Source organism: Salmo trutta, chromosome 29 (genome assembly GCF_901001165.1).
Source record: "Salmo trutta chromosome 29, fSalTru1.1, whole genome shotgun sequence".
Classification (NCBI taxonomy): domain Eukaryota; kingdom Metazoa; phylum Chordata; class Actinopteri; order Salmoniformes; family Salmonidae; genus Salmo; species Salmo trutta.
The window spans coordinates 10,835,303-10,979,481 of NC_042985.1; the positions used below are offsets into that span (position 1 = coordinate 10,835,303).

Below are 144,179 nucleotides of genomic sequence, written 5' to 3' on the forward strand. Positions count from 1 at the left end.
GGGTGGTGTAGAGGATGCTAAGTCTAGTCAGGTTATGACAGTGGATGAAGAGAGTACAGTGGGGAAGTGTAAGAGACTAGGGGGGAGGAGGAGGGTGCCAAGAGGAAAAGGAAAAAGGGTGTGGTTAAAGGCACAATGGAAACTTTGCCTGTTGCTGTGGGAGATGCCCTGACCAGAGAGGAAGGGCAGGTGGTCAGGGTGGGAGATAGAGATGAGGAGGAAAGTGAGTCTGAGGAAGAGGATGAGGAGTTATTTTTTTCAGACTCCTCTTCAATAGGCCCGGAGCTGACAGCCAGTCAAGCAGAGGGGTCTAAGTACACGGTGAGGGAACTGACAAGGTTCCTGAATGAGACCAAGGGGAAAAAAGTCAATCTTGAGGCTTTTTTCCCTGATTCAAGAAAGTTTGTACGATCAGTACAACATGCTGTGAGAAATGAGGGGCATGGTGTCCTCTCACCCAGGAAACGGTTTAGGTTGAGGAAGTGGGTCACAACAGTGCGTAAGGGTCTACCTTCGGACACTGTTTAGATGTATACTTTCTTTCTGACACTGGTGTTTTTGAGCTTTGCTATTGGTCTCTTTCTCTGCTGGCTTTTCTCCCACTTCTTATGGAGACTCTACGGGTAGGCTCGCTCAATATAAATGGCTCCAGAGATGCGGGAAAGAGGAGTGTGTTGGGTGAATATGTAAAACAAAAAAAAGTACAGGTGTTGTTTCTGCAGGAGACACATAGTGATGTATTGAATGAAGTCGATTGGGGGCTCTGGTGGAAAGGGGAAGTGTGTTGAGCCATGGGACAAATCTTAGTGCAGGAGTGGCAGTCCTTTTTGCACCGGGTCTGTCTGTAAAAATTTGCTCCTCAAAGGAGGTGTGTAGGGGTAGGCTCCTTGTTGTTAAAGCAGAAATTAACAATATGGGGTTTGTCTTTATAAATGTGTATGCGCCTAACACAGGGAGAGAAAGAGGGGTTCTATTTGGGAGTCTTAGACAGGAACTCTCACAGGTAGTGCCTGAGGAGACACTGGAGGTTGGAGGGGACTGGAACTGCACAATGGATTTTACAAAAGACAGAAATGGGGAAGAGCCTCATTCAGTGTCAGTGGGAGTGTTAAGGGATATTATTAATCAGTTTGACCTAGTGGATGTTTGGAGAACTAAACATCCAAACACAAGACAGTATACATGGGTGAAGGTTTTTGGGGCTAGGGTGAGTGCAGCCCGACTTGATCGGTTTTATATGTCTAGGAATCGGAGCAATAGGCTGTTGGGCGCTACCATTCTCCCGGTGGGGTTTTCCGATCATCATATAACCATGGCTCGGCTGTCTATTTCACCAGGGCCCCGGCAGGCATCCTATTGGAAATTCAATGTAAAGCTCTTACAAGATGCCACTTTTTGCGCAGGTTTCCAGACCTTCTGGGAAAGGTGGAGGCAGCGAATAGAGGATTATGAGTCTCTGAGCCAATGGTGGGATGTGGGAAAAGTCAAAATTCGGCTTTTCTGTCAACAGTACACAGCTCTCTCATCCTCAGAGGCTAGGAGAGTTTTGGGGGAACTAGAGCGGTGTATTAGGGAGATGGAGGTACAGATGGTGGGGCAAGGCAATGTAGGCCTCCAGGCTAATTTAGCTGAATTACGCAGGGACCTGGGCAGTTTTTTCCAGGTTAAAGCAAAGGGAGCACTTGTAAGAGCTAGATTCTCCATGCTCAAGGAGATGGATGCTCCCAGCTCCTTCTTCTTTGGTTTGGAAAGACAGAGCAGTGAAGCCAAGGGTATGCATTGTCTACGGCTGTCTGATGGGCGGGTGACCTCTGTGGTGGGTGAGATGCGGGAGCGGACTGTGGAGTTTTATACTGAATTGTATAGGGCAGAAGAGTGTGATCCTTTGTGTGCTCAGGTCTTGTTCACAGGACTCCCTAAACTCTCTCTGGCACAGAGGGATGATTTGGACGTTCCTCTGTTGTCCCATGAACTGGCAGAGGCCGTAACCCAGATGTCCACCGGTCGTGCACCGGGGGTTGATGGACTCCCAGTGGAGTTTTATAAAAAATTCTGGGGAATAATTGGACAGGATTTCTTTTGCGTGTTGCGTGAATGCGTCGGGGTAGGAGAGTTGCCGATGAGCTGCCGTCGGGCGGCTCTGACTCTCCTGCCCAAAAAAGGGGACTTGTGTGAACTTAAGAACTGGAGGCCTGTGGCATTGCTCTGTGCGGATTACAAGATATTTGCCAAGGTCCTCTCTAACAGACTGAAGTCCCACTTGGACTCGATAGTACATAAGGACCAAACATATTGTGTACCGGGACGCTCAATCACGGACAATTTGTTCTTAATTAGGGACATGTTGGACTTGTCGAGAGGGTCTAATGTGAACTTCGGACTGGTCTCTTTAGATCAAGAGAAGGCTTTTGACAGAGTGGACCATGAGTATCTGTTTAATGTGATGTCTGTGTTTGGGTTTGGGAGGAGTTTTTTGACCTGTGTGAAGCTGTTTGCTGGGGCGTCATGCATGGTCAAGGTGGGAGGGGGGCTCAGTAGGCCAGTCTGGGTGAGACGGGGCATTAGACAAGGATGCCCTCTATCTGGGCAGTTATACACACTAGCCATTGAGCCTTTTTTAGGACTGCTACGCAGGAGACTGCAGGGAGTGTGCTGGACAGGCATGGATGTGTTGACAGGAATAGCAGTGTCAGCATATGCAGATGATGTTTCTGTGATGGTCAGGGATGGCCAAGATATGCAGGCACTGGAGACCAGTCTGAAGGTGTACGAGGGAGCTTCTTCAGCTAAGGTAAACTGGGGCAAGAGCAAAGCTCTGTTACGCGGGGCATGGGGGGATAGGGCTCCTCCTCTGCTTCCAGGGGTTTGCAGTGGGGTTGTGAAGGGCTTAAAGTGTTGGGGGTGTACCTGGGCTCGGAGAGGTGGGTCAGGAAGAACTGGGAGGGGCTGTCACAGGCAGTGGTGTCAAGACTGGCCAGGTGGAGGTGGCTCCTGTCCCAAGTGTCATATAGAGGGAGGGTGCTGATAATTAACAACCTGGTGGCATCTTCCCTGTGGCATAAACTGGCTGTCCTCAACCCCCCCGCCGGTCTGCTCGCAGACCTGCAACGCAAGCTGGTGGACTTCTTCTGGTCGGGCCATCACTGGCTGAGGGCAGCAGTGTTGTATATGACCGTCCATGAAGGAGGACAGGGCCTGGTGGAACTGGAGAGCAGGATGGCTGCTTTCCGGCTAAAGGCGGTGCAGAGACTGCTGTACCATACTGACGTTGGCTGGAGGGAACCAGCATGCGCGCTGCTGAGGAGAGCTGGCGGATTAGGGTTGGACCGGCAGCTGTTCCTCATGAGTCTGGAGAGGCTGAGTACAGCAGGTCTCTCAGACTTTTACTCTGGGGTGCTGAGGGCCTGGCAGCTGCTAAGGCCCACACGAGAAGGGGGTGTGGAGCCTGGGCTGTGGGTGTGGGAGGAGCCTATCTTCCACAACCCAGCCATCCCTTTGAGATCGGTCCCGTCGGCCACCCTGCAGAGACAACTGATGGCAGGGGGTGTAAAAAGGCTGGGTGACTTGAGACTGCTGGGAGAGGAGGGGTGGAAAAGCCCGGAAGTTTTGGCACAGCAAACAGGGATAATGTCTCTTAGGCTGCTGGAGAGATTCCTGGAGGCACTGTCTGAGCCGGTAAGAGGGATGTTTGAGCAGCCAAAGGGAGAGGGGCCACCAAGCTTTCCGCCACTGCAGGTGACGGCAGAGACTGGAGACTGGCAAGGGGGTCTGGAGGACTTGTTAGATTTTAACACTCCGAGCCTGGGGGAGTTTGAAGGGGTGGGAGGTAAAGCCCTCTACAACCTCTGTGTTAAGGTGAGGAACATTAGGAGCCTAACAGGAGTAAAGGCACATCAGTGGCAGGGGGTATGTGGGGCGGAGAGTATGGTGGGTTTTAGATGGAGGGGCTCTACAAACCCCCAGCACCAAAGAGGTCAGGGGACCTCCAGTGGAGGGTTCTACATGGAGCCCTGGCCACTAACAGCTGGCTGGCACGGGTTGAACCGGGAGTTGGGCAGGAGTGTCCTTTCTGTAAAATGAAAGAAACAGTGCACCATGTGTTTTCTGTGTGCACCAGGTTAATTCCATTAATGTCTCTGTTGGAATGTCTGTGTGAGAGGTTGGGGGTGGTCTTTACTGTTGGGGTGTTCATAATGGGATACAGGTATTCAAATAAGGAGAAGGCCAAATGTGTTTTGTTGAATTTTCTGTTTGCTCAGGCGAAGTTGTCTATTTGGCTAACAAGGAGGAACAGGGTCAAAGGTGGGGGGATAACAGACCCTTTACTATTGTTTAATGGGATGGTCTCTGCGCGCCTTAGGGTTGAGTTTGAGTTCTATAAAATGATAAAAAGTGTGGAGATGTTTCAGGAGATATGGTGTGTTGGGGGGGCTGTCTGTATAGCTGGGGAAGATGTTTGGATATACGGTTGTAGGAGTGGGTATTGTTTTGAGTATTGTGATGTTGGTTTGTATCATGTGGTACATGTATGCATCACAGGATGTATTTTTGGTTTTATTTTTAAGGGGGGGTTGGGTGGTGAGTTTTAAATGAAATGAAAATGGTTCAATAAAGAAAGACAAAAAGTCAAAAAGTCTCTCTCTCTCTCTCTCTCTCTCTCTTTCTCTCTCTCTCTCTCTCTCTCTCTCTCTCTCTTTCTCTGTGTCTCTCTCTCTCTCTTTCTCTCTCTCTCTCTCTCTCTCTAGCTACTGTCGATAAGGCCTTCAATGAAGTGTGTGTCTGTGTTTGTGTGTGTTTCTCAGTGAGTTGGTGCTGGCCTACTTGACAGTGTTCTGATGTAATGTCATGTATTGTACATACTTTACCCCTCCACAATAATGACTCTATGGTAGTGGCAGTCGTTTTTCCTGGAACACAGGAAGCTGCTGATCTACAATCTTTTTTCTATGAAAAAGTTTATTTCATATTGCTTTTTACACCACAGGTTCAACACTACAGTATACTCCAGTCCCCAGGCAATAACAGGTATAGTTGGAGTCACTTTAAGGAATGGTTTGGTGTTTGGGAAAAGTTAAGCAGCATCACAAATAAAGGTCGGCCAAGCAGCTAATTGTGTCTCCATGGGGATCTGAGGCAGTGCTTTGGACACCTGCAGGGCAGCTTCAAACAGTGAGCGAGAGTCCTTCGTTCAGCCGACAGAGTCCTACTGACCACTTAGTGATGCGTGACGGAGATCAATATACACTGTGCTACTGCAGGGGAGTCAGGGAAACCAAACAGACATGCCACTTCAGTTCATCATCGCTTTTATGTGAACAAACCTTTTGCGACCCTGATTTTGAAAGGTAAACACAACCCTAAGGCACCTTGGGATTGTTTGTTGAACCATTCGACGGGGCCGACTGGCTGACTGAATGAAAGGAGGCCTTCCTAAGTGTCTCGCTGTCAGTCGCTGTGACAGTTACACGGGTGGACTGATAAAAAGCTGTTTTTCTCCACAAAAACCTTTCTCCCCCCCCCTTCTTCTTCTCTTTCTCCTGAACCCAGGTGACTTGGTCCTTTCTGTCTTTTCTTTCCTTTGGGCTGAATTGATGGCTGTGGGGGAGTTAATTGTTCAGGCATGTATGGGGCTTCCTGGCGGAGAGTGGAAGTGGGCCGCTGGAGATCAGGGGTCGCAGCGACATGTTTTTAAATCTGAGAGACGGAGAAGCAGGAGAGGCCATGGGAGAGTGTCAAACACCCAGTTGAATTGGAGCCTCTGCAAAGGCACTTAAAACCTGGCTTTTACAACACACAACAAAAGACAGCATCATCTTATACCAGAAGATGGTAACTTGTTGGCTAGAGATGTCGCTCTTCAGAACTTTAAAGTGACTGATGCGTTGTTGTATTGAGAAAGAATATGAAAGATCGAAAGATGCAATTTTCTGTATCAATGAAGGAAAAAGACTGGAGAAAGTAGAAGATGATGGAGAGAGTGAACACTACTCATGATATCTACTGTAGTAGTGTTTCAGATAGCCCAGAGCCCTGCTGCAGTGGTAGCACTCCCGGTACACGTCACAAATACAACTCCCCACTGGAGACCACGGTTCATCCCCGTGTCTATTCTTCCAACTGTTTCTCCCTCTTGCCTGACTCCCTCTCCGATTTCCTTACTGTGTGAATAAAGTGTTAAAGCATCTAAAAAAACAACAACAATAAATTGTGTTTCAGAGGTTAGTCGTCTGAGAAGACAACAGTTAAACTACTGTTTGGTTGATGTCAGATGTATTTGTTTTCGACCTCACTCAGCTTGGCATGCTAAAACATGTTTGACTCAATCAATTGTGACACAGAATTGAATAATATAACTACATTGTTTAGCCTCCATTGAGCTCTCAAAAAGGAAATCAGCTCTTCGTTAACATTTTATTTATCATATAAAAAATGTAATCCTAAATTAATTTTTTTCTATTAGCTTTGATTTCCTGAAGGAATATTTAATGTAATCGATATTTAATGTAATCAATATTTAATGTAATCGATGTTTAATGTAATCGATGTTTAATGTAATCGATGTTTAATGTAATCGATGTTTAATGTAATTTATGTTTAATGTTATCGATGTTTAATGTAATCGATGTTTAATGTAATCGATAACATGTAATTGATGAGGATGTAACTCATCCAGAGACTTTGTGTTGATCATGTACCTGTACATCAGCAATAGGTAACTGTTTTAGTATACACATTTTAATATTTAATATCTACTTATCTGATAATAAAAATGTATTTTATTCGTTTTATTTTATTTAAGCTTTATTTAACTAACCTTTATTTAGTTTCACAATGATCTAACTTTCCTATTTCATTTCCTCTTGAGTCTTCTCAGCAGGATAATAATAAAACCAGTCCATGCTTCAAGTCTAGAAAATAGATCATAAAAATACATAACACCGAATTGACAAAGAGAGAAATATTAGAAAAAGTACATTTCACTCATTTTCATAATGACAATATAAATATCCTATTAATTAAAAGACATACACATTGTGTACGTACATATGTGAGTGTTGTGGCATTAGTAATACATTAACCACTGGCATTTTCTGTTTCAATTATGGTACAAAATTAACTGATTCATACATTATTTTAATTGAATTTTTAAAACGTGTGTGTGTGTGTGTCTGTTTGTGTTCATATGTGTGTGCGTGTGTGCGTGTGCGTGCGTGCGCGCGCGTGTGTGTGTGTGTGTGTGTGTGTGTGTGTGTGTGTGTGTCTGAAACGGCGTCAGGCTGGACCTGCCTGGTCCCTGGGCAGAGAGAGAGCGAGGGAACGGACAGGATGAAAGGAAGCATCCTACTGAGTCGGCAGCACAGCTATGTGGTTACTGTGAAGGAACGCACTCAGGCATTATACACATACCCCTAATCAGCCGAATCAACCCCCCGATACACACACACACACACACACACACACACACACACACACACACAGGGGCTCATATAACCCACATAAACAACTTCGACCAACACAAAGCCACAGCATACTGTATGACTTCAGCACATCAACACAAGAAACATCCATATATATATAGTGTTTCTCTTTGAAGGGTCATTGTCTCCCCTCTTCCATTTTGAACTTCTCCTCCTAATAGTCAGTGAGAGAGGGGGCAGGAAATCAGGGAGGCCCATTAACCAGGCCTGGTGTAATTGATTGTGGCAGATCCCTGCCAGTGAACAGCAGGTCTGGGGCCCTTGACTGAGCCCAGCAGAGGGCCCCGCATTGATGTGGATAAGGGAATTATCTACACTCTGGTGGCTCTGACTGGAGGACACTGGAAATTCAATTAATCCAATCTATGTTCTCCTTATACAAGACTGTGTGACTGACTGTAGTGGGCAGATCTGACACAAATTTATCCAGCGCAGGTTAAAGATTGAGACGTGTGGTGTGTCGATTCAAAGACAAGGAGGGGAAGTGGAAATATTTATCGGTATACAGTACAAACTTTTATTGTTGTGAAGTTAATTAAGTAATACATTGCCAAAATGTATTTTTATATTGGGATTTTTCTTAGAATTTTTTCACCTATATTATCTGTTGTTATTATTGTTGTAATATTGAAATGACAATCAATCGACTGATTTTGTGTTTGTTTTTGAGAAATTATTGTGCAATAAACCTGTCTGAAATTTATCATGAGGGATGCCTTCATTGAAATAGCAGTCATTAACACACACACACACACACACATTAACAACTCCTTCCTGGGCAGAGGCACGGTGACCTCAGTGATACTGCAGAGTTGAGACAAGTTAACCACGAGACAATCAGGTGGGGGGGAACCGTTGCTTTGTGCAACACTGGAGAGCACACAGAAGAGCGAGCAGTGGAAACATTCATGACCATCTCTGAATTTCCCAGGGTTGTCGGCTTTGAGAGAGCGGTCAGGCAGAGAACAGCATGAGATGAAGAAAGAAAGACCTGAACTTCATCGCGGAATCTTTGAAATGAACTGAATGATTTTTAATGTGCCACACTTGTTATTTGACAAAAGTAAATTCAAGGAAGTCAAGGAAATTTGAAGGAGAGGAAATAAAAGAGAAAATAAATGATAGGATAAATAAGGTTCAGTCTGAGAAGAGCATCTCCACTGTGGATCCCTTCGACACCTGTCAGAAAACTCCAACATTATTGGAGCCTGTTTGACCTTTAGGAGCTGTGAAGTTATTCTGTCTAGTCAAGCAAGGCTTTATAACGTGTGTGGCTGTGTCAGCCTGTATTTGTTTGTTAATTGTTTTAATCATTTGTTTTACTTGACATGCTGTGTCCTGTCAACAGACCACGGAAGAGTCATATTCCATCTCGTGCTGATGCTTTAAACCTCACACCAATAGTGTCTGCTGCAACACTGACTAGATCTGATTGATTACATGACATCAATACATACATGACTCCACTGCAGGGCGGTGATAATAAGATAGTGTTTGATTGCACTTCTCTCTCTCTCTCCCTCTCTTCCCCTCTCTGTCTCTCTTTCTGCCCACTCTCTCTCCCTCCCTCTCTCTGTTTCTCTTTCTGTCTCTCTCTCTCCCGCTCTCCATTTCTCTGTCTCTCTGTCTCTCTGTCTCTCTCTCTCTCTCTGCATGTGTTGTTTCATTTTGTCTAATACTAATTAGAAATTATTAATTGAACTGTTCCATTTTTCAGATCCAATTATTTCAGAGCACCAACTTCTCACCCGTACTGTATTTTCTGCCAGTAAAAGCTAAGGCATCCACTAAATAAAAAAATAATGACTACAAGAACTTGGTTTAGAATAATGGTTTGGGTTTTTTGAGATGTTGTATTTAAATGAAGGGGCAGGCACCAGATGTCCTACGTAGTTAGAAGGGATATTACAATGTTATTGTTACGGAACATTTAGTGGCAAACAGTGACACCAACAGTGAACAGTGTATCTAGGAATCATCTGCACCACCAAGCTGTCTTCGACATGCATACAGAATGACTGATCAATCTGGGAAACATCAGGGATTCTGCGGAAAAACCCCACACACATGCGCGGACACATGCACACACACAGGCACAGATCACTAACCACCATCCCCCCTCTGTTCACGCGTTTGTGTGGAATGGATTTTTATCAGGGCAAAAGTATCAGGGCTGATTTTGACGAGTCCCTAGGCTGCTCTAGAATTCCTTTTGAAATGCCTTCCTTTAGTAGTCTTGTTGAAGCAGCCCGGGGCTATGGCCCTCCGAGATCACAATGTTATTAATACAAACATGTCAAACCGCATGCTGAAATTCAAAAAAGAGGTGCCAAAATGTCAAGGTGTCAAACTCCTGAAATATAAATTATGCTTTAATATTCCTAAACACTACACAAAATATGCCTCAGTGCATAAAAAAGCAGATGTGGCCGAGTGTTTAATATTTCAGGGTAATGTCACCAGTTGCAACAGCAAAGGGTTTTCTCTGACGCTCAACAGGGTTGTGATGTCCAATGTACCTACAGAATGAATTACTGTAATGACTGGACTAGAAGTCCCCCTTGCTGGAGAGAATCCCTGCTGGCACATTTCAAGGACATTTTGAAGAAAAAAAATTATATTGGGACTGGAATATCAGATATCATTTCTATGTTAAAAGTGTTATGTTGGCAATTGTCATTTTTAATGAATGTACTGAACAAAAATATAACCACAACATCCAATCATTTCAACGATTTTACTGAGTTACATTTCATATAAGGAAATCAGTCAATTAAAATAAATAAATTAGGCCCTAGTCTATGGATTTCACATGACTGGGCAGGGGCGCAGCCATGGTTGGGCCTGGGAGGGCATAGGCCCACCAACTTGGGAGCCAGGCCCATCCACTGGGGAACCAGGCCCAGCCAATCAGAATCAGTTCTTCCCCACAAAAGGGCTTTAATACAAAGAAATACTCCTCAGTTTTATCAGCTATCCGGGTGGTTGGTCTCAGACGATCCCACAGGTGAAGAAGCCGGATGTGGAGGTCCTGGGCTGGCGTGGTACCATGTGGTCTGCGGTTGTGAGGCCAGTTGGACGTCCTGCCATGTTCTCTAAAACAACATTGGAGGCGGCTTATTATTAAATCATCTGGCAACAGCTCTGGTGGACATTCCTGTAGTCAGCATGCAAATTGCACGCTCCCTCAAAACTTGAGACACCTGTGGCATTGTGTTGTGTGACAAAACTGCACATTTTAGAGTGGCCTTTTACTGTCCCCAGCACAAGGTGCACCTGTGTAATGATCATGCTGTTTAATCAGCCTTTGATATGCCACAGCTGTCAGGTGGATGGATTATCTTGGCAAAGGAGAAATGCTCACTAACAGGGATGTAAACAAATTTGCGCACAAAATTTGAGAGAAATAAGCTGTTTGTGCATATGGAAAATGTTTGGGATCTTTTATTTCAGCTCATGAAACATGGGACCAACACTTTACATGTTTCATTTACATTTTTGGTCAGTATATTTGGTTGTGTGTAGTATTGGATAGCAAACATTGTTTGCAATATAGAAAATCAGATTGAAAATGATGTTTTCTAGAAACTCACTCTGTTGAATAACATTTACTGGTTCAGGTTTTCACATCATTTCTATGATCTCTTTAACCCAAAACACTACCCAGAGATTCCTGCACAAATAGTCTGCTTAAAGGATCCAAAGTGCTACTGTCATTCTCTTTCACAAATTACAAGACGGACTCAAATGGTTTCAATTGGAAGACCTCACTTAAAAGTGGACAGCCTAGGTACCCTTGCTATTTTTCTCCTTGACTATTTACACATGGATGTATTTATTTCCCCTGGCATCTGTCTGGTATTCACATGATCAGCTAATTGTCTTAATTACTTTGAAGAAAGAAGAAAAGACAGTATATGGTAAATATTGACGGTGTCCTGGTTCTTTGCGCTGTCTAACCGAGCCGTTGGAGAGGAAAGATACAGCTGTGACATATGTTGGACCAGTTAGCGCCAGCGAGTGCCACCTCGTTACTGCTAAATGTTCTCACCACCGCTCTCTTTTCTCCCCACAGAACCCAGGTGCATGTCACCCCGAATGACCATTAACATGCTGACGTAAACGCATGATACATCTGTGACACTACAACAGGCCTGGGAACCACACCGGAAAGGCAAAGTTACCTGATGTGTTGTGTCACCTCTTCCGGTTGTGTGAGCAGGTATTTGGTGTGTTTGTGTGTTTGACTCCAGGGCCGAGCGTCAGCTTGCATCTGCTCCTGTACTCTTCCGCCCAAGCTCCCCGCCATGACATGTGATACAAGGCAGAGCAACAGTAGTTTGGATTTTAAATGCTGTGGCCACTGAGCCCTGCGAGAGCTAACTGTCAGTCACGACTGCTCCGGGACCTTGAAGCACTGACCTACCTGCACTGCCTCTCTGTTTTCATTTTCTACTTTTACCTCTTTTTCTCCACAATTTTGTGATGTCCAATTGGTAGTTACAGTCTTGTCTTATCGCTGCAACTCCCCTACGGACTCGGGAGAGGTGAAGGTCGAGAGCCATGCGTCCTCTGAAACACTACTCTGCCAAGCCGCACTGCTTCTTGACACACTGCTCACTTTGCACTGCCTCTCTGTTGGAATCAACGGAACACTGCACTGCGATTCTTTACACACTGGGGGTAGTTCTGGTCTTACACACACTGGGGGTAGTTCTGGTCTTACACACACTGGGGGTAGTTCAGGTCTTATACACACTGGGGTAGTTCTGGTCTTACACACACTGGGGGTAGTTCAGGTCTTACACACACTGGAGGTAGTTCAGGTCTTATACACACTGGAGGTAGTTCAGGTCTTATACACACTAGGGGTAGTTCAGGTCTTATACACACTGGGGGTAGTTCAGGTCTTATACACACTGGGGGTAGTTCAGGTCTTATACACACTGGAGGTAGTTCAGGTCTTACACACACTGGGGGTAGTTCAGGTCTTATACACACTGGGGGAGTTCAGGTCTTATACACACTGGGGGTAGTTCAGGTCTTATAAATTGGGGGTAGTTCAGGTCTTACACACACTGGGGGTAGTTCAGGTCTTATACACACTGGGGTAGTTCAGGTCTTATACACACTGGGGGTAGTTCAGGTCTTATACACACTGGTGGTAGTTCAGGTCTTATACACACTGGGGTTGTTCAGGTCTTATACACACTGGGGGAAGTTCAGGTCTTATACACACTGGGGGTAGTTCAGGTCTTATACACACTGGGGGTAGTTCAGGTCTTATACACACTGGGGATAGTTCAGGTCTTACACACACTGGGGGTAGTTCAGGTCGTACACACACTGGGGGTAGTTCAGGTCTTATACACACTGGGGGTAGTTCAGGTCTTATACACACTGGGGGTAGTTCAGGTCTTACACACTGGTGGTAGTTCAGGTCTTATACACACTGGGGGTAGTTCAGGTCTTATACACCTGGTGGGAGTTCAGGTCTTATACACACTGGGGGTAGTTCAGGTCTTATACACACTGGGGGTAGTTCAGGTCTTATACACACTGGGGGTAGTTCAGGTCTTATACACACTGGGGGTAGTTCAGGTCTTATACACACTGGGGTAGTTCAGGTCTTATACACACTGGGGTTGTTCAGGTCTTATACACACTGGGGGAAGTTCAGGTCTTATACACACTGGGGGTAGTTCAGGGTCTTATACACAGCTGGGGGGTAGTTCAGGTCTATACACACTGGGGAGTAGTTCAGGTCTTATACACACTGGTGGGTAGTTCAGGTCTTACACACCTGGGGGTAGTTCAGGTCTTATACACACTGGGGGTAGTTTCAGGTCTTATACACACTGTGGGTAGTTCAGGTCTTATACGACACTGGGGGTAGTTCAGGTCTTATACACACTGGTGGTAGTTCAGGGTCTTATACACACTGGGGGGTAGTTCAGGTCTTATACACACTGGGGTAGTTCAGGTCTTATACACACTGGGGGTAGTTCAGGTCTTATACACATGTGGTAGTTCAGGTCTTGTACACACTGGGGGTAGTTCAGGTCTTTACACACTGGGGGTAGTTCAGGTCTTATACACACTGGGGGTAGTTCAGGTCTTATACCACTGGGGTAGTTCAGGTCTTACACACACGGGGGTAGTTCAGGTCTTACACACACTGGGGGTAGTTCAGGTCTTATACACACTGGGGTTGTTCAGGTCTTATACACACTGGGGTGTTCAGGTCTTATACACACCTGGGGGTAGTTCAGGTCTTATACACACTGGGGGTAGTTCAGGTCTATCCACACTGGGGGTAGTTCAGGTCTATCCACACTGGGGGTAGTTCAGGTCTTATACACACTGGTGGTAGTTCAGGTCTTATACACACTGGGGGTAGTTCAGGTCTTATACACACTGGGGTAGTTCAGGTCTATACACACTGGGGGTAGTTCATCGGTCTTATACAACTGGGGTAGTTCAGGTCTTATACACACTGGGGGTTCAGGTCTTAACACACACTGGGGGTAGGAGGTTCAGGTTATACACACTGGGGGGTAGTTCAGGTCTTATACACACTGGGGGTAGTTCAGGTCTTATACACACTGGGGGTAGTTCAGGTCTTATACACACTGGGGGTAGTTCAGGTCTTATACACACTGGGGGTAGTTCAGGTCTTATACACACTGGGGGGTAGTTCAGGTCTTATACACACTGGGGGTAGTTCAGGTCTTATACACACTGGGGGGTAGTTCAGGTCTTATACACACTGGGGGTAGTTCAGGTCTTATACACACTGGGGTAGTTCAGGTCTTATACACACTGGGGGTAGTCAGGTCTTATACACACTGGGGGTAGTTCAGGTCTTATACACACTGGGGGTAGTTCAGGTCTTATACACACTGGGGGTAGTCAGGTCTTATACACACTGGGGGTAGTTTCAGGTCTTATACACACTGGGGGTAGATAAGGTCTTATACACACTGGGGGTAGTTCAGGTCTTATACACACTGGGGGTAGTTCAGGTCTTATACACACTGGAGGTAGTTCAGGTCTTATACACACTGGGGATAGTTCAGGTCTTATACACACTGGGGGTAGTTCAGGTCTTACACACACTGGGGGTAGTTCAGGTCTTATCCACACTGGGGGTAGTTCAGGTCTTATACACACTGGGGGTAGTTCAGGTCTTACACACACTGGTGGTAGTTCAGGTCTTATACACACTGGGGGTAGTTCAGGTCTTATACACACTGGATGTAGTTCAGGTCTTATACACACTGGGGGTAGTTCAGGTCTTATGCACACTGGGGGTAGTTCAGGTCTTATACACACTGGGGGTAGTTCAGGTCTTATACACACTGGGGGTAGTTCAGGTCTTATACACACTGGGGGTAGTCCAGGTCTTATACACACTGGGGGTAGTTCAGGTCTTATACACACTGGAGGTAGTTCAGGTCTTATACACACTGGGGGTAGTTCAGGTCTTATACACACTGGGGGTAGTTCAGGTCTTATACACACTGGTGGTAGTTCAGGTCTTGTACACACTGGGGGTAGTTCAGGTCTTATACACACTGGGGGTAGTTCAGGTCTTATACACACTGGGGGGTAGTTCAGGTCTTATACACACTGGTGGTAGTTCAGGTCTTACACACACTGGGGGTAGTTCAGGTCTTACACACACTGGGGGTAGTTCAGGTCTTACACACACTGGGGATAGTTCAGGTCTTATACACACTGGGGGTAGTTCAGGTCTTATACACACTGGGGTAGTTCAGGTCTTATACACACTGGGGGTAGTTCAGGTCTTATCCACACTGGGGGTAGTTCAGGTCTTATACACACTGGGGGTAGTTCAGGTCTTATACACACTGGTGGTAGTTCAGGTCTTATACACACTGGGGGTAGTTCAGGTCTTATACACACTGGGGGTAGTTCAGGTCTTATACACACTGGGGGTAGTTCAGGTCTTATACACACTGGGGTAGTTCAGGTCTTACACACACTGGGTGTAGTTCAGGTCTTATACACACTGGGGGTAGTTTCTTATACACACTGGGGGTAGTTCAGGTCTATACACACTGGGGGTAGTTCAGGTCTTATACACACTGGGGGTAGTTCAGGTCTTATACACACTGGGGTAGTTCAGGTCTTATACACACTGGGGGTTAGTTCAGTCATTATACACACTGGGGTAGTTCAGGTCTTATACACACTGGGGGTAGTTCAGGTCTTATACACACTGGAGGTAGTTCAGGTCTTACACACACTGGGGGTAGTTCAGGTCTTATACACACTGGGGGTAGTTCAGGTCTTATACACACTGGGGGTAGTTCAGGTCTTATACACACTGGGGGTAGTTCAGGTCTTATACACACTGGAGGTAGTTCAGGTCTTATACACACTGGGGGTAGTTCAGGTCTTATACACACTGGTGGTAGTTCAGGTCTTATACACACTGGGGGTAGTTCAGGTCTTATCCACACTGGGGGTAGTTCAGGTCTTATACACACTGGAGGTAGTTCAGGTCTTGTACACACTGGGGGTAGTTCAGGTCTTATCCACACTGGGGGTAGTTCAGGTCTTATACACACTGGGGGTAGTTCAGGTCTTATACACACTGGGGGTAGTTCAGGTCTTATACACACTGGGGTAGTTCAGGTCTATACACACTGGGGGTAGTTCAGGTCTTATACACACTGGTGGTAGTTCAGGTCTTACACACACTGGGGGTAGTTCAGGTCTTACACACACTGGGGGTAGTTCAGGTCTTATACACACTGGGGGTAGTTCAGGTCTTATACACACTGGGGGTAGTTCAGGTCTTATACACACTGGGGGTAGTTCAGGTCTTATACACACTGGTGGTAGTTCAGGTCTTATACACACTGGGGGTAGTTCAGGTCTTATACACACTGGGGGTAGTTCAGGTCTTATACACACTGGGGGTAGTTCAGGTCTTATACACACTGGGGGTAGTTCAGGTCTTATACACACTGGAGGTAGTTCAGGTCTTATACACACTGGGGGGTAGTTCAGGTCTTACACACACTGGGGGTAGTTCAGGTCTTATCCACACTGGGGTAGTTCAGGTCTTATACACACTGGGGATAGTTCAGGTCTTACACACACTGGTGGTAGTTCAGGTCTTATACACACTGGGGGTAGTTCAGGTCTTATACACACTGGGGGTAGTTCAGGTATTATACACACTGGTGGTAGTTCAGGTCTTATACACACTGGGGGTAGTTCAGGTCTTATACACACTGGGGGTAGTTCAGGTCTTATACACACTGGGGGTAGTTCAGGTCTTATACACACTGGGGGTAGTTCAGGTCTTATACACACTGGGGGTAGTTCAGGTCTTATACACACTGGTGGTAGTTCAGGTCTTACACACACTGGGGGTAGTTCAGGTCTTACACACACTGGTGGTAGTTCAGGTCTTGTACACACTGGGGGTAGTTCAGGTCTTATACACACTGGGGGTAGTTCAGGTCTTATACACACTGGGGGTAGTTCAGGTCTTATACACACTGGTGGTAGTTCAGGTCTTACACACACTGGGGGTAGTTCAGGTCTTACACACACTGGGGGTAGTTCAGGTCTTATACACACTGGGGATAGTTCAGGTCTTATACACACTGGGGGTAGTTCAGGTCTTATACACACTGGGGGTAGTTCAGGTCTTATACACACTGGGGGTAAGTTCAGGTCTTATCCACACGGGGGTAGTTCAGGGTCTTATACACACTGGGGGTAGTTCAGGTCTTATACACACTGGGTGGTAGTTCAGGTCTTATACACACTGGGGGTAGTTCAGGTCTTATACACACTGGGGGTAGTTCAGGTCTTATACACACTGGGGGTAGTTCAGGTCTTATACAAATTGGGGGTAGTTCAGGTCTTACACACACTGGGGGTAGTTCAGGTCTTATACACATGGGGGTAGTTCAGGTCTTATACACACTGGGGGTAGTTCAGGTCTTATACACACTGGGGGTAGTTCAGGTCTTATACACACTGGGGGTAGTTCAGGTCTTATACACACTGGGGGTAGTTCAGGTCTTATACACACTGGGGGTAGTTCAGGTCTTATACACACTGGAGGTAGTTCAGGTCTTATACACACTGGGGGTAGTTCAGGTCTTATACACACTGGGGGTAGTTCAGGTCTTATACACACTGGGGGTAGTTCAGGTCTTATACACACTGGGGGTAGTTCAGGTCTTATACACACTGGGGGTAGTTCAGGTCTTATACACACTGGGGGTAGTTCAGGTCTTATACAACTGGGGGTAGTTCAGGTCTTATACACACTGGGGGTAGTTTCAGGTCTTATACACACTGGGGGTAGTTCAGGTCTTATACACACTGGGGGTAGTTCAGGTCTTATACACACTGGGGGTAGTTCAGGTCTTATACACACTGGAGGTAGTTCAGGTCTTATACACACTGGGGATAGTTCAGGTCTTATACACACTGGGGGTAGTTCAGGTCTTACACACACTGGGGGTAGTTCAGGTCTTATCCACACTGGGGGTAGTTCAGGTCTTATACACACTGGGGGTAGTTCAGGTCTTACACACACTGGTGGTAGTTCAGGTCTTATACACACTGGGGGTAGTTCAGGTCTTATACACACTGGGGGTAGTTCAGGTCTTATACACACTGGATGTAGTTCAGGTCTTATACACACTGGGGGTAGTTCAGGTCTTATACACACTGGGGGTAGTTCAGGTCTTATACACACTGGGGGTAGTTCAGGTCTTATACACACTGGGGTAGTTCAGGTCTTATACACACTGGGGGTAGTCCAGGTCTTATACACACTGGGGGGTAGTTCAGGTCTTATACACACTGGAGGTAGTTCAGGTCTTATACACACTGGGGGTAGTTCAGGTCTTATACACACTGGGGGTAGTTCAGGTCTTATACACACTGGTGGTAGTTCAGGTCTTGTACACACTGGGGGTAGTTCAGGTCTTATACACACTGGGGGTAGTTCAGGTCTTATACACACTGGGGGTAGTTCAGGTCTTATACACACTGGTGGTAGTTCAGGTCTTACACACACTGGGGGGTAGTTCAGGTCTTACACACACTGGGGGTAGTTCAGGTCTTACACACACTGGGGATAGTTCAGGTCTTATACACACTGGGGTAGTTCAGGTCTTATACACCACTGGGGTAGTTCAGGTCTTATAACACACTGGGGGTAGTTCAGGTCTTATCCACACTGGGGGTAGTTCAGGTCTTATACACACTGGGGGTAGTTCAGGTCTTATACACACTGGTGGTAGTTCAGGTCTTATACCACACTGGGGTAGTTCAGGTCTTATACACATCTGGGGTAGTTCAGGTCTTATACACACTGGGGTAGTTCAGGTCTTAGATACAATGGGGTAGTCAGGTCTTACACACACTGGGGTAGTTCAGGTCTTTACACACATGGGGGTAGTTCAGGTCTTATACACACTGGGGGTAGTTCAGTCTTATACACACTGGGGGTAGTTCAGGTCTTACACACATGGTGGTAGTTCAGGTCTTACAACACTGGGGGTAGTCAGGTCTTATACACACTGGGGGGTAGTTCAGGTCTTATACACACTGGGGGTAGTTCAGGTCTTATCCACACTGGGGGTAGGTAGTTTCATGGTCTTATACACACTGGGGATAGTTCAGGTCTTACACACACTGGTGGTAGTTCAGGTCTTATACACACTGGGGGTAGTTCAGGTCTTATACACACTGGGGGTAGTTCAGGTATTATACACACTGGGGGTAGTTCAGGTCTTATACACACTGGGGTAGTTCAGGTCTTATACACACTGGAGGTAGTTCAGGTCTTATACACACTGGGATAGTTCAGGTCTTATACACACTGGGGGTAGTTCAGGTCTTATCACACACTGGGGGTAGTTTCAGGTCTTATACACACTGGGGGTAGTTCAGGTCTTATACACACTGGGGGATAGTTCAGGTCTTACACACACTGGTGGTAGTTCAGGTCTATACACACGGGGGTAGTTCAGGTCTTACACACACTGGGGGGTAGTTTCAGGTATTCTACACACTGGTGGTAGTTCAGGTCTTATACACACTGGGGGTAGTTCAGGTCTTATACACACTGGGGGTAGTTCAGGTCTTATACACACTGGGGGTAGTTCAGGTCTTATACACACTGGGGGTAGTTCAGGTCTTATACACACTGGTGGTAGTTCAGGTCTTACACACACTGGGGGTAGTTCAGGTCTTACACACACTGGGGGTAGTTCAGGTCTTACACACACTGGGGGTAGTTCAGGTCTTATACACACTGGGGGTTGTTCAGGTCTTACACACACTGGGGGTAGTTCAGGTCTTATACACACTGGGGGTAGTTCAGGTCTTACACACGCTGGGGGTAGTTCAGGTCTTACACACACTGGGGGTAGTTCAGGTCTTGTACACACTGGGGGTAGTTCAGGTCTTATACACACTGGGGGTAGTTCAGGTCTTATACACACTGGGGGTAGTTCAGGTCTTATCCACACTGGGGGTAGTTCAGGTCTTATCCACACTGGGGGTAGTTCAGGTCTTATACACACTGGGGGTAGTACAGGTCTTATACACACTGGGGGTAGTTCAGGTCTTATCCACACTGGGGGTAGTTCAGGTCTTATACACACTGGGGGTAGTTCAGGTCTTATACACACTGGGGGTAGTTCAGGTCTTACACACACTGGGGGTAGTTCAGTCTTACACACACTGGGGGTAGTTCAGGTCTTATACACACTGGGGGGTAGTTCAGGTCTTATTACACACGGGGGTAGTTCAGGTCTTAATACCACACTAGGGGGTAGGTCAGGTCTATACACACTGGGGGTAGTTCAGGTCTTATCCCACACTGGGGGTAGTTCAGGTCTTATACACACTGGGGTAGTTCAGGTCTTATACACACTGGGTGTAGTTCAGGTCTTATACACACTGGGGGTAGTTCAGGTCTTATACCACACTGGGGGTAGTTCAGGTCTTATACACACTGGGGGGTAGTTCAGGTCTTATACACACTGGGGGTAGTTCAGGTCTTACACACACTGGTGGTAGTTCAGGTCTTATACACACTGGGGGTAGTTCAGGTCTTATACACACTGGGGGTAGTTCAGGTCTTATACACACTGGTGGTAGTTCAGGTCTTATACACACTGGGGGTAGTTCAGGTCTTACACACACTGGTGGTAGTTCAGGTCTTATACACACTGGGGGTAGTTCAGGTCTTATACACACTGGGGGTAGTTCAGGTCTTATACACACTGGGGGTAGTTCAGGTCTTACACACACTGGTGGTAGTTCAGGTCTTATCCACACTGGGGGTAGTTCAGGTCTTATACACACTGGGGGTAGTTCAGGTCTTATACACACTGGGGGTAGTTCAGGTCTTATACACACTGGAGGTAGTTCAGGTCTTATACACACTGGGGTAGTTCAGGTCTTATACACACTGGGGGTAGTTCAGGTCTTATACACACTGGGGGTAGTTCAGGTCTTATACACACTGGGGGTAGTTCAGGTCTTATACACACTGGAGGTAGTTCAGGTCTTATACACACTGGGGGTAGTTCAGGTCAACCTTTTTATCTGCCTGTAAACTTCTGTGAATGCTTTACCATATCAGATTTGTCTTGTCATAGATTCTCAGAGAGCATTTATGTTATTCACAAACACAGCCCTGTTGACAAGCAGACTGTTGACAAGCGGAGAACAGTGCTTGTTTGGGTCCTTGCAGCACCTCAGTAGGGACGTTGACAGACTGAAGGAGAGAGACCTGCCTCCTCTGTTGTTCTAGATTGCTGGTCTGGAATCAGGCCTTAGGGAACTGGTTGATAGATGCATAGGCATTAGAGGTAGAGGTTGCCCCTATCCACAGATCTAGGATCAGCTTGCCTTCCACAATGAGGGTCAAAATGGAAATGACCTTAGATCAGTGTATAGGGGCAATATCCTCCTACTCCAGTATAGGCAGAGCTGGTTTACAGGTCAGGCAGACACACAGCCCCAGACAGGCCAGAGCCACCCTAACCACTGAACCACACATTCTCCCATCACACTTCTCTCACAACATACCTCTCTGTCAGGGGTCACAGACTGGTGGGGGAGGGGAGGGGAGGGGGAGAAGAAGGAGGAGAAGAAGAAGGAGAAGAAGGAGGAGAAGAAGGAGGAGAAAAGGAGAAAAACAGAAGGAGAAGAGTAGAAACATGAGAAAGAGAGTGAATTGAGAAAGAGCACTAGGACAAGGTACAGTTTACCCCTAGCACCCCCACACCCATGCCTCACCCCTCACCCCTCACCCTACCTTCAGCCTTCAACACAGGGGAAGAGACAGAGTAAAGGAGAGGTAGAGGGAGAGAGGAGAGAGACCCCCAGAAGGAGAGGGGCTGCTGTTTTAGTGATGAGCACAGACCAGGCCCCCTTGATGACGGTGGGGGACTGGAGCTGTTCTCCTCCTCTCCCCGCTGCAGGAGGGGGGGACAGGAGAGCCTATAATCCAGTTAGAAGGGGTAAAGGGTGAGTGGTTTAGCCCCCAGCCCAACAGCAGACTGCCTTACAGGTCACTGAAACCTCCTCCCCTTCTCCCTAGACCCCTTCCCTCTCCTTCCCCCTGCTAGACCCCTTTGCATACCTCCATCCCCCCTCCTAGACCCCTCTTCATACCCCCTTCCCCCTCCTAGACCCCTCTGCATACCCCCCTTCCCCTCCTAGACCCCTCTGCATACCCCCTCCCCCTCCTAGGCCCCTCTGCATACCCCCCTTCCCCTCCTAGACCCCTCTGCATACCCCCTCCCCCTCCTAGACCCCTCTGCATACCCCCTCCCCCTCCTAGACTCCTCTGCATACCTCACTCCACCCTCCTAGACTCCTCTGCACACCCCCTCCCCCTTCCTAGACTCCTCTGCACACCCCTGTCCCCGACCCCTCTGCACACACCCCTCCTAGACTCCTCTGCATACCCCCCTCCCCCCTCCAAGGACCTCTGCATACCCCCCTCCCCCCTCCTAGACCCATCTTTATACCCCCTCCCCCCTCCTAGACCCCTCTGCATACCCCCCCTCCTAGACCCCTCTGCACAACCCCCTCCCCATCCTAGACCCCTCTGCATACCCTCCTACCCCCTCCTAGACCCCTCTGCATACCACCTTCCCCCATCCTAGACCCCTCTTCACCCCCCTCCCCAGTGAGGCTAGATCACACAGGCAGTATCAGGGGTCAGAAGATAAACAGAGACTAGAGGGGACTACATGATATCTAGTGGGAGTTCAGATCACCATTTCAGTCATTTGTTTATGGTTGTTATTTATCAGTGGGGTAATGTTTGATCCTGACGTGGAGAATAGGCCTTGCGATTGGCGGATGCAGAGAAATGGTTCCAGCTCTGACGATTTCTGATTGGTATCCGTACAGTTCACACAGTGAGTATGGAAAAAATATGAAAATAGGCAGAGATACATACACGATCCCTGGCCCGCAGTCCTCCAAATCTTATTAAAGGCTTTCAAAAACTGTTCATGTGAAGTTTCTTCTGAAATGAACCCCTAATGCATTGATGTACTTCATTGATGTGACATCAAAACTCCTCAGAGCACAAAACATATATTTTTCAATGTTGGGTCATATTTCATGGATTGAGTGCCTTTAAGCATTCATGTAAACAACACAGATGTGACCGAAGTGGTGTGATGCTGCTCTTTGATCCCAGCTCCTTGCCTTTGATCTCGAACCTCGACGAGTGAAACATTTATTTTCCGAGGGGTGTTCTAGGCATGCACGGTGGTGGGAAATGACCCTGGCAGCATTAGCCAAACATCGGCTTAACATCGGATGCAAACCTGCAAGACACAATCTGACAAACGAGGTAAACATACTTACCAGTCCCCCGTGTGAGGAGCAGCGAGAGCAGCAAGCCCCGCGACTCACTGTGAGCCTTGGCAAATCGGGCGCTGCTGCTTTCCCAATAATTCATTTCTACAGAAACCCCACCCACGCCGCATTCCCAGAGTTATGTATGAGACTTGACATGGGTTCTGTGGATATTGCCCTATTTTTTTTAAAAGCATACAATTGAAAGGGCTTATGTTGAAGTGAGCGCCATTGAGCAAATATGTCTGACCTCCGAGATGTTTCCTTGCCCGCCGACCAATCGGCTTTTTACCACTAGTATGGTTGCAAATAATTTGCGCAAATTGACTTTGAAGGCAATTACTGTGGAGGAAGAAAGAGAGGGAGAGAGAGAGGGAGAGAGAGAGGGAGAGAGAGGAATGTTGGAGGGGAGAGCAGTGGGTGCTGGATGAAATGCATATTGATGGTTAGCATCAGAAGCAGGGTCTTTGAAGTGGTGTGCTGTCAGGACAGGACAGGACAAAACAGGTCAGGACAGGTCAGGACAGGTCAGGAGAGGACAGAACAGAACAGAACAGGTCGGGACAGGACAGAACAGAACAGGTCGGGACAGGACAGTAGATAGGGAGCCAGATCCAGATAGAGGAGACAGGTTATTCTCAAACATGACCGTCTGCTGTGGAGTGTAAGTCAACTGTGTGTGTGCTGTGTGTGTGTGTGTGTGTGCTGTGTGCGTGCGTGTTTGTGTGTGAGTGAGTGTGAAATAACTTAAGTTGTCTCAGTGACTCACAAGGAAGTATAATGCATGTGTGTATGAGCGTGTGCTATACGGCAAAGCAACCATTTCAATCATATAGCGTTTTTTAAGACAAATTGCTATACGCAACATGTTGGGTTGCAGAATATAACTGTTCAGATGTTCCAACATGTTGGGTTGCAGAATATAACTGTTCAGATGTTTCAACATGTTGGGTTGCAGAATATAACTGTTCAGATGTTCCAACATGTTGGGTTGCAGAATAAAACTGTTCAGATGTTCCAACATGTTGGGTTGCAGAATATAACTGTTTAGATGTTTCAACATGTTGGGTTGCAGAATATAACTGTTCAGATGTTCCAACATGTTGGGTTGCAGAATATAACTGTTCAGATGTTTCAACATGTTGGGTTGCAGAATATAACTGTTCAGATGTTCCAACATGTTGGGTTGCAGAATAAACTGTTCAGATGTTCCAACATGTTGGGTTGCAGAATATAACTGTTTAGATGTTTCAACATGTTGGGTTGCAGAATATAACTGTTCAGATGTTCCAACATGTTGGGTTGCAGAATATAACTGTTCAGATGTTTCAACATGTTGGGTTGCAGAATATAACTGTTCAGATGTTCCAACATGTTGGGTTGCAGAATAAAACTGTTCAGATGTTCCAACATGTTGGGTTGCAGAATATAACTGTTTAGATGTTTCAACATGTTGGGTTGCAGAATATAACTGTTCAGATGTTCCAACATGTTGGGTTGCAGAATAAAACTGTTCAGATGTTTCAACATGTTGGGTTGCAGAATATAACTGTTCAGATGTTCCAACATGTTGGGTTGCAGAATATAACTGTTCAGATGTTCCAACATGTTGGGTTGCAGAATATAACTGTTCAGATGTTCCAACATGTTGGGTTGCAGAATATAACTGTTCAGATGTTCCAACATGTTGGGTTGCAGAATAAAACTGTTCAGATGTTTCAACATGTTGGGTTGCAGAATATAACTGTTCAGATGTTCCAACATGTTGGGTTGCAGAATATAACTGTTCAGATGTTCCAACATGTTGGGTTGCAGAATATAACTGTTCAGATGTTCCAACATGTTGGGTTGCAGAATATAACTGTTCAGATGTTTCAACATGTTGGGTTGCAGAATATAACTGTTCAGATGTTTCAACATGTTCGGTTGCAGAATATAACTGTTCAGATGTTTCAACATGTTGGGTTGCAGAATATAACTGTTCAGATGTTTCAACATGTTGGGTTGCAGAATATAACTGCTCTGAGGTTCTCTTGCTCAGTTTGCTTACCTTTTGCTGCTCATGAAAATCAGTAAGTGGACAGCTTTTTTTTGCCAGGATATGTTTTTTGTCCAGCTCCTGTATTTTTTGGATGTGTGCACAGTACATTTGTCTAGCTAACAAATAGTTCTCTCTAAACGTTTTTTCTCCTCCCCATGGGATATCTTGAGTCAACTTGGCAGCAATGGCCACTGGGTAGTGGACACAACCATAGTAACATTTGCCGACAGCTTCCCCAAATGCCATCCATGTCTGCCACCCCAACTTAGTGGCTCAACTCTGCTGCAGCCGGAAAATTCCTCCCTGCAGAAACCCTCAGAGTGGAGAGACTGTCCCAGGCTGTTGTTCAATCCAGGACGCCCTGCAGAAAGCCTCAGAGTGGAGAGAATACATTGTGATTGAGAAAGTATACAATCAAATCACATTTTATTAGTCACATGCGCTGAATAAAACAGGTGTAGACCTTACAGTGAAATGCTTACTTACGAGCCCCTAACCAAGAATACAGTTTACATTTTTTTTATAAGAATAAGAAATAAAAGTAACAAGTAATTAAAGAGCAGCAGTAAAATAACAATAGCGAGACTATACACAGGGGGGTACCGGTACAGAGTCAGTGTGCAGGGGCACCGGTTAGTTGAGGTAATATGTACATGTAGAGTTATTAAAGTTGCTATGCATAGATGATAACAACAGAGAGTAGCAGCAGTGTAAAAGGGGGAAGCAATGCAAATAGTCTGTTTAGCCATTTGATTAGATGGTCAAGAGTCTTATGGCTTGGGGGTAGAAGCTGTTAAGAAACCTCTTGGACCTAGACTTGGCGTTGCGGTACTGCGTACCGTACGGTAGCAGAGAGAACAGTCTATGACTTGGGTGGCTGGAGTCTGACAATTTTTGCGATGGAGGGATAATGAGTTTTTTTCTGCAGTGTGATTGAATGCACCACATTTTTACCGCTAATTATCATTTTACAGCGACTAGCCAGTCCAGCTGTTGCTGTGTGTGTACAACTTCCTCAATTAAGATTATTGTCGTTCGCAAGGTTGACTACAATAGCAAAAACATCAGCAGTACAAAACTACTTCATGTCCATGTTTTTTATTATTATGATAAGGTAAAAAGCAGTACTAGGTCATTTTATGCATTTCTAAGCAGTGTCCTTAAGGAAACCATGAAGAAAACGAATGTATGTCTAAATGTTACATGCTGCTCCTTTAAACAATTGTACCAACGCAATGGTTTATCAAATACAAATATAATCTGTTATGAAACTGACTGAAATCAGCAAATCAAAAATCACATTTAAGGTATCAAGCTGAGTGCACAAAGTAACCGTTAGCCACTAAAGGTAATAGCAAATGATAAAAGAAGTGTCAAGATTCTAAGTTTATTTGTGTAACAGGTGTAAAACGGTGTAGTGACAGTCTTGTGAGCTCTTTTCCAACAGTACAGTGACATTCTTGTGAGATTTTTCCCAACAGTACAGTGATAAAAGTAATATTATAGATAATACAGAATTAAGGGTTAGGGGTAGGGTTGGAAAATAGACTCGTTATCCATTTATCTACTTATTATTCTCTCACATATAAAGCCATGATGGTCTCACAGCCGTGTCTTGTACCAGCGCCCCCTAACACATTGTGTCTCTCAGATATTAAAGCTGTGAGTTAACATCAGGAGCTTGTGTTGCTCCTGCCAGTGTTCTCCGGCCCTTGCTATTGATTTCCCCCCTTTTGAAAAATACATTTGAGAAAAGCTTTAAGCTATCTGACACCGCTGGCACCACAGACACAGGCGGGCGCTGCAAAGACCTCTGGGTATTCCAACGGGGACCCAGCGCGGCTCTGGAAAGAGAGGGAGGTCAAGGGTCATTCTCACAGGCGATGTCCTGCAGGTCTGCCCCTCCCTATCCTCCCCTCCACCCGTGTAAATCTCAACATGAAAGGGGGCACAGCCGTTACCGCCGGTTACAAGCGGGGTCGGACGATGTCGACTGGGTTCCAACAATGCTGCTTAGAATTCACTCTAGTCTACTCCTCCATCTCTCCTCCCTTCCTCTAACACTAAGTGTTATCACTCCATCCCCCTCCCCCTCTGTGCCATGCTATCTCTTCTTCCTGAGCTTATAACCACTGGCCTTGAACTAGGAGGGTCTAACGGAGTTCTAAGAAAACAATAAGGTGCATTCTTAGTGGCTAGTCCTAAGGTCTTATCACATTGCTTATCCCAACTCAGGGTTGGTCATGAATTACTATAGATTCTAGCAACATCAACAATTCCTTCTTGCTGCATAATATGTTATTTGTTCCTCGATTGACAAAACAGCCAGGCTAAGGACTTGGTCAAATCCATCAAAAACAAAATTTTCAAGACCAACCAGTGTCAATTAGAGCGGACACTGAAGTTTCTCGTTCAAGTTCCCAGAGACGGCGGTGGTGTTGGAGCTGTATTGAGTGGGCTACCTACAGGTGGTAGATTGATATATCTGACTGGCTTTACATAAGGAGAAACACAGCTTGACTCTCTGTCTAAAGTCATTAAGATGTTTTGTGCATGATAGTGCCAACTTGGAATACTGACATGTTCACAGATGGAGGAGCATGGACGGGACAAGGCCATTCATTGATTGGCTGGATAAAGGACTCCCAAAGTACCTTTATAGTAAGTGAGAGCCAATTCATATCATCTTAAACTTCATCATATCACAAAGAATTGGACATTATTGAACAACATCAACCATCAACTATGGCACAATATCAACCATCAACTATGACACAATATCAACCATGGCACAATATCAACTATCAACAATTGCACAATATCAACTATAAACAATTGCACAATATCAACAATTGCACAATATCAACAATTGCACAATATCAACATCAACAATATCAACTATCAACTATTGCACAATATCAACTATTGCACAATATCAACTATTGCACAACAAAAAAGTATTTGATCCCCTGCTGATTTTGTATGTTTGCCCACTGATAAAGAAAGGATCAGTCTATAATTTTAATGGTAGGTTTATTTGAACAGTGAGAGACAGAATAAGAACAAAAAAATCCAGAAAAACGCATGTCAAAAATGTTATAAATTGATTTGCCTTTTAATGAGGGAAATAAGTATTTGACCCCCTCTGAATCAGAAAGATTTCTGGCTCCCAGGTGTCTTTTATACAGGTAACTAGCTGAGATTAGGAGCATACTCTTAAAGGGAGTGCTCCTAACCCCAGCTTGTTACCTGTAAAAAAGACACCTGTCCACAGAAGCAATCAATCAGATTCCAAACTCTCCACCATGGCCAAGACCAAAGAGCTCTCCAAGGATGTCAGGGACAAGATTGTAGACCTACACAAGGCTGGAATGGGCTACAAGACCATCGCCAAGCAGCTTGGTGAGAAGGTGACAACATTTGGTGTGATTATTCGCAAATGGAAGAAACACAAAAGAACTGTCAATATCCCTCGGCCTGGGGCTCCATGCAAGATCTCACCTCGTGGGGTTGCAATGATCATGAGAACGGTGAGGAATCAGCCCAGAACTACACGGGAGGATCTTGTCAATGATCTCAAGGCAGCTGGGACCATAGTCACCAAGGAAACAATTGGTAACACACTACGCCGTGAAGGACTGAAACCCTGCAGCGCCCACAAGGTCCCCCTGCTCAAGAAAGCACATATACATGCCTGTCTGAAGTTTGCCAATGAACATCTGAATGATTCAGAGGACAACTGTGAAAGTGTTGTGGTCAGATGAGACCAAAATGGAGCTCTTTGGCATCAACTCAACTCACCGTGTTTGGAGGAGGAGGAATGCTGCCTATGACCCCAAGAACACCATCTCCACCGTCAAACATGAAGGTGGAAACATTATGCTTTGGGGGTGTTTTTCTGCTAAGGGGACAGGATAACTTCACCGCATCATTTGACGGGGCCATGTACTGTCAAATCTTGGGTGAGAACCTCCTTCCCTCAGCAAGGGCATTGAAAATGGGTCGTGGATGGGTATTCCAGCATGACAATGACCCAAAACACACGGCCAAGGCAACAAAGGAGTGGCTCAAGAAGAAGCACATTAAGGTCCTGGAGTGGCCTAGCCAGTCTCCAGACCTTAATCCCATAGAAAATCTGTGGAGGGAGCTGAAGGTTTGAGTTGCCAAATGTCAGCCTCGAAACCTTAATGACTTGGAGAAGATCTGCAAAGAGGAGTGGGACAAAATCCCTCCTGAGATGTGTGCAAACCTGGTGGCCAACTACAAGAAACGTCTGACCTCTGTGATTGCCAACAAGGGTTTTGCCACCAAGTACTAAGCCATGTTTTGCAGAGGGGTCAAATACTTATTGCCCTCATTAAAATGCAAATCATTTTAGAACATTTTTGACATTCGTTTTTCATTGTTATTCTGTCTCTCACTGTTCAAATAAACCTACCATTAAAATTATAGACTGATAATTTCTTTGTAAGTGGGCATATGTACAAAATCAGCAGGGGATCAATTACTTTTTTCCCCCACTGTACACTATCAACTATTGCACAATATCAACCATCAACTATTGCACAATATCAACTATTGCACAATATCAACCATCAACCATTGCACAATATCAACTATTGCACAATATCAACTATTGCACAATATCAACTATCAACTCAACTATCGCACAATATCAACTATTGCACAATATCAACTATCAACTCAACTATCGCCCAATATCAACTATCAACTATTGCACAATGTCAGCTATTGCACAAGGTCAACTATCAAATATGTCACAATATCAACAACTGCACAATTTAAACTAACAATTTAAACTATCAACAATTGCACACTATCAACAATTGCACACTATCAACAATTGCACACTATCAACAATTGCACAATATCAACAATTGCACAATATCAACTCTCAACTATTTCACAATATCAATTATCAACTATTGCACAACACCAACTATTGCACAATATCAACTATTGCACAATATCAACTATCAACTATTGCACAATATCAACTATTGCACAATATCAACTATTGCACAATATCAACTATCAACTATTGCACAATATCAACTATCAACTATTGCACAATATCAACTATTGCACAATATCAACTATCAACTATTGCACAATATCAACTATCGCACAATATCAACTATCAACTATTGCACAATATCAACTATTGCACAATATCAACTATTGCACAATATCAACTATCAACTATTGCACAATATCAACTATCAACTATTGCACAATATCAACTATTGCACAATATCAACTATCAACTATTGCACAATATCAACTATCGCACAATATCAACTATCAACTATTGCACAATATCAACTATCAACTATTGCACAATATCAACTATCAACTATTGCACTGTAACGTTCGTCTTGAGGAATGGACCACGGCGCAGCGGGTTGAGTGCTCATAATGAACTTTTAATGTGAACACTGATAAACAACAAAACAACAAAACGATGAACGACGACAAACAGTCTTGAAGGCAAGTGTGACAGTACCCCCCCAAAGGTGCAGACCCCGGATGCACCTCACAAATAACCAACAAATAACCCCCAAAACAAAACAAAATAAACTAAATAAATCCAAAATTACATGGGAGGGAAGGGAGGGTGGCCACCGTCACCGACGGTGCTCCTGCAACACCCCCCCTTTCCCCAATACTCCCCCCTCAGGAGGTGGCTCAGGAGCTGGACGCAGACCCTGCTCCACCCCTAGCTCACTCCACTCACACATCGTCTCTACAGAGATGTCCCTCTCCGTCGACCCCGCACTGTAGGGCGACTCTAGGAGCTCTGGACTGTAGGCAGACTCACTCGGTTCCGGACTGTAGGCAGACTCACTCGGTTCCGGACTGTAGGCAGACTCACTCGGTTCCAAACAGTGGGCCGTCTCACTCGGTTCCGAACAGTGGGCCGTCTCACTCGGTTCCGAACAGTGGGCCGTCTCACTCGGTTCCGGACTGTAGGCTGTTGCCGGATACTCTGGACGGGGTACTGTTGCCGGATACTCTTGACGGAGCACTGTCGTCAGACACTCTGGACGAGGCACTGTTGCCGGAGATTCTGGACGAGGCACTGTTGCCGGAGGTTCTGGACGAGGCACTGTTGCCGGAAGGCCTGGTGCGTGGGGCTGGCTTAGGACGCGCCAGACTAATTATACGCACCACAGGGCTAGTACGAGGAGTAGGGACATGACGAGCTGGACTGGGCTGACGCACTGGAGCCTGGTGCGTGGTGCTGGTACTGGAGGTATCAGACTGGAGACACGCACCTCAGGGCTAGTGCGGGGAGCGGGAACCGGACATACTGGACTGGGCTGATGCACTGGAAGCCTAGTGCGTGGTGCTGGCTTGGGCTGCGCCAGACTAGAGACACGCACTTCACGGCTAGTGCGAGGAGCGGGAACAGGATAGACTGGACCGTGAAGGCACACTGGTGGTCTTGAACGCAGTACTGGCTCCACCCTTCCTGGCTGGTACCCGCTTTCCCCTGGCAAATACGGGGCGCTGGTACCGCGCACACCGGCCTATAAATGCTTGGCCTAGACGCCGTGCGCATCACTCCAACGCATGGGACCTGACCAGTAATAGTCTGGCCCCAATAAGCATGGGGAGTTGGCTTGCGGCCCAATCCAGGCCCTGCCAAACTACCCGTGTGCCCCCCCAAAAAAATTATTGGGGCTGCCTCTCCGGCTTAAATGCCAACCGTGTACCCAAGTAAATGTCCCGGTCTTTATTCCACTTTCTCCTTTCCTCTCTTGCCTTCTCAACCTGTTTCCATGGCAGGGTCTTGTCCCCTGCCATTATCTCCTCCCATGTCCACAATGTCCTCCACTCATTTTTCTCCCTGGTTGAGGATCCTTCCTCCTCCTGGGCCCGCTGCTTGGTCCGGGTTTGGTGGGAGGTTCTGTAACGTTCGTCGTGAGGAATGGACCAAGGCGCAGCGGGTTGAGTGCTCATAATGAACTTTTTATGTGAACACTGATAAAACAACAAAACAAGAAACCGATGAACAACGACAAACAGTCTTTAAGGCAACACACAGCAATACAAGAACAACCTCCCACAAACTACAACCACAAACACATACCTATTTATAGGACTCTCAATCAGAGGCAACTAGAAAACACCTGCCTCCAATTGAGAGTCCACACCCCACAATATCAATGATCAACTATTGCACAATATCAACTATCAACTATTGCACAATATCAACTATCAACAATTGCACAATATCAGCTATCAACTATGGCACAATATCAACTGTTGCACAATATACACTATCGCACAATATCAACTATCGCACAATATCAACTATCAACTATTAAACAATATCAACTATTGCACAATATCAAATATCAACTATTGCACAATATCAACTATCAACTATCCACCGGATGTGTACCAAGCTCACTAAAAGTGGCAGTAATAAAGCCTCTCTTGAAAAAGCCGAATCTTGACCCAGAAATTATAAAAAACTATCGGCCTATATCGAATCTTCCATTCCTCTCAAAAATTTTAGAAAAAGTTGTTGCGCAGCAACTCACTGCCTTCCTGAAGACAAACAATGTATACGAAACGCTTCAGTCTGGTTTTAGACCCCATCATAGCACTGAGACTGCACTTGTGAAGGTGGTAAATGACCTTTTAATGACGTCAGACCGAGGCTCTGCATCTGTCCTCGTGCTCCTAGATCTTAGTGCCGCTTTTGATACCATCGATCACCACATTCTTTTGGAGAGATTGGAAACCCAAATTGGTCTACATGGACAAGTTCTGGCCTGGTTTAGATCTTATCTGTCGGAAAGATATCAGTTTGTCTCTGTGAATGGTTCGTCCTCTGACAAATCAATTGTAAATTTCGGTGTTCCTCAAGGTTCCGTTCTAGGACTACTATTGTTTTCACTATATATTTTACCTTTTGGGGATGTCATTCGAAAACATAATGTTAAATTTCACTGCTATGCGGACGACACACAGCTGTACATTTCAATGAAACATGGTGAAGCCCCAAAATTGCCCTCGCTAGAAGCCTGTGTTTCAGACATAAGGAAGTGGATGGCTGCAAATTTTCTACTTTTAAACTCGGACAAAACAGAGATGCTTGTCCTAGGTCCCAAGAAACAAAGAGATCTTCTGTTGAATCTGACAATTAATCTGGATGGTTGTACAGTCGTCTCAAATAAAACTGTGAAGGACCTCGGCATTACTCTGGACCCTGATCTCTCTTTTGAAGAACATATCAAGACTGCTTCAAGGACAGCTTTTTTCCATCTACGTAACATTGCAAAAATCAGAAACTTTCTGTCCAAAAATGACGCAGAAAAATTAATCCATGCTTTTGTTACTTCTAGGCTCGACTACTGCAATGCTCTACTTTCCGGCTACCCGGATAAAGCACTAAACAAACTTCAGTTAGTGCTAAATACGGCTGCTAGAATCCTGACTAGAACCAAAAAATTTGATCATATTACTCCAGTGCTAGCTTCCCTACACTGGCTTCCTGTTAAGGCAAGGGCTGATTTCAAGGTTTTACTGCTAACCTACAAAGCCTTACATGGGCTTGCTCCTACCTATCTTTCCGATTTGGTCCTGCCGTACATACCTACACGTACGCTACGGTCACAAGACGCAGGCCTCCTAATTGTCCCTAGAATTTCTAAGCAAACGGCTGGAGGTAGGGCTTTCTCCTATAGAGCTCCACTTTTATGGAATGGTCTGCCTACCCATGTGAGAGACGTAGACTCAGTCTCAACCTTTAAGTCTTTACTGAAGACTTATCTCTTCAGTAGGTCCTATGATTAAGTATAGTCTGGCCCAGGAGTGTGAAGGTGAACGGAAAGGCTGGAGCAACGAACCGCCCTTGCTGTCTCTGCCTTGTCGGTTCCCCTCTTCCCACTGGGATTCTCTGCCTCTAACCCTTTTACAGGGGCTGAGTCACTGACTTACTGGTGTTCTTCCATGCCGTCCATGGGAGGGGTGCGTCACTTGAGTAGGTTGAGCCACTGACGTGGTCTTCCTGTCTGGGTTGGCGCCCCCCCCTTGGGTTGTGCCGTGGCGGACATCTTTGTGGGCTATACTCGGCCTTGTCTTCGGACGGTAAGTTGGTGGTTGTAGATATCCCTCTAGTGGTGTGGGGGCTGTGCTTTGGCAAAGTGGGTGGGGTTATATCCTGCCTGTTTGGCCCTGTCCGGGGGTATCATCGGATGGGGCCACAGTGTCTTCTGATCCCTCCTGTCTCAGCCTCCAGTATTTATGCTGCAGTAGTTTATGTGTCGGGGGGCTAGGGTCAGTCTGTTACATCTGGAGTATTCTCTTGTCTTATCCAGTGTCCTGTGTGAATGTAAATATGCTCTCTCTAATTCTCTCTTTCTTTCTTTCTTTCTTTCTCTAGGAGGACCTGAGCCCTAGGACTACCTGGCATGATGACTCCTTGCTGTCCCCAGTCCACCTGGCCATGCTGCTGCTCCAGTTTCAACTGTTCTGCCTGCGGCTACGGAACCCTGACCTGTTCACCGGACGTGCTTGTTGCACCCTCGACAATTACTATGATTATTATTATTTGACCATGCTGGTCATTTACGAACATTTTAACATCTTGACCATGTTCTGTTATAATATCCACCCGGCACAGCCAGAAGAGGACTGGCCACCCCTCATAGCCTGGTTCCTCTCTAGGTTTCTTCCTAGGTTTTTGGCCTTTCTCAGGAGTTTTTCCTAGGGAGTTTTTCCCAGCCACCGTGCTTCTTTCACATGCATTGCTTGCTGTTTGGGGTTTTAGGCTGGGTTTCTGTACAGCACTTTGAGATTTCAGCTGATGTACGAAGGGCTATATAAATACATTTGATTTGATTTGATTTGAACTATTGCACACTATCAACTATCGCACAATATCAACTATCAACTATCGCACAATATCAACTATCAACTATTGCACAATATCACCTATCAACTATTGCACAATATCAACTATTAAACAATATCAACTATCACCTATCGCACAATATCAATTATCATCGATTGCATAATATCAACTATCAACTAATGCACAATATCAACTATCACAATATCAACTTTCGCACAATAGCAACGATCAAGTCAACTATCGCACAATATCAACTATCGCACAATATCATCTATCGCACAATATCAACTATCGCCTAATATCAACTATCGAATCAACAATCAAACAATATCATCTATCAAATCAACTATTGCACAATATCACCTATTGCACACTATCAACTATCGCACAATATCAACTATCAACTATCGCACAATATCAACTATCAACTATTGGACAATATCAACTATCGCACAATATCAACAATCAACTATTGCACAATATCAACTATTGCACAATATCAACTATCAACTATCGCACAATATCAACTATCAACTATAACACAATATCAACTATTGCACAATATCAACTATTGTACAATATCAACAATTGCACAATATCAACTATCAACTAGAGCACAATATCAACTATCAACTATCGCACAATATCAACTATCAACTATAACACAATATCAACTATTGCACAATATCAACTATTGCACAATATCAACAATTGCACAATATCAACTATCAACTATAGCACAATATCAAATATCAACTATCGCACAATATCAATTATTGCACAATATCAAATATTGACTATTGCACTATATCAACTATCAACTATAGCACAATATCAACTATCAACTATCGCACAATATCAACTATCAACTATTGCACAATATCAACTATCGCACAATATCAACAATCAACTATTGCACAATATCAACTATTGCACAATATCAACTATCAACTATCGCACAATATCAACTATCAACTATAACACAATATCAACTATTGCACAATATCAACTATTGCACAATATCAACTATCAACTATCGCACAATATCAACTATCAACTATAGCACAATATCAAATATCAACTATCGCACAATATCAATTATTGCACAATATCAAATATTGACTATTGCACTATATCAACTATCAACTATAGCACAATATCAACTGTCAACTAATACACAATATCAACTATCAACTATCAACAATTGCACAATATCAACTATCAACTATAGCACAATATCGAATATCAACTATCGCACAATATCAATTATTGCACAATATCAAATATTGACTATTGCACTATATCAACTATCAACTATTGCACAATATCAACTATCAACTAATGCACAATATCAACGATCAACTATCAACTATTGCACAATATCAACTATCAACTATTGCACATTATCAACTATCAACTATCGCACAATATCAAAAATGGACTATTGCACAATATCAACTATCAACTATAGCACAATATCAACTATTGCACAATATCAACTATCAACTATTGCACAATATCAACTATTGCACAATTTCAACTATCAAATATTACACAATATCAACTATTGCAAAATATCAACTATTGCACAATATCAACTATCAACTATCGCACAATATCACCTATCAAATCAACTATCGCAAAATGTCAATTATCGCACAATATCAACTATCAAATCAACTATTGAACAATATCAACTATTCCACAATATCAACAATCAACTATCGCACAATATCACCAATCAACTATTGCACAATATCAACTATTGCACAATATCAAATATCAACTATCGCACAATATCACCTATCAAATCAACTATCGCAAAATGTCAATTATCGCACAATATCAACTATCAAATCAACTATTGAACAATATCAACTATTCCACAATATCAACAATCAACTATCGCACAATATCACCAATCAACTATTGCACAATATCAACTATCAACGATCGCACAATATCAACTATCAACTATAACACAATATCAACTATTGCACAATATCAACTATTGCACAATATCAACAATTGCACAATATCAACTATCAACTATAGCACAATATCAAATATCAACTATCGCACAATATCAACTATTGCACAATATCAAATATTGACTATTGCACAATATCAACTATCAACTATAGCACAATATCAACTATTGCACAATATCAACTATCAACTAATGCACAATATCAACTATCAACTATCAACTATTGCACAATATCAACTATCAACTATTGCACAATATCAACTATTGCACAATTTCAACTATCAACTATTACACAATACCAACTATTGCACAATATCAACTATTGCACAATATCAACAACCAACTATTGCACAATATCAACTATCAACTATCGCACAATATCAAAAATTGACAATTGCACAATATCAACTATCAACTATAGCACAATATGAACTATTGCACAATTTCAACTATCAACTATCAACTATTGCACAATATCAACTATCAACTATTGCACAATATCAACTATTGCACAATTTCAACTATCAAATATTACACAATATCAACTATTGCACAATATCAACTATTGCACAATATCAACTATCAACTATCGCACCATATCAACTATCGCACAATATCAACTATCAACTATTGCACAATTTCAACTATCAAATATTACACAATATCAAGTATTGCACAATATCAACTATTGCACAATATCAACTATCAACTATCGCACAATATCAACTATCAAATTAACTATCGCACAATATCAACTATCAAATCAACTATCGCACAATATTAACTATTAACTATCGCACAATGTCAATTATCGCACAATATCAACTATCAAATCAACTATTGAACAATATCAACTATTCCACAATATCAACAATCAACAATTGCACAATATCAACTATCAACTATTGCACAATATCACCTATTGCACAATATCATCTAGTGCACAATATCAACAATCAACTATCGCACAATATCAACTATCAACTATAACACAATATCAACTATTGCACAATATCAACTATTGCATAATATCAACAATTGCACAATATCAACTATCAACTATAGCACAATATCAACTATCAACTATCGCACAATATCAACTATTGCGCAATATCAAATATTGACTATTGCACAATATCAACTATCAACTATAGCACAATATCAACTACTGCACAATATCAACTACTGCACAATATCATCTAGTGCACAATATCAACTATCAACTATCAACTAATGCACAATATCAACTATCAACTATCAACTATTGCACAATATCAACGATCAACTATTGCACAATATCAACTATCAACTATTGCACATGATCAACTATTGCACAATTTCAACTATCAACTATTCCACAATATCAACTATCGCACAATATCAACTATCACACAATATCAACTATCAACAATTACACAATATCAACTATCAACTATTGCACAATATCAACTATTGCACAATATCAACTATAAACTATCGCACAATATCAACTATCAACTATCGCACAATATCAATTTTTGCACAATATCAACTATCGCACAATATCCACTATCAAATCAACTATTGCACAATATCAACTATCAAATCAACTATTGCACAATATCAACTATTAAACAATATCAACTATCACCTATCGCACAATATCAATTATCATCGATTGCATAATATCAACAATCAACTAATGCACAATATCAACTATCAACAATTACACAATATCAACTATCAACTATTGCACAATATCAACTATTGCACAATATCAACTATAAACTATCGCACAATATCAACTATCAACTATCGCACAATATCAACTATTGCACAATATCAACTATCGCACAATATCAACTATCAACTATGACACAATATCAACTATCGCACAATGTCAACTATCGCACAATGTCAACTATTGCACAATATCAACTATCAAATCAACTATCACACAATGTCAACTATCAAATCAATTATCGCACAATATCAATTATCGCACAATATGAACTATCGCACAATATCAACTATTGCACAATATCCACGATCAAATCAACTATTGCACAATATCAACTATCAAATCAACTATTGCATAATATCCACTATCGCATCAACTATCGCACAATGTCAAATATCAAATCAACTATCGCACAATGTCAACAATTGCACAATATCAACTATCAAATCAATTATCGCACAATATCAATTATCGCACAATATGAACTATCGCACAATATCAACTATTGCACAATATCCACTATCAAATCAACTATTGCACAATATCAACTATCAAATTAACTATCGCACAATGTCAACTATCGCACAATATCAACTATCAACTATTGCACAATATCAACTATTAAACAATATCAACTATCACCTATCGCACAATATCAATTATCATCGATTGCATAATATCAACAATCAACTAATGCACAATATCAACTATCAACAATTACACAATATCAACTATCAACTATTGCACAATATCAACTATTGCACAATATCAACTATAAACTTTCGCACAATATCAACTATCAACTATCGCACAATATCAACTATTGCACAATATCAACTATTGCACAATATCAACTATCAACTATGACACAATATCAACTATCGCACAATGTCAACTATCGCACAATGTCAACTATTGCACAATATCAACTATCAAATCAACTATCACACAATGTCAACTATCAAATCAATTATCGCACAATATCAATTATCGCACAATATGAACTATCGCACAATATCAACTATTGCACAATATCCACGATCAAATCAACTATTGCACAATATCAACAATCAAATCAACTATTGCATAATATCCACTATCGCATCAACTATCGCACAATGTCAAATATCAAATCAACTATCGCACAATGTCAACAATTGCACAATATCAACTATCAAATCAATTATCGCACAATATCAATTATCGCACAATATGAACTATCGCACAATATCAACTATTGCACAATATCCACTATCAAATCAACTATTGCACAATATCAACTATCAAATCAACTATCGCACAATGTCAACTATCGCACAATATCAACTATCAACTATTGCACAATATCAACTATTAAACAATATCAACTATCACCTATCGCACAATATCAATTATCATCGATTGCATAATATCAACTATCAACTAATGCACAATATCAACTATCACAATATCAACTTTCGCACAATAGCAACTATCAAGTCAACTATCGCACAATATCAACTATCGCACAATATCATCTATCGCACAATATCAACTATCGCCTAATATCAACTATCGAATCAACAATCGCACAATATCATCTATCCAATCAACTATCGCACAATATCAACTATCAACTATCGCACAATATCAACTATCAACTATTGCACAATATCAACTATCGCACAATATCAACAATCAACTATTGCACAATATCAACTATTGCACAATATCAACTATCAACTATCGCACAATATCAACTATCAACTATAACACAATATCAACTATTGCACAATATCAACTATTGCACAATATCAACAATTCCACAATATCAACTATCAACTATAGCACAATATCAACTATCAACTATCGCACAATATCAACTATCAACTATAACACAATATCAACTATTGCACAATATCAACTATTGCACAATATCAACAATTGCACAATATCAACTATCAACTATAGCACAATATCAAATATCAACTATCGCACAATATCAATTATTGCACAATATCAAATATAGACTATTGCACTATATCAACTATCAACTATAGCACAATATCAACTATCAACTAATGCACAATATCAACTATCAACTATCAACAATTGCACAATATCAACTATCAACTATAGCACAATATTAAATATCAACTATCGCACAATATCAATTATTGCACAATATCAAATATTGACTATTGCACTATATCAACTATCAACTATTGCACAATATCAACTATCAACTAATGCACAATATCAACTATCAACTATCAACTATTGCACAATATCAACTATCAACTATTGCACAATATCAACTATAGCACAATTTCAACGATCAACTATTACACAATATCAACTATTGCACAATATCAACTATCAACTATTGCACATTATCAACTATCAACTATCGCACAATATCAAAAATTGACTATTGCACAATATCAACTATCAACTATAGCACAATATCAACTATTGCACAATATCAACTATCAACTATCAACTATTGCACAATATCAACTATTGCACAATTTCAACTATCAAATATTACACAATATCAACTATTGCAAAATATCAACTATTGCACAATATCAACTATCAACTATCGCACAATATCAACTATCGCACAATATCACCTATCAAATCAACTATCGCAAAATGTCAATTATCACACAATATCAACTATCAAATCAACTATTGAACAATATCAACTATTGCACAATATCAACTATCAACGATCGCACAATATCAACTATCAACTATAACACAATATCAACTATTGCACAATATCAACTATTGCACAATATCAACAATTGCACAATATCAACTATCAACTATTGCACAATATCAAATATCAACTATCGCACAATATCAACTATTGCACAATATCAAATATTGACTATTGCACAATATCAACTATCAACTATAGCACAATATCAACTATTGCACAATATCAACTATCAACTAATGCACAATATCAACTACCAACTATCAACTATTGCACAATATCAACTATCAACTATTGCACAATTTCAACTATCAACTATTACACAATATCAACTATTTCACAATATCAACTATTGCACAATATCAACTACCAACTATTGCACAATATCAACTATAAACTATCGCACAATATCAAAAATTGACTATTGCACAATATCAACTATCAACTATAGCACAATATGAACTATTGCACAATTTCAACTATCAACTATCAATTATTGCACAATATCAACTATCAACTATTGCACAATATCAACTATTGTACAATTTCAACTATCAAATATTACACAATATCAAGTATTGCACAATATCAACTATTGCACAATATCAACTATCAACTATCGCACCATATCAACTATCGCACAATATCAACTATCAACTATTGCACAATTTCAACTATCAAATATTACACAATATCAACTATTGCACAATATCAACTATCAACTATCGCACAATATCAACTATCAAATCAACTATCGCACAATATCAACTATCAAATCAACTATCGCACAATATTAACTATCAACTATCGCACAATGTCAATTATCGCACAATATCAACTATCAAATCAACTATTGAACAATATCAACTATTCCACAATATCAACAATCAACAATTGCACAACATCAACTATCAACTATTGCACAATATCACCTATTGCACAATATCATCTAGTGCACAATATCAACTATCAACTATAACACAATATCAACTATTGCACAGTATCAACTATTGCACAATATCAACAATTGCACAATATCAACTATCAACTATCGCACAATATCAACTATCAACTATTGCACAATATCAACTATCAACTATCGCACAATATCAACTATTGCGCAATATCAAATATTGACTATTGCACAATATCAACTATCAACTATAGCACAATATCAACTACTGCACAATATCAACTACTGCACAATATCATCTAGTGCACAATATCAACTATCAACTATCAACTAATGCACAATATCAACTATCAACTATCAACTATTGCACAATATCAACTATCAACTATTGCACAATATCAACTATCAACTATTGCACATTATCAACTATTGCACAATTTCAACTATCAACTATTGCACAATATCAACTATTGCACAATATCAACTATAAACTATCGCACAATATCAACTATCAACTATCGCACAATATCAACTATTGCACAATATCAACTATCGCACAATATCAACTATCAACTATGACACAATATCAACTATCGCACAATGTCAACTATCGCACAATGTCAACTATTGCACTATATCAACTATCAAATCAACTATCACACAATGTCAACTATCAAATCAATTATCGCACAATATCAATTATCGCACAATATGAACTATCGCGCAATATCCACTATCAAATCAACTATTGCACAATATCAACTATCAAATCAACTATTGCACAATATCAACTATCAAATCAATTATCGCACAATATCAACTATCGCATAATATCCACTATCGCATCAACTATCGCACAACGTCAACTATCAAATCAACTATCGCACAATGTCACCTATTGCACAATATCAACTATCAAATCAATTATTGCACAATATCAATTATCGCACAATATGAACTATCGCACAATATCAACTATTGCACAATATCCACTATCATATCAACTATTGCACAATATCAACTATCAAATCAACTATCGCACAATGTCAACTATCGCACAATATCAACTATCAAATCAACTATCGCACAATTTTCAACTATAATTTCAGTCCTTGTTAAAAGCATGTGCGATGTTCTTTTTTGGGAGCTCGCTTCAAATTCATTTTAAGGGCACTTGCGCATGCAGCTGAATCTTAAAGGACCTGTATGGAAGACAACATAAAACAGACACGTCCTTCCAGTGAGAGAGAACAACCCAATAAAGAAAACCCGTTGGCACCCTCACCCTGAACCCCTCGGACCTCTCAACCTGTGTTTATTTTAGCCGCTAAAACAACACAGCCAAGTGTCGACCTCACAGCGCTACTGCTGCGCCCACCCCCAACCCGACACGAAATGTTAACATTTATGCCTGGCCTATGGGAGGCAGGACTGATGGCTTCAGGAAGGGGGGACATCCTCTGAGAACTGAGGGGGGACCAAAGGGGGGACTAAAGTATCTTTGGGGGGGACGGGGGGACGGTGAGGCAGGAAGCATGGTGTGTGGCGGTGTTGTGAAGAGGAGCCACTCAACACCAGCTCTCTCTGTGTGACATGTGGTCGTTGACTTGTTGCACCGGAGTCCCGGGCCTCTGGGGAGTGCAGGGGAAGGTCCAGTGGTAGGTAGAGACCACAGGAGGCTGCTTAGGGGAGGACGGCTCATAATAATGTCTGGAATGGAGTAAATGTAATTGTATGAACAACATGGAAACCAGCCATTACTATGAGCCCTTCCTCCCCAATTAAGGTGACACCAGCCGCCTGTGGTAAAGACACAGGAGAGAAAGGGGCCTAATTTACAAGTTGGTATGCCCAAAGAGTTACCGCCGTAATGGTCTCTGAGGAGTCATCCTACTCCCCTTATGGTTGGCACATGTTGGCCGGGGAACTGAGAGAAAGAGAGAGAGCGAGAGAGAGGGAGGGATGGAGGGGGTGTTAATGGGCAGTGCAGCTTGTAAACTTGTCAAACAATGAACTGAACAGCTAACTTGGCATTCAGCAAATAGCATGCTATAACCTATCAAAGTCAAAACGCCATACATCTCCAATATAAAACATCTGAGATCAGTAGACCTCATAGGGAAGAGGTATGGTGCTTAATAACAAGCACTAATTGTTTCTAAACGTCAATTGACCCCCTCAGCCCAGTCTCAAAGCCAGAGGTCCAAGTCAAAAGAATGAAGTCTGATGGTCTGAACAGCTTCTCCACCAGTCTAAACAGCCTGATGGTCTGAACAGCTTCTCCACCAGTCTAAACAGCCTGATGGTCTGAACAGCTTCTCCACCAGTCTAAACAGCCTGATGGTCTGAACAGCTTCTCCACCAGTCTAAACAGCCTGATGGTCTGAACAGCTTCTCCACCAGTCTAAACAACCTGATGGTCTGAACAGCTTCTCCACCAGTCTAAACAGCCTGATGGTCTGAACAGCTTCTCCACCAGTCTAAACAACTTACTTGTGTCTTTTAATCTTCTCTCTTTATGTAGCAAACCCAACTTATCTCTATATATATATATATATATATATCTCCCTTCCCCCTCATTCTCACTCCTTCCCTTCCTCTGTCTGGGTTTAAGGACAGTGGGGGGGGGGGTTAGTGGATGAGAGTGTGGTAGATGGGTGAGGGGGGTATTGTGCATGTGCTCGTGTCATCTGACTTTCAGGCTGGCTTGCTGATCTCCTGTGATGTACTGTACATGACAAGCCCCTACACACACACACACACACACACACACGCTCTCATTCTCTCTCACACACACACACACACACACACACACACACACACACACACGTAAGCGCTCACACACATGCACACACACACACCTGCACAACCAGCCCCTAATCATCCAGCCAGGCCGCAGTGTGGCCCCCGCTACCCCAGCCACAGAGCCCAAGGGAAGGCAACAACAGGCAGCTGTGTGTCCCCCACCCTCCCCTCTCCTCCAATCCTTCTCTCTCTCTTCTTCTATCCTCCAGTCAGGTGGAATGAAGGGATTGGAGAGGAGTGGAAGTGGAACAGAAGGGTATCTGAGTAAAGCCGGAGATATTTGCATGACTCCAAACGCTCCAAAGACTCCAATTAGTGTCCAGGGCTCAACTGGGGCCAGCCGGCTGCAAGCCTACGTACGTGGTAGCTGAGTAAGTGTGTGTGTGTGTGTGTGTGTGTGTGTGTGTGTGTGTGTGTGTGTGTGTGTGTGTGTGTGTGTGTGTGTTTGGTGGCTGGGCAGGCTGAGCTGGAGGTGGCATTCCTTGGCTAGGAGAGGATTAGTGCAGCCCTCCTCTGGTGGGACTGCCAGCACTGTGCACTGCTGATGACCTTTTACCCTGCAGCCAAGAGGTCAGATACACACACATAGACACACACACAGATGCACGCATGCACACACACATGCATGCACGTACACACACACAGACATACAGACAGACACACACGCACACACACACACACACATACACACACACATGCAGGTATGCACGCATATACACACACACTAGGTCACTGTTTTTACATAATACTCAATCTCTTACATTGTGTGTAGTCCACAGTCCTTACAAGAGCTACATACTACATACCTATTCATGGAGAGAAGTCCTAATTACAGTACACTATTGTACATGACCAAAGCATAACTTCAGCCTAAGACACTGACCAGCGACCGACAGGAAATAGCAGGGAGCCTGAGGGGCAGAAATCACCACACAGGGAGTCCAATAGATAACTACTGAGAGAAATAACACCGTCTGTCTAATGGCCCTGCAATCAATACTGTCACTGAGGAATGGCACTGCTACAAGACCCAACAGCAACTCAGAAAATAGGTGTGTGTGTGTGCTTGCATGCGCAAGTGTGTGTGTGTGTAAGCATAGAGAGAGTGCTGCAGGAGATAGAAAGTGTGTGTCAAAGAGTCTGCAAACTGTCTTCAGCCACAACAAAGTGTTTTGATTACACACTGAGATATAAAGATGTCCCTGGGGGTCTCAGAATGCTTACAAATGAAGAGGAACAAAAAAGGTGACTTCACCTGGGTAAAATCTGCAGTTATAAGCTAGGCCTACATCTACAGTAGCGGTATTTATATGATTATTAAAGTTTAAAAAGACTGAAAAACAAACGTCACCAATGCACCTAATAGGCCTACTGAAAATCAATAAATATTCCGATGTCAACAGAAGTAAGAATACATACAATCTTCACTGTCAATGACTATTCTGTTTTTACGATAGCCTGTATAATTATGACTAGGAGGTGACAAGGTGAAAACCATCAGTCATGTTTGTCACTTCATCAATAAAGGCGGGAATGTAGCTCACGCGCGCCACTGCCAATACCCTGTCGATATTGATGAGCTCCAGGTGGTCAAGCATCTCGTGACAACCGAATGAGTGGCGCGCAGTTACATCCAACAGATGACACGTATGGTGTCGCATTTCAGGAGTTTTCGATACCCCAACATTTGCTTGTAGAGTGTAACTAAAATACACTGTTTATTATTCTAGAGTCTGATTTTGTAGGATACGTTTTTCTATCAATGTGTCATTCCAGAAACATAGAAAGTCACCTCAACTGCGACGGAAAATAGTAGACGTGTCCTGTCCCTAAAGTTAGATATGGAAGATGGCTTCGGTGAGTACCAGGTTAGCACAATGCAAAACAAATAGACTTTCGTTGCCCAAAAACTAATGAAGAGCTATTGATAGGCCTATTTGTTTTCATTGAACGCCGTAGTCATTATTGAAGTGCATTTTATTGAAAAGATTCGCAGGTTTGTCATAAATTACCTAAATGCGCTTATTTGACAAATGGCTATCTTCATTGTCTTTAGGACAAACGATATAATGAAACTGAACTGCACAAGCAGGGGAAGGTTAATAAATGAGGGAAAATGAATAGTGGTTTTATTAATAACGGTTGAATTTAGAATAGTCCCATCAGATCTAATTCCAGCAGTAAAAAGAACAGAGCCTTTGCGAGTGAACCTTGTGTTTATGGTATAATGAACTGGCTCCAGTGTTTGGTTAGTATAACTTATCCATCAACGCTACAATTATCGAAGTGAGAAAATAATATTTTCAAATCAAATTAATGTCAACGTTTAATTTCACCTTTTAACATTGTATAATAGGCCTACGTCACCTATCTTCATAATGAAGCGCTTTCTTGCAGACCAAAAGTAGCCAATAGTATTTCAACTAAGTAGAACAGGGGACAGAAAGTGAATGTTTCAGCACTACTGGTATCAGTGTGTAGGTGGAGGTGTTGTAGAGAGGAGAGCACATCTGGCTGAGAAAGAGGCGAGGGAGTGTTCAGTGGGTGGGGGGGTGCGGGGCCGTGAGTGTTGCCTATGGCAGCTCCCCTTCCCGTACCAGTCTCTACAAGGGGGCTGTCTGTCCCCCTACTGATTTATACCACTCTAATGTCAAGGGAAACACACACACCCACTAACGTCAAGGGGAAGCAATGTGGAAACTGTGGCATAAACACCAAATACCTTAAGAGCTCAGAGATTATGATTCAGCGTCTGGAAAGGATCGCACTCTGCTGTACAGAGCACAGACACACACTCACATGTGCACACAAAGGTGCAATCTCGACCACTGAGAGGGCTTCTGTTATCTCGCCAGTGACCTGCAGCTTGCATTTTTTTAGGCCAATTTCTCTTTTTTTTTTCTTCCCTCCCTGCTCTCTGTGTTGGCTTTAGGTAATTGTCCCTGGGTCCAGAACTCCCTCTTATCACTTCTTCTTCTGCTCTGGAGTTAACCTGATTTCAGAGAGAGATTTAGTCAAAATGACTCGTTTTATCTAGCCAAGTCCACGTTTAACCCCGCCCACGTTTTTGGGGGGCCATCTGAGGTTTGACAGTCACACACTGAATACAAACACACACGTTTGTGCAAGGCACACGTTGAATACAAACGTATTTCATTTTTGAAGATCGTAAGTAATATTATATAAAGTGGTACCAGCACGTGTTGTAACACTTTTTGCTTCTTGCTATATTTGAGACAAGCTACTGATATTGTTGCAGTGAACAACAGACTTGTTATGTATGTCATGTACTGTTAATATTGTGTTGATAAATGTTAACTTCGTAATGCTATTATTTCATTGAGCAAATATATAGTTACTACCTATCCTGATTTATTTTATTTACTTTCCTCATGAGAATGGAGACAGACTATAACATATAGACATACTGACAAGCTGAATGTGCTTTGTACATTAAGTTATACCAGCTCCAGTAAAGAGATCAGAGACTCTACTGACTTCTACGTCATCTTTACTAAACAACATAACATAACACATAACACAGTCCCTCTGGGGACTGTTTAAGGGCCTCTGGGTGCTCTTCAAATCAAATGTTATTAGTCACATGCGGCAAATACACCGGTTAGTTGAGGTAGTATATACATGTAGGTAGAGTTATTAAAGTGACTGCATAGATGACAACAGAGCATGGCAGTGGAGAGGGGAGGGGGGACAATGCAAATAGTTTGGGTAGCCATTTGACTAGATGTTCAGGAGTCTTATGGCTTGGGGGTAGAAGCTGTTTAGAAACCTCTTGGACCTAGACTTGGCGCTCCGGTACCGCTTGCCGTGCGGTAGCAGAGAGAACAGTCTATGGCTAGGGTGGCTGCAGTATTTGACAATTTTTAGGGCCTTCCTCTGACACCGCCTGGTAGAGAGGTCCTGGATGGCAGGAAGCTTGGCCCCAGTGATGTACTGGGCCGTTCGCACTACCCTCTGTAGTGCCTTGCGATCAGAGGCCGAGCAGTTGCTATACCAGGCAGTGATGCAACCAGTCAGGATGCTCTCAATGGTGCAGCTGTAGAACCTTTTGAGGATCTGAGGACCCATGCCAAATCTTTTCAGTGTCCTGAGGGGGAATAGGTCTTGTCGTGCCTGCTTCACGACTGTCTTGGTGTGCTTGGACCAGGTTAGTTTGTTGGTGATGTGGACACCAAGGAACTTGAAGCTCTCAACCTGCTCCACCGCAGCCCCGTCGATGATAATGGGGGCGTGCTTGGTCCTCTTTTTCCTGTAGTCCACAATCATGTCCTTTGTCTTGATCACGTTGAGGGAGAAGTTGTTATCCTGGCACCACATGGCCAGGTCTCTGACCTCCTCCCTTTAGGCTGTCTCTTAGTTGTCGGTGATCAGGCCTACCACTGTTGAATCATCGGCAAATGTAATGATGGTGTTGGAGTCGTGCCTGGCTGTGCAGTCATGAGTGAACAGGGAGTACAGGAGGGGGTTTAGCACGCACCCGTGAGGGGCCCCTGTGTTGAGGATCAGCGTGGAGGATGTGTTGTTACCTACCCTTACCACCTGGGGGTGGCCCGTCAGGAAGTCCAGGATCCAGTTGCAGTGGGAGGTGTTTAGTCCCAGGGTCCTTAGCTTATTGATGAGCTTTGAGGGCACTATGGTGTTGAACGCTGAGCTGTAGTCAATGAATAGAATTCTCACATAGGTGTTCCTTTTGTCCTGGTGGGAAAGGGCAGTGTGGAATGCAATAGAGATTGCATCATCTGTGGATCTGTTTGGGCGGTATGCAAATTGGAGTGGGTCTAGGGTTTCTGGGATGATGGTGTTGATGTGCGCCATGACCAACCTTTCATAGCACTTCATGACTACAGACGTGAGTGCTACGGGTCGGTAGTCCTTTAGGCAGGTTACCTTACTGTTCTTGGGCACAAGCACTATGGTGGTCTGATTTAAAACATATTGGTATTACAGACTCGTACAGGGAGAGGTTGAAAATGTCAGTGAAGACACTTGCTAGTTGGTCAGCACATGCTCGCAGTACACATCCTGGTAATCCGTCTGGCCCCGCGGGCTTGTGAATGTTGACCTGTCTAAAGGTCTTACTCACATCGGCGGCAGAGAGCGTGATCGCACAGTCTTCCGGTACAGCTGGTGCTCTCATGCATGTTTCAGTGTTGTTTGCCTCGAAGCAAGCATAGAAGTAGTTTAGCTTGTCTGGTAGGCTCGTGTCACTGGGCAGCTCTCAGCGGTGCTTCCCTTTGTAGTCTGTAATGGTTTGCAAGCCCTGCCACATCCAACGAGCGTCAGAGCCAGTGTAGTACGACTCGATCTTAGTCTTGTATTGACGCTTTGCCTGTTTGATGGTTCGTCGGAGGGCATGGCAGGATTTCTTATAAGCTTCCGGGTTAGTGTCCCGCTCTTTGAAAGCGGCAGCTATAGCCTCTAGCTCAGTGCGGAAGCTGCCTGTAATGTAGGTTAGGTTCGATTAAGATTCGCTTTCGTTGACGATACCTTCGACGTGACCCTCTACTTTGGAGACCTTGAAGGAGACGGGAAGGGTTCGGGTTAAACGCATTTGACTCCGCCAACATTGAGCCCGACCCCGAACTGCACGCTGCAGTCAGGGACTTCTCGAGCAAACTGAGAATGAGGGTGTTTATTTACAGTGGTGAAACTGTACACTATGTACAAACTTAAATAAACAAACTTAACAATTACTGGACAGGAACATAAACTGGGAAATAAATGAAAAGCCAGCATGGCAACCTTACCCCTGTCCTGTCTGCCCACAATGAAATGGTAGGGTTTAAGTATATTTCCAATCAGACCTCAGCTTGGACTGTACCATTTTAGAAAAATCACAAATGGTAACAATTTTCTTACATAAAAGCGTGAACAGCACAATAAACATATTTAGGCAATGAATCAAACATTCCTTAATACAAGCACACTTCAATAAATTGTGTAGGTCCCGGTATAAACCTGTTTAGGTTCCAGCTCAAAGACTGACGCAGGCTGCTAATACATATTCAGGAATTCGGGGTGGGAATGTAGGGCACTGACTGACAGCGGTCAGTGTAACTAGCTATCATGCTAACCTTAGCCAGCTAATGAAAGTTATGTGAGCACCATTTCAGTTAAGACAGGCATACTGTAAGTCAGGTGAAAATAGTTTCAGAAAAAGACTACCAGCCTACCTGTCGAGATGCGTTTCAGCTAAACTGTGCCTATATGAGCTGTTGACATGTTGAGGGTTGCCGTTTGTCTGACTCTTGCCGTTTGATAATTCCAGTAAAACCGTGTCAGATTCCAGATGTCATTAATATTTAGACATGCACACAGACATGATCCAATAGCTATATTCTTTGTTCTCTCTGTTATCATTTCAGAAAGCTCGCTAGCTATATTTCAATGCATTATTTAAATTGTGGCTGTGAATCCGCCATAGAAATATAATGAATATAAGTTCCAGTAATATGAATAGCCAAACTATTGAACGGTTTGGATTGTGTATTGATGAAGCAATGGCCGAGTTCGTTTCGCATGGCCCGGTGCCCTGGGTGGGTGGAGATTTCTCTTTAGGATCAATGGAATGGTTGAAAATGAGCAAACCCTGCACGCTGGAGCACCGGGCCATGCAAAACGAATTTGCCTGAAATGTTAGTGGTCAAAACCATTCATCTTGGGGAGACTGGGGGGAGTAGGGTTCTAAAATGCAATCATATCACGTAATTTAACATTTATAAAATTGTCATATATATATATATTTTTATGCAGACTAGCTCAGTAATAAGGGAAATTTGACAAATTATCCAATGGATTATGATAATTTGCTGGTAAAAAGGGGAGGTTCCAAAAGATTCGTTTTCACCCCTCTATTTTAATTTGCTCCATGGAAAGGTGGCCAAGTGTAGGGTCATCACTATTTAACACACCCACAAAATCATAGACACTGTCTACACTACATTTTCTCTTCTTAAAATAGGATTTTAAACCTAACTCTAAGCTCACCTATGAGGAGTACAGTTAGGCTATGTTTGCAAACAATTCTTTTAACTTCTAGAAATTTCATTACCGAAACCTGTGCACTTGAATGACAACATTGATCAGAAAACGCATGATAAGAAACAGTAAATGCGGCACCACAAACAAATGAATTGCCAGCGAACTCTCAACCATTTTTTCTCTCGACAGGTTACATCCGAAGGATGAGGTATCATACACATATTATATGTAATAAAGGAATGTGCATTTCATAAACCCATAAACCATTTCCATGTCTGGTTGTTTTAATATGTAAAGTCAGAAATACATTGTCACGGACTGACACCAGCGCCGTGACAGTAACTAAGTTGAATCAACAAAGATCAACGCTTTTACTCAACTTAGAAATTCACAACCAAAAACTCAAATAAACTGAAACTAAACTGTATCTGCTGTATTGACAAAATATGACAGATGTCAGATGACCTAATTATTTTGGAAGGTTCATTATAATAATACCCAGCAAGCTTTGTAACCGTTCATTTGTACATTTACATTTTGGTCATTTAGCAGACGCTTTTATCCAGAGCGACTTCAGTTAGTGCATTCAACAAAGGTAGATAAACAACCACATGTAAAATGTTTCTGTAACCGCTACTGAGAATGTTGTAGTTAAAGTGGTTTGTTGGTTGGTTAACATTACTGAGTGCACTGCCAGTTTTGAAACTGGTAACAACGTCCACACATGAGCAAGAGACAGATGGGAGCATAATGTTCCCTACTGTAATCTCTATTATATCATTGTTAGGGTTATTTAGTCAATGTGAATATTGTGAACTTCATAGTAGGTTAGATTAATTGAAAATATAAAGTCATTTAAAAATTAAGGCTTGTTATCCTCTATGGGCTAGGTGGCACGTCACCGTCCCACTCTATTCAACAGCCAGTGGAAGAGCGTGGCGACTATTTTACACCATTTTAAAGACAAGACTCTCGTTAATCTAACCACATTGTCTGATTTCAAAAAGGCTTTACAGCAAAAGCAAAACATTAGATTATGTTAGGAGAGTACCCTCCCACAAATAATCACACAGCCATTTTCCAAGCAAGCATATATGTCACATAAACCCCAAACACAGCTAAATGAAGCACTAACCTTTGATCTTCATCAGATGACACTCCTAGGACATTATGTTATACAATACATGCATGTTTTTTTCAATGAAGTTCATATTTATATCCAAAAATCAGCATTTTACATTGGCATGTGATGTTCAGAACATGCATTCCCACCCAAAACTTCCGGTGAATTTACTAAATTACTCACCATAAACGTTGACAAAATACATAACAATTATTTTAAGAATTATAGATACAGAACTCCTTTATGCAATCGCTATGTCCGATTTTAAAATAGCTTTTAGGCGAAAGCACATTTTGCAATATTCTGAGTACATAGCTCAGCCATCACGGCTAGCTATTTTGACACCCGCCAACTTCGGGGCTCACTAAACTCAGAATTACTATTAGAAAAATTGTATTACATTTGCTGATCTTCGTCAGAATGCACTCTCAGGACTTCTACTTCCACAAGAAATGTTGTTTTTGTTCCAAATAATCCATAGTTATGTCCAAATACCTCCGTTTTGTTCGTGCGTTCAGGTCACTATCCAAAGGGTAACGCGCGAGCGCATTTGGAGGCAAAAAAATTTGAAATGTTCCTTTACCGTACTTAGAAGCATGTCAAACGCTGTATAAAATACATTTTTAAGGTATTTTTCTCGTAAAATCCTCATTCAAAGAGGAAAAGAAAAAACAGCATGGTCGCGGGACCGCGAGCTACCATACTCTGCCCAGAGACAGGAGACGCCTCAATCCGCTTTCTGAAGGCTTTAGAGAGCCAATGGAAGCCTTAGAAAGTGCAACGTAACCCCAGAGATACTGTAGTTTCGAAAGGGACTAGAAAGAACTACAAATTGTCAGACAGGCCGCTTCCTGCTTGGAATATTCTCAGGTTTTTGCCTGCCATATGAGTTCTGTTATACTCACAGACACCATTCAAACAGTTTTAGAAACTTCAGAGTATTTTCTATCCAAATCTACTAATAATATGCATATTCTCATTTCTGGGAAAGAGTAGTAACCAGTTTAAATCGGGTATGTTTTTTATCCGGCCGTGAAAATACTGCCCCCTAGCCCAGACAGGTTATCTCCACTAAAATGTAAATTGATTAAACTATAATTAGGTTATACTGTCAAACTAAAGTTGACTTGACTTTCTTATATTAGTCAAAGTACATTTGGTGTTAGTTAGGATAACTCTACATTTTAAATTTGACATTGATTCAACCTGGAATAATACGTTATTCAATTGTAAATGAGAACTTGTTCTCAACTTGCCTACCTGGTTAAATAAAGGTGAAATAAATAAATAAATAAAATTCTGACAAATGGTGAAGTTGACTTAACTATCTTCTATCAGTCAAAGCAAATTTGGTGTAAGTTAGGATAGCTTGAAATTGAAAGTTGGTAGAGCTTGAAAAAGACAATGCAACTACATGACTGGAAATAATACGTTGAAACAATTTTTTTACAGTGTATTTGTTACGCTCGTCTGAAGAAGGAGACCAAGGTGCAGCGTGGTAGGCGAACATTTTTCCTTTAAAAATGAACACCGTCAAAACGACAAAATACAAAAACGAACGTAAAGTTCTGCAGGCTACACAGATACCTAAAGAAAACAAGATCCCACAAAAACCCAGTGGTAAAAGGCTGCCTAAATATGATCCCCAATCATAGACAACGAAAGACAGCTGCCTCTGATTGGGAACCATATCTTGCCAACATAGAAATACAATAATCTAGAATGCCCACCCAAATCACACCCTGACCTAACCCAATAGAGAAATAAAAAGGCTCTCTACGGTCCGGGCGTGACAGTATTAGTATTTTTCTCCAATGGTTTGGTGAATAGCCTTGCCCTCCTGTCTTAGGCAGTGAGTATGTGTAAGCATCCGGTTCACAAAAACTCTACCACGACTTTATTTATTTTGCTGTAAGCAAGTGTGACCGACTGGGTTTGAACCTTGGTAACACGACTACATTAGCCCACTGAGCTAAGCATTAGCCTGGGGAGCTAAAGGTCTTCAGGTCTCGGTCTAAGTTCCTCATCACGAAAGCGAGGTTCACATCGGAACCTCCCGTCCAGTTTCAAATGTCTGCATACTTGAGTATTCTGTTTTGAAAGAAACTAAAGGAGGGGTAGTGGTGGTGACTGTATGTGTAACAGTTTTTACTTTTGCTTTTGTGTGTGTGTGTTTGGGGCCCTCTGTGCTCGCCGCACGCCCCTTGCCAGCTAGGCTTCTCTCCCAGCCTCTGAAACATTAATGCAGAAAGCCGATTACCAATGCCATCACAGAGCCTGGCGCTCCATGCCTATTGATTTTCCTTCCACTCTACCCCCCTTCAAACAGCCAGAAGGAGAGCAGAACCCTCAACCCTCTCCTCAGGGCCAGAGATCCCAGGCCTCCTAGGTCTCTCTCCTAGCCTATCTGCTCTTTACCTCACTACCTACCTACCCATACAGCACCACTGATTTCTACTGAGACCTTAGAGAACCTACACTGACTATAACCCAAGGGCTGCAGAAAGAGAGGAGGTGGTATTGGGGGTGGAGAGGGATGGAGAGAGTGGAAGAGAGTTAGAGTGAGACAGAGAAAAGGAGAAAGAGCTGGATCAGGCTGATCAGTATTCAGGGTTGAAGGAGTTGGGGGGATGAGGGGTGTGTGGAGGTAAGGGGGGGGGGGGTGTAGCACCCCAGAGAGGCCTTGCTAATCAAAGATGAAAGGCGTTTGGGGGTCTGGTCAGACAGCACTCCACTGCTCCCCTCTGGGGGGGACACACATACCAGACATTCCATTGAGATTTCCAATTAGTATATTATTGTTATTGAACACTTGGAGACTACATGGAGGATAGTGTGCCACACTGAATATCGATGACTCTGGCACTGGTGATTTTGTAGGCACATTCTATGGCAGCACTTCTACGCAGTGGCAGTTCTGTGTCAACTAAGAGTACATGTTCACAGCCAGAGTTAGATAATGGCTACAGTGTGAAGAGCTCATCGTTTGGGACTCGAATGTGAAACTCCCTTGTGTCATTGTCTCTCATGAATATACAGCTTGTTGGCGTGGGCGTGTGTAAGTGGATATTATGCTATTGGAACATGATACAGATATAGAGAGCCTCTACATGGATGGTCCAAGTACCCAGCAGTGCAGCAGCAATGACTGTTTTCCATATTGTCACAGCAGAGCACGTTGTGACAGACAGGGGTAGTCTAAGTGGATGTACTTTAGGGCTGGGCGATATATCCAATTCATTTGATTACTTTGAATGTATGTTTTAGCTCTCCTTCGCTCCTTTTGTTCTCTGTGCACCTTCCCATTTACACACACCAAGCCCCTCCCCCTGCCACTCACAACAACAAAGATGAGAGATCACTTCTTCTTCTCTGACAAGCGGTTTCAACTCACTGTTTGAGGTTTGGTCCAACAGAATGGGTCGTATTGACACTGAAACACATTGAGACATTATTTTACTGTAATGGAGGAGATGTTAACCTTTCTAACCATACCCTGTTTGTCTCAACTACTCAGATTGAGAGCAGAACAGACACTACTAAAACGAGAGTATCAATAAACATTGTTTCTGGAAAATGAATGCTCAATTTGTTGCGAGCAGCATTGCGGTACCACGTACCGCTAGCAGCATACTAGCTGTCTAGTTTGTGTTTTATAAATGTGCAATAAGCATAAAACACAATTATATTAGGAATTACAAACTCGTTCTCATTCTGAGAAATAAGGTAGCAGTGTTGTAGACCACACATTGAGTGTCTTGGTCTTGTCTCGGTGTCAGATACATTTTTACTCGGTCTTGACTTGGTCTTAGATAATAATAAATCATAATTTCTTCCTGAGACCAGCTGTGATTATCAGCTCCCATTCAGTCAGTGCATAAAACCGCTTTGCCAGACCAAATATCCACACTTCTTTTATGACACATTAATATCTTATGGCCTATCAAATCCTAGGGTTCCTACTTTACTCGTAACATTACTGTCCTTTACTTTCGTTGAAGAATATCCTCAAACTCTGTTACACTTGTCAGAACTTACTTAATTGGCTGGTAGGGAAGAGTGGGGGGAAATTATTTGAAGTTGCACACTCACTATTAGTAAGGGGAGAGCGCAGGAAGTTCTAACATATTCAGTCTTAAACTATTATAGACCGATTTGGGTTAGTGATCATTTGTACAGTGGCTCTCTAAATAGCCCTCAGCAGGCATTCTTTCACCGTTCAGAATGTCTAAAGCAGCCTTTCTTAAAGTATGGGTTGCAGTTAGCCTAGCGGTTAAGAGCATTGGGCCAGTAACCGAAAGGGCGTTGGTTTGAATCCCCTAGATGAAAAGTCAGTTGATATTCCCTTCAGCAAGGCACCTAACCCTAATTGCTCCTGTAAGTTGGTCTGAAAAAGAGTGTTGGCTAAATGTAAAACATTTAAAAATGTAAACATAACCCAAAGTGGTTTGTGGACAAGTAAAACATTTTTTTGGGGGGTACTCAGTCGGGTCTCAACTTACTGTTGAGAGTTATAATATATAATATATACCATTTAGCAGATGCTTTTATCGAAAGCGACTTAGTTATGCAAGTATACATTTTATGTATGGGTGGTTGCAGGAATCAAACTCACTACCCTGGTATTACGCCATGCTCTACCAACTGAGCTTCAAAGGACCACAAATTTAATGTAGAATAAAAAAATGGGTACAATTTGGAAATTTGGTTGTCCATCAGCAGTTTTTCTCTTATGTCCATCACTGACAGTCACACAATTAGCCATGTCAGCTAAACATTTTTAGATTGGTAAGTTAGTCCAGCCAGCTATCTAAACTTGTAGTAATCATGACCAAATGCCGACCATGCAAGCAGAGCACGTGCCCAGGGGCCCTGACCTGCAGGGACCCCACATTGATTTTGTTAGTCACTCTCACTCCGATATATTGTCATGGCAAAATGTGTAGAATTGTAGGAAATTTGCTTTAAAACTGCAATTTTCTGATCTCTGCCCCATGGCAAAATGTGTAGAATTGCAGGAAATTAACTTTAAAACGTACATTGTTCTCTCTGCTGTGAATACGGAAGCCACTAAATAGTTTTGCCCACAAGGTGGGGGAGCCCCCCAACCAAATCTTGCTTACGACCTCCAAGAGGTGGCATGTTTTCATGAGCTTGGGTCCCAGGAAAACACTGAATTTCTCATTTGGGTCCTAGACTGAAAATGTTTATCAACCTCTGGTCTAAAGAATCCATATATTCTTCTGAAATACTGTATGAACACAGAAATACTAGACATTTTGAACTCTTATCATGGTGGCAATTTGACACAATCAGGGCCTAAAATTAACACCGCCACCTGCAAATTCGGATAGATTTTGGTTTTGACTGGTAAGACTGTCTAATTCACCAGCTACATTGGCGGGTGGTCACACTCGTAGACTCTACAGTGCGAGCATTTAATAAAAATAGTAAAAAGTCAAGTATGGGTATATGTGCAAGTTGTGATTTATAGCTAAATAAATGCTGCAGTAGCTGTTTTCAGAGTATTTCAGCATTTTTGTTTCATATCTGGTAATACACAAAGAAATACGAATCCTAACGTTATGGCTATCCCACCTTGCCCAGCACACTGCCTGTCTGGGGGGCTGTGTGCACTGGGTGAAGTCCTGAAATATTTATTTTTAGAAGCAGGCATAAAAGTTGGTCTATTTCACTCGAAAGTCTAGTGAGACTTTGTCCTCGTGTTTCTTGGCTATTTACATTGTTTTGTTCACAAACAAGCTAGGTTGCTTTTCAATGTTTGAGTTTGCTTCCATTTCTAGCAAAAAGACATCGTTGGCCTTTACTAGTGAGATTCTCACAGGCTCACATTATGACTCGAATGGCCCCGTTACCAAGGTAACCTTAAAGGGGCAGCTGAACATCTTTGTCAGATATTTTGGTTAAAAGACTCACAGAATATTAGATTAAATTGCGCATTATAAACTGGGTGGTTCGAGTCCTGAATGCTGATTGGCTGACAGCCGTGGTATATCAGACCGTATACAACGGGTATGACAAAACATGTATTTTTTTTGCTTAAATATACCATGTTACTTCTTATGAGTAATCCATTTCTTGTTTTAGAAACATTACTAAGCATGTTCATCCTTTTTGGTGGATTTTTAGTGTAATTATGGCAAAAAAAATATTATGGCTGTTTGATTTTTAAAAAAACCTACATGCCACAGTGGCTGGTATACAAAAACATATAGTTTTAGGCCATGAACACAATTTCAATCATGTTCTTGAATCGGACTCACATTTTTCTGGTCTCGTTCTTGACTCGGTCTCAGAACCCTCGCCCCCCTCCCTGTCTTAGTCTTGACTCGGTCTCCCTCCTCCAGTCTTGGTCTTGAATCGGTCTTGCTTTAGGTGGTGTTGAACACAACACTGTAAGTAGGCCACTTGATTTCAACACCTGAAAAGTTGACAGGCTAGCATGCTGTTTCAAACAGTTGGAGACAGACAGAAGGGTGTGTTCATAACAATTCAACTGTTCTACCTTGTTAGCTGGCAAATACTGTAGATCCAAGTTGGCTGAACTTCAATTTTAAAGATTAGCTGGTTACTCACTAGCACGTGGGCTTGTGCTTGAGAGATTGTTTATGTGTGTTAATTTGCCTGCTACCAGAAGTCATTATTACAAGCATTTTGCTACACCCGCAATAACATTTGCTAAATAAATGTATGTGACAAATACATTTGATTTGATTAGTTGATGTGCATTATGCATGGTTCTGGTTAAATGTTTAACAAAAATACATTTTCATAGACAGACTTGAAAGCCAGATCAGTGATTGTTGCAAAAAAACAAGCTTATTTAGAGAACATATAATTTTTTATATACAATATATCGTTAATCGCCCATAAGTTCGAAAACAAAATCATGATATGATTTTTAGGCCATATCGCCCAGCCCTAACCTACTGTGTGTGTCCGTGTGTCTGTTTACAATTGTTTACATGTACGTGTGTGTGCATGTGTCTGATTGTGAGTGTGTGATCGTGTTTGTCCATGTGCGCGTGTGGACACAGTGCTTAAACCATGTGCTAAAAGACATTGCTCAAGGCATAATCACCTCTTAATAGCTTGTTGACATTCATCATTGTCTGTGATGCAAGCATCTAATTATGCCAATTATCTCTATCACCACGGTGACAAAGTCTAGACATTGAGGTGTAGGTAAGGGTATTGTCTGTGTTAGAGGGTGTTTTACCCTGCTATACACTGTTTAGGTAAGTTAACTACCATATGTGTTGCAATAGAAGTAGGGAGAGCGTGTATGTAGTTTGGGGGCCTATATATCAGGGTGTATGTAGTTTGGGGGCCTATATACCCAAACGTTTTCACTCAGCCCCCACCGAGGGTGCGCACCATATCTATTTCTATAGATAAGGGGCCAAGGGGTGCAAAGAAAGTTTTGCTGTTTTTAAAGCATATTTTCTTGCAATTATATACATTTTGCCATGTCTAATGTGTATTCATATGATATTTGAGTGACTCGAACATTACTACAAAATCTAAGGGCTAAAAAAACCTAGATAAAAAACTATGCTTGTTGATCTGAGCATTTCTGACAAGTTATAAATATCTCTAAGGTATATAATGACTGACATGACAAGAGAAACTGATGATGCACTACCCAGTTTTGAATCTGCACCTTGTGCATTCTACTATTACAACTTTCAAGAGCAAGTTGAAAGCTGGACGGAGTTGGGGGGAGGGGCCTGTCGAGGTCGCCCCTCTGTTTGGGAACCACTGGCCTATATCGCTGTACCTACTACACTGGCTGGCCTGATCAATGACACGTTAAGCTGGTCCCCTTTCATGTGAGCGCTTCCAGAGGGGGGTTGTGTGTGTGTGTGTGTGTGTGTGTGTGTGTGGGCCCGTGTGTGTGTGTGGGCCCGTGTGTGTGTGTGTGTGGGCCCGTGTGTGTGTGTGGGCCCGTGTGTGTGTGTGTGTGTGTGTGGGCCCGTGTGTGTGTGTGTGGGCCCGTGTGTGTGTGTGTGGGTCCGTGTGTGTGCATGGGGTGACCGAGGGTTGGAGGGGTATTGATGATGGGTGGGGAGAAGGGGTGGTGGACCTGGGATGGGGGTCTGGAACCAGTCTGGATCCCATCACTAGGACAGTGGGGTGGGGGTGATGGCACGCTTGATGGATTCCTTTTAACCACTCTCCAGTCGTTCTCAAACCAGTGTTTCCCACAGCTAGATATGCTCTGAAGCTGGACACCAGGAGCCCGGAATCAGAACCTGCATTTTATTAGGCAAAATCTAAAAGTAAAATCTACTAGCTGTACATTGTAGGCGCTGCAGGGTGGCTGCCCTCTGCTCCAGCCTCTCCAACTTTGTGTGAGTGTGTGTATCGGAGGGGTTGGATACAGCAGAAGACACATTTATGTCTCGTATGGATTAATTCAGTATTCTTCTTCATAGTGGAGCAACAGAGACCTATGTTCCTTGAACCATAGGGAGAAGGACAAGACAGATCTGACACAAATAAATACTCTGCACTTGGCAGTTAGTAGTGGGTTCTCTCTCTGTTTTAGTTTCTCTCTCTTTCTCGTTCCCTCTGGAAAAAAAGGAATATCACGGAAGAAAACGGAAGACTAGAATGGCATCTGGTGTGCTCTCTGTGAGTCAGCAGAGCCTTGTGTATGCGTCCATGTGTTTGTGTGTGCGTGTTTGTGCATGTGTGCTTGTGCGTGTGTGGGATCCTGAGAACTTGGCAGTGTGTTAGTGGTGTGTTCCAGGAGTGAGGGGGTCGGTCTGAGCCTATCCAGCCCTTTCTCTGGATCCCTTTCAGCCCAGACACAATCCTCCATCCAGCCCCTGGCTCTGTGCCTCATAGCTCCACAGCCAAGATGCTGTGGTACCATACACACACTCGTGTCAATGTGTCTGTATACAACCAATTCTTTACTGTTTAAACACTTCTCATTTGTCAGTGTTTAGTGATGGTAATGTATATTTGTCGGAGAATAAAAGCTTGAAATATCCGACTGCTCAAATTTGTTCAGATAGGACATGGCAAATTTTCAAATTGCTTTCGCAGATTTAAATGTTTTTTCACTGTTGCTTTGGTGTCTTTTCCACAGTGATTTGAAACACAGATGAAAACGGTACACTACTGGCCTCCAGATAATAGCCTAATACAGGTAACTGCCAAAATAAAATAAACATCAACATAAAATGTCTTAATGGGGCGTTGTGCCACCATGATCCAGAACAATCAATCAATCACATTTATTTATAGAGCCCTTTTTACAACAGCAGTTGTCACAAAGTGCTTATACAGAAACCCAGCCTAAAACCCCAGAGATGAGATGCAGAGGCAGCTTCAGTGCACCTAGGCATAGATTCTACAAGTGTCTGGAACTCTGTTGGCGGTATGTGACACCATTCTTCCACGAGATATTCCATCATTTGGTGTTTTGTTGATGGTGGTGGAAAACACACTCTCAGGCACCGCTCCAGAATCTCCTATAAGTGTTCAATTGGGTTGAGATCTGGGGACTGAGACGGCCACGGCATATGGTTTACATCGTTTTCATGCTCATCAAACCATTCAGTGACCACTTGTGCTCTGTGGATGGGGGCATTGTCATCCAATGGGGGCATAGACATGGTAGCCAAAATAATGGCCTGCTCAGCATTTTTATTCATGAACCTAAGCATGTGTAACCGATGTGAAATGGCTAGCTAGTTAGCGGTGGTGCGCGCTAGTAGCGTTTCAGTCAGGTGACGTCACTCGCTCTGCGACCTTAAGTAGTTGTTCCCCTTGCGCTGCAAGGGCCGCGGTTTTTGTGGCGCGATGGGTAACAATGCTTCGTGGGTGTCAGTTGTTGATGTGTGCAGAGGGTCCCTGGTTCGAGCCCAGGTTGGGGCGAGGAGAGGGACGGAAGCTATACTGTTACACATGATGGGATGTTAATTTCCTAATTAACGCAGAAAACACACCTGTGTGGAAGCACCTCCTTTCATTATACTTTGTATCCCTGATTTTACTCAAGTGTTTCCATTATTTTGGCAATTACCTGTAGCTATTAGTTGGGCCCATATACATTTTACTTTTAGCCTAATTCCGTTTTTTCCAAAATTCAATTTTCTCAATTTTCAAATCTTTTCCCTCAGATTTTTGCTCTCAAAATCGCACGTTTTTAATTGAATAACAACAACATTGGATGTTTTAAGTCCACAACAATGCTTAAACCGCATCAGGAGACCACTTTTGAGGTCTGGGAAAAATCTAAGATGCCCTTTAATTCAACTGTGCACCGACAAGTGACTAATTTGGTTATTTTTGTAGCACACATGTCATTGCAGAGTTTGCTAAACAAATCGCCATTGGATTGACACAAATAATCATGATATTATGATACCAGATAGACATACTGTAGTTAACATTTAATTGAGAAGGTTTTTGGGAAAGCCTTTCCATCTACCAGAAGAAGGTTATCATTGTTAGCGTCATCACTAATGGCTACAAGTGGTAGACAAACACTCACACACAGACAGGGGCATTCCTGCATTGCCTCTTCAGAAAGTTAAAGGAAAATACGAATCATTGAATTTTGTTCATATTTTATGATAATCTTGGGCATATTAATAAATGTTGTTATTAGTTCAATACATTTAGTTGATTTCCTACTAAGTTCAATACATTTTTGAATATTGTTGAAATGATGTCTTAATGTCTGGATTCCATGATTCTGTCCGCATTCTCCGCATCACAGATTTTATAGGGCCCCAGTATAGTGTCAGACAGTGTATGGGGATATTGATTAAGTCTCAGTGGGATGACCCTGTTAATGTGACAAACAGACGGCCATTTCCTCACTGCACTCCCAAACATCATTTTAGCCACAAGCACACACAACCATCGGCGCCTTCATCAGTGCACTCTTCACTCTTCTGGCCTGGGGACTGATGGATAATGGATCGTATGACAATGTTTGCATCCCAAATGGCACACTATTCCCCATAGGGCTCTGTCAAAAGTAGTGCACTATATAGGGAATAGGGTGCCACCTAAAGACTTTAGGACACGCCCACTGAAATGGACTTCAGCAAAACATCCTAGAACAGGATTGGCAACTCGAGTCCTTGGGGGGAATCGCTTTATTGGAAACACGTTGTTCTGCGGGCAGACCTGCCGGTTCTGACTAGATGGAGTACAGCTGAAGTGACTTTTCGTAACAGATTAGGAGAATTAACGTAACAGATTAGGAGAATTGACGTAGCAGGTTAGGATGATTAACGTAGCAGGTTAGGATGTAGCAGGTTAGGATGATTAATGTAGCAGGTTAGGAGAATTAACGTAACAGATTAGGAGAATTGACGTAGCAGGTTAGGATGATTAACGTAGCAGGTTCGGAGGATTAACGAAGCCTGTTAGGTGGATTAGCGTAGCCGGTTAGGAGGATTAACGTAGCCGGTTAGGAGGATTAACGTAGCAGGTTAGGAGGATTAACGTAGCCGGTTAGGATGATTAGCGTAGCCGGTTAGGAGGATTAGCGTAGCCGGTTAGGAGGATTAGCGTAGCCGGTTAGGAGGATTAGCGTAGCCGGTTAGGAGGATTAACGTAGCAGGTTAGGATGATTAACGTAGCAGGTTAGGAGGGTTAACGTAGCAGGTTAGGATGATTAGCGTAGCAGGTTAGGATGATTAGCGTAGCCGGTTAGGATGATTAGCGTAGCCGGTTAGGAGGTTAGGAGGATTAGCGTAGCCGGTTAGGAGGATTAGCGTAGCCGGTTAGGAGGATTAGCGTAGCAGGTTAGGAGGATTAGCGTAGCAGGTTAGGAGAATTAACGTAGCAGGTTAGGAGAATTAGGTTACATTTAGGAAAAGGGTTAGGGTTAAACTAAAATTCTACAATTGTCTCTGACACAACTCAAATATATCTAGCCACAACCAGGCCTGCCATCAGAACAGCCTTCGTTTCCAATAACGTGATTCTGCATCCAAGGGGGCCTGATTGGTGTCATACATTTTCCCCAGCCCTAACTAATATGTCTGATTAAACGTATTATATTCTAAACTGGAGACTTTGATAAGTTAATTATTGGTGTCAGGTGTGTGTTAGCTAGGCCTGGGACAAAAGTGTATCACCAATCAGGCCCCTGAGGACTGGAGTTGCCCTTCCCTGTCCCAGAACTGAACAGCTACTTGTACCTATAGCTATGCATGTTTTTTTCTTTAATGCTAACTATTCTAACTATTCTAATATGGGAAAAACAAACTATATGCAGAGTAAAAAAGTGTGTAAACAGCATTTACATGTACCCTCCACTACATACAGTGGGGCAAAAAAGTATTTAGTCAGCCACCAATTGTGCAAGTTCTCCCACTTAAAAAGATGAGAAAATCACATTGTAGGATTTTTTATGAATTTATTTGCAAATTATGGTGGAAAATAAGTATTTGGTCACCTACAAACAAGCAAGATTTCTGGCTCTCACAGACCTGTAACTTCTTCTTTAAGAGGCTCCTCTGTCTTCCATTCGTTACCTGTATTAATGGCACCTGTTTGAACTTGTTATCAGTATAAAAGACACCTGTCCACAACCTCAAACAGTCACACTCCAAACTCCACTATGGCCAAGACCAAAGAGCTGTCAAAGGACCCCAGAAACAAAATTGTAGACCTGCACCAGGCTGGGAAGACTGAATCTGCAATAGGTAAGCAGCTTGGTTTGAAGAAATCAACTGTGGGAGCAATTATTAGGAAATGGAAGACATACAAGACCACTGATAATCTCCCTCGATCTGGGGCTCCACGCAAGATCTCACCCCGTGGGGTCAAAATGATCACAAGAACGGTGAGCAAAAATCCCAGAAGCACACGGGGGGACCTAGTGAATGACCTGCAGAGAGCTGGGACCAAAGTAACAAAGCCTACCATCAGTAACACACTACGCCGCCAGGGACTCAAATCCTGCAGTGCCAGACGTGTCCCCCTGCTTAAGCCAGTACATGTCCAGGCCCGTCTGAAGTTTGCTAGAGAGCATTTGGATGATCCAGAAGAGGATTGGGAGAATGTCATATGGTCAGATGAAACCAAAATATAACTTTTTGGTAAAAACTCAACTCGTCGTGTTTGGAGGACAAAGAATGCTGAGTTGCATCCAAAGAACACCAAACCTACTGTGAAGCATGGGGGTGGAAACATCATGCTTTGGGGCTGTTTTTCTGCAAAGGGACCAGGACGACTGATCCGTGTAAAGGAAATAATGAATGGGGCCATGTATTGTGAGATTTTGAGTGAAAACCTCCTTCCATCAGCAAGGGCATTGAAGATTAAACGTGGCTGGGTCTTTCAGCATGACAATGATCCCAAACACACCGCCCGGGCAACGAAGGAGTGGCTTCGTAAGAAGCATTTCAAGGTCCTGGAGTGGCCTAGCCAGTCTCCAGATCTCAACCCATAGAAAATCTTTGGAGGGAGTTGAAAGTCCGTGTTGCCCAGCGACAGCCCCAAAACATCACTGCTCTAGAGGAGATCTGCATGGAGGAATGGGCCAAAATACCAGCAACAGTGTGTGAAAACCTTGTGAAGACTTACAGAAAACGTTTGACCTGTGTCATAGCCAACAAAGGGTATATAACAAAGTATTGAGAAACTTTTGTTATTGACCAAATACTTATTTTCCACCATAATTTGCAAATAAATTCATAAAACATTTTTTTTCTCATTTTGTCTGTCATAGTTGAAGTGTACCTATGATGAAAATTACAGGCCTCTCTCATCTTTTTAAGTGGGAGAACTTGCACAATTGGTGGCTGACTAAATACTTTTTTGCCCACTGTACCTGAATACATCATGTATTGAATCTATACACAAATGGAGAAAGATTTAGATTTTTCACTGTTAGACTACAAAGGGAAGTACAGCCGGGAGCTGCCCAGTGACACGAGCCTACCAGATGAGCTAAATGACTTCTATGCTCGCTTCAAGGCAAGCAACACTGAGGCATGCATGAGAGCATCAGCTGTTCCGGACGACTGTGTGATCATGCTCTCCGACGTGAGTAAGACCTTTAAACAGGTCAACATTCACAAGGCTGCGGGGCCAGATGGATTACCAGGACGTGTGCTCCGGGCATGTGCTGACCAACTGGCAGGTGTCTTCACTGACATTTTCAACATGTCCTTGATTGAGTCTGTAATACCAACATGTTTCAAGCAGACCACCATAGTCCCTGTGCCCAAGAACACGTAGGCAACCTGCCTAAATGACTATAGACCCGTAGCACTCACGTCCGTAGCCATGAAGTGCTTTGAAAGGCTGGTAATGGCTCACATCAACATCATTATCCCAGAAACCCTAGACCCACTCCAATTTGCATACCGCCCAAACAGATCCACAGATGATGCAATCTCAATTGCACTCCACACTGCCCTTTCCCACCTGGACAAAGGGAACACTTATGTGAGAATGCTATTCATTGACTACAGCTCAGCATTCAACACCATAGTACCCTCAAAGCTCATAACTGAGCTAAGGATCGTGGGACTAAACACCTCCCTCTGCAACTGGATCCTCGACTTCCTGACGGCAGGGTAGCCTAGTGGTTAGAGCGTTGGACTAGTAACCGAAAGGTTGCAAGTTTAAATCCCCGAGCTGACAAGGTACAAATCTGTCATTCTGCCCCTGAACAGGCAGTTAACCCACTGTTCCTAGCCTGTCATTGAAAATAAGAATTTGTTCTTAACTGACTTGCCTAGTTAATTAAAGGTAAAATAAAAAAATAAAACCCCCAAGTGGGGAGGGTAGGTAGCAACTAGAGGTCTGCCGGTTATGCTTTTTCAATACCGATTATTGGAGGACCAAAAAACCCCAATACCGATTAATCGGCTGATTTATTATAATATTTTGTAATTTTTTATTTTATTTTTATTATTCTTTTTATTTTTTGTAATAATGACAATTACAACAATACTGAATGAACACTTATTTTAACTTAATATAATACATCAATAAAATCAATTTAGCCTCAAATAAATAATGAAACATGTTCAATTTGGTTTAATTAAATAATGCAAAAACAAAGTGTTGGAGGAGAAAGTAAAAGTGCAATATGTGCCATGTAAAAAAGCTAACATTTAAGTTCCTTGCTCAGAACATGAGAACATATGAAAGCTGGTGGTTCCTTTTAACATGAGTCTTCAATATTCCAAGGTAAGAAGTTTTAGGTTGTAGTTATTAAAGGAATTAAAGGAATTATAGGACTATTTCTCTCTATATGATTTGTATTTCATATACCTTTGACTATTGGATGTTCTTATAGGCACTTTAGTATTGCCAGTGTAACAGTATAGCTTCCGTCCCTCTCCACGCTCCTACCTGGGCTCAAACCAGGAACACATCGTCAACAGCCACCCTCGAAGCAGCGTTACCCATGCAGAGCAAGTTGAACAACTACTCCAAGTCTCGAGTGACGTTTGAAACGCTATTAGCGTCAACTCACCACGTAGCTTATTCTTAATATTTGTCCATAGGCAACCAGAGTGAGGACAGACATTTTTCAGAATAAATGTGACGAGTGAAAAACGCAATGAAATAGACCACTCCCTACCCAGTATCTTATTCTGCCGCAATACAACTTTGTATGCGTTGTTTTTTGGCAACCTTGTTATTTACGAAGTTTTTGGAATAGATGATTCCTGTTGGAACGGTCCACAAATTATACCCACCCGGCTTAAAGTCATAAACAACGCAATGCTTGAAGCACAGCGAAGAGCTGCTAGCAAAACGCACGAAAGTGCTGTTTGAATGAATGCTTACGAGCCTGCTGCTGCCTACCACAGCTCAGTCAGACTGCTCTATCAAATATCAAATCATAGACTTAATTATAATATAATAAACACACAGAAATACGAGCCTTAGGTCATTAATATGTTCGAATCCGGAAACTATCATCTCAAAAACAAAAGTTTTTTTTTTCAGTGAAATACGGAACCGTTCCGTATTTTATCTAACGGGTGGCATCCCTAAGTCTAAATATTCCTGTTACATTGCACAACCTTCAATGTTATGTCATAATTACGTAATATTCTGGCAAATTAGTTCGCAACGAGCCAGGCGGCCCAAACAGTTGCATCTACCCTGACTCTGCGTGCAATGACCGCTAGAGATGTGACACAATTTCATGTTAGCAGGCAATATTAACTAAATATGCAGGTTTAAAAATATATACTTGTGTATTGATTTTAAAGAAAGGCATTGATGTTTATGGTTAGGTACATTGGTGCAGCGACAGTACTTTTTTCGCAAATGCGCTTGTTAAATCAACACCCGTTTGTCGAAGTAGGCTCTGATTCAAGGAGAAATTAATAGGCACCGCATCGATTATATGCAACGCAGGACACGTTAGATTAACTAGTAAATCATCAACCATGTGCAGTTAACTAGTGATTATGTTTGATAGTTTTTTATAAGATAAGTTTAATGCTAGCTAGCAACGTACCTTGGCTTCTTGCTGCCCTCGCGTAACATGCAGGCTCCTCGTGGAGTGCAATGTAAGGCAGGTGGTTAGAGCATTGGACTAGTAACCGAAGGTTGCAAAAACGAATCCCCCCTGAACAAGGCAGTTAACCCCCGTTCCTAGGCCGTCATTGAAAATAATGTGTTCTTAATCTGACTTGCCTAGTTAAATAAAGGTGTAAAAATAATAATAATAAATAAAAACAAATCTGCAAATCGGTGGCCAAAAATACCGATTACCGATTGTTATGAAAACTTCAAATCGGCCCTAATTAATCGGCCATTCCGATTAATCGGTTGACCTTTAGTAGCAACACACACATCTGCCACGCTGACCCTCAACACTGGAGCTCCCCAGGGGTGCATGCTCAGTCCCCTCCTGTACTCCCTGTTCACCCACAACTGCATGGTCAGGCAAGACTCAAACACTATTAAGTTTGCAGATGACACAACAGTGGTAGGCCTGATCACCGACAACGACGAGACAGCCTATAGGGAGGAGGTCAGAGACCTGGTCGATGGGAGGAGGTCAGAGACCTGGGAGGGAGGTCAGAGACCTGGCCGATGGTCATTATGGCCAAACAGTTCTATTTTTGTTTCATTGTGTTGTTTCATTAGGTTGGAGTTTAAATGACTCCAACCTTAGTGTTTCAACCACTCATCAAATCTCTTGTTAACAAACTATAGTTTTGGCAAGTCGGTTAGGACATCTACTTTGTGCATAACACAAGTCATTTTTCCAACAACTGTTTACAGACAGATTATTTCATTGTATCTCAATTCCAGTGGGTCAGAAGTTTACATACACTAAGTTGACTGTACCTTTAAACAGCTTGGAAAATTCCAGAAAATGATGTCATGGCTTTAGAAGCTTCTGATAGGCTAATTGACATCATTTGAGTCAATTGGAGGTGTACCTGTGGATGTATTTCAAGGCCTACCTTCAAACTCAGTGCCTCTTTGCTTGACATCATGGGAAAATCGAAAGAAATCAGCCAAGACCTCAGAAAACAATTGTAGGCCTCCACAAGTCTGGTTCATCCTTGGGATGAAATTTCCAAACGCCTGAAGGTGCCACGTTCATCTGTACAAACAATAGTACACAAGTATAAACACCATGGGACCACGCAGCTGTCATGCCGCTCAGGAAGGAGACGCGTTCTGTCTCCTAGAGATGAACATACTTTGATGCGAAAAGTGCCAATCAATCCCAGAACAGCAGCAAAGGACCCTGTGAAGATGCTGGAGGAAACAAGTACAAAAGTATCTATATCCACAGTAAAACGAGTCCTATATCACCAAAACCTGAAAGGCCGCTCAGCAAGAAAGATGCCACTGCTCCAAATCCGCCATAAAAAAGCCAGACTATGGTTTGCAACTGCACATGGGGACAAAGTTCGTACTTTTTGGAGAAATGAAAGAATGAAACACGATGAAACAAAAATAGAACTGTTTGGCCATAATGACCATCGTTATGTCTGGAGGCTAAAGGGGGATGCTTGCAAGCCGAAGAACACCATCCCAACCATGAAGCACGGGGATGGCAGCATCATGTTGTGGGGGTGCTTTGCTGCAGGGGGGACTGGTGCACTTCACAAAATAGATGGCATCATGAGAAGGAAAATTATGTGGATATATTGAAGTAGCATCTCAAGACATCAGTCAGGAAGTTAAAGCTTGGTCGCAAATGGGTCTTCCAAATGGACAATGCATACCCAAGCATACTTCCAAAGTTGTGGCAAAATGGCTTAAGGACAACAAAGTCAAGGTATTGGAGTGGCCATCACAAAGCCCTTACCTCAATCCTATAGAAAATTTGTGGGCAGAACTGAAAAAGTGTGTCATACCGCTTATACCGTTAGCAAGGAGGCCTACAATCCTGATTCAGTTACACCAGCTCTGTCAGGAGGAATGGGCCAAAATTCACCCAACTGTTTATGTACACTTCTGACTTCAACTGTACATATTACATGCACCTTATCAGTAAAAATCTGTCATTAATTTTACCTTGATTTAACTAGGCATGTCAGTTAAGAACAAATTCTTATTTTCAATGACGGCCTAGGAACAGTGGGTTAACTGCCTTGTTCAGGGGCTGAACGACAGATTTGTACCTTGTCAGCTCGGGCATTTGAACTTACAACCTTTCAGTTACTAGTCCAACGCTCTAACCACTAGGCTACGCTGCCGCCCCATTTAATGATGCATTAATGATGCCTAGGTACCTAGGAGTGATGTCGAGAAACATTGGTGTAGATTAAAACACTGAGAGAGGACACAACTCTGAAGAGAGGAGCAGTGGAATGACGGTATTCATCTCTGTGCTCACAAAGGGTTAACAACGTACCTGCCTGCAGTCATGGAGCCACCCTGTCAGGAGGGCTGGGGCTACAGACAGACAGCCACATTAGCAGTGTGTGAGTGTGTAGGTGCTTGCCCGTGCCTATGTGTCCGTCCTGCGTGTCTGTGTGTGTCTCTGTCTGTCTCTGTATCTATGTGTGTGTGTGTGTGTGTGGTTTTGTGCCTCTGTGTGTGTGTGTGGGCCTGTGTTTAAATGCTGATTGATGTAGCTCTGGCTTTGTCAGCTCTTTGGCATAGGTGGAACAGGTGTGACTCTGCCACAGAGAGCTCGGCTCAGACAAGCCATATCACGGTACAATGAGGTCATTGTGGAACACACACATTCCTCACTCAGAAAGGGCCTCAGACTGTTACAGGGCTGGAGGTGGCCATCTGCATGTGTGTGTGTCCGTGTGTGTTGTGTGTCTGTGTGTGTGTGTGTTTGTCCGTGTGTATGTGTGTCCAGGTTAGGAGGATTTGGATGAGATTTACAGTATGACAGCGGATGTGTGCTCGCCAGTTGTGTGTCCCTGTTCACTCTCTCTCTCTCTCACACTCACACACACACACACACACACACACACACTTAAAATGTTCATCTTGTGACTTAAGTGAATGGTGCTCAGCTAATGGGAGTGCTCAGTAGTCTAATGATTTTGGAACATGTCATGGCCTTGTCTACAACGTTATTCCTTTTCCAAGTGGGAATGGAGCAAGTCTTCTCGGGTAATGTGAATGGGGCCAGTCTTCTCGGGTACTGTGAATGGGGCCAGTCTCCTGGGTACTGTGAATGGGGCCAGTCTCCTGGGTACTGTGAATGGGGCCAGTCTCCTGGGTACTGTGAATGGGGCCAGTCTCCTGGGTAATGTGAATGGGGCCAGTCTCCTGGGTAATGTGAATGGAACAAGTCTCTTGGGTAATGTGAATGGAACAAGTCTCTTGGGTAATGTGAATGGAACAAGTCTCTTGGGTAATGTGAATGGAACAAGTCTCTTGGGTAATGTGAATGGAACAAGTCTCTTGGGTAATGTGAATGGAACAAGTCTCTTGGGTAATGTGAATGGAACAAGTCTCTTGGGTAATGTGAATGGAACAAGTCTCGTGGGTAATGTGAATGGAACAAGTCTCGTGGGTAATGTGAATGGAACAAGTCTCGTGGGTAATGTGAATGGAACAAGTCTCGTGGGTAATGTGAATGGAACAAGTCTCGTGGGTAATGTGAATGGAACAAGTCTCGTGGGTAATGTGAATGGGGCCAGTCTCGTGGGTAATGTGAATGGGGCCAGTCTCCTGGGTAATGTGAATGGGGCCAGTCTCCTGGGTAATGTGAATGGGGCCAATCTCCTGGGTAATGTGAATGGGGCCAATCTCCTGGGTAATGTGAATGGGGCCAGTCTCCTGGGTAATGTGAATGGGGCCAGTCTCCTGGGTAATGTGAATGGGGCCAGTCTCCTGGGTAATGTGAATGGGGCCAGTCTCCTGGGTAATGTGAATGGGGCCAGTCTCCTGGGTAATGTGAATGGGGCCAGTCTCCTGGGTAATGTGAATGGGGCCAGTCTCCTGGGTAATGTGAATGGGGCCTGTCTCCGGGGTAATGTGAATGGGGCCTGTCTCCTGGTAGAACATGTACTGTAGTGTTAAACGAGACGATGTGTGTTTTTCTCATATGAAGTCATCTCTCAGAGTCAGCATCTGAACCGTGGGCATCTGGGTTTGTTTGGATCAGCACCTTGACTTGTTTTACCTCAAACTGCACTCCTCTGAGCTGTGGTTCTGTCACTCCTTCCCTCGCTCTGTCGCTTTCTCTCTCTCTCTCTTTTATTTCTTTATCCGTCTTTGTCTTTCTACTTTTCACGGTCACTCTCCCTCAACGTGTGTGTGTGTGTGTGTGTGTGTGTGTGTGTGTGTGTGTGTAGTGCTATAGCCAGGGTTGGGTGTCTGGACCAGGTCCCTTAGCTATTTTATAGTTTAACCAGCCTTGACTTGCTGTGTGGTGACATGCCTGCACTGACTGGATGACTGGGAGGATCTCTGTGTGTGTGTATGGATCAGTGTGCTAGAGCTCGGGGCTGACTGCTGGGCCATGCTTGAAAGACTTCTGGCATGTGCTGGTGCCTGCATTTTTCACCCTTGACTGGAAGCATATGCTGCCGCACAATCGGGCCAGTGTTAGCGTGTGGGTCCCAGGCAGCTTCCTCCACATCTGGCAGTGCTTGGCCCTCCTTCCAGGTGAATCACGACCCTGGGGAAGGTGGCTCTCAGTCAGCCCCCCTCAACCCCCCTTCAACCCTGGCTTCAGCCTGCCTCCCAGCACGGGCATCTGGAAGTGTCTGGATCCGTCTCACACACAAAGCTCCATCTCCCACATGCTTTTCCAATTTCATCCGCCCTCACTCCCCCACCATGCCCCCCTTGCCCCTCCCTACCCAACCCTGTTACCCCTCTACTCACTACTCACTCCTGGTGACGTGGTTAATCCAGCCATGGATGAAGTGTGTGTGTGTGGGAGGTGGGAGGGTATTCTCTGTGACCCTTAAACAGGAATGTAATGGGCAGGCTGGGTAATTATGTCCCCATGCCTGATGGGAAGGCCCCGGTGTGTGTGTCCGGGCCGACCGGTGGGAGTTGTGTGTGTGTGTGTCAGCACTGATTGATTGTGACACAAACAGATGTATGTGGGGAGGAAACATGTCTGTGTCTGTGTGGAATCGGCCCATTCTCATCATTAAAACTGAAAATCAACATCTTGCTCTGATTAACTACTAAGTCCCCAAGGAGATGTCAAGTAGCTCAGAGACAGCACCGATCCTGTACACGTGTATCTTCGTTTGACATAAATCTGTGTCCCTGTGTATAAATACTTGTCATTGACAGTACATTGTCAGCTAGCCTAGTACTGTCTTTGTGACTCTGTTTGACATAATCCTGTGTCCCTGTCGTTACATTGTGCCGGTGGATGATGGTACATTGTCATTTAGCCTAGTGCTACAACACACAGCCATGTCGCTCTTTGTTCTAGTGTTTGTTCTAGTGTTCTGGAATAGAATCGTTTTTTTTCTCTCACCAGTTTGGAAACAAACTTTATTTGTGTGGTTGGAGTCGACAGAGACAGAGAGCATTTCTCTCCCCTGCTCTTCACAAAGGAATGTCGCTGCTGGGGTCTCACATTTCACTAAAGAGGCAGAAATGGAGAGAAAGAGTGCGAAAGCGAGAGGGGGGAAAACAAGTCACCCCAGTGGTTGAGGCCCATGTTGTCTGTGATCGTGTGAGACACCGTGTCATGCTTGTTTTGTTTAAATATTGAACAGCTTTAGTGCTGCGCTGTGTGTGTGTTTTTTTTGTGTGTGTGTGTATTTTGTGTGTGTTGTGTGTGTGACGACCAGCAAGAGTTTAGTGGATCATCTGGAAGCCTAATAAATTGCGTATTTTATTAGCTGTGAGTGTCTCACACACACACACACACATACAACACACACACAACACACACCACTGTGGTGATTATTACTGTCTGATAGGGCCTGTCTACAGAAGACAATTTTAAGAAAGAAAACACTCATTACATTACAGTTTCTGGCTGCTGGTGCTGTTTCTGGGCCGTGGCTGACTGGGCAGAAAACTGGGCTGGGTTAGGTCTCTAATTTGACTGGCTTTGAATGGGCTTGTATCAGTGGGTCCGTCCCAAATTGTACCCTATTCTCTACAAAGTGCACTACATAGGGAATAAGGTTCCACTGGGTGATGGGTGTAGTTTTGTGTTGTAAGCCAATGTGTTTTAAGATGAAGCAGGTCTGAATCACCTTTCTCTCATGTTAATAAAAGGATAGCCCCAGAGAAGGCTTTTTGTGCGGTGTGAGCATTGATCAGACTTGAATAATATCTTTCAGAGAGGTTTTCCTTTAGATGTTATTTAATAAAAAACTCCTTCCAAATCACCTGGCTGGGTTGTAGGCTATGTTTACTAGGAAACACGAAGTGCAGCTCAAAATCTTCTGAAAAGGAAAATAAAAATGAGATTTCTTGTTCGGTTAATAGCTTCTCTGTTTTAAAATGCTAGTGTGTGTGTGTGTGTGTGTGTGTGTGTGTTAGTTAAACCATGACCCAGGTGTTTGACCCAGACAGCTTTGACTCTCTCTTCCTTTAAACATGTGACGACTGGAGCTTTCACCCAGTGATGTTTGTCCACAAACAGACTACTGTAGTGCCACAGCCAAGCCTCACTCAGCCCCTACAAGCCCTAACACAGCCCTGGGCCACGCTGTGGATGTCTCAGTGTGTCTCAATGTGTGTCTCTGAGTGTGTCAGTGTCTCAATGTGTGTGTCAGAGTGTCTCAAAGTAGGGTGTTTGTGTGACTGCACTAATGTAAGTCGTTTTGAATAACAGCATCAACTAAATTTGTGTGTGTGTGTGTGTTCCAGTGCAGGGTCAGAGGGTGGACACAGGAGGACAAACCCACCCCTGAGAGTCCTATAGAGTAAGAGCCACCAGAGTGAGTGTTTGTGTTGGTCTTAATGACACCTAAACACAGCCAAGACACGCACAGACCCACAACAATCTCCAGGCCCTCAACTCTTTAATCTGTCCCCTCACTTATTCCCTCTGTTCCTGCTCTCTTCCTCCTGCGCCCAGAGCCCACCCCTAACCCAGCCCAGAGGAGGTCACGTTGTGTCACCACAGCAAAGCCCTCTGGGTAAATAACCCCTCAAGTCTCAGTGCCTCACCGCTGCCACCACCTGAGGGGCGAGAGAGAGATGGCCCCACAGGACAACGAGCTGGAACTCAAATCAACTGGCAGTGGTTTGGAACAAAATAAGACTATTTGGCCAAAATCTTGATTTCTTTTTCAGTTACCTTTTGAAGTGAACAAAATGGTTTGCTTTTTAGATAATGTAATGGAACAATTTGTGTTGTGCTCATTCAAGGCCATGGTTCTGTGATACGGGCTGTTGCAGTGTGCAGCACTAGAATTTAGTAAAGGTGTCCATTTTTAGCCTTCACCAATGTTTACTTCATTTCTTCACTGGTTCATTGCTTCATTGTGTACTGGTTTATTGCTTTACTGGTTTGCCGGTAACGGTAAGTTCAATAAAGGTTTAAAAAAAAAAAGAATATATAATACTTCACCGCTCCATGTAGGCTCAGGCAAAAACCAGCGGTCTGCTGTCCCATGAAGTAACACCCTGCTGTGGTTTGATGTGATGACATGGAACAGGAGGGAGCATATGGAAGGTGCTCTCCAGGGATTGAATTATTCCCTTTGTGTGTTTCCCTCAGCTCTCAGCCCAGTGCTGCCAGGTGCAGGTGTAGTGACATTTAGATTTCACTGAGCAGATCACATGGCTGTCAGATGGAGGGACAGAGATGAATGTAACGCTGCATCAGATGGGGGGGACAAAGATGAATGTAACTCAGCATCAGATGGGGTGGAGACAGGGTGGTAGATGAATGTAACCCAGCAGCAGGGGGGGGGAGACAGGGGAGTAGATGAATGTAACCCAGCAGCAGGGGGGGGGGGGGGGGGTAGATGAATGTAACCCAGCATCAGATGGGGGTGAAGACGGGGGTAGATGAATGTAACTCAGCATCAGATGGGGGTGGAGACAGGGGGCCAGATGAATGTAACTCAGCATCAGATGGGGGTGGAGACAGGGGGGTAGATGAATGTAACTCAGCATCAGATGGGGGTGGAGACAGGGGGGTAGATGAATGTAACTCAGCATCAGATGGGGGTGAAGACAGGGGGGTAGATGAATGTAACTCAGCATCAGATAGGGGTGGAGACAGGGGGGTAGATGAATGTAACCCAGCAGCGGGGGGGGGGGGGGGAGACAGGGGAGTAGATGAATGTAACCCAGCAGCAGGGGGGGGGTTTGGTAGATGAATGTAACTCAGCATCAGATGGGGGTGGAGACAAGGGGGTAGATGAATGTAACTCAGCATCAGATGGGGGTGGAGACAGGGGGGTAGATGAATGTAACTCAGCATCAGATGGGGGTGGAGACAGGGGGGTAGATGAATGTAACTCAGCAGCAGATGGGGGTGGAGACAGGGGGGTAGATGAATGTAACTCAGCATCAGATAGGGGTGGAGACAGGGGAGTAGATGAATGTAACCCAGCATCGGATGGGGTGGGGGGTGGGGTGGGGGGTAGATGAATGTAACCCAGCATCAGATGGGGGTGAAGACAGGGGGGTAGATGAATGTAACTCAGCATCAGATGGGGGTGGAGACGGGGGTAGATGAATGTAACTCAGCATCAGATGGGGGTGGAGACAGGAGATAGAGAAATGGAGGGAATCAAGTCTAGGGAGAGAGATTTGTTATTACTGTTTTTTATTTTATTGTTGTTTAGAGGAAGAGATTAATGTTTTTATTGTTCTTATTATTACTGTGATTATTATTCAAAATAGTAGTGGCTGTGGAAGTGGGTAATGGTAGTGGTAGTAGTTTAATGGGGTAGTGGTGATGGTGGCGGTGGTAGTTTAATTGGGTGGTGGATGTGATAGTAGGGATAATGGTAGAGGTGGCAGTTTAATGGTGGTAGTAGGGGTAATGGTAGCGGTAGGGGGGGAAAGGTTGTGGTAGTAGCGGTAACGGTAGTAGTTTAATGTGGTAGTGGTAGTAGGGATAATGGTAGTGTTGGTAGGGGTAATGGTAGGGGAAGTGGGGGTAATGGTAGGGGTAGTGGGGGTAATGGTAGTGATGGTAGCAGTAGTGGGGGTAATGGTAGCGGTAGTAGGGGTAATGGTAGAAGTGGTAGTAGGGGTAATGGTAGTAGGGGTAGCGGTATTGGGGGTAAAGGTAGTGGTAATGGGGGTGATGGTAGTGGGGGTAATGGTAGCGGTAGTAGGGGTAATGGTAGTAGGGGTAGCGGTATTGGGGGTAAAGGTAGTGGTAGTAGGGGTAATGGTAGTAGTTTTTATTGTTGTTATTATTACTGATTACTCAAAATAGTAGTGGGCGTGGTACTAGGGATAATGGTAACGGTAGTAGTTTAATGGGGTAGTTGTGGTGGTAGTAGGGATAATGGTAGCGGTAGTAGTTTAATGGGGTAGTAGTGGTGGTGGTAGTAGGAATAATGGTAGCGGTGGTAGTTTAATGGGGTAGTGGTTGTGGTAGTGGGGGTAATGGTAAGGGTAGTGGGGGTAATGGTAGGGGTAATGGTGGGGGTAATGGTAGCGGTATTGGGGTAATGGTGGTAGTAGTGGTAGTAGGGGTAATGGTAGTAGTGGTATTTGGGGTATTGGTAGGGGTAATGGTAGTAGTGTAATGGTGGTAAAGGTAGTGGGAGTAATGGTAAGGGTAGTGGGGGTAATGGTAGGGGGTAATGGGGGCAATGGTAGCAGTAGTAGGGGTAATGCTTGTAAAGTTAGTAGTTTAATGGGGTAGTGGTAGTAGGGGTAATGGTAGTAGGGTTAGTGGTAGTGGGGGTAAAGGTAGTGATAGTAGGGGTAGTGGTAGTAGTTTAATGGTGATAGTGGTAGTAATGGTAGGGGGGTAGTGGTAGTGGGGATAAAGGTAGTGATAGTAGGGGTAATGGTAGCATGGTTAGTGATAGTAGTTTAATGGTGGTAGTGGGGTAAAGGTAGTGGTGGTAGTAGTAGGGGTAATGGTAGTAGGGGTAGTAGTTTAATGGTGGTAGTAGGGGTAATGGTGGTAGGGTTAGTAGTTTAATGGGGGTAGTGGTAGTAGGGGTAATGGCAGTAAGGGTAGTGGTAGTGGGAGTAATGGTAGTGGTAGTAGGGGTAATGGTAGGGGTAATGGTGGTAGGGTTAGTAGTTTAATGGGGTAGAGGTAGTAGGGATAATGGCAGTAGTGGTAGTAGGGGTAGTGGTAGTGGGGGTAAAGATAGTGATGATAGTGGTAGTAGTTTAGTGGGGGTAATGGTGGTAGGGTTAGTATTTTAATGGGGGTAGTGGCAGGAGGGGTAATGGTAGTAGGGGTAATGGTAGAAGTGGTAGTAGGGGTAATGGTAGTAGGGGTAATGGTAAGGGTAGTGGTAGTGGGGGTAATGGTAGTGGTAGTAGGGGTAATGGTGGTAGGGTTAGTAGTTTAATGGGTTAGAGGTAGTAGGGATAATGGCAGTAGTGGGGGTAGTGGTAGTAGTTTAATGGTGGTAGTGGGGGTAATGGTAGCGGTAGTAGGGGTAGTGGTAGTAGTTTAATGGTGGTAGTAGGGGTAATGGTAGTGGGGGTAATGGTGGTAGTGGTAGTATGGGTAATGGTAGCGGTAGTAGTGGTAATGGTGGTAGGGTTAGTAGTTTAATGGGGGTAGTGGTAGTAGGGGTAATGGTTGTAGTAGGGGTAATGGTAGCCGTAGTAGGGGTAGTGGTAGTAGTTTAATGGGGGTAATGGTAGTGGGGGTAATGGTAGTGGTAGTAGTTTAATGGTGGTAGTGGTAGTAGGGGTAATGGTAGCAGTAGTAGCAGTAATGGTGGTAGGGTTAGTAGTTTAATGGGGGTAGTGGTAGTAGGGGTAATGATTGTAGTAGGGGTAATGGTAGCGGCAGTAGGGGTAGTGGTAGTAGTTTAATGGTGGTAGAAGTAATGGTAGCGATAGTAGTTTAATGGTGCTGGGGTAGTGGTAGTAGTTTAATAGTGGTAGTAGGGGTAATGGTAGCTGTAGTAGTTTAATGGTGGTGGTAACGGTAGTAGCTTAATGATGGTGGTAGTAATAGTAGGGGTGGTGGTGGTGGTAGTAGGAGGTTGTCTAGTATTGTCCCCATTATCTATTCTATTTTTCTATTACTATCCACTATTGTCATTCTATTGTTGTTTTTTTATCATGTTTTTAGTATTTATGCAATGTTTCTCATTCCAATAAATCAATTTGAGAGAGAGATACTGTAATAGAATGGTTTAAAGGGGGAGAGGGATTAGAGAAATAAATGGATGAAGAGAGAGATAGAGAGAGATCTTATGAGGGAAAGGGAGGTAGAGAGAGGGTGTGTGAGAAGCTGCAGATGCCCCTTTGTGAGTAACTATATCAATGAGTGGGGAGAGTTTGTTGGAACATTTGTATACATGAAACTGTGTGTACGTGCGGTGAGGCAGGGTGTGGTTCAGCGTGAGGGTAAAGTTGGGAGGTCACAGTACACCCGCTACTCCTGCTGTAAGTCAGTGGGCATACCTCACCACAGAGCACTCTAAACAACTGACTCATCACTCAGCTGGACTGTTCCTCATCTTCACTGATAATACCTTATCTTTACTGTCTACAGAACATCTGGGCTAAATTATTCAGATAATACTACTGCTAGTCCCTGCCATGTTCCTGTCACTGCGATTGGGGGGGGGGGGGGGTGCCTACAATATCATAAATCCTCAGCAATTTAACTCTAAGAAAGTTGTATCTGGTATTAAATATACTTAAGTGTCAAGGGTAATAGTGAATTCAAAAATATATTTAAGTATCAAAAATAGAATGGTATAAATCATTTAATAGTCCTTATATTAAGTAAACCAGACAGCACAATTTGATATTTTTCTTATTTTTACGGATAGCCAGGGACACACTCCAACACTCAGACATAATTTACAAACAAAGCATTGGTGTTTAGTGAGTCTGCCAGATCAGAGGCAATAGGGATGACCACGTGTTCTCTTGATAAGTGCGTACCATTTTCCTGTCCTGCTAAGCATTTGAAATGCAACAAGTACTTTTGGATGTCATGGAAAATGTATCTAAGTAAAAAATACAATTTTTCTTTAGGAATGTAGTTGAGTAAAAGTTAAAAAAATATATATAAATAGTAAAGTACAGAATAGGGTTGTCACGATACCAGTATCACAATACTACAATGCCTGATTTTCCTACAATATTGTGTGCTACAGCTTGGAAAATAAATGTGATTCTGGGTGACAACATAAGGCTGCTTGTTTCCAACATTATGACTGTTTTCCTCAGGAAATTCAGTTCACTTCATGTTTTGTTTCCTTGCCACGAGATTGGTATTGTGACAACCCTAGTACAGATACCACAAAGAAACGACTTAAGTTTCTTTACACCACTGACCTTAGCTTTATGCTAATTGTAATTACGGAATCTTAGCTTTATGCTATTAGTCTTGCCAGTATCTTAGCTTTAAGTTAACAGTTATTATAGTAGCTACACTTTATGCTAACACTTATTACAGTATCTTTGCTTCATGCTAACAGTAATTAGGCTACAGTAATTTTTAGCTTTAGGCTAAAAGTAATTGCAGTATCTTAGTTTTATGCGAAGTGTCAGTACCTTAACCTTATGCTATTAGTTATTATTACAGTATCATGTGCTTTATGCGAGCCTCATACCGTTAGCCATTCCAGTACTGTATCTTAGCTTTACGCTAACAGATGTGATTAGCTAGCTAGCATGTGGATGGTTGACACCTGTGTGGAGGAAAGCCTGTCTGTTTCCAGTTGGTTCTTATCACCACCCTGCCTTCCTGCACATATTCACCATTCCTTTCTCATTAGATATTGTCGTTACACGCTGCCAAGCTGTAGCTGACTTCATATTAGATCAGCACTCGGTCTGAAATGTGTCTCGTTGGTTCAAATTGACACCCTCTTCATCTCTTTCCTCCGCATCTCTGGGATTTACTCTCACAATACTTTCTTCCCTTGACACCCTTGACAGTTTTAAAGAGTCTCCATTAAACTCATAAGTGTAACCCCTGATTAATAGTATAGCTTGCGTGTAGCGGTAACTTACATATAGAAGAGTTGACAAAGGAGCCCTAACGTGAAGTTGCAGGAAACCAGCATCGTTAAACTACTTGCCATTGCAGTCCTCAGGCCGTATGTGACGTCACAAGGGGAGAGCCATCCCTGCCTGGAGGTCCACATCGCTGTGTGGGATGTAGAAAGAGAGAGGAAGGTTGGGACATAAGGAAAAAAGTACAGAGGTAGAAAGAGAGATGGAGATGTGTGTATGTGAGAGAGAGAAAGAAAGAAAAAGACTTTCTGAGGGCCACAGGCCCTTACAGTAGAGAGTGTAAGGAAGAGATATATATATATATATAAAGGTGGCTAAGGCAGTCTGAGGTGTGAAGGTCACAGGCTAAGCCCCTGAGTGCTGGCCCCTATAGACTGTCGCCCTGTCCTGGTTCCTAACCCTGGCTCCTAACCCCTAAATCCCTGGCCCTATGAATGCTACTTGTTGTCCCCCGTCCCCTCCCTGGCTGTCCCCTACTGAGAGATTCCAGAGGCTCCCCTCTCCTGCCTCTCCCTTCTGTCGGCCTCTCAGGGCTCCTGGGTCACTCGTTTGTCATCGTGACCTTTAACCCCAGCAGGCCAGTGTGCCAGGAGGAATGTCGGAGATGTTTACCTTGGCTGAGACTGATGGTGTCCAGGTGTCTCTCTCTTCTGTCTTTTTTCTCTCGTTCTTTTCCCCCAGTAGTCTGTTTTCCCTCCAGCCAAGCAGGCAGGCAGTCAGGCAGGGTAGGGCAGGGAAGGTTTCCCCAGTCTTCACCCCCTAAGAACTGCCTGGTGAAATATGTGAGGGTGAAAAGGAGAAAAAAATCCCCAGGGCCCGTATTCTCAAAGTCACAGAGTAGGAATGCTGATGTAGCATCGGTTTCCCCTTTTAGGTCATAATGAATAAGATTATATGGGCAGGGGGGACCTGATCCTAGATCAGCTCTCCTACTCTGCGATGCTTTATGAAATCGGGCCCAGATCTTTTAGGGCCAGTTCCTAACTTGGATTTTTTGGGTAACTTCCTTTTTCTTCTCCAAAATTCTCTGATTGGTTTATGCAAACATCCAGGTTTCATACTCCTATTGATCTTAAGTTAATCCACTAAACAAGCCAGCAAGAATGACTATTCTTCATCTATTAACAGTCCACCACAGACACCATTTAGCTTTACCTTCAGATTCTAAACGCTTCAAACAAAGCCCCATTGCAAAGTGTCAGGAATGTCTTGAGTGGACAGCATTGAGAGGGGGAGTGCAAGAGAGACAGAGAGAAAGTGTGGGAGAGAGAGATGGGGCAGAGTGAGAAAGCAATGAACGGAGGGAGGGAAGGAAATATTGATCAGCCGTTTGTCTGGGTCTGCACTGATCCAGACATATCCTCCCCTCTCCACTCATCCACTTCCTAGTTTCCCCATCAACCAATGGCATCGCAGGCAAAACATTCCCTCCCATAATGCACTTCACTCATTCTCTCTCTGGACACTCCCAATGGCTCCTTGCTCTCTGCTCTTCTCCTGTACTGGAAACTCCTGTAAAGTTTCCTATGTCTCTCAACAAGTCCAACCACCCCCCACCCCCCGGCCACTAAAGAGCCCATTAACACAGTGTTGTAATGCAAACAGCCGGTCCTAGGAGAACAGGCAAGGTGTCGGGTGGAAAGGGGATGGGGGTCTAATGCAGCCATTACTGTCCGGTGCTCGCTGCGCCTGACAGAGATTATCATAAAAGCATCTTCCCCCTGCCTCTAATGCCCCACAAGCCTGATCAATACTAGACTCATGGGATGGAGAAATAGAAGGATGGAGAGATGAAGGATGGGGAGTAGTTTTATTAATCTCTCTCTATTCTCCTTCGTGATCTGATCGGGGGGGGGTCTGTGAGATTGATTCTAACATGGGACAACAAACTAACTATAGAGGAGAGGAGTAGGAAGCACTTCAAACAACATGAGGTGCAGCCATGCAGCCAACAATCACAACAACTGCATTGGGTGCATCGGTGGTATAGGGCTACATTTCGGATCGGGCATCACTCACATGTGAGTATTACCCTCAAACAAAGAAACAACGATGCTTGAGTAAAATGTTAGAGAAATGTGAGCGCTGACTCCAGTTTCCATTTACCTCTCGCAACAGTAGGTTTGGAGCGCAATGGTTCCACTTCAGCCAAGTAATGCTTTTTAATCTGACACAATAATAGACAGTGAAGCCAGCCCTCTCTCTCTTCTTTCTTTCTTTCTTTCTTTCTTTCTTTCTTTCTTTCTTTCTTTCTTTCTCTCTTTCTCTCTTTCTCTCTTTCTCTCTCTCTCTCTCTATCTCTCTCTCTCTCTCTCTCTCTCTCTCTCTCTCTCTCTCTCTCTCTCTCTCTCTCTCTCTCTCTCTCTCTCTCTCTCTCTCACACACTCTATCCCTTCTGACTTTCTCTCTATATCCCTTCTCTCTCTTTCTCTCTCTATATCCCTTCACTCTCTGTCTTTCTCTCTCTGCGTGTGAGTTGTTTTTGTTTCTGCTAATGTGTTTTCCTGCAGGTGAGCCCCATGTTAGGATCCCTTCACACTCTCAACGGCCGATAGAACAGACAGACACATGGTTTGCATCAGTCACCCTCACATATGAGCCAGACCGCTGTCCACAGCTCTCTGAGGGTTCCAGTCCAAAACCTTGATTGGCAGCGAGGTGAACAAGGTGGTTGACACTATAGAATAGATGCTAAATAGCAAGTGTTTAATAGTAATTTACGTTTCTGTTACAATTACATTTTGACAGTAATCAATAGTATTATTTATCTTTAGAGTTTTAATGGGCTGCATTTAGTCTAAAATATTGAAATAAGTATCAGATCTATCAGAATGTTCTTCCCTTTCACTGAAGCAACTCATGTAGTTGATATATTTCTCTAGTTGAATGTTAAAACAGGTGCTCTAAACCTACATTTGAAGTGCACTTAGAGACCATCCATGCTTTTACTCTCACTGCTTTAGATTAAACTGGTCTTCATTAAACCACCATGAACACACACACACACACACACACACACACGTACACAAGCACACTTTAAAACCGTCCACACACACCTACACCAGTGTGTTGCGCTAGCATAATTTACCTTGAGTCAAAATGGCCCTCTAAAAAACGATTCTGCGTTGTTTCTTTTGCATACATGGAGTCATTGTTAACGACTAAACCCATCTTATCACTCACCGAACATTCAACAAAGTAAGCTGTATTGGACACGCTCATACACATGCCCTGTTTCCCCACTAAATATCTTCCAGCCCAACCACTGACACGTCTGTTTAAAGCCTAATTTGAAGTGAACTCAGGCTCTCTTAGGCTGCGGCTCAAATGGCACCCTATTCCCTATATAGTGCACTACTTTCGACCAGGGCCCATAGGAATAGGGTGCCATTTGGGAGACATCCAGGCTCTCTTAGCCTCTCTCTGTCCTCTGTAATGTGATTTTAAAGTGACCGTGGATGCGAGAGTGTTTATTGAGTAATGACCGGGCATGACAGGTAAACGCCTGCCATTTGGGGAGGTGACGGTCGGGGCCTGGTACCACAGAGGCTGCTGGATGTAGCCAGAGGCCAGTCCGGCTGAGTGGCTGTGGGTAATGGCTTCTCCTCTACCCTTTTTACTGTCAGCTAAAGTAAAGGCAGACGCGCACACACACACAGGTAGATGCGTTAGCTGCAGACACACACAAGGACACACACACAACCCACACACACAGCTCTTCACAACAAGCCACTCCAGTTCGTTCCACCTGGCTGTGTCTGGACAGGTCCAGCCTGGGTCAGGACGACACGGTCGTCACTACCTGGTCATTCCAGAGAGGAGTGAAGTACTTTGGCACTTTATAACCACAAATATGAAAGAACCCTTCCTCTAGTATTTACCTTCATCCTACTAATAATCAGAAGTCTAACCCTAGTTTAGGTATTAGTAGCTCATGTATTGTCACTTGTCTTTTATAGAACGACTACTGACATTTTAGTTCCTTCAGACATGGTTATCTAGTGACTACCTGGAGGACACGACCTGCCTTTTATAACATACAGAGCCCATAATCAGACGGGAAACAAATTTTATACACAGCTCCCATAATCAGACAGGAAACACATTCTATACACAGCTCCCATAATCAGACAGGAAACACATTCTATACACAGCTCCCATAATCAGACAGGAAACACATTCTATACACAGCTCCCATAATCAGACAGGAAACACATTCTATACACAGCTCCCATAATCAGACAGGAAACACATTCTATACACAGCTCCCATAATCAGACAGGAAACACATTCTATACACAGCTCCCATAATCAGACAGGAAACACATTCTATACACAGCTCCCATAATCAGACAGGAAAGGTAGCCTAGTGAGTGATGGGCCAGTAACTGAAAGGTTGCTAGATCGAATCCCCGAGCTGACAAGGTTAAAATCTGTTGTTCTGCCCCTGAACAAGGCAGTTAACCCATTGTTCCTAGACTGTCATTGTAAATAAGAATTTGTTGTTAACTGACTTACCTAGTTAAATTAAAAATCAGACAGGAAATACATTCTATACACAGCTCCCATAATCAGACAGGAAACACATTCTATACACAGCTCCCACAAGCTGATGTTGTTGTTTTGACCGCCCCATAAGCAGGCGCTTCACAGAGAGAAAGAGAAAGATTTTCAACATCTGAGACAGACAACGTAGACTTTCTATAGCACAGCTGACCAAAACCTGAGACAGAAGTCTTCTGATAGGCACTTCCTTTCTGTTTTTGTTCATTATGATACAGCAGAGAGAATAATCAGTAATCATTGAATCATACACGTGGATTATTTCACCTCACATTTCATGTCGAATTAGTTCTATTTTTGGCATGTAAAAAAATTACGTTTTGTTAACTTTTCACAGTAAGATGCCACTTAGGTAATCCACTTCAATGTTTCACTATGAGGAGAAACAAAATAAATATTGTTTATAAAACCAGCGCTGAAAAAATGTATAAAGATTCTGTCACCTTAACAAACTAAATCTAATACTGATTTAAATGTTTATGGGTTTATTTTATTTTATTTGTACAAAAACAAGGCTATGGTCAAGTTGTCTCAAATAAACCATTGATATTTCCAAGTCCAAGCCAAACATTCATACCAACACAACTCATCCTCAAGCATTATTATGATTCTTTTCGGAAACCAAAACGCCAACATATAAATAACAGCGTGACCTCTTTCTCTGCACATGGTGTTTATTTACTGTGGTTTTAGCGGGAGCCTCTGTTCCGCCGCGCTTGGGGCGTGCATACGGCAACAGCGGTTCTAGCCTACCGTAGAACAGCAATCTAACCAACCAGCAGGACCTCATAATCCAACCCAGGTCTCTGTGTCCATCCGTCCGTCTGTCTGTCTGTCTGTTTGGTATGCATCCCCTAGGTAAGGAATAAATGAAGAGTTCCAGGCATATGTATCTCCCTGATGGGGAAGAAGGACTGAAGCGCCTCCACCCCGCGTTGCATGCCTGATTGACTATCTCTCCTGATCCATGTGTAATAACCTCATAACATTTGGGCTTATTCACAAATCAGAAAAGCTTTGATGTCATGTGTGAAAGTAATGGAGGGTTCATATCCAACTTCAAGGGTTATTAGATAGGTTTAATCAGTTACCGTCCCAGACGCTCTCTGCAAATTCTGTAAATACTTAGATTTATACTTAATGCTTGTAAAAAAAAAATGCAGCCTGAGATGTTTAGCATTTGAGTGATTTATTTTCCTGGTGGAAACCCTCTCCTCTCCTCCACTGGTAGCCAACAACGCACAGGTAGGACACACAGACACACACAGACACACAGACAGACGCAGCAACAGCATACCTGTTTAAACTTGCTGTGTAATTTGTGGATTAGCAGACGCCCCTAATGGCTAAGATCTGCAGCAGGAGAGAGCTTTCTCTGAGAGAGGGAGAGACAGAGAGAGAGAGAGACAGAGAGACACAGACAGAGAGACAAAGTAAAATAAAATACATTGACAAAGGAGAACAAAGAGATGAAAGGAGATAGACAGAAAGGAGAGAGAACATTTGAAACGGTGAAGGAGTTAATGAGGAAGAGCGAATTAGAGACGTGTAAAAACAGGAGAGAGCGATAGAGAGAGTATTAGGCTACTCTGCTTATAGCAGACTTTGCAGGGTGCTCTGACCTCTAACCCCTGTGAGTGGCTCATAATTGAAGCAACAAAAAAAGAAGCAGTCCGACGCTTCATTAGCATTTTTCTCTGACATGGTTTAAGTGTGTCACCATGAGACAATAGCCCTAAACACCGATGTGAAACAGTCACTGTGGGCCATTTCTGAATGAGTGAACACACATTTTGTCCCTATTTTTATCATTATGATGATTGGAAAAAGAAAGGCAATTGATTATTCACACAAAGGTAAATTTACTCCTGCACATTTATTTGGATGATCATGTTCTTGAATAAGGTGGACTTAAGGTCCAATACGCTGTCAAAACAAAGGTCTGTGTGTGTATGCGAGTCAATTGTATCATTGATAACTGACTAAGACTTCATAACAATACTTGGAGTTATTCTACCTTGTGTTCTGTCAGAAAGGTGTGTGAAGAAATGTGTCAGTGAGTAGGGACAATAATGTTTCAGAAGTATTGTGAATGTACTTTGTCCTAAAGAAATACTTAACACAGAGACTGACACATTCCAGACGGCACAAGGCACAACTTGTTATGGAGGCTGTTCACAGAGCTCCATTAAGGTGAACACACACAACCATGCTGGACTGAGCTCTCTGCTCTGAGAGGGGCAGCATTGATTTAAAGCATTACTCAGGCTGAGAGAGAGGGAGAGGAAAGGAAAGAGAGAGGGAGAGGTAGAGTCTCTCCTGACTGCATTAGGAGTGCCTCCAGCCTTTGTGATTCCTTTTGATCAAATCTCTGTGAAAGATGAGTGTCATGCCCTCTTCTAGCCAGCTGTGAGGGGGGCTGCCCTGTGACTATGGGGGTGGGAGTGTGTGTGTGTGTGTGTTTGTGCGATTGCTCTGCTGGCTGGGGAGGGAGCAGGCAGCTGAGGTGAGAATGCCGAGTGGGAGGATCTCATTCCAATCCCCTGTGCCCGGTTTCAACACACACACTTACACACCACTCTACAGAGCACATCTTGAGTAGTTTAGAGACAGTCCTCAGCAACATAGGAAGAGAGAGTGGAAAAAAGGTGTGTGAGTAAGAGTAGTACGTTTATTGTTTTTTTTATGTGGTGTGAGCGTTGAGGACAGTGTGTGTGTCTCTGTGTATGTGTGTGACAGTGTGTCAGTGTGTGTATGAGTGTGTGTGACAGAGTGCTGGCGTGTGATGGCTCTTTTGCGTTAGTACTTGTTCAGACGGGAGAGTTGGAGGCAGTTCTTTTGTAGGACTCGCAGGGAATGGCAAACTACACGGTAACCCTGGAAACCTATCTCTAATGACAATGGCTGAGGTGAGAAACATCTTGTCTTATTTCTTTTCCACATTCTTCTCCTCTTTTCTCTCCTTTCGCCAAATCTTGCTACATGCTCCTGAGGTAGAAATTAGAAAAACGTGTATCGTTGTAGCGCTGTCGTTTCCCAGCGTTTGCTGATGCCGTCATTATTCATGTCTATTCACAGAATACGCCTGGTTTTCATTCAGTAACTTCTAGATCATTTCTCGTCTCTTTTTTTCCACGTGAATCATTTGGTGATTGATGTATGCGTCCTGGCCGGGCTGTGTCCATGCTTGCTGAGGGAGGTAGAGGTTGTCCTTACCTGCCATAAGACGCTGCTTACTTACTGCGGCAACTCCCTTAAAACAAAAGGAGGAACTTTAAAGCAGCCAACCAGGCAGGAAGTTGTTTTAACCTGACAATATGACTACAGGCCCTCCTCTGTTATATATTCTATTCTATTCCAACTCAGGGCTAGTTATCCACATGGTTCTATTCTATTCCAACTTAGGGCTAGTTATCCACATGGTTCTATTCTATTCCAACTCAGGGCTAGTTATCCACATGGTTCTATTATATTCCAACTCGGGGCTAGTTATCCACATGATTCTATTCCAACTCAGGGCTAGTTATCCACATGGTTCTATTCTATTCAAACTCAATTTTACATTTTAGTCATTTAGCAGATGCTCTTACCCAGACCAACTTACAGTAGTGAGTGCATACATTTTCATACAGGTCTCCCGTTGGAATCGAACCCACAACCCGCAACTAAGCCACACGGGACCTGTGTGTATTTGTCTAAGCTATTCTGTTCCATTTGAACGAATTGCTGATTTATACAGATGCTTCTATTCCTTTCCAAGTTAGTGCTGGTTTATACAGACGTTTCCATTCTGTTCTATTCTAACTGGGTGCTGCTTGGAATTTGGTCTATTCCAGCGGAGGGTTTATTTAGTGGTCCTGTCATTTGTTTCATTACTACTGTGTGTTTCCCAGCACTCTCTCTCCCTCAGTCTGTTCCTGTGTAGCCCTGTATAGAAGAATGACTGCTAAGGCATGCTCAGTCTGTTGCTGTGTAGCCCTGTATAGAAGACTGCTAAGGCATGCTCAGTCTGTTGCTGTGTAGCCCTGTATAGAAGACTGCTAAGGCATGCTCAGTCTGTTGCTGTGTAGCCTTGTATAGAAGACTGCTAAGGCATGCTCAGTCTGTTGCTGTGTAGCCCTGTATAGAAGACTGCTAAGGCATGCTCAGTCTGTTGCTGTGTAGCCTTGTATAGAAGACTGCTAAGGCATGCTCAGTCTGTTGCTGTGTAGCCTTGTATAGAAGACTGCTAAGGCATGCTCAGTCTGTTGCTGTGTAGCCCTGTATAGAAGACTGCTAAGGCATGCTCAGTCTGTTGCTGTGTAGCCTTGTATAGAAGACTGCTAAGGCATGCTCAGTCTGTTGCTGTGTAGCCCTGTATAGAAGACTGCTAAGGCATGCTTGCTTTAGCCCCGTCTGCCTCTCTGTGTGCTGGCTTCTGGCCACTCACTAGTGGAATGTAATTTAAGAGCAGCCTAATGTTTTGTTGCAGCCATAATGTAACAATTAGCACAAGTGTCTGTGTGGTGCTGTTAGGAGCAAACACTTACTCTCTTTCTCTCTGTCTCTCTGTGTTTGTCGGTGTGAACAACACACCACAACCACATCTTGTTCTGCAGAGTGTGTGTGTGTGTGTGTGTGTGTGTGTGTGTGTGTGTGTGTGTGTGTGTGTGTGTGTGTGTGTTGTGTGTTCTGACCTTTAAATCTAGGTGACAGGTATTTAATAGAATCTTGATTATATTAACTTCTTTCAGGTGAATATAGAACTGAAAACAGAGGTCCTTCAAGCTTCTCGGCAGATTTAAAACCATCTTTGTTATTGACTCACATGGCCTTGTTTAGTGTTTTTTTTATCTCCTCGTTGTTTTTGTGATAGAGAATTAACTCTCCAATAGACTTCTTTAACACAAAATATGTCCCACCTGATCCAAGACTGGTTTGTACAGTAACAGCATTGTATCATTACCACAGTTCTTTGTGATTAACACACTTTTTTTGGCCTGTTTATTGTATTTATGTTAAAATTGCTAATTTTAATATTGAAATGTATGTTGTACCCAGAACTCAGCATGTTGCTGCAACTGGTACAGTGTTCTGTTGAACATGAGCCGTTTTTGTTATAAAACATGTCTAAAACATGTTATTAACACATAGTTGTTACTAGCATAATTATACAACAATTGTATTAGATCAACTTGTAAAGTGACAGTTAAGTGCTACCACATTTACATAGCAATTACAGTGGCACGTCCTTTCATTTACCTGTTTTGGTAACAGTTTTTTACCTGTCATATCTGATGTAAATCGAGGAAAATAACTTAATAATACGACTCACTCAGGACACAAAAGCTATGAGAATCCTTTGGCTGTTAGAAATGTTTGACATTACTTTAAATAGAGAAGAATGGGTTATTCATTAAAAACATTACTGCTCTAAATGATATTGAAGCCACGACATAGAAGCATATACCATTTTTGATTACAGGTGACAGTTTTAATACTCGCCACTGCATCCTGTATCAAAAGGTTGGTTGCTCCTCATTAAAGTCCCCTAGAGCACGTCATTACTCTCTTTTTGTTTAGAAAGGTTTCGTGCACAAGCTTCCAAATGACCTAACTTTGTTGTTAAAGTATAAAACATGAGATACAGAGTTGGTTAACTTTTGAGGTTCCTCGGGTCTCCTCCGAATTCGGTAAATCCGCTTTTAGTTTTAAAGCACCTCATTGCTCGAACCAAGTACAAAATATATTACAATGTTCTGGTGCTACTCAGGCAATTGAAAATATTGATTGGGGACCTTCATACTGAGGAATGTAACTGTTTTTCTTGAATATTTGTGTTGTGCTGTATTTGAATTACTTGTTTTACATTGTATCTGATTTTGATTTGATTGTGTCTTATGAATTGTATATACAGGGCTCCCTTGTGAAAGAGACCCTGGTCTCAATGGTGATTCCCTGTTTAAATAAAGGTAAAACAAATAATAAAAAACATCAAATTAATGTGCTTGAATAAAACTGCTGAATACTGTACAACTATCAGGTAGACACAGGTAGATGCTTCCAGTCTACAGAATAAGATGTTTGGATGTGCATTAATAAGGCATGTATGCAAACAGACATAGTTTCTAAACAGAGTTCATATCTAATCATTACAAAACAAGGCCAACCAAGTTACTCTCCATGTTATTTGAAAATGCCTTTTGTTTCCTTGACATGTTCAGTGGAATCATTGAAATCAGATTTCTGGTTCTGTGTTAGTGAGCTGGCTGTTGACTTATCTCTCTCTGAACTGGCTCCACCTCACCCTCTGAACTGAGTGGGATGATAATGTGACTCTCTCTTTGTATCTCTCCCTCTCTCCATGTGTCTCTTTCTCTCTGTCTCTCTCTATTTCTCACTCTTTCTCACTCTTTCTCTCTCTGTGTTTCTCTCTCTGTGTCTCTCTCTCTGTATCTCTTTCTCTCTCTGTATCTCTTTCTCTCTCTGTATCTCTTCCTTCTTTGTCTCTCATACTCTATTTCTTTCTCCCTCTCTTCCCTTGGTTCCCATTCTCCTTAACTCTCTCTCTCGCTTTCTCGCGCTCTCTCTCTCGCTCTCTCTGGGTGTGAGTGTGTGTCTCAGTGCTGTAGGGCCCCGGGGCAGAACAGAGCAGGGCTGGGCTCCTCTGAGCGGGGCTGCTGTGTGTGTGTGTGTGTGTGTGTGTGGGTGCAGCGGTTGCAGCCTGCCAGCCCAGTCAGCTTCATTAGCTTCATGATGGTCCGTCAGCGAGGGGCTTCTGCTGCAGCCTGCACCCCCTCCAGCCAGTCCCAGGGCGTGATCCGCCCCTCTGCGCCCCAGCCCCCCCCCCCCCTCCTACAGCCCCCTTGAGCCCCTCTCCACCCCAGCCCTACGCTGCCACCGAGAGGCTTGTGAGGATTTGTCAGCCAGATGTGACAAGATTGTCAAGAGGCAGGCGAGAGAGAGAGGGGAGATATGATATTAATCAGAGCGTAGCTGGGAGCTAAACTCTCTCCGACGCAGTGTACTAACATGTTCCTCTCATTTACTATACACTCCCTCGCTCTCTCTCTCTCTCTTTCTCTCTCTCTCTCTCTGGCTTGCCGCCGCTACTCTCCCACAGCTATCTCTCTCTCTCTCTCTCTCTCTCGCTGTCTCTCTCTCCTCTCCTCTAACGGGTGGCTAGAACTGCTGGGGAGCCAGTAATAAAAGTTGTGGCTTTTCTTTTTCTTCATCTGTGATTTGTGTTTTTTACATAGACGAGACTAACCCACTTTTCATGGAGATTCAGGTAACTTTTTGTTTTCAGGTATTGTGTTGAAACTGGCTGTGTGTGTGTGTGTGTGTGTGTGTGTGTGTGTGTTTGCTCTGTGATTGACTGCTGAATTAGGAGGAATAATGAGTTTTTCACGCTGTCTTTGGTCTCCATTGACTCGTAATAGGCTAAAGCACAGCCTGTCACTACTTGCACAAGCAGAGCCTTAGCTTCTCATGCTTTGCTCTCACATTTCACTCTCAGGACAGGAGTTCAAACTCTCACTTTTCATCTTTGAACCTATTTTTACAGCAGAATCCTGTAAAAAAAAAAAGTATGTTTTTTATTATTATAATTCTTTTTTTAAATGGGGCTATTGGATTTTATACCAAGTGAGTTGTGTGTCAGATAGAATGGCTGGTGAACATGTCTAAGAGATGTCCTTTAACTGGGTGACTTTCCCAGTTTTCCCAGTCACTTTGTGATATAGGGTCATTCCTTTAAAAACACTCCACGGAAATACTACTGCTGTTTTTATTTTAATAATACGTACGTGTTCAAGTTCACACTGGGTCGTGTTACATACATAACAGCTTTATATCAGTCTGTTTTAAGTAGCTCAACACTTGTCATCAATTAGCTTAGCTTTATAACTGCCACACAGCCGTACATGTGTTTTAGTGGCGTATGATTTATGAATTTGGCCATATTCTGTGCATGTGTAACACACACTCACACACACTGAGATGTTCAGAAGCAGGAAGTCCTCTGTCTGGGAACCATTAGCTCCTGGTTTTAGCTCCTGGTTTTAGCTCCTGGATTTTGACAACTTATTTTAATGCTGCAGGTAGTTTTTTTTACACGCAGCGACCTCCTAGACTGCTGTATTCCTAAATCCTATTTCCTGTAGCTGCTCCGTGCTAGTCTGTGTGGTTTTATTAGAGGAATTCTGCAGGACTTTCTTAGTTCCTGGTACTACCAGGCTGCTCTGTATTTTGGCTGCAGTTTTGGCCTGGAATGAAGATATGAGGAAAATGTGTGTCAGTGTTTGTTACAGATGCTTTCACTGTGCTATATCTTGAGTTTTTATAGATTATTTTGCACCATATAAATAAACGTGATAGATTAGAACAATGTTTCTATCTTATCTGAATAAATTTCTTTCAAATTAAAAGTGCGTCTTATTTAATGCAGATAGGTGGTGGTTTGTCAAATTTTTTTTATGGTGTCAAGCATTAAATGATATGAAGAGATTTGAACAGAAATATTACACTCATTTTTAGCAGAAGTTTTGCTTAATTGTTTTGCCTAATACTCTCTGCATTTCTTTTACTGAACACATACAGGTTGTTTCATGTTTACTTGTAACTTTAAAAACAATTCTGCACATTTGAGATAAAAAATAAATAATCCTACATACTGTAGGTCTACAATGGGCATTAGGTCTGTATGCATTATCACTTTTGAAATGAGAGAGGGAGAGAGAGATCCTCCATAAATATACTACATACATATACTGAGTGTACAAAACATTAGGAACACTGCTCTTTCTATGACATAGACTGACCAGGTAAAAGCTACAGTATGATCCCTTATTGATGTCGCTTCAATCAGTGTAGATGAAGGGAAGGAGACAGGTTAAAGAAGTGCCTTTGAACAGGGTATGGTAGTAGGTGCCAGGCGCACCGGTTTGAGTGTGTCAAGATCTACAACGCTGCTGGATTTTTTACGCTCAACAGTTTCCCGTGTGTATCATGAATGGTCCACCACACAAAGGAATTGAGGTTGTTCTGAGGGCAAAAAGTGATGCAACTCAATATCAGGAAAGTTCCTAATGTTTAGTACACTCAGTTCCTTGCCAGCCAGTTGAATTTCTTATCCCATTCCATTCCAGTCTTTACCATCTTGGCACAGGCACAGTTAGTTTCACATTGTGTGGCAATCTGCACCAATCCTCTCCTAATTGATTTGCTTTCCACTAAATGATTCCAACGTGGCCCAGTCAATACACACTGTCACACCCCCCAGCTGTTCCCTTCCCTCCCGTCTTGCTCTGAACCACTGACTGCTGTTGACTCTATAAACCAAACCAGTGTGGATATTATGGACATATGGCAGGATTTATTTTACGAGCCGGAGAGGAACAATTTAAATGTTTGTCAGGGATGTTATGGCTGTGACGCAGAAGTGACTGGAGACCATTTCTGAGTCCCTAGATCGTGCACTACTTTTGAACAGGGCCCTAGATCGTGCACTACTTTTGAACAGGGCCCTGTGCACTACATTAGGAATAAGGTTCCACTAGGGACATAGACCCTGAACTCCCAGACACTGAATAAAGTGAATAACTGACATACTGGATGATTTAACACTCTGGCCTGCATGGGTCTGAATATAGTGAATAACTGACATACTGGATGATTTATCACTCTGGCCTGCATGGGTCTGAATATAATGAATAACTGACATACTGGAGGATTTAACACTCTGGCCTGCATGGGTCTGAATATAGTGAATAACTGACATACTGGAGGATTTAACACTCTGGCCTGCATGGGTCTGAATATAGTGAATAACTGACATACTGGAGGATTTAACACTCTGGCCTGCATGGGTCTGAATATAATGAATAACTGACATACTGGAGGATTTAACACTCTGGCCTGCATGGGTCTGAATATAATGAATAACTGACATACTGAAGGATTTAACACTCTGGCCTGCATGGGTCTGAATATAGTGAATAACTGACATACTGGAGGATTTAACACTCTGGCCTGCATGGGTCTGAATATAGTGAATAACTGACATACTGGAGGATTTAACACTCTGGCCTGCATGGGTCTTTATAGTAAGTTTTGTTTTATTTGCCCTGAATCACTGTCAATGAAACATGATGAAATGAAACCTCCATTAAACCTCTATGAAGTGTACAACATGTTGGGAGACTTGTTCCTCACACTAAGAAACCGTTTGCATGTGCAAAATAATTGTACTTTTTTAAATAGAATAGCAACTCCAGCTCCAATAATGTACTATTCCATCTGATTAAATAGTTCTTGTAAGTTTGCTCACGCAAAGTATTTCTTAACTTGATGATTTATGATATGTTCTCTGTGATTCTGCTCAACCATATCCTCCCTCTGTGGGTTTGAGTCAGTGTGTGGAGAGGTATTATATACACACACACACACACACACCGACAGACCCATGTTATCACCCAGGTTTGGGGTGTCATGGTATGCTCCTGCTGCTTTCTCAACCTTTCTCATCCTCACCCTATTCTCACCCTACTCTCACCCTACCTGACTCAGATAAGCAGATTTTAATTGAGAGAGAGACATAATATGACATTTGAAATGTCTCTATTTTGGAACTTGTTAGTATTATTTACTGTTACATTTTTGTTTATTTCACTTTTGTTTATCCATTTCCCTTGCTTTGGCAATATAAACATGTTTCCAATGCCAATAAAGCCCCTTGAATTAGACAGAGAGAGAGAAAACAAGTCACCCCCACACATAATACCCCATAATGACAAAGTAAAAACAGGTTTATAGAAATGTTTGCTAATTTTATCCAAATAAAAAACCAGAAATTTCACATTTACATAAGTATTCAGACCCTTTACTCAGTACTTTGTTGAAGCACCTTTGCAGCGATTACAGCATTGAGTCTTCTTTGGTATGACGAGTGGCCCACACCATTCTTCTCTGCAGATCCTCTCTAGCTCTGTCAGGTTGGATGGGGAGCATCGCTGCACAGCTATGTTCAGGTCTCTCCAGAGATGGTTGATCAGGTTCAAGTCCAGGCTCTGGCTGGGCCATTCAAGGACATTCAGAGACTTATTCCCGACGCCACTCCTGCATTGTATGTGTGCTTAAGGTCGTTGTCCTGTTGGAAGACAAACCTTCGCCCCAGTCTGAGGTCCTGAGGGCTCTGTAGCAGGTTTTCATCAAGGATCTGTCTGTACATTGCTCCAATCATCTCTGCCTCAATCCTGACTAGTCTCCCAATCCCTGCCACTGAAAAACATCCCCACAGCATGATGCTGCCACCACCGTGCTTCACCGTAGGGATGGTGCCAGGTTTCTTCCAGACGTGACACTTGGCATCCAGGCCAAAGAGTTCAATCTTGGTTTTATCCAGAGAATCTTGTTTCTCATGGTCTGAGAGTCTTTAGGTGCCTTTTGGGAAACTCCAAGCGACCTGTCAGGTGCCTTTTACTGTGGAGTGACTTCTGTCTGACCACTCTACCATAAAGGCCTGATTGATGGAGTGCTGCAGAGATGGTTGTTCTTCTGGAAGGTTCTCCCATCTCCACAGAGCGCTGTCAGGGTGACCATCAGGTTCTTGGTCACCTCCCTGACCAAGGCCCTTTTCCCCCGATTGTTCAGTTTGGTTGGGCGGCCAGCTCTAGGAAGAGTCTTGGTGGTTCCAATCATCTTCCATTTAAGAATAATAGAGGCATCTGTGTTCAATGACTATATCACCCTTGATCAGCCTTGATCTAACAACTCATTAACTCCGTCTGTCCGTCTGTCTGTCCGTTCGGTCATGGTCACAGCAGCAGACTTAGCCAGCCCAGCGCTGGTCTGTCTGTCCGTTCGGTCATGGTCACAGCAGCAGACTTAGCCAGCCCAGCGCTGGTCTGTCTGTCTGTCCGTTCGGTCATGGTCACAGCAGCAGACTTAGCCAGCCCAGCGCTGGTCTGTCTGTCTGTTCGGTCATGGTCACAGCAGCAGACTTAGCCAGCCCAGCGGTGGTCTGTGAAAGTGACAGTTTTTTTTCTTAATCTCAGGGACTAATGATAAAATGAATAGCTAATTAAGACAAACGAACGACAGGGAAGACTGAGCGCCGCAATGCCTGCTGTGTGTGCTTCTGTGTGTGTGCACAAGTGTGTGTGCCCTTTGATTGTCCAGAGGAACAGATTGAGTTGTACACTAGAGGAAACATCAAAGGGCTATGTGTGTGTGTGTACGCATTTTTGTCTGTCTTTGTGTGTGTGCAGGCGTGCCTTCGTTCATTTGAGTGTGTGCGAGCACATAAGAGTGTGTGTGTGTGTGCCTGTGTGTGATGGGATTAGTGTAATTGGGCCGTGTTGGTTGGGCCCTGTAATGATGGGATTATGGTGGTCGGAGGTGACTAAGAGTTTCTTCCACATCACCTCAGTCCCACAGGAGAAGATCAGCTGAAGATGAGGAGGAGATGGAGACGGAGGAGATGGAGACGGAGGAGAGGGGGAGAGGGAGACGGAGCAGAGGGAGACGGAGCAGAGGGAGACGGAGCAGAGGGAGACGGGGAGAGGGAGACGGGGAGAGGGAGACGGAGCAGAGGGAGACGGAGCAGAGGGAGACGGAGCAGAGGGAGACGGAGCAGAGGGAGACGGGGACTGAGGAGGAGACGGGGACTGAGGAGGAGACGGGGACTGAGGAGGAGACGGGGACTGAGGAGGAGACGGGGACTGAGGAGGAGACGGAGACTGAGGAGGAGAGGGAGACTGAGGAGGAGAGGGAGACTGAGGAGGAGAGGGAGACTGAGAGGGAGACGGAGACGGCGACCGAGGAGGAGGAGAGGGAGAGAGGGACGGGGAGAGGGAGACGGAGGAGAGGGAGACGGAGAGAGGGGGGAGAGGGAGAGGGAGACGGAGGAGAGGGAGATGGAGGAGACGATAAAAGACAGACAGAAGGAAAGAAATGGAAAGAGGACAGATAACAGGAAGGATGCATTGGAGCGTTAATTGGCTGCATTTCATTCCAGAAAGTTGTGGTCTCCCATCTGTCCATGTTCACTCCCCGTTGTACATCTGAAATAACTGAGTAGTTCAAGCACGTTTTACCCGGTTTCCTCCATTTTACTCTAGCATATCCTGTCCTGTCAGACCGAAGGGAAGAGAACAAGGGGACATATTTTTGGAATGGAACCCTGCCCTGCTAACGAGAGAGAGAGATCCAGCTAACAAACCAGTGGGAGGAGTTGACTGTGTGATTAACTAAGAGAGAGAGAGAGAGAGAGAGACAGTCTCCTCCTCCCCCCCGTTGAGGGGGTTAGTGCTACAGCAGCAGTAATTGCTAACCATTAAGCATGCTACTCATGTATGCTAACACATGCTGTTGATATATTATAGATGGCAGGAGAGAGAGAGAGAGAGAGGTGCTAGCGCAGCACGGGGGGTAGCATGTAGTGCTAACACAGGTTGCTTTGATCACAAATCTGATGACTTCTCAAGGGATGCTAGTTAGTGGTAAATGGCATGCATACTGTTCTTGTTGATGTTACGGAAACCCTGTTTGTTGTTGTGATTTATACTCTTATTTTCTGACACACAAAATGTTGATTCTTACTGTCAGGTGAAACGGAATCTAATTAATCACTTTCACAACAACTTCTCAATGCAATCTAATGAGCATCAACACAAGCACGTACACACACACACACACACACACACACACTTTTTAATATAAAACCTAGAACCCTGGAACCCTAGAACCCTGGAATACAATATGCTTCGTTCAGAGAATGAAAGTGTGTGAAGTGTTGTTTTGGGCCTCTGATTGACTCTGGTCTGGAGAGCTGTGATTGACTCAGTGTTGTGTAGTGGTGGTCTGGAGAGCTGTGATTGACTCAGTGTTGTGTAGTGGTGGTCTGGAGAGCTCTGTTTCAGCCCAGTAACTCTACTGCTCTCTCTCACCCCAACCACTTAACACAGCACTGTACAGCGAGCAGGAAACACAAAGCATCAGATATCATCACACACTGTACACACACACAGGGCAACAGCACTAGTAGCATCAGTGACTAGAATCTCTCACACACACACTCGCTGCTGAGTGCTTGTCCTGAGAGATAAGGACCATTAGTGGGAAACAGAGGTTGCATCCCAAATTACACCTTATTTCCAATGGGCCCTGGTCAAAAGTAGTGCACTATAAAGGGAATACGGTGCCATTTGGGCCACAACCAGACAGATGCATCATCTTTGTGTTGTGTAAAGGGTCTTATGGCCTTTACACTGACATGGAGTGGCTGGCATGGAGTTGGTGGGCCAGGTGTGGAGGACACCTCTTTGGTGCTGTAGATGATCCTGGCATGGGGAGAACAGGGCAGGCCTGCTGTAGATTATCCTGGCATGGGGAGAACAGGGCAGGCCTGCTGTAGATGATCCAGGCATGGGGAGAACAGGGCAGGCCTGTTGTAGATGATCCTAACATGGGGCGAACAGGGCAGGCCTGTTGTAGATGATAATAACATGGGGCGAACATGGCAGGCCTGCTGTATATTTAATAATTTAAAAAAAATGTTTTTCCTTTATTTAACCAGGTAGGCTAGTTGAGAACAAGTTCTCATTTACAACTGCGACCTGGCCAAGATAAAGCAATGCAGTTCGACACATACAACAACACAGAGTTACAGATGGAATAAACAAACATACAGTCAATAATACAGTAAAAAAGTCCATATACAGTGTGTGCAAATGAGGTAAGATAAGGGAGGTAAGGCAATAAATAGGCCATAGTGGCGAAGTAATTACAATATACCAATTAAACACTGGAGTGAATAGATGTGCAGAAGATGAATGTGCAAGTAGAGATACTGAGGTGCAAAGGAGCATGATAAATAAATACCGTATGGGGATGAGGTAGATTGGATGGGCTATGTACAGATGGACTATGTACAGGTGCAGTGATCTGTTAGCTGCTCTGACAGCTGGTGCTTAAAGCTAGTGAGGGAGATATGAGTCTCCAGCTTCAGTGATTTTTGCAGTTCATTCCAGTCATTGGCAGCAGAGAACTGGAAGGAAAGGCGACCAAAGTAGGAATTGGCTTTGGGGGTGACTAGTGAGATATACCTGCTGGAGCGCATGCTATGGGTGGGTGCTGCTATGGTGACAAGTGAGCTGAGATAAGGCGAGGCTTTACCTAGCAAATACTTGTAGATGACCTGGAGCCAGTGGGTTTGGCGACGAGTATGATGCGAGGGCAGGCCAACGAGAGAGTACAGGTCGCAGTGGTGGGTAGTATATGGGGCTTTGGTGACAAAACGGATGGCATTGTGATAGACTGCATCTAATTTGTTGAGAAGAGTGTTGGAGGCTATTTTGTAGACGACATCGCCGAAGTCGAGGATCGGTAGGATAGTCAGTTTTACGAAGGTATGTTTGGCAGCATGAGTGAAGGATGCTTTGTTGCGAAATTGGAAGCCGATTCTAGATTTAATTTTGGATTGGAGATGCTTAATGTGAGTCTGGAAGGAGAGTTTACAGTCTAACCAGACACCTAGGTATTTGTAGTTGTCCACATATTCTAAGTCAGAACCATCCAGAGTAGTGATGCTGGACGGGCGGGCCGGTGCGGGCAGCGATCGGTATTAGAGCATGCATTTAGTTTAACTTGCATTTAAGAGCAGTTGGAGGCCACGGAAGGAGAGTTGTATGGCATTGAAGCTCGTCTGGAGGTTAGTTAACTTCTTTGGGCTATGTGGGACGTTAGCGTGCCACCTGTGGCGCACCCTATCAACAGCAGGTGCATTTCAAGAGCGGCAAATTTGAAACCAAATAAATGTCAAAATTCAAGTTTTTCAAACATACAACTATCTGGCACCCTTTGAAAGATAAACATCTCCTTAATCTAACCACGTTTTCCGATTTCAAAAAGGTTTTATGGGGAAAGCATAAAGTTAGGTTATGTTAGGAGAGTACATTGACAATAGCTGTGTGTAGTGTATTGTCAATTCAAAGACAGGCGTCACCAAAACCATAAAATCAGCTAAAATTATGCACTAACCTTTTACAATCTCCATCAGATGACACTCCTAGGACATTATGTTAGACAATGCATGCATTTTTAGTTCTATCAAGTTCATATTTATATCTAAAAACAGTGTTTTACTATGGCGTTGATGTTCAGGAAATCGTTTCCCTCCAATACCGGCAGTCAAGTCATCACAACAAAATAATTAATTAATATTAGAAAACATTGGTAAAATATTATATTGTCATTCAAAGAATTATAGATTTACATCTCTTGAACGCAATGCACTTGCCAGATTTAAAATTAACCTTACTGGGAAATCACACTTTGCAATAATCTGAGCACTGCGCCAGAAAAATACGCATTGCGATACAGACTAACCGCCATGTTGGAGAGATCTAAAATCGAAAATACTATGTAAATAATCCATTACCTTTGATTCTCTTCATCAGATGTCACTTCCAAAGAATCCCAGGTCCATAACGAATGTAGTTTTGTTCAAAAAAGCTCATCATTTATGTCCCAAAACCTCCGTGTTGTTAGCACATGATCTAAGCCAGCCGGACTTCACTTCACATCACGAACGGAAAAAATATATTTATGTTCGTTCAAACATGTCAAACGTTGTATCGCATAAATCATTAGGGCCTTTTTTTAACCAGAACATGAATAAAATTCAAGGCGGACCATTGGGTTCTCTTTTAAAACGTTTCGGAATGAGAGTACCCACCATCAACTCGCACGCCAGGTGTCTAATGGGCCATCACGTTCCATGGCTCTTATTCGGTCAGATCTCACTGTAGAAGACTCAAAACACTTTGTAAAGGCTGGTGACATCTTGTGGAAGCAATAGGAAGTGCCAAAATATTCCTCAGCCCCTTTGTTTTTCAATGGCATAGGCTCAAAGTCAATTCAACACATCAGGTATCCACTTCCTGTCAGAATCTGTCTCAGGGTTTTGCCTGCCAAATGAGTTCTGTTATACTCACAGACACCATTCAAACAGTTTTAGAAACTTTAGGGTGTTTTCTATCCATATATAATAAGTATATGCATATTCTAGTTACTGGGTAGGTGTAGGAGGCAGTTAAAAATGGGCACATTTTTTCCAAAATTCTCAATGCTGCCCCCTAGCCCGTAGAGGTTAACAGTGTCCAAAGAAGGGCCAGAAGTATACAGAATGGTGTCGTCTGCGTAGAGGTGGATCAGAGAATCACCAGCAGCAAAAGCATTGATGTATACAGCCTGAGAATTGAACCCTGTGGCACCCCCATAGAGACTGCCAGAGGTCCGGACAACAGGCCCTTCGATTTGACACACTGAACTCTATCAGAGAAGTAGTTGGTGAACCAGGCGAGGCAGTCATTTGAGAAACGAAGGCTGTTGAGTCTGCCGATAAGAATGTGGTGATTGACAGAGTCAAAAGCCTTGGCCAGGTCAATGAATACGGCTGCACAGCAATGTCTCTTATCGATGGAGGTTATGATATCGTTTAGGACCTTGAGCATGGCTGAGGTGCCCTCATGACCAGCTCTGAAACCAGATTGCATAGCGGAGAAGGTACGGTGGGATTCGAAAGTGTCAGTAATCTGTTTGGCTTTCGAAGAACCTTAGAAAGGCAGGGTAGGATAGATATAGGTCTGTAGCAGTTTGGGTCAAGAGTGTCTCCCCTTTGAAGAGGGGGATGATCGCGGCATCTTTCCAATCTTTGGGAATCTCAGACGATACGAAAGAGAGGTTGCAACAATTTCTGCAGATCATTTTAGAAAGAGAGGGTCCAGATTGTCTAGCCCGGCTGATATGTAGGGGTCCAGATTTTGCAGCTCTTTCAGAACATCAGCTATCTGGATTTGGGTGAAGGAGAAATGGGGGAGGCTTGGGCGAGTTGCTGTGGGGGCTGCAGGGCAGTTTACCGAAGTAGGGGTAGCCAGGTGGAAATCATGGCCAGCCGTAGAAAAATGCTTATTGAAATTCTCAATTATAGTGGATTTATTGGTGGTGACAATGTTTCCTAGCCTCAGTGCAGTGGGCAGCTGGGAGGAGGTGCTCTTATTCTCCATGGACTTTACAGTGTCCCAGAACGTTTTTGAGTTTGTGCTACAGGATGCAAATTTCTGTTTGAAAAAGCTAGCCTTTGCTTTCCTAACTACCTGTGTATATTGTTTCCTAACTTCCCTGAAAAGGGCTATTCGATGCTAACGCAGTACGCCACAGGATGTTTTTGTGCTGGTCAAGGGCAGTCAGGTCTGGAGTGAAGCAAGGGCTATATCTGTTCTTAGTTCATTTTTTTTTGATTGAGGCATGCTTAAAAGGCATGTTCACTTTTAAAGAATAACCAGGCATCCTCTACTGACGGGATGAGGTCAATATCCTTCCAGGATACCCGGGCCAGGTCGATTAGAAAGGCCTGTTTGCTGAAGTTTTTTTGGGAGTGTTTGACTGTGATGAGGGGTGGTCGTTTGACCGCAGACTCATTACAGATGCAGGCAATGAGGCAGTGATCGCTGAGATCTTGGTTGAAAACAGCAGAGGTGTATTTGGAGGGAAAATTGGTTAGGATGATATTTATGAGGGTGCCCGTGTTTACGGATTTGTGGTTGAACCTGGTAGGTTCATTGATAATTTGTGTAAGATTGAGGGCATCAAGCTTAGATTGTAGGATGGCCAGGGTGTTAAGCATGTCCCAGTTTAGGTCACCAAGCAGCACGAGCTCTGAAGATAGATGGGGGGCAATCAATTCACATATGGTGTCCAGGGCACAGCTAGGGGCAGAGGGTGGTCTATAGCAAGCGGCAACGGTGAGAGACTTGTTTCTGGAAAGGTGGATTTTAAAAAGTAGAAGCTCGAATTGTTTGGGTACAGACCTGGATAGTAAGACAGAACTCTGCAGGCTATCTCTGCAGTAGATTGTAACTCCGCCCCCTTTGGCAGTTCTATCTTGTCGGAAAATGTTGTAGTTAGGGATGGAAATTTCAGGGTTTTTGGTGGTCTTCCTAAGCCAGGATTCAGACACGGCTAGGACATCCGGGTTGGCAGAGTGTGCTAAAGCAGTAACTAAAACAGACTTGAGGAGGCTTCTAATGTTAACATGCATGGAACCAAGGCTTTTATGATTATAGAAGTCAACAAATGAGAGCACCTGGGGAATAGGAGTGGAGCTAGGCACTGCAGGGCCTGGATTAACCTCCACATCATTAGAGGAACAGAGGAGAAGTAGGATAAGGGTATGGCTAAAGGCTATAAGAACTGGTCGTCTAGTACGTTCGGAACATAGAGTAAAAGGAGCAGGTTTATGGGCGCGATAGAATAGATTCAAGGCAAAATGTACAGACAAAGGTATGGTAAGATGTGAATACATTGGAGGTAAACCTAGGCATTGTGTGATGATGACAGAGATATTGTCTCTAGAAACATTTAAACCAGCTGATGTCACTGCATGTGTGGGAGGTGGAACTAAAGGGTTGGCTAAGCCATATTGAGCAGGGCTAGAGGCTCTACAGTGAAATAAGACAATAATCACTAACCAGAACGCAATGGACAAGGCATACTGACATTAGGGAGAGGCATTCGTTGCCGAGTGATCATAGGAGTCCAGTGAGCAGTTAGGCTGGCTGGAGACACAGCAATTCAGACAGCTAGCAGGCCGGGGTTGGCAAAATGGCAAATTGGCAAAATGGGTATAGTGGCCCAAGAAATTGTCCGATGGATCTCTTCAGCTAACAGTCCAATATGCTCTAGACAGCTAGCGGGCCACGGCTAGCAGGCTAGCAGATGGGCATTCAGGGGATGTCGCGATGGAGGGGCCTGTTGGGGGGAAAAAAAGAAGAAGAAAAAAAACCCTCAGGCAGATTACGCTGGTTGTCCAGTCGTGATGGATAAGCAGGGCTTCGTGTAGTAAAAGGGGTCCAAGACAATTGGCAAAATAAGTATAGTGGCCCAAGAAATTGGCTGCTGGACCTATTCAGCTAACAGTCCGATATGCTCTAGACAGCTAGCGGGCCGTGGCTAGCAGGCTAGCAGATGGGCATTCAGGGGACGTCGCGACGTAGGAGCCAGTTGAATAACCCCCTCGGGCAGATTACGTCGGTAGTCCAGTTGTGAAGGACCTCCGTACTGGCAGTAAAAGGGTCCGGGCCAATTGGCAAAATAGGTATTGTAGAGTGGCTGATGGACCTCTTCAGCTAGTCAGGAGATGGACCTAGCATGGGCTAGCTCCAGGCTAATTGGTGCTTGCTTCAGGACAGAGACGTTAGCCGGGAGTAGCCACTCGGATTGCAGCTAGCTAGCTGCGATGATCCAGGTGAAAAGGTTCAGAGCTTGCGATAGGAATCTGGGGATATGGAGAGAAAATAGGTCCGGTATGCTCTGGTTTGAATCGCGTTGTGCAAATTGGCGAGAGTTTTCCGAGCTAAAGGTTAGCTGATGACCGCTAGCAGTGGTTAGCTGACTACTAGCTAGTAGCAAGTTAGCTGGCTAGCTTCTGTTGGGGGAATCCAGTTCCAAAATAAAGAAAAATACTTTAGAAAATGCAGATCCACACCACATTGGGTGAGGTGGGTTGCAGAAGAGTATTTTGAAGTTGAGGCTTAGAAAAATATAAAAAAGGATATGCGAAGAAAAATATAGAAAAGGATATATACATGGGACACGACAAGACGAAGATGTCTGACTGCTACGCCATCTTGGATCTATAATGATCCTAGCATGGGGAGAACAGGGCAGGCCTGCTGTAGATGATCCTAGCATGGGGAGAACAGGCCCGCAGCACTGCTGTGTGTGTCTGTGTGTGAGTGTGAGAAGCTTGCCTGATTTCTCTCACATGCACTGCTCATCCCAGGGCAGGGATGATTTATTCACAATGGGAGAACAGATGACTGCAGGCAATCTCTGTCTCTGTCTCTGCAGCTATACATCCAGAAGAGAGAGAGGTGTAAGGCTGTGCATTTATTAATGTACAAAAGATAACTCCCTCCCTGTGAAACATAGTGGATCTGTTTCCCTCAGCTCTAGGTGGGAAGAGAAGCTGTTTCCGTTGGTTGTGGCTGAATGTGTATTTCACTATAGAAGTGAATGATAGGAAGTGTTATCCATGTGATCAAACTGCATATTGGTTTCTTCTCCTGATTAATCTATTGTTATACTTTCCCTTTCTCCTGAGTTCAGCTGTGTTTTATGTCAGTGTTTCTCAACTGGCAACTTCTGGTTGAGAAAGAACCCCGAACAGTTCTAGTCCAGCACACTTGATTCAACTAACTAAAGGACTTGATGATTAGTTGAGTTGTTGAATCAGGTGTGCTGGTGAGGAGCTTGAACAGAAATGTGTGTTGTTAGTGGTACTTGAAAATCGAAGTTGAGTTAACACTGTTTTATTTTGTTCTCTGTGGCTCTCTAATGGAACCCAGTGTTACCTTTACTTCCTCACCTCCAGACCGTAGTCAGGACGGCTCAGGGGAGCCTTCACTTGCTAGCTCCAAGGCCAGAGAAATGTACAGATGCTCTGGGGTAATTCCCCCATTTGGGGATCTTATCCGCTGCTAATGACGAGTTAGTCTGGAATTCCACTGAAGTAGTTGACATTTATTAAACTTGTGAGGTAGTCTGAATGACTAAATAAAATAGCAGGCTAATGGAGCAAAAAGAGCGTGGCTCACAGTTCCCCTACATCTCCTCCACACATTTGCATCAAAAGCAAAAGTTAACTTACTATGTTACCCACAATACACTTCAGTGTTTTAAAGCTATACCCCTACTTTACCAACACCAGGTATTCCGATCATTCCATTTGCGAATCCTGCCTCATATAGCTTCTAAATGTTTCTGAACCTTCTGAACGTCTGTGTCTCTCTGCCAGGCGATCTGCTGCACCTTGGTGAACTGTACCTGTGATAGTTTCAAACCTGGGAAACTGAAGAAAAGACTGTGTGAGCACTGCAAGCATGGATGGGTAGCGCACGGTAAGCACAGATTCAATTGTTACTTTACTTAGTGTACATTTCTATCAGGGGGTGGGAATGGGGGTGGGGGGTAGGTGTGTCATTATTCATGTTTGTGTGTGTGGGGGGAGGGAGGGAGCTGTTTCCTATATTCATGTCTGTGTGTGTGGGGGGGGGCTGTTTTCAATATTCCACTCTGTGTGTGGGGGGGTCTGTTTCCTATATTCATGTCTGTGTGTGTGAGGGGGGGAGCTGTTTTCTATATTCCTGTCTGTGTGTGGGGGGGTCTGTTTCCTATATTCATGTCTGTGTGTGGGGGGGGGCTGTTTTCTATATTCATGTCTGTGTATGGGGGGGGCTGTTTTCTATATTCATGTCTGTGTGTGGGGGGGGGGGTCTGTTTTCTATATTCCTGTCTGTCTGTGGGGGGGGGGGGTCTGTTTTCTATATTCCTGTCTGTGTGTGGGGGGGGGTCTGTTTTCTATATTCATGTCTGTGTGGGGGGGGGCTGTTTCCTATATTCATGTCTGTGTGTGGGGGGGGCTGTTTTCTATATTCATGTCTGTGTATGGGGGGGGCTGTTTTCTATATTCATGTCTGTGTGTGGGGGGGGGTCTGTTTTCTATATTCCTGTCTGTGTGTGGGGGGGGGGTCTGTTTTCTATATTCCTGTCTGTGTGTGGGGGGGGTCTGTTTTCTATATTCATGTCTGTGTGGGGGGGGGGCTGTTTTCTATATTCCTGTCTGTGTGTGGGGGGGGGGGGTCTGTTTTCTATATTCCTGTCTGTGTGTGTGGGGGGCTGTTTTCTATATTCCTGTCTGTGTGTGGGGGGGGGGCTGTTTTCTATATTCCTGTCTGTGTGTGGGGGGGGTCTGTTTTCTATATTCCTGTCTGTGTGTGTGGGGGGGGGTCTGTTTTCTATATTCCTGTCTGTGTGTGTGTGTGTGGGGGGGGGGCTGTTTTCTATATTCATGTCTGTGTGTGTGTGGGGGGGCTGTTTTCTATATTCATGTCTGTGTGTGTGTGTGGGGGGGCTGTTTTCTATATTCATGTCTGTGTGTGTGTGGGGGGGGGTCTGTTTTCTATATTCATGTCTGTGTGTGAGGGGGGGCTGTTTTCTATATTCATGTCTGTGTGTGAGGGGGGGCTGTTTTCTATATTCATGTCTGTGTGTGTGGGGGGCTGTTTTCTATATTCATGTCTGTGTGTGTGGGGGGGGCTGTTTTCTATATTCATGTCTGTGTGTGTGAGGGGGGCTGTTTTCTATATTCATGTCAATATGTGTGTGTGGGGGGGGGTCTGTTTTCTATATTAATGTGTGTGTGTGGGGGGGGTCTGTTTTCTATATTCATGTCTGTGTGTGGGGGGGGCTGTTTTCTATATTCATGTCTGTGTGTGAGGGGGGTCTGTTTTCTATATTCATGTCTGTGTGTGAGGGGGGGCTGTTTTCTATATTCATGTCTGTGTGTGTGTGGGGGGGGGGGTCTGTTTTCTATATTCATGTCTGTGTGTGTGTGTGGGGGGGGGCTGTTTTCTATATTCCTGTCTGTGTGTGTGTGGGGGGGGGGTCTGTTTTCTATATTCCTGTCTGTGTGTGTGTGAGGGGGGGCTGTTTTCTATATTCATGTCTGTGTATGGGGGGGGGCTGTTTTCTATATTCATGTCTGTGTGTGAGGGGGGGCTGTTTTCTATATTCATATCTGTGTGTGGGTGGGGGGGCTATTTTCTATATTCATGTCTGTGTGTGTGTGGGTTCGCCTGTGTCTTCTCTACTCACTCCTGTGCATCCTCCACCCCTCTGTCTTCCTGCAGCTCTGAGCAAGCTGAAGCTGCACCACATGTACCAGGGCAGCCAGGTAGAGATCGTCCACTCCAACGTGGTCTTTGACATCTGCAGCCTGATGCTCTACGGGACCCAGGCAATCCCGGTCAGACTAAAGATCCTGCTGGACCGGCTGTTCAGTGTCCTGAAACAGGAGGAGGTCATCCAGATCCTCAATGCATTGGACTGGACCCTACAGGACTACATCCGAGGATACGTCCTACAGGTGGGGGGGGCTCTTCTTTCTTACTTTAGTACGAGGAGAGGGGAGAGAAAGGAGGACAGAAGAGAGGAGGAGAGAGAGGAACACAGGAGAGAGGGGGAGAAACAAATCTTCTCTATAGGAACGTTCCTTTTCTCCTCATCCTCCTCTCTGGAGGTCTCCAGACTGATGGGAGATTTGTAAATATTATTTAGTTCCATGATTTCCCTCTTAAACTTGAGCTAGGCTGAACCACCCGGCACACTGTCATTGTCAGCCAGCCGCTGCTCACTTCGATTAGTCCGTCATCAACTATTCAGCTTTCTCTCTGCATTTAATGTTAGCTTCTCTAATGGTGAACACAGAGTCAGAATCCTCGACAGTCAGAGCCAAGCGAATGCTGTGTGATGAAATATTGATCCTGGTTACTGTATGAAGAGGCTGCGGTCTGACTTTCACAGACACCACAACTCCTATGTAATTACTACTGGGCCGGGTGGAGGAACCTCATTCTCCTCTCTCCTTCCTCTCTGATCTCACTCCACCCTGACGTGTGTGTGTGTGTGTGTGTGTGTGTGTGTGTGTGTGTGTGTGTGTGTGTGTGTGTGTGTGTGTGTGTGTGTGTGTGTGTGTGTGTGTGTGTGTGTGTGTGTGTGTGTGTGAGTGTTCGTTCGTTCATTGGTATGTGTGTGTGCACATGTCCTCTCTGATGCTGATTGGAGAGGGAAAATCCACGTGATTTAAATGAAGAGAAATGACAGGCAAGATGAAAGGCAGCGCTGTAATGAGGACTCCCTCCTCTCTGCATTAACTTTACAACTGAGCCCTTTATTAAGACGCTCTGGGGTGAAGTTCCCCTAAGTACAGATCTAGGATCAACTTCCACTCCCCAATCCTCACCTTAGCCATTAGTGGGGAAAATGCTCATTTGACCCAAGATCAGTGTCTAAGGGCAAGTTCACCCTACACCTGTTTAGACACAGTCAGTCTGTGTTTTAGATGACTTCATATCTTTCTTGGTGTGTGAATATACTAATGATGAAATGCTCTCTCTCTTTCTCTCTGCATATAAATCACTTTCGTTCTCTCTCTCTTTCCCCCCTTCCCGCTCTCCACCGACCCCCTATCCTTTCCTCCCTCTCCCCCTCTCCCTCCCCCACACCCTCAACTTTCCTCTTCCTCCCCCATACCCTCTCCTTTCCTCCCCCTCCCCGCTCTCCCTCTCCCCCCTCTCTCTCCCTCTCCCCCCTCTCTCTCCCTCACACCCTCTCCAGGACATAGCAGGGAAAGTGTTGGACCGCTGGGCCATCATGACGTTCGAGGAGGAGATTGCTACGCTGCAGCAGTTCCTCCGCTTCGGCGAGACCAAGTCCATTGTGGAGCTGATGGCGCTGCAGGACAAGGAGGGCCAGGCCGTGCTGGTCCCCAGCACCCGCACCAACTCAGACATCCGCACCTTCATCGAGCGCAGCACCCCGCGCACTGCCACCACCAACAACGTCCTGACCCCCAAGGTGGAGAAACTGAGCTCGTCCAAAGCGCACCACTTTGAGAACTTTATTAATAGTATGGCGTTTATGCTACCATTTCAATTGTTGGGCTCCGTGCCAGCGCCTCTCCTGGGGTCGCCACCGGGGGCGCTGCAGCAGCAGCAAGGGGGGCAGATGGAGCAGGGGCAGAGACGGGGGGACGAGAACCCCAACGCCCTCCCCCTCCCCGGGCCGCCTCCCACCGAGAGCAGCCTGGTGGGCTCTAGCTCCGCCTCATTCACCTCTGACCTGGACAGGGGTGGAGACAACCCTATGGACGGCCTCTCGGCCACGCCCAAGATGGAGGCCGAGGACTTCCCCACCAGCGACAACTACTCAGATGGCCGCTCCACACCCTGCACCCCCTCCATGATGAACTCTGACTTTACCCAGATGTCCCCGGATAGCAAGCTCCAACGCTCCATGGACCGGAACGGGGGAGGCGGGGGAGGAAGTCTCAAGAAGGGGCGTGTGTACTGCAGTGCGTGTGACAAGACCTTCTACGACAAGGGCACGCTGAAAATCCACTACAACGCTGTGCACCTGAAGATCAAGCACAAGTGCACCATCGACGGCTGCAACATGGTGTTCAGCTCGCTGCGCAGCCGCAACCGCCACAGCGCCAACCCCAACCCGCGCCTGCACATGCCCATGAACCGCAACAACCGCGACAAGGACCTGCGAGGCGGCGGGAGCCTTTCGGCAGATGAAGACTCCGAAGCAAGCGACAAACCGCAGTCTGAGTACCCCCACTCATCCATCCCGGTGTCCCTGACCTCGTCCCCCGACAGCCAGAAGTCGGTTGCCAGCTACATGGTGAGCCATGTGGACTCCACCACCAGCAGCACCAAGCTGCACCACAGCAGCTCCTTCCCCAGCATGGGGCACCTGGGCCACGGCATCCTCTTCCCCAACCTGAAGACAGTGCAGCCTGTGCTGCCTTTCTACCGGAGCCTGGTGACCCCTGCCGAGCTGGCCAACAACCCCGGCCAACACCTCCCATCCCTCCCCGTCCTCTCCTCCTCGCTTCCCCTCAAACCTACCTCCATCACCGCCCCAGACGCCTGCGGTGCCATCATCGACCCTGTGCCCAAGAAGAAGTCGCGGAAGTCGAGCATGCCCATCAAGATCGAGAAGGAAGTGGTAGAGAGGGAGGGAGGGATGGGGGAGGACAGCGGTTCAGAGGACATGAGCCCTATGCAGGTTAGGGACAAGGAGGAGTGTGAGAGAGGGGTAGGAGGAGGGGGGGATTTGTGTACGAGACAGATGGGTGTAGAGAGGGAAAGAGAGGAGAGAGGAGTCATTCTAGCTGGGGAGAGAGGAGAGAGGGAGGGTGTGAAGCGGCCAAGGTCCCACAGCCCAGAGAGAGAGATGTGTGGAAGCAGGGAACAAGAGGAGGACAAAGATGAAAAAGAAGAGGGATCCCAGCAGGCAGAGACAGGTATGATCACCTGCGCCTCATCCCCCTATGATGGAAAACTCAACCACAGAGAGAACCACAGCCTCTCTCTGAGCAGAGACCACACAGAGACAGAGGGAGAGGAGGGCGACCAACCAACCTCCCGGCACCAAGACAAGCTGTGCGACGACATGGACCACCGACTGACCAACGGCGGTTTCTTCAGACTAGGCGACAGAGGGAAGGATGGACCAGAAAGCTGTATGGAAGACTACACCGACTCTAGCCTCCTGCAGTCTCGTATGGACTCTGAGGAGGGGCCACTGGACAGGGATGACCTTCCACACCACTGTGAGATCTGCAGCAAGACGTTCAACAACCAGTACAGTGTGAAGATGCACTACCGCAACGTGCACCTGAAGGAGATGCACATGTGCACGGTGGCTGGCTGCAATGCTGCCTTCCCCTCCCGCAGGAGCAGAGACAGGTGAGAGAGAACAAACACACATCAGTCAGTTAAAATCAATTTTTATGCTATTTTTCTCGTAAAATAGCGATAATATTCCAACCGGGCAACGTTGTATTCATTCAAAGACTGAAAGAAAAAAATGGAGAAGTCTCGTGAATGCGCATCTCCAGTCTCACTGTCCCCAGGCTGACCACTTACAAACTCTGCTCCTATACTTTGCCCAGAGACAGCAAACACCCCATTCCGCTTTCTGGCGGCTTTAGAGAGCCAATGGAAGCCTTAGAAAATGTCACGTTACAGCACAGATGCTGTATTTTCGATAGAGATGCAACAGAAGGACAACAAATTGTCAGACAGGGCACTTCCTGTATGGAATCTTCTCAGGTTTTGGCCTGCCATATGAGTTCTGTTATACTCACAGACACCATTCAAACAGTTTTAGAAACTTTAGAGTGTTTTCTATCCAAATCTATATGCATATTCTAGTTTCTGGGCAGGAGTAGTAACCAGATTAAATCGGGTACGTTTTTTATCCGACCGTGAAAATACTGCCCCCTATCCCAAATAAGTTAATAGTCTGTCATTTAGTTGTATAGTCTGTCAGTGATTTATGAAAGGGATTTGTCATTCTCTAGCACAATATAGGATATTTAAGCATATGATGTCAGAGGTTCTGTTGAAGTGATATGGTTAGTATGTCTTTTCAAATGATCTAATAAAACCACACCAAACTGGCAGCAACCACAAATACGTCAGTTACAGACTTATTTAACAGAGATGAATGGTCAATTAAAGATAGAACAATTGCTAAAGGTACCTTTGAAAAAACACCAACCAAGAAGCAACCTTTCCTACATTTTGTGTCTTCCAGGCACAGCTCCAACCTCAACCTCCACCACAAGCTGTTGACCAAAGACCTGTACAGCCCATCACCCCGCTCCCTATACTCCCCAGCCTCCCTCTGCAGGGACAAAGACCCTGTCAGCCTGGACTACCGCCAGGACCTGAGAGACCTCCAGAGGGACAGAGAGCTCCAGAGAGACCCAGGCAGCCAGACGTCTGTCATCTTCAGAGGACACAACCGCATGGGCCTGGTCTTCCCCATGAGCAAGATGGCCGACGAAAGGACAGGGGAGAATGCAGGAGAGGAGCTGGGAGGAGGAGGAGGGGTGGAGGAGGGGACGGTACTGGACCTAAGTACGTCATCGTCTGTACCTCCTCTTGGTGGCGGCAGCGCCCGTTCCTCCTGGGACTCGGATGGGGCAGGCAGTGAGGAAGGGGAAGGGCTAGAGGAGGAGCCTCTGCCAATGGAGGAGGACAGCGATGGGGAGAGCTGCGATGGGATTGGTCTTGGAGGCCCCAGTGGGGAAGGATTAGGTTCGGGCGGGGAGAGGACCCTGGGCTGTGTGGGGGGAGGACAGGTGGGGCCGCAGGGGGGCGGAGGTGGCTCACCCATTACCTGCCACGTGTGCCAGAAGGTATACAGCAACAAGGGGACGTTCAGAGCCCACTACAAGACTGTCCACCTGCGCCTGCTGCACAAGTGTAAAGTCCCAGGCTGTGACACCACATTCTCGTCAGTACGGAGCCGCAATAGACACAGCCAGAACCCCAACCTGCACCGCAACCTGACTGGTAGTGGCGGCGGCACCACTCTAGACCAGGAGTAGGGCCTTGCCCAAGCTTCAGCTCACACAGACCCTGATTCACTCTCACTGTATTCTTTAGTGTTTGTTTATTTCACACCAGAACAGGCTTGCAGGTTAGCACTTTTTGAAAAAAATCCATTGTTTTTGGGGGGGCAATGTCTGTAGTGAGCTTGGGATTGTGGAATCCAGCTGCATTTTTCTTTGTTATGGCAGATTGTATCTGCTTGTTTTGTGCAAATGTTACAGGACAGTATATCTCCCTGAATGTTGAGTGGATTTCTCCAGGTATATCAAGTTCAGCAACCTCAAATTGTTCTGAGGTACACATGAAGACCTTCTACATTCCATTCCTTGGACACTCATTTTAGACTAATTATGTTTCCTTCCCCCTGCCAACATTTTTGAAATATGTTCTTTTAAATTGATATTTATTGATGGCACGTGTAGAAAAACAGCAATTTATTTTGGACACAAAATTGACAAGTCATTTTCCTATCATGTATTTTTGTCTTGATTTAAAACACTTAATCATGCATCATCTTTTAAAACGTTGTGCATCTCAACCCCTCTCTAGCTCTTTTATTTCTATGCACTAATTCTAAATAGTTAATAGTTTGCCTTACAGTCTAGTATAATTCACTCACATCCAGTTTAGGATCACCTGCTAGTTTCTAAATCACATACTGTTCAAGTGACACTTATCTCCAATCATCAACAGTGTTGGAAAAAGTAAAGATACCTTCATAGAAAATGACTTGAGTAAAAGTGAAAGTCACCCAGGAAAATACTACTTGAGTAAAAGTATTTGGTTTTAAATATACTTAAATATCAAAAGTAAATGTAAAAGTATAAATAATTTCAAATTCCTTATATTAAGCAAACCAGGGGGCACCATTTGTTTTTTAAATTTACAGATAGCCAGGGGCACACTCCAAAGCTCAGACATAATTTGCAAACTAAGCATTTGTGTTTAGTGAGTCCGCCAGATCAGAGGCAGTAGGGATGACCAGAGATGTTCTCTTGATAAGTGCGTGAATTGGACCATTTTCCTGTCCTGCTAAGCATTCACAATTGAAAAGTACTTTTGGGTGTCAGGGAAAATGTATGGAGTAAAAAGTACATTATTTTCTTTAGGAATGTAGTAAAGTAAAAGTTGTCAAAAATATAAATAGTAAGGTACAGATCCCCCCCCCCCCCCAAAAAAATGACTTAAGTAGTACTTTAAAGTATTTTTACGTAAGTACTTTACACCACTGGTTATCAACTATAACAAGTTAAATATTTTCGGTGTTCTTCTTGGTAGTTATCGTCGACTTTCCCTGTGAGTTTACACTTATTGTTCCAATCAAAAGCATCTGTGACATTCTAGAAGTGTGGCGTACATTAGTTTCTTTGGACTGTGGTCTGTAAAGATCTTTGTTTAAAAAAATATATAGTTTTATAAGTATTGTGAACTTGATCGATATAAGTTATTGTTTGATGTTGTATGTGTGGTTCTGTTCCTCTCCTATCGTTGCTGTTTCTGGATGTTGCATTATGCTACTGTGATAACGTTGACCAAAGATTTCTCAGTCCCAAGTTGCATACGAATCCAACCGTCTCATGTGGTACGGTGTCCCTATTAGGATTGCCTCAGTCTTGGGCCAAGATTGAGGCTGTCCTAATATGGACACCGTATAGTTGAGGCTTGCAGTATTAAAACAGCCTTCTCTTGACGCTCTTATCTGAAAACACATCACAGAAAAAGCAGTATTCAGACTTGGGCTCTTAAAAAGCTATTACAACTCTTGGAAGAAAACATTTATTGGAAGAACTTTTATATATTTTCATGGTCTTTGTAATCAAATCTGATCACATCTTGTGCACTAGAGTGGGTGAGGGCATCATTCTAGACATACAGACAGACGGTCATTTTCTCCAAGAGTTGGATCATATGATATTGTACTGTGAACAAGTCAAACACTGAGAAAAACAAAACCTAACTGAAAGATAAGTAGCCAGGGCCCAATGTCCACGCACACCCTTCAAAACATATGGTACCTAAATAATTATTGAATTGTATATTTTGTGAATAGTCATTTGTAATCTAAAAGAAACCAAAACACGTATACTGTATCAAATATGCTAATTTTACTGGACTCATTCTGCATCCTAAGAGATGTTTATTGGGAGGAAAAAGATGTCCAAAGTTACGTTCTTGTATTATTTCACAATAGTTTTTTGGTTTAGGTATTCTGCATATACACTGAGTGTACAAACATTAAAAAACCTTCCTAATATTGAGTTTCACCCCCCTCTTTTGCCCTCAGAACAGCCTCAATCTGTCGGGCATGGACTCTACAAGGTGTCGAAAGCATTCCACCAGGGATGCTGGCCCATGTTAACTCCAATTCTTCCCACAGTTGTGTCAAGTTGGCTGGATGTCTTTCGGGTGATGGACCCTTGATACACACGGGAAACTGTTGAGCGTGAAAAACCCATCAGCGTTGCAGTTCTTGACACTCTCAAACCGGTGTACCTGGCACCTACCACCATACACCGCTCAAAGGCACTTAAATGTATTGTCTCGTCCATTCACTCTCTGAATGGCACACATGCACAACCCATGTCTCAATTGTCTCAAGGCTTAAAAATCCTTCTTTAACCTGTCTCCTCCCCTTCATCTATACTGGTTGGAGTGGATTTAACAAGTGACATCAATAAGGGATCATAGCTTTCACCTGGATTCACCTGGTCAGTCTGTCATAATGTTTTGTACACTCAGTGTGTATTTGACCTTATGTATGTAATTACATTGAGCTAGATAAAATATCAATTTCTTTGTGAAGTTGTATGGATTTGTACAAATAAACCGTGTTTTTTGATTTAATGTTACAATATTCGTTCCTACTCAATAAAAAGCCATATCTGTTAGCACACTTTGGTCTCATTTCATATATAATATTTATCTATTTCGTTTTCTTAAAGTAAATACTATCATACGATTAGCCACCTGTAACAAAATATGAATCTGCTTTAGCCACAATATTTTCAGTGCCAATTTCGACTAATATTAACACACAGTTATTACATTGTCTTCTCTTTGTGGTGCTGGGAATTAAAAAACACGACTTCATCCTCAATTATATAAAAGCTACACTTACAGGAGTATTTGTTTTATAAATAACTACAAAATGGAAATTACTGCATAATAGAATCATGTTCAGTAGGCAAGAAACAGAAAACACTTTTAAACGGTACAAATGAAATGAGTGTTCTTGTTGGACCTCTTCTGAATCGAAGCATTTTCTCTCGTTTTGTGCCCCCGTCTATCTCCTAAGGCCTACTAGTGTTCCATACCAGGTAGAACACTGAATATGTCCAAAATAGCATTATTTTCCCTACGTAGTGCACTACTTTGAGTAGAGCCCTATGGGCCCTGGTCAAAGGTAGTGCACTATATAGGGAATAGGGTGCCATTTGGGACATAATGGCACCCTTTTTGTTCTTAACTGACTTGCCTAGTTAAATAAAAGGTCAAATAAAAAAATAATCACTGTTGTGAGGTCACCGTGCAGTGTGTTGTTATTGATTCTGAGGGCTCGTCACTAGTTACCACAGCCACAAAGTCATAAACCCCGCCTATTTCTACAATTGATCTTCTTAAAATGGGATTTTTAACCTAACCCTGACCTTAACTTGGGGTGGCAGGTAGCCTAGTGGTTAGAGCATTGAACTAGTAACTGAAAGGTTGCAATATCCAATCTCTGAGCTGACAAGGTAAAAATCTGTCGTTCTGCCCCTGAACAAGGCAGTTAACCCACTGTTCCTAGGCCGTCATTGAAAATAAGAATTTGTTCTTAACTGACTTGCCTAGTTAAATAAATAAAACTTCCCTACTAACCTTATGCCCGCTGTCTGTCCCCACCACCCAGACAAAACAACCACAGAACCACTGAGGCAGACACAAGTGCATACACGCTCTCGGCTGTCCCCATAAGAGAACCCTTTTTGATACCAGGTAGAACTCTTTCGGGTTCCATGTAGAACCCTCTATGGAAATGGTTCCACATGGAACTCAAAAGGGTTCTACCTGGAACCAGAAAGGGTTCTTCAAAGGGTTCTCCTATGGGGACAGGCAAATAACCTTTTTAGGTTCTAGATAGCACCTTTTTTTCGAGGAGTCTACACATATAAAGCTGCATAAGCCTGCACACACACACATGCTCGCACGCACACGCAGCACACATCAACAACAATAAATATATGAGTTGTATATATGAGCCTTGTCTCACAAGTCATTCACATGAATCCAACTAAAAAGCACTGAGGGCCAGTAGTAACCAAGTAGGCCTTGAGGCTATTCATTCAAGAGATGTTGAGATGGATAAGTGTTGCCATAGTGTAGCGTCATTGTCAGAGGGTATAGACAGAAATGGACCAGCGATGGTAGGAGTAATAGTTCTGGTGGTAGGAGTAGTACTGATGGTGGGAGTATTTCTGATGTAGGAGTAGTTCTGATGGTAGGAGTAGTTATGTTGGTAGAGGTTTGTTCTGGTGGTAGGAATAGTGCTGATTGTAGGAGTAGTGCTGATGGTAGGAGTAGTTCTGGTGGTAAGAGTAGATCTGGTGGTAGGAGTAATCCTGGTGGTAGGAGTAGTTTTGGTGGTAGGAGTAGTAGTTTTGGTGGTAGGAGTAGTAGTTCTGGTGGTACAGTAGGAGTAACCCGTGGTAGGAGTAGTTCTGATGGTAGGAGTAGTTCTGGTGGTAGGAGTAGTTCTGATGATATTAGTAGTTCTGTTTGTCGGAGTAGTTCTGGTGGTAGGAGTAGTTCTGGTGGTACAGTAGGAGTAGTTCCGGTGGTACAGTAGGAGTAGTTCCGGTGGTAGGAGTAGTAGTTCTGATGGTAGGAGTAACCCCCGTGGTAGGAGTAGTAGTTCTGATGGTAGGAGTAGTTCTGATTGTAGGAATAGTTCTGATGGCAGGAGTAGTTCTGGTGGTAGGAGTAATTCTGATGGTAGGAGTAGTTCTGATTGTAGGAATAGTTCTGGTGGCAGGAGTAGTTCTGGTGGTAGGAGTAGTTCTGATTGTAGGAATAGTTCTGGTGGCAGGAGTAGTTCTGGTGGTAGGAGTAGTTCTGATTGTAGGAATAGTTCTGGTGGCAGGAGTAGTTCTGGTGGTAGGAGTAATTCTGATTGTATGAGTAGTTCTGGTGGTAGGAGTAGTTCTGGTGGTAGGAGTAATTCTGGTGGTAGGAGTAGTTCCGGTACGTCCACACCCCCAGGTGAGGAGGATGAATCTGTTGCGCAACGAAACAAAGTGTACGTTCAAACTAATGCTGCAAAACAGAGGATGAAAGCGCTGATTGCGTAACTTTTCATTTTCAGTCAACCCACAGCTTCCATTTACATGTTTTACACAGAGCTGGCCATTGCCACTTGGCTGCTGCTGAAAAGCCCAGTTCTGACAAGTGCCTCGATCCTTTATTGCTGGTGTGGGAATGTAGTACCACTCAAAGGGGGTGCGACGGTTATTTCCGTCCCCTCAGTGCACTGTATGTAGGCGACAGTAACCATAGAAAACCTTGTAGGAGGTGGATCACTTGTTCATTTCCCTCCACACACTGTTCACAGCAGAATTTAAACATTTGTATCCAACTTTTTAAGTGGTGATGGAGTAATATTTGTTGGCTACATAGCCTGAGGAGGAATCTTTGTTTCTGGTATCCTGTGTTCCCAACTGGTGGGATGTAACCCACTGGTGGATCGTAGCCAATTCCTACTGAGTCGCAACCGAAGGTTAGGCGGTATAGCTAGAAACATTGTTCTGTTTATCTTGAGGTTGGAATGAAAATTATGCATCAGCTTCAGGTGATGAATCATGGCACATAATAAGTTTAGGAACCACTGCAGCAGAAACCATATCCACAAAGAGACGTATGCTCCCAAATAATGATTTGTTAGAAGAAAAGTTAATAGTATGCATGACTGACAGCTACAGATAACTGTTGTTTACCAAATCAACATATTTTTTCTACATGAGATTCATAGGAGGTTGGTGGCATCTTAAATGGGGAGGACAGGCTCGTGGTAATGGCTGGAGCGGGAATAAGTGAAAAGGTATCGAATACATCAAACACGTGGTTTCTATGTTCCGGACAGTATTATGAGCCGTTCAGCAGCCTCCTGTGATTAGATTATAGTCTTCTCCCTTCTCTCTTCAGCTCTATAGCCTACTACACCACTATGAGTCCAACCACTGTAACAACAGACCCTCATGAGCACTGCTGCTGCTTTTGAGCCTCACATGTTCCAGAGAGAGAGAGGGGGGGAGAGATTTTCTGGGGGCACTGACATTAGATCCCACCTCACAGTCTTGAGCTATGGAGGAGTGCAGGGAGAAGGGGAGACGGGAGATGGAGGAGGGAAGGGAGAGGGGGAGAAAGGAGGAGGGCAGGGAGAGGGAGAGGGGGAGAAAGGAGGAGGGTAAAATTGATTGTCCACAGGGGCTTGGGAAGCTGTTGAATATGAGGGGGTATTACCGCCCCGGCACTGCAGCCAGATGGACAGCAGATGACTTTTGTTCCTACTAATACTCTAGTCTGGGGAGGCGTGGGAGGAGGGGGGAGACAGGAAGAAGGAACATTTTGGAGTGCTGGACAACTTACATCACCCACTCTGTCTCAGGGATAGCACCATATTCTCTGTCCTCTAGTCAAGACCTACAGCAGAACAGTGAGAGTAAAAAGACAGCAATTCAATGTCAGACATTGATAGTGTTTTTAGATAAAGGATTCTAAAACTTGTGTATTAGGAGTAAGTAGGCCACTTTTGTATGTAGGAAATAAAAATATGTAATGACAACAAAATAAAAAAAATTGTAACCTTTTTAGTATATTTGAAAGGGATAGGGGGTAAAAAACATGGCACATTTTGACCACTAAAAACACAGTTTGAGATATTTCCACACTGAGATTGGAATAATACTGTGAAATTGTGAAAATTGTGATAATGCCCTGGTAGTGTAAGAGCTGTTTGAAAAGACCACCTGAAATTTCTGCCTGTTTTGGTGGGATGGTGTTTTGACCTGCCTGGTGACATCACCAGGCGGTAAATTAGTTAATAGACCAGCAATGAAGAGAGTTCCAAACATCTCTGCCAATAACAGATCGTTTTCAGTTTTCCCCTCCCCACTCAGAAAACTCCAGACCGTCTTAGCAAAATTCATGCTTGAGAAATTGCTCTTTCCTAAGAAGCTATTTTTGTTTCTTTTTTTATCATTTTAATTGAAGACAATCACAGTAAGGTACTTAATTGTTACCCAGAAATGATTTGATATTGACCTTTAACAACTCCATATGGTTTAGCACCAACCTAGTATGAATTGCAAACAGCCCTTGTGGATGAACAACAACCCCACTTCCCACCCCTCCCAGTGTGCCAGTATGCACTAATATGTATAAAAAGGGGTATAGCTGCGAAAAACAAACGAATAACGATCTGTTTGAATAGAGGTCATATAGTAATAACCTTCTTTTTAAAGGTAAGATACTGTCTTCTTTGTGAAAATGGCTTTACATTGATAATCACCAAATGACATAATGTTGTATTATTTTTTATAATGACAACCCTTATCAGACTGTCACTATAGAGGTCCTATAATTCAAGTATTATTATGTAACAACACCTGATCCAAAGGATCCACATGTTAACACGTATTTTGAGGAAAGTCATTTTGAACCCAAATAGATTAAAACACCTTTGATGTTATTTTTTTATTTTTATATTTTATTATTTCCACTTTCCAGTATGACTACCTTAACCAGTTTCTAGCCTACCAAGAGCCTTACCTAAATATTTTACTAACTTAAGTCTTCATATATGTATGAAAATGTAAATATATGTACCATACACAACATGAAACAAAATATTTGATTAAATTATCAAGTATAAACCATTAAAAAAAATATTGAATGTGGTATACAGTATATGTGTTAGGCTTAATGTGATATACTATACTGAACAAAAATATAAACACAACATGTAAAGAGTTGGTCCCATGTATCATGAGCTGAAATAAAATATCCCAGAAATGTTCCATATGCACAAAAATCTTATTTCTCTGTGTTTTTGTGAACAAATTTGTTTACATCCCTGTTAGTGAGCATTTCTCCTTTACCAAGATAATCCATCCACCTGACAGGTGTGGCGTATCAAGAAAGCTGATTAAACAGCATGATCGTCTGAGACCAGCCCCCCGGACAGCTGATGAATCTGAGGAGTATTTCTGTCTGTAATAAAGCCCTTTTGTGGGGAAGAACTCATTCTGACTGGCTGTGCCCCTACCCAGTCATGTGAAATTCATAGATTAGGGCCTAATGAATTGATTTCAATTGACTGATGTCCTTATATGAACTGTAACTCAGTAAAATCGTGGAAATTGTTGTATGTTATGTAAATATTTTTGTTCAGTATAAAGCTAAACATTTGGAGGAGTTTTCACAGTCACAGTTTACACCTAGTTATGGACTAAACAACACTTCCAGGGTTGGTCCAGGACTATGCCAGAGAGGAAGAGGAGGTTTTACTCTGCCCAAAATCTGTCCACGAAAAATAAACCCACGAAGTGAGACAATTTTGTATGGGGGTCAATGAGAGAGTGCCGAATTTGGTTAAAATATATATATTTAGCTATGTATGGCTTATTTGATCGAATATACGTTTTGTAATGGTTAGGTTGTTACAAGGAATGCACTGATATAAGTGGACGCACGTGGAATTTCGGCAACTTTAAGAAAAACAACTTTTTATCAGAATTGTGCCTGTTGTCATAGAGATAGATAGAGGACTCGTCATAGATATAACTTGTTTTAACATGGCCATTGCCATTGAGGGCTTCGATCATTTTGAATTAGTCAAATGGGTGGGGATACCTATGAGTGGGGAGCAATCAGCCAATGAAGAAGAAGAAAACAGCCTCAATGATGCTGCCCATGCTGTCACAGACGCTTTAATGGCACAGATACAACGCTGAGTCCTCTATCTCTCAATTCAAATCAAGGGGCTTTATTGGCATGGGAAACATATGTTAACATTGCCAAAGCAAGTGAAGTAGATAATATACACAAGTGAAATAAACAATAACAATTAACAGTAAACATTACACTCACAGAAGTTCCAAAAGAATAAAGACATTACAAATGTCATATTATGTATATATACAGTGTTGTAACAATGTACAAATGGTTAAAGTACAAAAGGGAAAATAAATAAGCATAAATATGGGTTGTATTTACAATGGTGTTTGTTCTTCACTGGTTGCCCTTTTCTTGTGGCAACAGGTCACAAATCTTGCTGCTGTGATGGCACACTGTGGAATTTCACCCAGTAGATATGGGAGTTTATCAAAATCGGTTTTGTTTTCGAATTCTTTGTGGATCTGTGTAATCTGAGGGAAATATGTGTCTCTAATATGGTCATTCATTGGGCAGGAGGTTAGGAAGCGCAGCTCAGTTTCCTCTATCTCTATTGACTGTGTGCACACGTATCTGCCCTCTCATTGGCTAGAATGGTCCCACCAGATCTCGCCTCCTGCCTACCTGCCTTCCATATTTGAGGACATGTATTTCCATTGTTAGAGTGGTCAATCAACTATCTTGTCAATATGATAGACAATCTTTGACTGTGCTTAATCTGTGTCCGGGAACCGCACCGTTATCATTTGGGCTGCGTTCAGTACAAAAAAACGGAGTGCAATGTTCAATTAAACGGAAACGGCGCTGTTCTGTATGGCCAGTTCAAAAACTGGAGTGGTTGGGTTGTGGGTTCAAAATGCACGGCTGCCCTTTAAATAGGCAAACGTCACTCATTGTTTCAAGCCACACTCCGATACACCCACCAAACTGAGCAAATATACCTCAAAGTCTGTTCAAGAAAGTTGACGAACATTTTGGGGAAACGTGTCGTTCAGTACAAACCGTCACGCAACGTAGCAAATGTTGAATCGAACTGAAACACCCCTGGGAACCTGCCCTGGCTGTCCATGAGTGTTTGGTTCTCTGGCATTGCTTAGGTTTTACTACCATCTGCTGGTTGAAACATATATGCACATGATTCAGATTTTCCTTTTGAGTTTGAACATGAATTTATGCAACCTTGGATTGTAGTGAACATCTTTCGATGAGTGGGACTTCCTCTCTTAATCTTTATATGGCTAGATGTACGTGTGCCTTCCCCATTAAACACAACCTATGTGGACATATGTTATAGTTCATTGTAAACGCTACATATAAACACTTTTCTTTCTAGCACTTAAACCATTCAGAATAGGCCTAAATCCGAAACACAATATTTGCTTTAACCAAAAACCCAAACTAATCACAGGATCATTTTAATCTGGAATAAAAATAAATAAAAATAAACATCGTTTTTCCACCATTCATTTGTTCCATAGGGGATGTTAGAAACACTTAAAAATAAGGGTTGTGTTTTGTGTAGGCTCACAAGGTGACTTTTATAAATATATTTATTCGGCTCTATTTCCTCTCAGATTTGAACATGCTAATTAGCATCAAAGTAGATGTCATGCAAGATTACAAATCCCTGCAAGCTCCTGCACGTCGTCTCTTGCTGACACCTTTGCTAACAGGTATTGTGTCAATTTAAAACTTGCACAAGACAGTTCAAAGAATTGTCCATTTAAAGAAATGCAGCTAAATTAGCCATTACTACACTTAGCTAACATTAGATAGTTAATCCAGAGATTCGTACCTTTTTGGCATTTGTAGTTCTTTATGATAGCCACATTAGCAGCTAATTAGCGTTTCATTTGTGGGGGGTAAATACAGGCACATATACCTTGTCCTAGAGAGATTTACACAGCCCTTATTTTAAGTGTTTCTAAATACCCCCAAGGGAAAAAGAAATGGTGGGGAAATTATTGGAGCCATTTCCCTGTTTGACCGCTAGGTTTTATGGGTATTATGACTCATACTGTGGCACTCTATATACTGTATCTTTTGCTCATGTTCATGGGAAGGTGTGCCCCTTTCTATCCAATGAGATAATCTGGGCAGAATTTCTTTAAGTGGCCCCTTTTGGATCAATAGCTCCCCCAGAAGCAAAAGTTCCTTACAGACTCTTTAATCGCGGTGTTCTTTTCACAAGGTAGTATATTGCTGCATATACTTTGGCAGTATTAGGGTTAGTTTGACACCTATGGCACTGGCAGACCTATTTTCTGCCATAATTTATTTAGCATATTTAAGTAGCCTGCAGGCTACTCAAAATATAGGCTGTAATTGAAAACAATACTGCATTTTAAATTGTGCCTCTTTGCAAGGACAGGCAAGAAATTGGTCATGTAGTCTAGGAATTACCCATATTTTCTGTCTCTATTTGAGGAGTAGCCTAATTTTGGTGAGAGTCCATGTTCTCCATGCCGCTGTCCTTTTTAAATTAATACATCCACTATTGAGGACGTTTTTTAAATTATTATTATTATTAACACTCTCTAAAGACTACAGTGACAGCTTCTCGACGTTGGGATTTAGGTTTTGTACCTGTATTCTTGCGCTGATGTACACATTTTTGTGCATGAGGCACCGTTTCCAGGCCTTATCCTTTGCTTTAATTATTTATTTACGTGTAAACTGCAGTCTTGCTATCAAAACATTGATGGTCGATAATTCCCATCTCTGTTGAGGGCCGAACTAAAACACCTTCATTTATTTTCATCTCAAATTGGAGTAGGCTGGCACACAGTCATTATGGCTCGTCCACGGCCGCGGGAGTACAAGGCAGGAGATTTGGTTTTTGCGAAGATGAAGGGATACCCACACTGGCCAGCGAGGGTGAGTAGGTGATGCAGCCGAGCTGAAAAGCAGGGAGGCGGGGTTGCCTGAGACAATACCGCCGATGCTTTGGGATATATGCGATGGGCTCTTGCCGCCACCTTCTTCACCTTGCGTGTTTGTGTTTCGCAGCAAAGTGCTCAGTTCACAGTGTGCCTGCCTTCATCACATACACAGCTATTGCTGCTCGCTATTTTGATACGCTGCAAACCACAATAACCAGTCATTCTTATGTTTACCATCCTTTACATTTTCCCTGTTTCCCAGTCAGGAAATGAGGGCGCTATTGAATGGTGTGCTACTACGTCTATTTTTGAATCCGTCTCTTCCTTACGTACTGTTTTTACTATTTTCCACATTCCACAAATTCCCTTGAATGCAACGCGGTTGTAATTGTATAGGCCTATAGAGTAATTAGCTACTGTAGCAACTCGCCGATTTGGTGTAGCCTACTAGAGCTAGCCTTTACAGTCAGTCAGACTTGACCTGAGGTAACCGGGTGAGTGTGAGCCCTTTCCAACAACAATGTTACATTGTAAGCTTCTGATTACGCTGTTGGCCTCAAGTGTTCTAGCATTTGCAACATTGTTTCAAGATACTGACACTTTACACTCTTATTTCTGTTGTTTGGAATATGTAGCCAACATACAACATTGATGATATGATATTACTGTTTACTGAAATATTAAAGTGTGTTAACAATGCAGTTCAAATACACTCTTGCAGTTTGTATTATGAGTTCATTTTTGAGATCCCATGAACAGATACATCTGACTTGAGTGTTATAACAGTCTCTCTCTCACACTCATTTTCTACATCATCACCCCCCCCCCCCCCCCCCCCCCCCCCCCCAATAGATTGATGAACTTCCAGAGGGAGCTGTCAAGCCACCTGCTAATAAATATCCCATATTTTTCTTCGGCACGCATGAAACGTAAGCCAACACACTACTATTATGTGTGGTATTACACTGAGTGGTATTACACTGAGGTCTATGTTATTACACTGAGGTCTATGTTATTACACTGAGTCCTATGTTATTACACTGAGACCTATGTTATTACACTGAGGTCTATGATATTACACTGAGGCCTATGATATTACACTGAGACCTATGTTATTACACTGAGACCTATGTTATTACACTGAGGTCTATGTTATTACACTGAGGCCTATGATATTACACTGAGACCTATGTTATTACACTGAGGTCTATGTTATTACACTGAGGCTTATGATATTACACTGAGACCTATGTTATTACACTGAGGTCTATGTTATTACACTGAGGTCTATGTTATTACACTGAGGTCTATGTTATTACACTGAGACCTATGTTATTACACTGAGGTCTATGGTATTACACTGAGGTCTATGTTATTACACTGAGACCTATGTTATTACACTGAGGTCTATGGTATTACACTGAGGTCTATGTTATTACACTGAGGCCTATGTTATTACACTGAGGTCTATGTTATTACACTGAGGTCTATGTTATTACACTGAGGTCTATGTTATTACACTGAGACCTATGTTATTACACTGAGGTCTATGGTATTACACTGAGGTCTATGTTATTACACTGAGACCTATGTTATTACACTGAGGTCTATGGTATTACACTGAGGTCTATGTTATTACACTGAGACCTATGTTATTACACTGAGGTCTATGATATTACACTGAGGCCTATGATATTACACTGAGACCTATGTTATTACACTGAGACCTATGTTATTACACTGAGGTCTATGTTATTACACTGAGGCCTATGATATTACACTGAGACCTATGTTATTACACTGAGGTCTATGTTATTACACTGAGGCCTATGATATTACACTGAGACCTATGTTATTACACTGAGGTCTATGTTATTACACTGAGGTCTATGTTATTACACTGAGGTCTATGTTATTACACTGAGACCTATGTTATTACACTGAGGTCTATGGTATTACACTGAGGTCTATGTTATTACACTGAGACCTATGTTATTACACTGAGGTCTATGGTATTACACTGAGGTCTATGTTATTACACTGAGGCCTATGTTATTACACTGAGGTCTATGTTATTACACTGAGGTCTATGTTATTACACTGAGGTCTATGTTATTACACTGAGACCTATGTTATTACACTGAGGTCTATGGTATTACACTGAGGTCTATGTTATTACACTGAGACCTATGTTATTACACTGAGGTCTATGGTATTACACTGAGGTCTATGTTATTACACTGAGGCCTATGTTATTACACTGAGGTCTATGTTATTACACTGAGACCTATGTTATTACACTGAGACCCTAATATTACACTGAGGCCTATGTTATTACACTGAGGCCTATGTTATTACACTGAGACCTATGTTATTACACTGAGACCTATGTTATTACACTGAGGTCTATGTTATTACACTGAGACCTATGTTATTACACTGAGACCTATGTTATTACACTGAGGTCTATGTTATTACACTGAGGCCTATGTTATTACACTGAGACCCTAATATTACACTGAGGCCTATGTTATTACACTGAGGCCTATGTTATTACACTGAGGTCTATGTTATTACACTGAGACCCTAATATTACACTGAGGCCTATGTTATTACACTGAGACCCTAATATTACACTGAGGCCTATGATATTACACTGAGACCTATGTTATTACACTGAGACCTATGTTATTACACTGAGACCTATGATATTACACTGAGACCTATGTTATTACACTGAGACCTATGTTATTACACCGAGACCTATGTTATTACACCGAGACCTATGTTATTACACTGAGGCCTATGTTATTACACTGAGACCCTAATATTACACTGAGGCCTATGTTATTACACTGAGACCTATGTTATTACACTGAGACCTATGATATTACACTGAGGCCTATGTTATTACACTGAGACCTATGTTATTACACTGAGGTCTATGTTATTACACTGAGGCCTATGTTATTACACTGAGACCTATGTTATTACACTGAGACCTATGTTATTACACCGAGACCTATGTTATTACACCGAGACCTATGTTATTACACTGAGGTCTATGGTATTACACTGAGACCTATGTTATTACACTGAGGCCTATGTTATTACACTGAGGCCTATGTTATTACACTGAGACCTATGTTATTACACTGAGACCTATGATATTACACTGAGACCTATGATATTACACTGAGGCCTATGGTATTACACCGAGGTCTATGTTATTACACTGAGACCTATGTTATTACACTGAGGCCTATGTTATTACACTGAGGTCTATGGTATTACACCGAGGCCTATGTTATTGCACTGAGTCCTATGTTATTACACTGAGACCTATGATATTACACTGAGGCCTATGTTATTACACTGAGACCTTTGTAAGTCGCTGTGGATAAAAGCGTCTGCTAAATGACTTAAATGTAAATGTAATATTACACTGACACCGATGTTATTACACTGGGGTCTATGTTATTACACTGAGGTCTATGGTATTACTCTGAGGCCTATGTTATTACACTGAGACCTATGATATTACACTCTGGCCTATGTTATTACACTGAGGTCTATGATATTACACTGAGGTCTATGTTATTACACTGAGGTCTATGGTATTACACCGAGACCTATGTTATTACACTGAGACCTATGATATTACACTGAGACCTATGATATTACACTGAGGCCTATGTTATTACACTGAGACCTATGTTATTACACTGAGACCTATGTTATTACACTGAGGTCTATGTTATTACACTGAGGTCTATGTTATTACACTGAGACCTATGATATTACACTGAGACCTATGTTATTACACTGAGACCTATGTTATTACACTGAGGTCTATGTTATTACGCTGAGGTCTATGTTATTACACCGAGACCTATGTTATTACACTGAGACCTATGATATTACACTGAGACCTATGTTATTACACTGAGACCTATGTTATTACACTGAGTCCTATGTTATTACACTGAGACCTATGATATTACACTGAGACCTATGATATTACACTGAGACCTATGTTATTACAGTGAGACCTATGATATTACACTGAGACCTATGATATTACACTGAGACCTATGTTATTACACCGAGACCTATGTTATTACACTGAGGCCGCACTGCTTCTTGACACAATGCCAACTTAACCCGGAAGCCAGCCGCACCAATGTGTCGGAGAAAACACCATGCACCTGGCGACTGTGTCAGCGTGCACTGTGCTCGGTCTGCCACAGAAGTCGCTAGTGCGCGATGAGACAAGGACATCCCTGCCGGCCAAACCCTCCCCTAACCTGGACAACGCTGGGCCAATTGTGCACCACCCCATGGGTCTCCTGGTTGCGGCCAGCTATGGCAGAGCCTGGACTCAGACCCAGAATCCCTAGTGGCACAGCTAGCACTGCGATTCAGTGCCTTAGACCACTGCGCCACTCGTGAGCCCGTTATAACACTGTATTATAGTGATCAGCAGATAATATAAGCCTATTATAAACTGGAAGGTTTGAGCCCTGAATGCTGATTGACAGCCATAGTATATCAGACCGTATACCACGGGCATGACAACATATTTATTTTTACTGCTCTAATTACGTTGGTAACCAGTTTATAATAGCAATAAGGCACCTCAGGGGTTTGTGGTATATGGCCAATATGCCACGGCTAAGGGCTGTATCCAGGCACTCCGTGTTGCGTTGTACATAATATTAGGAAGCTGTTCTTAATGTTTTGTACACTCAGTGTAAGTTACATTTTTGTGATGACAGATGAATGTTAGTGATTTGGTTCTGGTGATGTTGGCAGTACTGCTCACCATCTCTGTCCCACCACAGTGCCTTCCTGGGCCCCAGGGATCTCCTACCATACAAGGAGTACAAGGACAAGTTTGGCAAGTCCAACAAGAGGAAAGGTTTCAACGAGGGTCTGTGGGAGATCGAGAACAACGCAGGGGTCAAATTCACCGGCTATCAGGTCCGTCGTGCTCCTCAGTCCATTTTTGTGGATTGGCCGGCACATACAGAAGTATAGAAGAAGTAATCAAGATATGTGGACAGGGCATTCTGAATACCAGTTATAACTTATAAGCCAAACTCATAACTAATAACTTCTATGCCATCAGCAACAAGGACACACACACACACACATACACACACACACACACACACACACACACACATATACACACACACACACACACACACACACACACACGAGAGTTGTATCTTAGTTGCTGATGTCTCATAACTGCTTGTCATAGTCCAGTGTCCACATATTATGGGCTGCTGCTTGACCTTGGTGCAGTCCTCTCCTGGAGAGTTCCTTATAGAAGAGACTTCTATTTTATTTGTTTTGCTCTCAATATTTTCTCAGTTGATCTCAATAGCACATCAGTGAATAGTGTCTGCTCACTGAACTGTTCTGTAGATTTTTCTCATGTCACTATGAAGCCAAAGGTATATTTGCCACTCTGTGTGGACAATAAAGTTGTACTCTATTCTATTCTACTCTATCCTATGTTCTCAGGCCATCCAGCAGCAGAGCTTTTCCAAGACGGCGGGAGAAGGAGGAGACGTGGCAGAAGGGAGCAGTGAAGGAGAGGAGAGAGATTCCATAGAGGAGGTGGAAGATGACAAAGGCAAACTGAAGGAAGACAGGGCCGGGTCCAAACGGAAAAAGACTGCCTCCTCTAAGGTACAGGTTATCGCAAACTAGTTATCAGACTCAACCTGTTATTACACTCTATCACACTGTAAACCTGTAGAACTCAACCATAGTCCTGGAGACCCACAGGGTGTGCAGATGTTTGTTCCAACCCAGCATTAACGCACCTGGTTCAAAGACTTGATAGATGATTAGTTTGGTCAGTTGTGTTACTGCTGGGTTATTAAAAAAAGCCTGCACAGCCTGTGGGAAACCAGGAACAGGGTTGAAGAACACTGGCTTAACATAAGTGTCACAATGGTCTTGGGCGTGTTTTTTTATTTTTTTGTATGAGATGGTTGCCAACAGGGTCATTTCAGGGGCATCTCTAAAGTGCGTCTAAAAACTTTCAAGAGGCTTCCTCTCCTTGCCTCCTCTCCTTCATCTGCACTGACCGGACAAGGTGAAAGCAATATGACGGATGCCTTCCAACCAGGTATCTGTCTTCCCCCAGGTATCTGTCAGCTAAATGAAGCAAACGATAAGATGAGAGGAAGCCACGTGAGACTATTGAGATTTATCTCTAGTCTCTCCGGAGCTATAGCTAACCTATAGGTTAAAGGTGAGAGGTCAGAGTGCAGGTGCGTATGTTCTTGAAAAAGAATGATTATGAAGTGAACTAGGAGGGTTGAGAAACGCTGATAGTTCAATTTGAATGGTATTTCCTTCATCAGGACAACACAAAGCCTATGGGCCCATACAGAGGCAGGGTTGTAGGTAATGTTACTGTGGTGTCCATTGAGGCCTGGGCTGAAAAAAGTCACCCACAGCCCCCTCCACCCCGTCCTTGCTTAGCAACCACTGTTGCCTAGCAACTGGGCTCTATTACGCACATCTATTCGATGGAATGTAGCATTCCAGAAGACCGACCTCAGCCTCTCAAATTGGAAGAGTCTAACTCATGCTTGCATTACACAGATTAACATTTTCTTGCTTTTGTCCTTCAAAGTGCTGGCTATACTTTTACTGTTTTGTTTCTCAGTGCAAATACAGCTGTTTTGTTTAAGCGCACATAGCATTTGACCTGTGTTCTTTATACATGTAGTGTGGTGTAGTGAAAGTTGAACAGATCAGCATCACACACAGAGTTGAACTGAGCGATGCAGAGCAGATGTTATGTTAATACATTATGATACTCTAACAGGGATGTTAATACATTATGATACTCTAACAGGGATGTTAATACATTAAGATACTCTAACAGGATGTTAATACATTATGATACTCTAACAGGGATGTTAATACATTATGATACTCTAACAGGGATGTTAATACATTATGATACTCTAACAGGGATGTTAATACATTATGATACTCTAACAGGGATGTTAATACATTATGATACTCTAACAGGATGTTAATACATTATGATACTCTAACAGGGATGTTAATACATTATGATACTCTAACAGGGATGTTAATACATAATGATACTCTAACAGGGATGTTAATACATTATGATACTCTAACAGGGATGTTAATACATTATGATACTCTAACAGGATGTTAATACATTATGATACTCTAAAAGGGATGATAATACATTATGATACTCTAACAGGGATGTTAATACATAACGATACTCTAACAGGGATCTTAATACATTATGATACTCTAACAGGGAGGTTAATACATTATGATACTCTAACAGGATGTTAATACATTATGATATTCTAACAGGATGTTAATACATTATGATACTCTAACAGGATGTTAATACATTATGATATTCTAACAGGATGTTAATACATTATGATACTCTAACAGGATGTTAATACATTATGATACTCTAACAGGGATGTTAATACATTATGATACTCTAACAGGATGTTAATACATTATGATACTCTAACAGCGATGTTAATACATTATGATACTCTAACAGGGATGTTAATACATTATGATACTCTAACAGGGATGTTAATACATTATGATACTCTAACAGGATGTTAATACATTATGATACTCTAACAGGATGTTAATACATTATGATACTCTAACAGGGATGTTAATATATAATGATACTCTAACAGGGATCTTAATACATTATGATATTCTAACAGGGATGTTAATACATTATGATACTCTAACAGGGATGTTAATACATTATGATACTTTAACAGGATGTTAATACATTATGATATTCTAACAGGGATGTTATGTTAATACATTATGATACTCTAACAGGATGTTAATACATTATGATATTCTAACAGGGATGTTAATACATTATGATACTCTAACAGGATGTTAAAACATTATGATACTCTAACAGGGATGTTAATACATTATGATACTCTAACAGGATGTTAAAACATTATGATACTCTAACAGGGATGTTAATACATTATGACACTCTAACAGGATGTTAATACATTATGATATCCTAACAGGGATGTTATGTTAATACATTATGATATTCTAACAGGGATGTTATGTTAATACATTATGATATTCTAACAGGGATGTTATGTTAACACATTATGATATTCTAACAGGGATGTTAATACATTATGATACTCTAACAGGGATGTTAATACATTATGATAGTCTAACAGGGATGTTAATACATTATGATACTCTAACATGGATGTTAATACATTATGATACTCTAACAGGATGTTAATACATTATGATACTCTAACAGGGATGTTAATACATTATGATACTCTAACAGGATATTAATACATTATGATACTCTAACAGGGATGTTAATACATTATGATACTCTAACAGGGATGTTAATACATTATGACACTCTAACAGGATGTTAATACATTATGATACTCTAACAGGGATGTTAATACATTATGATATTCTAACAGGGATGTTATGTTAATACATTATGATACTCTAACAGGATGTTAATACATTATGATATTCTAACAGGGATGTTAATACATTATGATACTCTAACAGGATGTTAATACATTATGAACCTCTAACAGGGATGTTAATACATTATGATACTCTAACAGGATGTTAATACATTATGATACTCTAACAGGGATGTTAATACATTATGATACTTTAACAGGGATGTTAATACATTATGATACTCTAACAGGGATGTTATGTTAATACATTATGATACTCTAACAGGATGTTAGTACATTATGATATTCTAACAGGGATGTTAATACATTATCATACTCTAACAGGGATGTTAATACATTATGATACTCTAACAGGATGTTAATACATTATGATACTCTAACAGGGATGTTAATACATTATGATACTCTAACAGGATATTAATACATTATGATACTCTAACAGGGATGTTAATACATTATGATACTCTAACAGGGATGTTAATACATTATGATACTCTAACAGGGATGTTAATACATTATGATATTCTAACAGGGATGTTATGTTTATACATTATGATACTCTAACAGGATGTTAATACATAATGATACTCTAACAGGGATGTTAATACATAATGATACTCTAACAGGGATCTTAATACATTATGATATTCTAACAGGGATGTTAATACATTATGATACTTTAACAGGATGTTAATACATTATGATATTCTAACAGGATGTTAATACATTATGATATTCTAACAGGGATGTTATGTTAATACATTATGATATTCTAACAGGGATGTTATGTTAATACATTATGATACTCTAACAGGGATGTTAATACATTATGACACTCTAACAGGATGTTAATACATTATGATACTCTAACAGGATGTTAATACATTATGATATTCTAACAGGGATGTTATGTTAATACATTATGATACTCTAACAGGATGTTAATACATTATGATATTCTAACAGGGATGTTAATATATTATGATACTCTAACAGGATGTTAATACATTATGATACTCTAACAGGGATGTTAATACATTATGATACTCTAACAGGGATGTTAATACATTATGATACTCTAACAGGGATGTTAATACATTATGATACTCTAACAGGGATGTTAATACATTATGACACTCTAACAGGATGTTAATACATTATGATATCCTAACAGGGATGTTATGTTAATACATTATGATATTCTAACAGGGATGTTATGTTAATACATTATGATATTCTAACAGGGATGTTATGTTAACACATTATGATATTCTAACAGGGATGTTAATACAATATGATATTCTAACAGGGATGTTATGTTAATACATTATGATATTCTAACAGGGATGTTAATACATTATGATACTCTAACAGGGATGTTAATACATTATGATACTCTAACAGGGATGTTATGTTAATACATTATGATACTCTAACAGGATGTTAGTACATTATGATATTCTAACAGGGATGTTAATACATTATCATACTCTAACAGGGATGTTAATACATTATGATACTCTAACAGGATGTTAATACATTATGATACTCAAACAGGGATGTTAATACATTATGATACTCTAACAGGATATTAAAACATTATGATACTCTAACAGGGATGTTAATACATTATGATACTCTAACAGGGATGTTAATACATTATGATACTCTAACAGGGATGTTAATACATTATGATACTCTAACAGGGATGCTAATACATTATGATACTCTAACAGGGATGTTAATACATTATGATACTCTAACAGGATGTTAATACATTATGATATTCTAACAGGGATGTTATGTTAATACATTATGATATTCTAACAGGGATGTTATGTTAATACATTATGATACTCTAACAGGGATGTTAATACATTATGACACTCTAACAGGATGTTAATACATTATGATACTCTAACAGGATGTTAATACATTATGATATTCTAACAGGGATGTTATGTTAATACATTATGATACTCTAACAGGATGTTAATACATTATGATATTCTAACAGGGATGTTAATACATTATGATACTCTAACAGGATGTTAAAACATTATGATACTCTAACAGGGATGTTAATACATTATGACACTCTAACAGGATGTTAATACATTATGATATCCTAACAGGGATGTTATGTTAATACATTATGATATTCTAACAGGGATGTTATGTTAATACATTATGATATTCTAACAGGGATGTTAATACAATATGATATTCTAACAGGGATGTTATGTTAATACATTATGATATTCTAACAGGGATGTTAATACATTATGATACTCTAACAGGGATGTTAATACATTATGATACTCTAACAGGGATGTTAATACATTATGATACTCTAACAGGGATGCTAATACATTATGATACTCTAACAGGGATGTTAATACATTATGATACTCTAACAGGATGTTAATACATTATGATACTCTAACATGGATGTTAATACATTATGATACTCTAACAGGATGTTAATACATTATGATACTCTAACAGGGATGTTAATACATTATGATACTCTAACAGGATATTAATACATTATGATACTCTAACAGGGATGTTAATACATTATGATACTCTAACAGGGATGTTAATACATTATGATACTCTAACAGGGATGTTAATACATTATGATACTCTAACAGGGATGTTAATACATTATGACACTCTAACAGGATGTTAATACATTATGATACTCTAACAGGGATGTTAATACATTATGATATTCTAACAGGGATGTTATGTTAATACATTATGATACTCTATCAGGATGTTAATACATTATGATATTCTAACAGGGATGTTAATACATTATGATACTCTAACAGGATGTTAATACATTATGATATTCTAACAGGGATGTTATGTTAATACATTATGATACTCTAACAGGATGTTAATACATTATGATATTCTAACAGGGATGTTAATACATTATGATACTCTAACAGGATGTTAAAACATTATGATACTCTAACAGGGATGTTAATACATTATGACACTCTAACAGGATGTTAATACATTATGATATCCTAACAGGGATGTTATGTTAATACATTATGATATTCTAACAGGGATGTTATGTTAATACATTATGATATTCTAACAGGGATGTTAATACAATATGATATTCTAAAAGGGATGTTATGTTAATACATTATGATATTCTAACAGGGATGTTAATACATTATGATACTCTAACAGGGATGTTAATACATTATGATACTCTAACAGGGATGTTAATACATTATGATACTCTAACAGGGATGCTAATACATTATGATACTCTAACAGGGATGTTAATACATTATGATACTCTAACAGGATGTTAATACATTATGATACTCTAACATGGATGTTAATACATTATGATACTCTAACAGGATGTTAATACATTATGATACTCTAACAGGGATGTTAATACATTATGATACTCTAACAGGATATTAATACATTATGATACTCTAACAGGGATGTTAATACATTATGATACTCTAACAGGGATGTTAATACATTATGATACTCTAACAGGGATGTTAATACATTATGATACTCTAACAGGGATGTTAATACATTATGACACTCTAACAGGATGTTAATACATTATGATACTCTAACAGGGATGTTAATACATTATGATATTCTAACAGGGATGTTATGTTAATACATTATGATACTCTATCAGGATGTTAATACATTATGATATTCTAACAGGGATGTTAATACATTATGATACTCTAACAGGATGTTAATACATTATGAACCTCTAACAGGGATGTTAATACATTATGATACTCTAACAGGATGTTAATACATTATGATACTCTAACAGGGATGTTAATACATTATGATACTCTAACAGGATGTTAATACATTATGATACTCTAACAGGGATGTTAATACATTATGATACTCTAACAGGATATTAATACATTATGATACTCTAACAGGGATGTTAATACATTATGATACTTTAACAGGGATGTTAATACATTATGATACTCTAACAGGGATGTTATGTTAATACATTATGATACTCTAACAGGATGTTAGTACATTATGATATTCTAACAGGGATGTTAATACATTATCATACTCTAACAGGGATGTTAATACATTATGATACTCTAACAGGATGTTAATACATTATGATACTCTAACAGGGATGTTAATACATTATGATACTCTAACAGGATATTAATACATTATGATACTCTAACAGGGATGTTAATACATTATGATACTCTAACAGGGATGTTAATACATTATGATACTCTAACAGGGATGTTAATACATTATGATATTCTAACAGGGATGTTATGTTAATACATTATGATACTCTAACAGGATGTTAATACATTATGATTTTCTAACAGGGATGTTAATACATTATGATACTCTAACAGGATGTTAATACATTATGATACTCTAACAGGGATGTTAATACATTATGATACTCTAACAGGGATGTTAATACTTTATGATACTCTAACAGGGATGTTAATACATTATGATACTCTAACAGGGATGTTAATACATTATGACACTCTAACAGGATGTTAATACATTATGATATCCTAACAGGGGTGTTATGTTAATACATTATGATATTCTAACAGGGATGTTATGTTAATACATTATGATATTCTAACAGGGATGTTATGTTAACACATTATGATATTCTAACAGGGATGTTAATACATTATGATATTCTAACAGCGATGTTATGTTAATACATTATGATATTCTAACAGGGATGTTAATACATTATGATACTCTAACAGGGATGTTAATACATTATGATACTCTAACAGGGATGTTAATACATTATGATACTCTAACAGGGATGTTAATACATTATGATACTCTAACAGGGATGATAATACATTATGATACTCTAACAGGGATGTTAATACATTATGATACTCTAACAGGATGTTAATACATTATGATACTCTAACATGGATGTTAATACATTATGATACTCTAACAGGATGTTAATACATTATGATACTCTAACAGGGATGTTAATACATTATGATACTCTAACAGGATATTAATACATTATGATACTCTAACAGGGATGTTAATACATTATGATACTCTAACAGGGATGTTAATACATTATGATACTCTAACAGGGATGTTAATACATTATAACACTCTAACAGGATGTTAATACATTATGACACTCTAACAGGATGTTAATACATTATGATACTCTAACAGGGATGTTAATACATTATGATATTCTAAGAGGGATGTTATGTTAATACATTATGATACTCTAACAGGATGTTAATACATTATGATATTCTAACAGGATGTTAATACATTATGAACCTCTAACAGGGATGTTAATACATTATGATACTCTAACAGGATGTTAATACATTATGATACTCTAACAGGGATGTTAATACATTATGATACTCTAACAGGATGTTAATACATTATGATACTCTAACAGGGATGTTAATACATTATGATACTCTAACAGGATATTAATACATTATTATACTCTAACAGGGATGTTAATACATTATGATACTTTAACATGGATGTTAATACATGATGATACTCTAACAGGGATGTTATGTTAATACATTATGATACTCTAACAGGATGTTAGTACATTATGATACTCTAACAGGATGTTAGTACATTATGATACTCTAACAGGATGTTAGTACATTATGATATTCTAACAGGGATGTTAATACATTATCATACTCTAACAGGGATGTTAATACATTATGATACTCTAACAGGATGTTAATACATTATGATACTCTAACAGGGATGTTAATACATTATGATACTCTAACAGGATATTAATACATTATGATACTCTAACAGGGATGTTAATACATTATGATACTCTAACAGGGATGTTAATACATTATGATACTCTAACAGGGAGGTTAATACATTATGATATTATAACAGGGATGTTATGTTAATACATTATGATACTCTAACAGGATGTTAATACATTATGATACTCTAACAGGGATGTTAATACATAATGATACTCTAACAGGGATCTTAATACATTATGATATTCTAACAGGGATGTTAATACATTATGATACTTTAACAGGATGTTAATACATTATGATATTCTAACAGGATGTTAATACATTATGATATTCTAACAGGGATGTTATGTTAATACATTATGATATTCTAACAGGGATGTTATGTTAATATATTATGATACTCTAACAGGGATGTTAATACATTATGACACTCTAACAGGATGTTAATACATTATGATACTCTAACAGGATGTTAATACATTATGATATTCTAACAGGGATGTTATGTTAATACATTATGATACTCTAACAGGATGTTAATACATTATGATATTCTAACAGGGATGTTAATACATTATGATACTCTAACAGGATGTTAATACATTATGATACTCTAACAGGGATGTTAATACATTATGATACTCTAACAGGGATGTTAATACATTATGATACTCTAAGAGGGATGTTAATACATTATGATACTCTAACAGGGATGTTAATACATTATGACACTCTAACAGGATGTTAATACATTATGATATCCTAACAGAGATGTTATGTTAATACATTATGATATTCTAACAGGGATGTTATGTTAACACATTATGATATTCTAACAGGGATGTTAATACATTATGATATTCTAACAGGGATGTTATGTTAATACATTATGATATTCTAACAGGGATGTTAATACATTATGATACTCTAACAGGGATGTTAATACATTATGATACTCTAACAGGGATGTTAATACATTATGATACTCTAACAGGGATGTTAATACATTATGATACTCTAACAGGGATGCTAATACATTATGATACTCTAACAGGGATGTTAATACATTATGATACTCTAACAGGATGTTAATACATTATGATACTCTAACATGGATGTTAATACATTATGATACTCTAACAGGATGTTAATACATTATGATACTCTAACAGGGATGTTAATACATTATGATACTCTAACAGGGATGTTATGTTAATACATTATGATACTCTAACAGGATGTTAGTACATTATGATATTCTAACAGGGATGTAATACATTATCATACTCTAAC

The 144,179-nt window shown here is 42.6% G+C and overlaps 2 protein-coding genes and 1 long non-coding RNA gene across 8 annotated transcripts in view; all 3 read left to right on the plus strand.

Annotated features, from left to right (window-relative positions):
• Positions 1-46,986: 46,986 nt before the first annotated feature.
• LOC115166892 (zinc finger protein basonuclin-1) lies at positions 46,987-117,231 on the plus strand. 3 transcript variants are annotated; one of them, XM_029720797.1, is made up of 5 exons: positions 46,987-47,303; positions 109,517-109,619; positions 111,411-111,646; positions 112,897-115,037; positions 115,891-117,231. In XM_029720797.1, the coding sequence occupies exons 1-5, from the start codon at positions 47,295-47,297 to the stop codon at positions 116,687-116,689; spliced, it is 3,288 nt and encodes a 1,095-aa protein (XP_029576657.1). In that variant the 5' UTR covers positions 46,987-47,294; the 3' UTR covers positions 116,690-117,231. The 3 variants fall into 3 exon arrangements, with proteins under 3 accessions (XP_029576657.1, XP_029576654.1, XP_029576655.1); XM_029720794.1 differs by lacking the exon at positions 46,987-47,303 and adding an exon at positions 89,976-90,587; XM_029720795.1 differs by lacking the exon at positions 46,987-47,303 and adding an exon at positions 94,564-94,948.
• LOC115166906 (uncharacterized) lies at positions 72,401-77,107 on the plus strand. Its single transcript, XR_003870386.1, has 3 exons — positions 72,401-72,497; positions 76,842-76,907; positions 77,048-77,107. It is a non-coding gene; the product is annotated as an uncharacterized LOC115166906 (long non-coding RNA).
• A 10,447-nt stretch (positions 117,232-127,678) lies between the features above and the next one.
• LOC115166904 (hepatoma-derived growth factor-related protein 3-like) overlaps positions 127,679-144,179 on the plus strand; it is a 43,730-nt gene continuing 27,229 nt past the window's right edge. The window contains exons 1-5 of one of the 4 annotated variants that reach the window (XM_029720821.1): positions 127,679-127,812; positions 128,398-128,498; positions 129,356-129,432; positions 133,348-133,486; positions 134,039-134,206. In XM_029720821.1, coding sequence (XP_029576681.1) covers positions 128,415-128,498; positions 129,356-129,432; positions 133,348-133,486; positions 134,039-134,206 — 468 coding nt within the window. In that variant the 5' untranslated portion in view covers positions 127,679-127,812; positions 128,398-128,414. Of the gene's footprint in view, positions 127,813-127,872; positions 128,499-129,355; positions 129,433-133,347; positions 133,487-134,038; positions 134,207-144,179 lie in introns of those variants that run through there. The other 3 variants (XM_029720823.1, XM_029720820.1, XM_029720824.1) reach the window with 3 other exon arrangements.

Bases quoted from the DNA above. Each gene is read 5' to 3' on its own strand.
- LOC115166892 (XM_029720794.1), top strand. The intron at 111,647-112,896 runs GTGGGGGGGGCT...CACCCTCTCCAG, and splicing joins TCCGAGGATACGTCCTACAG to GACATAGCAGGGAAAGTGTT. The intron at 115,038-115,890 runs GTGAGAGAGAAC...TGTGTCTTCCAG, and splicing joins TCCCGCAGGAGCAGAGACAG to GCACAGCTCCAACCTCAACC.